At 49.0% G+C, this 137390-nt stretch overlaps 10 protein-coding genes and 1 long non-coding RNA gene across 33 annotated transcripts in view; 5 read left to right on the forward strand and 6 right to left on the reverse strand.

The window, feature by feature from the left end:
• The first annotated feature begins 15934 nt into the window (after positions 1 to 15934).
• Positions 15935 to 17022, forward strand: LOC113908658 (olfactory receptor 5AU1). The gene is given in 2 exon segments (XM_027568979.2): positions 15935 to 16421; positions 16424 to 17022. Coding segments are annotated over 2 exon segments (1086 nt in total).
• Positions 17023 to 34253: 17231 nt separating this feature from the next.
• On the reverse strand, positions 34254 to 42373 carry TMEM253 (transmembrane protein 253). 4 transcript variants are annotated; one of them, XM_027569584.2, is made up of 7 exons: positions 42272 to 42353; positions 42009 to 42152; positions 41547 to 41653; positions 41393 to 41453; positions 40933 to 41043; positions 40683 to 40829; positions 38903 to 40314 (listed from the first exon to the last, which is right to left on the reverse strand). In XM_027569584.2, exons 2-7 carry the CDS (start codon positions 42114 to 42116, stop codon positions 40234 to 40236), a joined length of 615 nt encoding a protein of 204 aa, XP_027425385.1. In that variant the 5' UTR covers positions 42117 to 42152; positions 42272 to 42353; the 3' UTR covers positions 38903 to 40233. The 4 variants fall into 4 exon arrangements, 1 of the variants encoding a protein (XP_027425385.1); XR_003515638.2 differs by lacking the exons at positions 40683 to 40829; positions 42009 to 42152 and having other exon boundaries at positions 41393 to 41411; positions 41543 to 41653; positions 42272 to 42373; XR_003515637.1 differs by lacking the exons at positions 38903 to 40314; positions 40683 to 40829; positions 40933 to 41043; positions 42009 to 42152 and adding an exon at positions 34254 to 34310 and having other exon boundaries at positions 41393 to 41653; positions 42272 to 42373.
• A 2455-nt stretch (positions 42374 to 44828) lies between these two features.
• Positions 44829 to 53135, forward strand: ZNF219 (zinc finger protein 219). The gene is given in 7 exon segments (XM_027569579.2): positions 44829 to 44885; positions 49574 to 49662; positions 49934 to 50710; positions 50712 to 50816; positions 50818 to 51343; positions 51655 to 51786; positions 52034 to 53135. Coding segments are annotated over 6 exon segments (2181 nt in total). The 5' UTR covers positions 44829 to 44885; positions 49574 to 49656; the 3' UTR covers positions 52669 to 53135.
• ARHGEF40 (Rho guanine nucleotide exchange factor 40) lies at positions 52972 to 71156 on the reverse strand. The gene is given in 25 exon segments (XM_035727927.1): positions 52972 to 54174; positions 54309 to 54355; positions 54757 to 54887; positions 55763 to 55795; positions 55798 to 55864; positions 56629 to 56778; positions 56780 to 56809; positions 58409 to 58579; positions 59291 to 59506; positions 60068 to 60154; positions 60488 to 60722; positions 60844 to 61454; positions 61955 to 62098; positions 62419 to 62541; positions 64226 to 64352; positions 64678 to 64793; positions 64893 to 64991; positions 66344 to 66460; positions 66590 to 66670; positions 66780 to 66876; positions 67460 to 67580; positions 67722 to 67889; positions 68027 to 69275; positions 69876 to 70073; positions 71082 to 71156. Coding segments are annotated over 24 exon segments (4473 nt in total). The 5' UTR covers positions 71142 to 71156; the 3' UTR covers positions 52972 to 54174; positions 54309 to 54313.
• A 26722-nt stretch (positions 71157 to 97878) lies between these two features.
• On the reverse strand, positions 97879 to 98792 carry LOC113909243 (ribonuclease 7-like). The gene is given in 4 exon segments (XM_035728062.1): positions 97879 to 97967; positions 97970 to 98349; positions 98351 to 98382; positions 98787 to 98792. Coding segments are annotated over 4 exon segments (507 nt in total).
• An 8265-nt stretch (positions 98793 to 107057) lies between these two features.
• Positions 107058 to 107929, forward strand: RNASE13 (ribonuclease A family member 13 (inactive)). Its single transcript, XM_027572291.1, has one exon. It carries the CDS (start codon positions 107058 to 107060, stop codon positions 107517 to 107519), a length of 462 nt encoding a protein of 153 aa, XP_027428092.1. The 3' UTR covers positions 107520 to 107929.
• A 1259-nt stretch (positions 107930 to 109188) lies between these two features.
• Positions 109189 to 111189, reverse strand: TPPP2 (tubulin polymerization promoting protein family member 2). 3 transcript variants are annotated; one of them, XM_027570519.1, is made up of 4 exons: positions 111091 to 111189; positions 110642 to 110886; positions 110238 to 110391; positions 109191 to 109476 (listed from the first exon to the last, which is right to left on the reverse strand). In XM_027570519.1, exons 2-4 carry the CDS (start codon positions 110812 to 110814, stop codon positions 109288 to 109290), a joined length of 516 nt encoding a protein of 171 aa, XP_027426320.1. In that variant the 5' UTR covers positions 110815 to 110886; positions 111091 to 111189; the 3' UTR covers positions 109191 to 109287. The 3 variants fall into 3 exon arrangements, with proteins under 3 accessions (XP_027426321.2, XP_027426320.1, XP_035583871.1); XM_027570520.2 differs by lacking the exon at positions 111091 to 111189 and having other exon boundaries at positions 109189 to 109476; positions 110642 to 111075; XM_035727978.1 differs by lacking the exon at positions 111091 to 111189 and having other exon boundaries at positions 109344 to 109476; positions 110267 to 110391; positions 110642 to 111079.
• Positions 111190 to 111369: 180 nt separating this feature from the next.
• Positions 111370 to 112096, forward strand: LOC113909421. The gene is made up of 3 exons (XR_003515729.2): positions 111370 to 111627; positions 111741 to 111789; positions 111960 to 112096. It is a non-coding gene; the product is annotated as an uncharacterized LOC113909421 (long non-coding RNA).
• Positions 112097 to 114595: 2499 nt separating this feature from the next.
• Positions 114596 to 123822, forward strand: NDRG2 (NDRG family member 2). 12 transcript variants are annotated; one of them, XM_027570508.2, is made up of 17 exons: positions 114596 to 114646; positions 115219 to 115261; positions 116891 to 116957; positions 117681 to 117761; positions 118123 to 118164; positions 118449 to 118554; positions 118813 to 118933; positions 119119 to 119181; positions 120122 to 120182; positions 120391 to 120477; positions 120621 to 120677; positions 120860 to 120963; positions 121397 to 121441; positions 121733 to 122087; positions 122338 to 122373; positions 122525 to 122576; positions 122826 to 123822. In XM_027570508.2, the coding sequence occupies exons 4-17, from the start codon at positions 117687 to 117689 to the stop codon at positions 122990 to 122992; spliced, it is 1371 nt and encodes a 456-aa protein (XP_027426309.1). In that variant the 5' UTR covers positions 114596 to 114646; positions 115219 to 115261; positions 116891 to 116957; positions 117681 to 117686; the 3' UTR covers positions 122993 to 123822. The 12 variants fall into 12 exon arrangements, with proteins under 12 accessions (XP_027426309.1, XP_027426308.1, XP_027426313.1 ...); XM_027570509.2 differs by lacking the exons at positions 114596 to 114646; positions 115219 to 115261 and adding exons at positions 115909 to 115929; positions 116653 to 116754; XM_027570507.2 differs by lacking the exon at positions 114596 to 114646 and having other exon boundaries at positions 115182 to 115261.
• A 6359-nt stretch (positions 123823 to 130181) lies between these two features.
• Positions 130182 to 133782, reverse strand: SLC39A2 (solute carrier family 39 member 2). 3 transcript variants are annotated; one of them, XM_027572441.2, is made up of 6 exons: positions 133671 to 133774; positions 132889 to 133033; positions 132254 to 132369; positions 131941 to 132071; positions 131666 to 131716; positions 130182 to 131103 (listed from the first exon to the last, which is right to left on the reverse strand). In XM_027572441.2, the coding sequence occupies exons 2-6, from the start codon at positions 133023 to 133025 to the stop codon at positions 130474 to 130476; spliced, it is 1065 nt and encodes a 354-aa protein (XP_027428242.1). In that variant the 5' UTR covers positions 133026 to 133033; positions 133671 to 133774; the 3' UTR covers positions 130182 to 130473. The 3 variants fall into 3 exon arrangements, with proteins under 3 accessions (XP_027428242.1, XP_027428243.1, XP_027428245.1); XM_027572444.2 differs by having other exon boundaries at positions 130970 to 131103; positions 131666 to 131711; XM_027572442.2 differs by lacking the exon at positions 132889 to 133033 and having other exon boundaries at positions 130474 to 131103; positions 133671 to 133782.
• A 160-nt stretch (positions 133783 to 133942) lies between these two features.
• The window catches only part of METTL17 (methyltransferase like 17), a 6510-nt gene continuing 3062 nt past the window's right edge, over positions 133943 to 137390 (reverse strand). Inside the window, exons 8-15 of one of the 5 annotated variants that reach the window (XR_003516016.1) lie at positions 136757 to 136827; positions 136449 to 136556; positions 136103 to 136171; positions 135177 to 135227; positions 134840 to 134932; positions 134428 to 134615; positions 134166 to 134353; positions 133943 to 134082 (exon numbers count right to left, since the gene is read on the reverse strand). Coding sequence is in view for 3 of the 5 variants with exons in the window: in XM_027572438.2 (XP_027428239.1) it covers positions 134230 to 134353; positions 134428 to 134615; positions 134840 to 134932; positions 135177 to 135227; positions 136103 to 136171; positions 136449 to 136556; positions 136757 to 136827 (704 nt within the window). In the remaining 2 variants the exon portion in view is untranslated. Of the gene's footprint in view, positions 134083 to 134112; positions 134354 to 134427; positions 134636 to 134839; positions 134933 to 135176; positions 135228 to 136102; positions 136172 to 136448; positions 136557 to 136756; positions 136828 to 137390 lie in introns of those variants that run through there. The other 4 variants (XM_027572438.2, XR_003516017.1, XM_027572439.2 and 1 more) reach the window with 4 other exon arrangements.

Genomic DNA, 137390 nt, shown 5'->3' on the forward strand with positions numbered 1-137390 from the left:
ATGCCACAAGGAGGTTCACTTCTCTGCAATTTTGGGCTATAACTGATCTGAACTGGCTCTGGCAGCATCGAAGGACATGTAGATTGTTTTTGGTTTGAGATAATTATTTTCCCATGAGCATTCTAGGACATGCCTTTGGAGAACACATCTGTATACATTTCTGTTATGTATGTATATAATTGGGTGGAATTGGGCATAGGGTATGTGTATATTCAGCTTTAATAGATATTGCCAAACACCTCTCCAAAGTGATTGTACTAATTTATACTTTCACTAGCTGTAAATGAAATTTTTAGTTGCTCCACATCCTTGTCAGCACTTGGTATTGTCAGTCCTTATAATTTGTTTTTTTTAATGAGTGTGTTTGAGTTTGTCTCACTTTGCTCTTCGGTAAACTTTTGTGTAATTTACATAAAAGTGCACAAATGTGTACAGCTGTTACTTTTTGCACACTGAACACAAAAATTAGCAAGAAATCAAGAATTGGAGAATCACCAGCACTGCAGAAGTCCCACGCATGCATGCCCTCTTCTGGCCACTTAACACCACCATCCCAAGGACATCTATTATCCTGACAGCATAGATTCTTTTCGCCTGTTTTTGAACTTCAAATAAGTGAAATAATATATTATGTGGTTTTATATGTCTAGCTTCTTTGATTCAACATTATGTCTTTTCAGTTCATCTATATTGTTGCATGTTGTAGTTTGTTCATACTATTGTATAGTATTACATTATACAGTTATACTGCAGTTTATTCATTCTGTGAATAGGCATTTAGACTTTTCAGTTTTGGCTATTATGAATAAAGCTGCTATGAACATTCAAGAGCATGTCTTTTTTTTAAACAAATGTGTATTTCTGCTGGGTATAAGTCTAAGAATTAAATCACTGGAACAAAGAGTATTATCTCATGCCTTTGCATACCTGCTATTTTCCAATCTTAGCTATTCTGGTAGGTATCCTAGTGGTGTCACTTTAAAAACTTTTTCTTAAGGGGCTCCTGGGCAGCTCAGTTGACTAAGTCTCAGACTCTGGATTTCGGTTCAGGTCATGATCTCAGGGTCGTGGGATCGAGCCCCATGTCAGGCTCCGTGCTCAGCTGGGAGTCGGCTTGAGATTTTCTCTCTCCCTCTCCCTCTGTTCCTCCCACCCCACCCCGCTCACGTTCTGTCTCTCCCCCTAAAATAAATAGATATTCAAAACGAACTTTAAGAATTTTTTTCTTAAAAATTTTTCTTTCCTGGGACACCTGGGTGGCTTAGTCAGCTAAGCATCTGCCTTTGGCTCAGGTCATGATCCCAGGGTCCTGGGATCAAGTCCCACATCAGGCTCCCTGCTTAGTGAGGAGCCTGCTTCTGCCTGCCCCTCCCCCTGCTTGTGCTCTCTCTCTCTCTCTCTCTCTCTGACAGATAAACTCTTCTAAAAAAAAAAATTGATCTTTTTTATTTATTTTTTTTTTTAAGATTTTTATTTATTGAGAGAGAGAGAGCATGAGAGGGAAGAAGGTCAGAGGGAGAAGCAGACTCCCCGCTGAGCAGGGAGCCCGATGTGGGACTCAATCCCGGGACTCCAGGATCATGACCTGAGCCTAAGGCAGTCGCTTAACCAACTGAGCCACCCAGGCGCCCAAATTGATCTTTTTTAAAAATCAGCTTCTAGGGGCACTTGGCTGGCTCACTCAGAAGAGCATACGACTCGATCTCAGGATTGTGAGTTCGAGCCCCACGTTGGGTATAGAGATTACTTAAATAAATAAAACTTTAAAAAAAAAAAATAAGCTTCAGGGACGCCTGGGTGGCTGAGTCACTTAAGCGTATGCCTTTGGCTCAGGTCATGATCCCAGGGTCCTGGGATTGAGCCCTACATCCAGCTCCTTGCTCAGTGGGGAGCCTATTTCTCCCTCTACCTGCCACTCCCCCTGCTTGTGCTCTCTCTCTCTCTCTCTCTCTCTGACAAATCTTTAAAAAAAAATAAGCTCTAAAGTTGGAGTAACAGATTTTCAGAAAAATTGCAAAGACAGTACAGAGAGTAAGTGATGAATCACTGAATTCTACTGAAACCAATATTGCACTGAATGTTAACTAGAATTTAAATAAAATTTTAATAAATGCAAGCCTCATCATAAAAAAGACTGTACAGAGAGTTCCCTATATGCCCATCCTCAGTTTCCCCTAATGTATGTTTGTTGTTTTTTTTTAAGATTTTATTTGACAGAGAAACACAGCGAGAGAGGGAACACAAGCCACAAGCAGGGGTGTGGGAGAGGGAGAAGCAGGCTTCCTGCCTAACAGGGAGCCCAATGTGGGGCTCGATCTCAGGACCCTGGGATCATGACCTGAGCCGAAGGCAGACGCTTAACAACTGAGCCACCCAGGCGCCCCCTCTAATTTTTTTTTTTTTTTTAAGATTTTTTAATTTATTTATTTGAGAGAGAAACAGCATGAGAAGGGGTAGGGTCAGAGGGAGAAGCGGGCTCCCCGCTGAGCCGGGAGCCTGATGGTGGGACTCAATCCCTGGACTCCGGGATCATGACCCAAGCTAAGGCAGATGCTTAACAACTGAGCCACCAGGTGCGCTTCACCTAATGTTAACATCTTAGTGCCTTTGTCAAAACTAAGAAATCAACACTGGTACATTACTATTAAACTCCAGACCTGGGGTGCCTGGGCGGCTCAGTCAGTTGGGCCTCTGACTCTTGATTTCAGCTCAGGTCATGATCTCAGGGTCCTGAGATTGAACCCTGCATCAGGCTCCATACTGGGCATGGAGCCTGCTTGAGATTCTCCTTTCTCTCTGTCGCTCCCGTGTGTTCACGTTCTCTCTCGTGCATGCTCTCTCTCTTAAAAACAAGAAACTCCAGACCTTATTAGATTTCAGCAGTTACTACATTCACTCGTGTGTTTGTGTTTCCACACAATTTTATCGCATGTATAAATTCATGTAACTACCACCACACTCGATATACAGAAATGTCCCATTACCACAAAAGAACCCTTATACTACTTACTGTCATACTATGTCCCCCATCCTTCTACAGCCATTCCTAACCCTTGGAAACCACTAATCTGTTCATTACTATAATTTTGCCGTTTCAAGAAGTTATATAAATGGCATCACACAGTGTGTAACCTTTTGAGAATGGCTGCCCACCCCGGCAACACACAGCACAATGCCCTTGAATTCCATCCAAGTTGTTACATGTAACAATAGTTTGTTCCTTTTTGTTGCTGTGGATGTACCAGTCTGTTTAACCATTCATCTATTGAAGGACATTTGGGATGTTTCCAGTTTGGGGCTATTACAAATAAAGTTGCTATGAATATTTGTGTATCCGTTTTTGTGGACATACGTTTTCATTTCTCTGGGATAAATGCCCAGGAAGGAGTGTGGTGATGGGTGAGTAGGATGGTGGTAAGTATATGTAATTTTATGAGAAATTGCCAAACCATTTCCCAGAGTTGCTGTGTTATTTTACATTCCCACCAAAAAGAACAAGAGATCCAGTTTCTCTGCATTCTTGGCAAGATTTGGGATTGTCACTAGTTACTTTTTTTTTTTTAATGTAATCTCCCCACCCAATCTGGGGCTCAAAATCAAACCCTGAGATCAAGAGTCACATGCTCCACTGACTAAGCCGGTCAGATGTCCCAGAATTGTGACTAGTTTTTATTTTCACTTTTTTAATAGGTATTGAGTGGGGTTTTGTTCTTGTTTGCTTGTTTGCATTTCCCTAATGATTAATGATACCATCATTTCAAGTGGTTATCTGCCACTTGGTGAACTGTCCATGCCTTTTGTCCATGTTATAATTGGATTTTTTTTTTTTTAAGGTAAGCTCTTTGCCCGCCATGGGGCTTGAACTCATGACCCTGAGATCAAGAGATGCATGCTCTACTGACTGAGCCAGCCAGGTGTCCCTATAATTCGATATTTTTAAACTGCTGAATCTCTCTCTTTTTTTTTAGATTTTATTTATTTGACAGAGCGAGAGAGGGAACACAAGCAGGGGGAGTGGGAGAGGGAGAAGCAGACTCCCCGCTGAGCAGGGAGCCTGATGCAGGGCTCGATCCCAGAACCCTGGGATCATGACCTGAGCCGAAGGCAGACGCTTAACGACCGAGCCACCCAGGTGCCCCTAAACTGCTGAATCTTGAGGGGATTCACCACGTTCCGTGTAGAGCTTATGTAAACAAAAGCTGCTGATTTTGAGAGTTCTTTATATATTCTAGATACAGATCCTTTGTCAAATAGTTTGCAAATATTTCCTCTCATTTCTGTAGCTTGTCTTTGCATCTTAACAGACCTTTTGTAGAGCAAATGTTTTTAATTTTGATAAAGTCCAATTTATCAATTTTTGTCTTTTATGGATCATGGTTTTAGTGTCATTTCTAATAACTCTTTACCAAGAACTAGGTCCTGACCTGATGATTTTCTCCTATATTTTCTCTAATAAGGTTTTTTATGTAAATTCAATTTGCCAACATATAGTAACTTAATAGTTTCAGATGTAGAGTTAAATAATTCATCAGTTGCATATAACACCTAGTGCTTGTCACATCACATGCCCTCCTTAATACCCATCATCCAATTACCCCAACCCCCCACCCACCTCCCCTCCAACAACCCTCAATTTGTTTCCTATAGTTAAGAGTCTCTCATGGTTTGTCTCTCTCTGATGACTTCCCATTCAGTTTTCCCTCCCTTACCCTATGATCCTCTGTGCTGTTTCTTATATTCCACATGAGTGAAACTACATGATAATTGTCTTCTCTGATTGACTTCACTCAGCATAATACCCTAGAGTTCCATCCACATCCGTGTAAATGGTAAGTATTCATCCATTTTGATGGCTGAGCAATATCCCGTTATATATATATACACACCACATCTTCTTGATCCATTCATATGTCGATGGACATCTTGGCTCTTTCCATAGTTTGGCTATTGTGGACATTGCTGCTATAAACATTGGGGTGCATGTGCCCCTTCGGATCATTACATTTGTGTCTTTGGGGTAAAGACCTAGTAGTGCAATTGCTGGGTCATAGGGTAGCTCTAATTTTAACTTCTTGAGGAACCTCCATACTGTTTTCCAGAGTGGCTGCACCAGCTTGCATTCCCACCAACAGTGTAGGAGGGTTCCCCTTTATCCCGCATCCTCACCAACATCTGTTTCCTGACTTGTCAGTTTTAGCCATTCTGACTGGTGTGAGGTGATAATCTCGTTGTGGTTTTGATTTGTATTTCCTGATGCCGAATAATGTTGAGCATTTTTTCATGTGTCTGTTGGTCATGTATATGTCTTCTTTGGAGAAATGTCTGTTCATATCTTCTGCCCGTTTCTTGACTGGATTATTTGTTTTTTGGGTGTTGAGTTTGATAAGTTCTTTATAGATCTTGGATACTAGCCCTTTATCTGATATGTCATTTGCAAATATCTTCTCCCATTCCATAGGTTGCCTTTTAGTTTTTTTGGTTGTTTCCTTTGCTGTGCAAAAGCTTTCTATCTTGATGAAGTCCCAATAGTTCATTTTTGCTTTTGTTTCCTTGCCTTTGGAGATGTGTCTAGCAAGAAGTTGCTGCGGTTGAGGTCGAAGAGGTTGCTACCTACCTGTGTTCTACTCTAGGATTTTGATGGATTCCTGTCCTGTTCACATTTAGGTCTTTTATCCATTTTGAGTTTATCTTTGTGTGTGGTGTAAGAGAATGGTCCAGCTTCATTTTTCTGCACGTGGCTGTCCAATTTTCCCAACACCATTTGTTGAAGAGATTGTCCTTTTTCCATTGGATATTCTTTTCTGCTTTGTTGAAGATTAGGGTTCATTTCTGGGTTCTCTTCTAATAAGTTTTATAGTTTTATCTTTTACATTTAAATCTATGATCCATTAAAAAAATTTTGTGTGTGTAATATGTAGGGTTTAGATTGAAGGGTTTTTTTTTTAATTTGTTTTTACCTATGGCTGTTCAACTGCTCCAGCGCCATTTGTTGAAAAGACTATCCTACCAGTGAATTGCTTTTGCAATTTGTCAAAAGTCAGTTGTGCATAATTATTTGAGTTCTATTTTTGGGTTCTCTATTTTGTTCCATTGATCAATGTTTTTATCCACCTGTCCATACCATATTTTTGTTAACTGTAGCAATATAGTCTTAAAATTGGGTAGAATGATTATTTTATTCTTTTATTTTTATATCTTGATCTTGTATCTTGCAACCTCACTGCACTCTTATTCTAAGAGTTTTGTTGATTGCTTGGTTGGTAGCTTCATTGAAAAAGCAATTTTCTCAATTCATTGAGAAGTTTGTAGACCCCTCTGCCTAGATAGTCACGTCAACTGCAAAAAGAGATAGTTATATTTCTTCCTTTCCAATATGTATGCCTTTTGTTTCCTTTTCTTGCATTCTTGCATTCTTGCACTGGCTAGGAGTTCCAGTACAATGATGTATAAGGGTGGTAAGAGCAGATATCCTTGCTTTGTTCCCATTTTTAAAGGGAAAAGTATGCAGTCTTTTACCATACGTATGATGTTAGCTGCAGGTTTTATCAGGTTATGGTAATTTTCCATTTTCCTCTACTTTTAACTTGCTGAGTGGTTTGTTTGTTTGTTTTCCCCATGACCTAGTGTTGAATTTTGTCAAGTGCTTTTTGTGCATCAGTTGATGTTATTGTGTGCCTTTCTTCTTTCACCTATTAATATGGTGGGTTCTATTGACTGCTTTCCAAATGTTGAAGGAATCTTGCATCCCAGAATCAACCCCACTGAGTCACGTTACATAATTCATTCTACATGCATGGTTAGATTCTATGTGCTAATATTTTGTTGCAGACTTTCATGTCTATATTCATGAGGCTTTTTTTTTTTTAATTAGTGTGGTCTTATTCTGGTTTTTGGTTTGGTTTGATTTGGTATCATAGTTTGGAAATAGTACCCTACATAATAGCCTACAGTTCCATCCACGTCAGTGTAAATGGTAAGTATTCATCCTTTTTGATGGCTGAGCAATATTCCGTTATATATATATACCACATCTTCTTGATCCATTCATATGTCGATAGACATCTTGGCTCTTTCCTTCTATTTTCTTGAAGAGATTATGTAGGATCGGTGTAATTCTTTTTTAAACATTTGGTGGTGGGCGCCTGGGTGGCTCAGTTGGTTAAGCGACTGCCTTCGGCTCAGGTCATGATCCTGGAGTCCCGGGATCGAGTCCCGCATCGGGCTCCCCGCTCAGTGGGGAGTCTGCTTCTCCCTCTGATCCTCTTCCCTCTCATGCTCTCTATCTCTCATTCTCTCTCTCTCTCTCAAATAAATAAATAAAATCTTAAAAAAAAAAATAAATAAACATTTGGTGGAACTATCCACTGAAACCATCTAGACCTAGAGATTTATTTTTAAGGATTTTTAAAATAGGTAACTCAGTTACTCATTATCTATTTTGTATTAAGTGATTTTAGTACTTTTTATTTTTTAGGAATTGATCCATCTTATCAAAGTTGTTGAATTTATGTGGGTAGAGTTGTTTCACCTATGCTCTATTTATTCCTTTTTTTCCTATGTTCTTATTATTCTTTTAATGTCTGTGGGCTCTGTAGTGATATCTACTGTTTCATTGTTGATATTAGTAACTTGTGTCTTCTTTTTTTTCTTCTTCGTTAGTCTTGCTGGAGATTTATCAAGATTGTTGATCCATTCAAAGAGCCACATTTTTTCAGTTTTTTCTATTTTTCCATTCTCAATTTTTCTTATCTTTATTATTCTCCTTCTTCTGCTTGTTTTGGGTTTGTTTTGCACTTTTTGTAGGTTCTTAAGGTATAAACATTTACTGCTACAAATTTATTTTTCTGCTCTGTTTTAGCTTTGTCCCACAAATTTTGATATGTTGTAATTTAATTTTTATTAAACTTGAAACTTTTTTCATCCACAAGTTATTTAGATTTGTGTTGTTTAAACATTCAAGTGTTTGCATATTTTCCTATTTCCTATTCTGTTATTGATTTCTAGTTTGTTGCCATTATGATCAGAGGACATATTCTGTATCATTTCAATTATTTTTTAAAGAGTTTATTTGAGAGAGAGAGTGAGAGAGCATGAGCGGGGGGAAGGGCAGAGGGAGAAGCAGACTCTCCACTGAGCAGGGAGCCTGACTGAGGCTTGATCCCAGGACCCCAAGATCATGACCTGAGCCGAAGGCAGCCACTTAACTGGCTGAGCCACCCAGGTGCCCCTTGATTATTTTAAAGTTGCGCTGAAGTTTGTTTTATGATCCAGGATATGGTCCATCTTGGTGGATGTTCCGTGGATGCTTAGAAAGTATTCTGCTCTGTTGTTTAGTGGAGTGATGTATAAATTTCAGTAAGATCCTGTTGGTTGATGATGTTGTCCAGATTTTCCATATCTTTTTTTTTTTAAGTAGGTTCCACGCCCAACTTGGGGCTCAAACTCACGACCGCAAGATCAAGAGTCACATGCTCTACCAGCTGAGCCAGTCAGTTGCCCCTCCATATCTTTGTTTATAATCTAGTAGTTATATACATTGTTTAGAGAGGGATATTGAAGTTTCCAACTATGATTGTGGATTTATCTACTTCTTTCAGTTATCTCAGTTTTTGCTTTATGCATTTGAAACTCTATTGTTTGGTCCATACATATTTAGGACTTAAAGCTAACACTAACAAATGGCAAGTGGGAAAAATAAAATATAAGGCATTCTCAGGAAAACATTGTCTTAAGATGAAGTTGAGGATGACAGTAAATTTTGTTAAGACTTCAGAAAGACCCAAGGTGCTACTTCAGAGAGTAAGTAGTTCAGTCTAACAATAGGGCTTCTCGAAAGTTTAAAGGTGTTGTCCTTCAGCAGTCCCCGCAGAAGCTCAAGGTACAGAGTTATCTCAAAGACATACTAATGTGATTTTTGCTAGGAGACAAATCCTAGTAAGATTCAGAGAAGACCCTCAAGTTTCTAAGAGAATCACAGTGGCAGAACCACTGCCAGCTTGAACTGTAAGTTAGTAGAAAATAAAAGGAAGAGTTTCAATCCTCACACTTTTTTGGACAGGAAGCAAACTGGGAAAATTACTCAGCTACAAACATAACCTAGCTTTCATTATAAAATAAAGAAGAGTTCTGTGGGCAGAACCATGATTTCAGAGGTGGAGCCAAGAGCCATGGACAATTATTTCCAGAACTTGAATCCTAATCAAGGAATTGCCATCAAGTGCCCTACTGGATTTCAGAATTTCTATGACTCAGTGACTTTTGTGTGCCTACCTTCCCCATCTCCCCTTTTTATTCTATAGTGGTTATCCCATACCTGTCCTGCCATTATATGTTGTGAGTATAGAAGCCAGATGTAACTTGTATGTTCATCAGTCTTATGATTGAGTGAAATTTTACTGGAGAAATGCTAGGTAACTCTGCCTAATGAGTTTCATCCTTACCTGTACCTAATTTAGATGATGTGATCATGGACTTGAGCTGACACTGTAATGGGATGTGACTGCAGAGGGCCTTGGGAGGGAGTATTTTGCATATAAGGTGGACATGAATCATGGAGAGCCAGAGGGCAGACTGTGATAGCCAGTCTTCAAGATGGCCCCCAGGATTTTCATCTTCTGGTATTGATACCCTTGTGTAGTTCACTCCCACAGCGAATAGGGCCGATCTGTGTAACCAACAGGATACTGTGGAAAATATAGTATGTCACTTCTAAGGAGGATAATATAATCAATGTTTATTGATTTATTTTTTTAAGATCTTATTTATTTATTTGACACAGAGAGAATGTGAGCACACAAGCAGGGGGAGCAGCAGAGGAAGAGGGAGAAACAGGCTCTCTGCTGAGCAAAGAGTCCAATGCAGGACCCTGAGATCATGACCTGAGCCAAAGGCAGACACTTACCGACTGAGCCACCCAGGTGCCCCTCAGTGTTTTGATTCAAACTACTAAATTATGGGAGAATTTATTGTATGGCAATAGAGAACTAATCCAGTGACTAATTAATTTACTTAAATATCACTATGAACTCAGGGTCCCTGGGTTGGTTAAATGTCTGACCCCTGGCTTCCACTCAGGTCATGATCTCAGGGTCATGAGATCCAGCCTCGTGATGGATTCTGAGCTGAGCATGGAGTCTGCTTGAAATTCTCTCTCCCTCTCCCTCTGCCTTCCTGCTCATGCTCTCTCTCTCCCTAAAATAAATAAATAAATAAATCTTTTAAAAAATATATCATTATGAACATATTTGATAAGCATATTTGATAGACTTAAATATCATTGTTAAATATTTAATGATAGCTAATAGAAATAAAAAATCAGTAGAAGGGGAAAAAAGCACATTGAAAAACAAAGAAAATTTAATCCAAAAATTTATAAAAATAAGGCCGGAGAGTGGGAGAGGGAAGCAAATTGGAAAAAGTATGATAAATGGAAAAATCAAAGTGAGATGTAAAAATAAATTCAATATATATCAAAAGTCCCCCAAATTGTAAAAAAAAAAAAAAAAGCCAAAAATCAAAACCAAAACCCCCAAATCTCACCAACATAAAAATAGAGATACTCTGGCTAAAAGGGAAAATTCCAGATATATGATGTTTACAAAAGCAACACCTAAAACTTGGGAGTGTTGGTTCTCAAAGTGATTTTAATGAGTAGCAAGCTAACAGAAACAAATAAAGGACATAGTAAAGGATGTGAGGGACTAACTGAATAACAATACCCGCACAGGGAAGAAGACACAGCTGCACTCTAGCAATGGGACAACTATCCCCGGCTTTCAGGTCTCCACAGGTCTCCACTCCCTAGGATAGCATCTGATCAGGGTGAGGATCTTGTCCCCTTCTTCACAAAGTTGCCTTTCACAGTGTTTGTTTGATTTTTGCTTAGTCCATACCAGTTTTTCTAGTAAAGCTTCAAAACATTCCTGAATATTTACTGTGTGGCAAGGTACATCTGAAATCAGTTTTTCAGGCCTACCATCATCCTAAAAAGACCCAGATTTCAGGTCTGCTTAGGGAAATTCTGCAAACATAATGGCACAGAAAAGTTGAAAATAAAAAGTTAAGAGTAAAGGGATGGTAAAAGATCTAAGATCTACCATGCTAGTAGTAATCAATAAAATTGTAGTGACAGTATTGCTATCAGAAAAAGTGTATTTCAGAGCAAAAAGTATCAGCAGGCATAAAGAAAGTAATTTTATAATGGTAAGTGGGTAAATTTATCAAGAGGGCATAACAATCTTTACATGCTTATTTGCCTAATAAAGGAACTTCAGAATACCCGAAGCAAAAGGTAAAGAACTGTAAGGAGAAATAAGCAAACTCACAATTATAGTTAGAGATTCATTATACTCCCCCCTCAATACTTTATGGAACAAATAGGCAGAGAATCAGAAAGGATATAGTAGACTTGAACAACACTACCAAGCAACTTGACCTAATTGGTGATTATGGAACACACTCTACCCAAGAAGAGCAGAATATGTATTCTTTTTAAGTGAACATGGAGCATTCACCAAAACAGAACATATTCTGGACCATAAAACAAGTCTCAATAAATTCACAAGCATTCAAGTCATACGAAGTATGTTTTTTGACCACATGCTATTAAATTAGAAATCAAGAACAGAAAGATCCCTAGGAAATCCCCAAATATTTGGAAACTAAGTATATAGCTTTAATTTTACTATGACCTTGGGCAGGGAGGTCTTAGGTGTACATTGGCTAACTGGCATACAAGAAAGAAAAGCTACAAAAACGTTTTCCAGTGGAGCAGAAATACAATTAATAATTACATAAGAGTTAAGTTTAGGGTTAAGGGAGAGCAGTCCTTTGGGGCTAATGATGAGCATATTTATTGCGCTCTCGTGTGGATCCATTCTTTCTATTCCCAGGTTCACAGTCACCTTATTATTCTTCTGGATAGAGGCTCTTGGAGATGCTACTAACTTCGCAAATACATTAATGGGTCTACCTGGGGCCAATTATTCTTACTTCCTCAGCTGCCTCCTAAACTCTCATCAGTGAACACATCATCCTCCCCAGCTGTGAGCTGCTGGGCTGCCCAGGGGAAGGGATGTCTCTCCCCACCCTTGAGGATCAGTTGAGAGGATGTCTTGGGGAGTGGGGGGTGTTTTCTTCCATCACCACGTGAGAGGTTGAAGTCAGTAGCAGTCTCTGATTTCCACATTCAGTCTACATCCAGGTTCATTACTTGCTTTACATCCACTCTCTCGGGGTGCCCAGGTGGCTCAGTCGGTTAAGCCTCTGCCTTCGGCTCAGGTCATGATCTCAGGGTCCTGGGATAAAGTCCCACATCCGGCTCCCTGCTCAGTGGAGAGCCTGCTTCTCCCTCTCCCTCTGCACCTCCCCTGCTCATGCTCTCTCTCTCTTTCTGTATCTCTCTGTCTCAAATGAAAAAATTTTAAAAATCTTAAAAAAAAAATCCACTCTCTCTCTTCCCCTCCACTTTCCCCTCTCATCTCTCTTCTCCAATCTGCACTCAATTCAGAATGAGTCTCTTTGGGTCAATGGACCCAAAGAGTCTGGCTTTGTTTTTATTGTTTTTCTACTGAAGGCTTGTGTTCTGATTCCCAGAGTAAGAGCTTTGCCATCAAGTCATATGCTTTACTAGAAATAAATGATTTGTTTAAGAACATGTCAAGCAACTTTGAAGGAGGAAGTTCTCTGGTGTTTGATTATCACGAGGTAATATTCAGATTTCTGGAAATTGTTGACCATTGATACACATTCGGGAAGGAAGAGAATAGCCTGGACAACCATCCTACTCACGGGCTGATTTTCCAGGACATGGAGAATTCCAGCAGTTTAGAAAAGGATGTTTATATGTGGCTCAGGAAGATCTGTCTGCTCCTGCAGGTACCCCATGGTTTAGTGTTTCTCAAAGTGTGGTTCAGAGATCCCCTGTTTCAGAATCACTGGATTTGGGGGCCCAGCTATAGACCTACTTGATCAAATTTTCTGAGGTTGGGACCCAGAATCTGCACATTTAACAAGCTTCTCCGGTGAACCTTGGGCAGGGCACCTTAATGCTTGAGAACCATTGTTTGGGGTCACTATTGCTCAAGACACACTAGCTGTTTCCTTGGCTGCCTTCTCTCTATCTGCGCTCCCAGTCCGCTGTCCCTGAGAGGAGGGCGAGGAGGCAGCTGTAAATAAAGCCCCTTGCCTAGTCCACCCTCACCTACAGGCCCCAGGCATCGGTAATCACTCCTAGACACTCTCCTCCCCAATCCATTTCCATGTGAAAAGACCACCCTTAAGTTTTCTTCCTAGTTTTCATTTACGGGTACAAACTGTAGCCAACAGAAATAGTGGTTATTCCAGCGTCCTTTGAAAAACTGACAGAGATGTCAGTTTCTTCACCATCCCTTGCTTGGCTTACTCTATATTCTGAATAATTCTGAATTGAGTGCAGATTGGAGAAGAGAGGGGAAAGTGGAGGGGAAGAGAGAGAGTGGATTTTTTTTTTTTAAGATTTAAAAAATTTTTTCATTTGAGACAGAGAGATACAGAAAGAGAGAGAGAGCATGAGCGGGGGAGGGGCAGAGGCAGAGGGAGAAGCAGGCTCCCCACTGAGCAGGGAGCCCGATGCGGGGCTCGATCCCAGGACCCTGGGATCATGACCTGAGCCGAAGGCAGAGGCTTAACCGACTGAGCCACCCAGGCGCCCCGAGAGAGTGGATTTAAAGCAAGTAATGAACCTGGAGCCTCCGATCAGCGACCTGCTGTATTCCCACCACCCTATCCTGCCCCATCGCACCTCCCCACCTCATCGACGGAATCCTGACCATTGACCACGTTCCCACTTTTCTCAGCTGTTGTCCACTCTTTTCTTGAGAGAGACACCTGCAGGCCAGTTACCTACAATGAAATAGACTATGGAGGGAAGATGTGAAGTTGGGTCTCAAGAAGTCCTATTCCGCTCTTCACAGCCATTTCTCAGCTTACTTGAAGTTCCTGTAAGTTATTCCATCCTGGGATTTTTATAGTCATTTCTCTGAAGGCCTTGTAATTTGCTTTGAAGTTGGGTTGGCTTTTGAAACCAATGGAGCCAGCCACATTTGCAACCCAAATCTAGGGCTGCCCACACTCCTACAATAATGTAGTTTATTATAAACTAGCAGCTATTAGTTTAAGAATGGCTGAATGGGGGCACCTGGGTGTCTCAGTCGGTTAAGCATCCAACTCTTGATTTTTGGCTCAGGTCATGATCTCAGGATCATGAGATCGAGCCCCACATTGGGCTCTGCGCCTAGTGCTCAGTGCAGTGTCTGCTTGGGATCCTCTCCGGCTCCCTCTGTCCCTCCCACTGCGCTCATAAATGCTCTCTCTCCCCCTCCTTCAAATAAATAAATAAATAAATTAATTAATTAATTAATTACAAAAAGAATGGCTGAATGTTACATCTCAGTGACATCAAATAAATCACAGAGTTATGCTTCATGTGCTTTAAAAGAAGTTACCAAGGCTCTGTGTTCAAATTTGCCCTCTTATATTTTGAGTGTCTCAACTTTAGTGGGGCATGTGACCTCTTCGGGCATTACAATGCTTTCTGCTTGTCACCATTCACAGTGCTCTAGCAATAGCCATAGTGCCTTCATTACCTACTTGACAGTCGAGTTTAGTTATCCATATATTTAGAGTCTTCTCCTGCCCTGGTAGTTTGATGATTCTGGAAACTCTGCCAGTGGGATAAATCAGAAACTTTGCTCAATCCAGCTCTCCTCTCCCAAATCCTCCCAACGTCATCCACAGCTGTGTCATTCACTTACACTCCTGCCCTGAGGAGCTCCTTGAAGAGCTTCCATCCTACCCAATCACATCTGCTGGCTTCAAAGTCTTGGCAGCTGAGGGTCCTCACCAAAGAGCATGGAGTGCTTAACTGACTCCAGAACCCAGAGGTAATTCAGAAACATGGGCAGCACAGCAGCCAATGGAGTGGAAAAGAGTATGGTGTTTAGGTGGTGCAACCATGGCCTTGTTCATTCTCTGAATAGGAAAGGCATTTACAAAGCCCTGGGGAGGAGCTATTCCTTCCCCTCTGGCCCCAATGGCCTTCGAGTTCAGGGTAAACCTATTCCTTGGAAATGATTCGAGACTCTGCAAAGGATGCTTCCAAGAACAAGGTCTCGGTTTGCTCTTCATGGCCCTACACCATCCCCATCTCTCCACATCCCCAACCCTCATCACTGTTAGAACTCACAGTAGTGCTTAACTTGTGCCAAGTTCAGAGGCCATTTTAGAGCTGAGCCAACAAATCGCCTTCAGCTCCTCTAGAACATTCCTCTGAAGGTCTCTTCAGTCACGCTTGCTCAGCCGACATGTCTCTGTCTGTGTTGTTTGGTGGTGGGTTGCTTGCCAAATTTTGTCATTGTTTCATTTTATTGATCATATTTAGTTATGCACTAGGTCTGTCTCTCCAATGAGAATAATCAAAGCTAACATTCTTTGAACTTTCTTAACACGCCAGGCTTTGTTCAAGTGCTTTATGTGGATTAACTCATTGAATTATTATAACAATCTTTTGAGATTAGTGCTATTATCCCTATTGTACAGATGAGAAAACTGAAACTCAGAGAGGTTAAATAAATTCCCAAGTTTACACAGCTAGTTAGTGGTGAGGTCCCAGCTTGGAACCCTGGCAGTCTGATGCCAGGGTCTGTGTGCTTTAACATAAAATATACTATCCCTAGAATGTAAGCTTCCTAAAGACAGACACTTGAATTTCTGACAGGAAGAACACAGAGCTCAGCATATAGAAGGCTATCAACAAATATTTCTTAACTGTTTCATTATTTAGAACTTCTTAAGGTTGCGTAGAGACCAAATTGTATACATTTCTTTTCTGTGTTCCACTACTACTCTAGTAATGCTTACAAACTAACCAAACAACCAAGTAGAGAAGACCTTCTCTATGAAAGAGTTCTACCTACAGAGGACCTCCGCAGTGAGACCAATCTTCAGACGGCTACCCTTGGCTAAAGCAGAACCAAATCCAGTGAGAGCCTCTGGGTGTTCCCCCTCATTTTGGGTGGTACCCTCGTTCTGCACACCAGGGCACTGGAGAAATATGGAAGGGGCAAATCTGAGCCAAGAGATTGAGTTTGAGCTCTTCGGCCTCACCAGTGACCCCCAGCTCCAGAAGCTGCTCTTCACCATGTTCCTGGGCATGTACACCATCACTGTGCTGGGGAACCTAATCATGTTCCTTCTGATCCACATGAGTGCCACTCTGCACACACCCATGTACTCCCTCCTGAAGAGCCTCTCCTTGGACTTCTGCTACTCCTCCACCGTTGTCCCGCAGACCCTGGTGAACTTCTTGGCCAAGAAGAAAGTGATCTCCTATTTTGGCTGCATGGCCCAGTTATTCTTCTATGCGGGTTTCACCACCAGTGAATGTATCTCATTGCCGCCATGGCCTTTGACTGCTCTGCCACCATTTGTAACCCCCTGCTCTTCCCACTCACTGTGTCTCCTGAGATCTGTGTCTCTTTGATTGTGGGCTCCTATGGTGCAGGATTTCTCAATTCCCTTATCCACACAAGCTGTATCTTTAGTCCGAAATTCTGTGTTGCTCATGTGGTCACTCACTTTTTCTGTGATGGACCACCTATCTTGTCTCTCTCTTGTGTGGACACCTCGATGTGTGAGATCCTGCTCTTCATTTTTGCTGGTTTCAACCTTTTGAGCTGCACCCTTACCATCTTGGTCTCCTACCTCTTAATCCTCATTTCCTTCCTGAGAATGAACTCAGTCCAGTGCAGGTTCAAGGCCTTTTCCACCTGTGCTTCCCACCTCACTGCTGTCTGCCTCTTCTATGGCACAACACTTTTTATATACCTGTGCCCCAGGTCCAGCTACTCATTGACCCAAGACCGCACAGTTGCTGTGATCTACACAGTGGTAATCCCAATGCTGAACCCCCTTATGTACTCCTTGAGAAACAAGGATGCGAAGGATGATTTAAGAAAGGTTTGGGGCAGGAAAATAATGGAATGATCCTCTCAACCCATTACCACATATCTTTAGAAAGCCAAAGGAGGGGCGCCTGGGTGGCTCAGTCGGTTAAGTGTCTGCTTTCGGCTCAGATCATGATCCCAGAGTCCTAGGAATGAGTCCCTGTGTTGGGCTCCCTGCTCAGCAGGGAGTCTGCTTCTCCCTCTCCCTCGGCCAGCCCCTCTCTCCCCCCACCTCAAATAAGTGCCCTCTCTCTCTCAAATAAATAAATAAAATCAAAAGAAAGAAAGAAATAAGAAAGAAAAAGAAAAAGAAAGAAAGAAAGAAAGAAAAAGAAAGAAAGAAAGAAAAAGAAAGAAAGAAAGAAAGAAAAAGAAAGAAAGAAAGAAAGAAAGAAAGAAAGAAAGAAAGAAAGAAAGAAAGAAAGAAAGAAAGAAAGAAAGAAAGAAAGAAAGAAAGAAAGATAGAAATCCAAGGAAACTACCTTATGTGGTGCCAACCCAAGCACATGTCCATGCTCCTCCCTGTGAATAAATGGCATATGCTCTGGTCGCTGGTGCTTCTGCATCCACCTGCCACAGAAAGAATTGGTGGTATCATAGAGACTAACCAGAACTGAGAAGGGAGTGTCTGCTTGTGGCCGAATTTGACCCATTGGCAAGATTTAGCTATGCCTTTTTTCAGATGCTTCGCTCATATTTCCACGTTTGTGAATACTTTATTTTTAGAAACTGACGTTTATATTCTTCATAATAAAGTCTCTCATTAACTAAGTTGAAGACTTTGACTGCTTGGGGAACTCCTCCCCTTCTGTATAGTCTCCTCTTTGTAAAAACTGACTCCTGATTGTCTGATTATTTGACAATTATTATATTGTCTAATGATACTGTAACAATGTCAAAAGTTCACATGATGTTTTATTGTCTTTGTTGACCTTTCCCCCCACTGCCTGGCCAAATAGCCACTTGGTCACTTTCAAACTGGATAAACTTGGGCAACTTACTTAACTTTTCCGAATCACAGACCTTTCCCCTTTTAACTGGTGTGAGTTTTAAATTAAGTGTTCCGGGCGCCTGGGTGGCTCAGTTGGTTAAGCAACTGCCTTCGGCTCAGGTCATGATCCTGGAGTCCCGGGATCGAGTCCCGCGTCGGGCTCCCTGCTCGGCAGGGAGTCTGCTTCTCCCTCTGACCCTCTTCCCTCTCGTGCTCTCTATCTCTCATTCTCTCTCTCTCAAATAAATAAATAAAATCCTTTAAAAATAAATAAATTAATTAATTAAGTGTTCAGTGAAATATTGCAGGTAAATTGTTCAGCGCATGGTCGGCATTTGTATGCTTCTTCACCTTTTCCTTTATAGCAGAACCTAAGCTCTCACAAAGTGAGAGAGAGGACTGTTTTGCCTAGCTCTCTCTGCCAGCGTTTGATTCTTGATAACTTGTAAGTTGTGATTGAATTAAGTTAAATCTATTTATTTATTTATGTATTTGAGAGAGGGGGGTGGTGGAGAAGCAGAGGGAGAAGGACAAGCAGACTCTGTGCTTAGCGCAGAGCCTGACTGAAGCCCGATATCATGACCCTGAGATCATGACCTGAGCCAAGACCAAGAGTTGGATGCTTAACTGACTGAGTCACCCAGGCGCCCCTAAATTAAACCTTTAATTTTAAATAAGAAGAATCACTTAGAGGGAGTTCAATCAAACATGATGTTCCTGGGATCTCTGTACCCACTGATAAATGTGAAGAAAATAAACCAGGAGGGCTTGGCTAGTCCCCTCACCAGGGAGACCTGCCTCAGCTCAGTGCATCCATCTGGTGCTGACTGGGTCAGCAAAGTCTGCCTAACTCTGCAGTTTAGCTTCATAAAGACCGATTTCCCGCAGATGCAATCCATGGACTCTGATCCAGCCTTTAATAGTTTCCCATCTTATTATATTTTATCCTTTCTCTAATGTGTTCAGAATTAGGAGGGAAGATGGTGCTGTATATTGACACATCCTCACAGAGATTTGGACACTGAACTTGTTCCTGAAATTTGGCCTTTTATTTGTAAAGTTTATTGTTAGTCTTTCATAATATTATTAATGTTGATCATATTTAAGTATAGTGATTTCTTTTTAGTGCTAACCAGAGATTTTGTTAGAAGCAGCGCAGTATAGCTCGGTTTGGGTTCAGGAGCCACTCTGCCTTGGCTCACATCCTAGCTTCAACATTTCCAATATGCGTGACATTGTTTCACCTCTCTGAGTTTCAGTTTTCTCTTTTGTAAAATAGGAAAACTAATAATTGTAGCAATACAGTTGTTGCTAGGAGAATTAAGTTGATGCCAGCAAAGCACTTAGAACAGTGCCTGGAACAGAGCAAGCACTTAATAAACATGAGCTCCTATTATTGGAAATGGCTGCTAACTTTTAGCAAAAGCCTTTCAGTAACTCTTGATATAATTGTGTGATCTTCCTCCTTTATTTTGTTCCTGTGCTGAATTGGAGACACATATTTCCTAATGTTAAACCATTTTTGTTTCCTGGAATTCTACCTGGTCGTGAAATGATTTTCTTTTAATAGATGGTTGGATTTGATTTGCAAAGATTTTATTTAGACTCTTGGCATCTATATTCAAAGATAAAGTTGGTCTGTTTTCCTTTTGTATTATCTTTATTATGTTTTAGTATTAAGAGTAAACTATGCTTGTAAAATGTATCAAAGTTCTTTCTTCTTTGATGTAGTGTGGAATAATTTAAGTAAGATAGGAATATCTGTTCTTTAAAAATGCTGTATACTTTGTGGTGCCTGGATGGCTCAGTTAAGTGTCTGACTCTTGGTTTCAGCTCAGGTCTCCATCTCAGGGTCATGGGTTCATGCCCCACATTGGGCTTCACGCTGGGCATGGAGCCTACTTAAAAAAAAAGTAAAATAAATAAAAATTCTGTATACTTAGCTATAAAACCATCTGAGACTGATGCTTTCTTAAAAGGTAGATCATTAATTAACTTTCTTATTTCTTATATGATTATTGGTTTCATTTTAGTTTTTTTCCCCTGCTTATTAAGTCAACTTGGTCATTTGTATTTTGTTCAAAAATTATTTCCTTCTGGGGCACCTGGGTGGCTCAGTTGGTTGAGCACCCTTACCATCTTGGTCTCCTACCTCTTAATCCTCATTTCCTTCCTGAGAATGAACTCAGTCCAGTGCAGGTTCAAGGCCTTTTCCACCTGTGCTTCCCACCTCACTGCTGTCTGCCTCTTCTATGGCACAGTACTTTTTATATACCTGCAACCCAGGTTCAGCTACTCGTTGACCCAAGACCGCACAGTTGCTGTGATCTACACAGTGGTAATCCCAATGCTGAACCCCCTTATGTACTCTATGTAATATATAGTATTTTTAAAAATAACATTATCTGGATATTTATTGCATGTGTACAGAAGTAAAATTGCCTTTTATATATTTACTTTTTTGTCCAAACACACTGCTACACTTTCTCTATCAATGCCAAATTTTATCTATAGACTGGGAAGGGTTTTCATGTAGGGAATATTATCTTTTCCCTTTCCAATCCTTATGCTTAAAATAATTTTTTTATTGCTTGACTGCACTGATTTGGAACTTCAGCCTGATGCTGAATAGAAATAGTAAAGAAAGACTTTTCTGTGCATCAGGAATCTGGGCATGGCTCATCTGGGTCCTTAGCTTCAGGGTCTCAGAAGGCCACAGTCAAGGTGTCAGCCAGGACTGGGTCTCATCTGAGGCTCAGCTGGGGAAGGATACATTTCCAAGCTAACATCCTTGTTGTCAGGAGTCAGTTCCTTGTGCTCATGGGCTGCCAGCCAGAGGCCATGCTCAGTTCCTTGGCATGTGGGCCTCTCTGTAGGGCAGTTTACTTCATGAAATCCAACAAGAGGGAGGGTCAGTAGAGTCTGTAGCAAGATGGAAGTTACAATTGCATTTAACATGATCACAAAAATGATATCCATTACTTTTGTTGTATTCTATTTTCTAGAAACATGTCTCAGGCCCCATTCATACTCCAAAGGCAATGGACTACACATGGGCGTGAATATCAGGAAGCAGCGATGACTGGAAGCATTTTAGAATCTGTCTGTCACTACCTCCTACTCCACATCCCCAGTTCCTATTTTCAGGGGAGCAGCTCCTCTTACCTGTTCCTTGCAAACCCATCTAGAAATATTGTATGCATCTATGGGAAATCACACCTCCAACACACACTCAAAAATGTATACACTTGTATACACAGTGCTCAGCACCCAGATTTTTACATTTAACAATATGTATGTTTTAAAAACTAGTCCATGTTAGTAGTTACAGATCTCGTGTTCTCTTTTATGACTGTATATTCTTGCATTGTTTGGATATCCCACCATTTATTTTACCAGCCCCCTCTTTCATAGATACTTAGATTGTTGCAAATCTTTTGCTATTATAAACAATGCTGGAAGGTATGCTGCAATTCCTGACAAAAAGTACATACATTTTAAGCTTTGATAGTTATTGCCAAATGGCCTTCCTAACAAGCTGAAGAACCAGTTTATACATTGATCCGCACTGAATTAGAGTGCCTGTTTCCATTCTCAGTTTACGCTTTGGAAATACTGATCTGTTTGTACATCCCAGAGTATACCATGCTTCCTTAAGCTTTTTTCCCTTGGCCTCATACTTGTACACTGTCTGTAACATTTTCCTTCCATTTGCTTTCTTGGAAAAAATCCTACACATTCTTCAAGTTCTTTGCTCAAATGTCACCTTTCTGTGAAGTCTCCTTTTGCCGAGGATCCTATGTTCCCGATAACCTTGTGCGTATCTTTATTAAGGGATGTGATTATTTTGATTTACAATATTATAATTATAATAGAATCATTTCTCTCCTTCTCCACTAGAAGGCAGGAACAATTTCTTTTCATTTTTATTTCCAGCACATAACACCATGCTTGGCTTGTAACCACGCAAGTATTTGTTGAGTTAATTAAGACGAATCTTAATCGACAATGTATTCCAGATCCCTTCCCAAGGTGCTAATTATTGCACCAATGACAGTAAATCAGCCTTCTATAAGTGGTGCAGTTTGGGGGTTAAAAATATCTCCAGGCCAATGCCTCCTCTCAATAACAATGCAGTAACCTCCCCCAGTAACTGCAGGAACTTGTGATGAACCAGAACACACCAGAAACCATTCAGATGGCAAATTAGCTCAGGTTGCTGGCTCCTTCCTCGAAAATCAATCCTGGGGAAAATATAAAGTAAGAGGAAAGCAGAGAATCCAGGAATGAACCACCGTAACCACTCCCTCGGTGAGAAACTCCTGGGGAAACCAGTCTGTCTTCAACTGGAATGTGTGGGAAGAGATGGGAGAAGATGGGGGTTGGGAATGGAGAGTAACAGAGTCAGCAGGCTCTGCTCTGGGAAGAGGGTAGCAGTGAGAGTAGGCGGAGAAAAGCTTCCTGAAGTTCTGCTCTCCAGTACAAACTTCCAGTTACAAAATAAAGTCACAGAGAGGAGAAGTACAGCATAGGGAACAGAGTCAATAATATGGTAACAACGTTGTATGGTGACTACACTTACTGTGGTGAGTACTAAGTAATGTATAGACTTGTCAAATCATTTTATTGTACACATGAAACTAATATAACACTGTATGTCAGCTATGCTTCAATAATAAATTTGAAAATATTTGCTTGTGCGATGCCTGGGTGGCTCAGTTGGTTAAGTGGTTGCCTTTGGTTCAAGGTTGGGATTCCGGGGTCCAGGGATTGAGCCCTGCATCAGGCTTCCTGCTCGGCGGGGAGCCTGCTTCTCCCTCTCCTCCCCACTCATGCTGTCTCTTGCTCTCTCTCTTAAATAAATAAAATATTAAAAAAAAAAAAAAGCTCTGCTCTTGCCTTTCTGCAGAGTTGTTTTGGGACAGACAGTTATTCTTGCCCTTTCACCGCAAAACGAGTGGCAGCATCCTAGACCCTTGGGGATGGTATCCATGGGAATTGTATTTAACAACTGCATGATACTCCATGATTTTATTGGTTATTCTGTTACCCACTCTACCAGAGCTGCACACCAGTTTGCCTCCAAATTCCCTGCCACAATTCTATTCCCTTAAATTGTTTCTTTTTCTGTTTCTATTTATTTATTTGTTTGTTTATTTTTAAAGTAGGCTCCACACTCAACATGGAGCCCAACATGGGGCTTGAACTCATGACCCTGAGATCAAGACCTGAGCTGAGATCAAGAGTTGGACGCTTAACCAACTGTGCCACCCAGGCACCCCTCTTTTTCTGTTTAAACCATCCAGTTAGTTTCTGCTCTTTGTAACTATTAACCTCGACCATTAGTGGAAACAAGTCTGGAAGAAAGGAAAGTGTCAGGAGGTTATCATAATAAACCTGATGAGAGATGTATGGGCAAGAATGTTGGAGGAATAAGAGGTTATTGGATTGGGGATATATTTTGGATATAAAAGAGACAGAACTTTCTAAAGGATTGGAGAAGGAAGAGGAAGAAAGTAAAGTAGTCAAGGATGACTCCTAGGTTTTTGGCCTGCACGACTGTGTGACTGGTAGTGCCATTAATTGAAATGGGAAAGACTGAAGGAGAAGGTTTTTCTTAAGGGTGGAAATAGAAGTTCTGCTCTGGTCATGCTCCACTCCAGATTCCTGTTAGACATCCAAGTGGAGATGATATATGAGTTTGGGCTTCCACACAGAGACATGGCTGGAGCTACAAACTTATGGAATCAGCAGCAAATAGAGAGAGTATTTAAAGTCATAGGACTGTGCGCCTGGGTGGCTCAGTCAGTTAAGCATCCGACTCTTGGTTTCAGCTCATGGCATGATCTCAGGGTCATGGGATCGAGCCCCGCATTGAGCTCTGCATTCAGCTGGGAGTCTGCTTGAGATTCTCTCTCCCTCTGTTCCTCCCCCAACTCGTGTTCTCTCTCTCCAATAAATAAAAAAAATCTTGAAAAAAAATAAAGTCATAGGACTGGATGAGACCATTAGGAAAATAGTATATATATATATACATATATATATATGAAGAAGATGTCCACGAAATGAAGCCTGAGGCAACTGATACTTAGATATTGGGAAAAAGGTGGATCTAGCAAAGGAAATGAGAAAGAAGCAGCCGGTGAAATACAAAAAAACCAGGAGAATGCGGAGTCTTTGATGCCAGATAAAAGCACTGTTCCAAAAGGAGGGAGAGATTGGTATGTCAACATGCCGCTAAGAGTTCAGTAAGCTGAGAACAGAAAATTTATTGTGAGATATGAACAGACAAAAGTAATCCATGAACTTGGCAAAGGCATTTTCATACAGCACGGTGTGGAGAAAAGCCTGGGCTTTGCTTCCTTTTTCCCTCTGTCCAATGTTCTCTCTTCTTGCCTGGAACCTAGATAAAATGGCTGAAACTATTGCAGCCATACTGGGTCATGAGGTGAACTTGAGAATGGAAGCTTTGTACTAAAGATGACAGAGTAGGAAGCCAAAGGGCGCCTGGGTCCCTAGTGACAACATGGAACCATAATATCTACCTCTGAGCTTCCTTCACATAAAAGAAAACAAACCCTATCTTATATATATGACTCTAATTTGGGTTTTCTATTTCTTTTTTTTTTAGATCTTATTTATTTATTTGAGAGAGAAAGGGAGACGGAGCATGAGCAGGGGAAGGGGCAGAGGGAGAAGCAGTTTCCCCACCGAGCAGGGAACCTGATGCGGGGCTTGATTCCAGGACCCTGAGATCATGACCTCAGCTGAAGGCAGACGCTTAACCGACTGAGCCACCCAGGTGCCCCTAATTACAATTTTCTGTTATGTGTGACTAAAACTAATTCACACTGACATAGGAGAACAAAGAAAAGAGGCAGTGTGCTGACAGAAACAAAGTGTTTTTTCCCCCCCGTTGTGTGTGTGTGTGTGTGTGTGTGTGTGTGTGTGTGTTTTAAAGAGGGGAGATACTAGGGGCGCCAGGGTGGCTCAATTGTTGAGCATCTGCCTTCGGCTCAGGTCATGGTCCCAGGGTCCTGGGATCGAGCCCCGCATCGGGCTCCCTGCTCAGCGGGAAGCCTGCTTCTCCCTCTCCTACTCCCCCTGCTTGTGTTCCCTCTCTCACTGTGTCTCTCTCTGTCAAATAAATAAAATCTTTAAAAAAATAAATAAAGATGGGAGATACTATAACATATTTGTAAGCTGGTGGGAATAATTATATAGAGAAAGAAATTGATGATGCAGACGAGAGATGGTATAATAGAGGACCAAAGCATGTAAGGAAGGAAAAGGGACTGGAGTCCAGTACACGGGTGAGGGGATTGGCTTTTGATGGTAGTGAGACTAGTTCATCCGTTATAAGGAGAGAAGGCAGACAAGTACAGGCCCAGGAACTTGGTAGCTTTGGTGAGGAAAAGGAAGTAGTTTCCAACTAGATTCTTCTATTTTCTCAAGCCAATATGAAGTGAGTCCTGAAATTAATTACAGTTTATCTGTGCGATGGGGATAGTAATAGTGTTGCTTCCAAGGGTTAATTCGCACGCATGTACATCACGTATGGTATATAGGCCACGGCTAGGTTTGCTGTGCCGCAATCTCTGGGAGACCTGATTGCACAGCCAGAAACGACACTTGCAAGGAGCTAAGTTATATGAAATGATGCCTGTGCATTTCATGACTGGGTTATACTTTCACGGCACAGGATGAATACATGAACCTAGAACTCAGGTATTAGTTGGGGTAACAGACATTCTCTCCCAAGGTTCAAAATGGAAGAAAGGTCTACTGTTCTTGGCCCTTACGGCTGAGGTCATTGAACTTTGGGTGCAGCCCCATGAGAAACAAGGGAAGGGCTGGGAAGCTGCTTCAACTTTGTCCTCATTCTCAAAGTCCTCATTCTTTCATCCTCCAAGTCCTTGAACCTTGGCCAACCCTTGTAGTCTGTCCTAGCCTAAGTGGTCACTTTGGAATTTGTATTATCATCTGGGTTGACGTAGTTTGTTGGAGAAAATAAGTGGCTGAAATAGTACACTAAATCAGTTATGCCTTTTATCAACCCTCCCTTTTGGTTGTTGAACAATTCTCTCATGCTGAGAGGTCATATAGAAAAATGTCATGCCGGGGGCGCCTGGGTGGCTCAGTTATAAGACCACTCTTGATTTCGGCTCAGGTCATGATCTCTGGGTTGTGGGATCGAACCTCATGTTGGGCTCCACTGTCAGTGGGGAGCCTGCTTGGGATTCTCCCTCTCCTTCTGCCCTTCCCTCCCCGCCTCGCGCATGCTCTTTCTCTTCCTCTCTCTCAAAAAAAAAAAAAAAAGTCATGCCAAATATGAGAATCCTTATGACAATGTCAGTAGTATGGCACTCTAGCCAACTCAAACTTGCAGTCGACTGGGAATTCCGCCTCACCTGATTGACCCTTGCTACCTAATATTAGATGGAAACCTGCCTCCAGGTTAGCTTTGACCTACTGGTATCTTTTGTACTTTCTGGAGTCACACAGGTCTTTATATATGGTGATCACTTTTATTTCTGCAAGTTTTCTTTTCAAGCTAAACAACCACTAAACCAGTGTTTTTCAATGTGTGGTTAGTGGGTCTTTTGCTTCAGAATCAACTTTTCAGCTTAAAAAAAAAAAAGAAAAAGAAAATTCCTGAGTCCTATTGTCTAAAAACTGAATCGGTATCTCTTGGGGTAAAGCCCCAGAATTTGCACTTTTAATTAATTTATCGAAGGATTCCCGTGCACCCTCATGTTTTAGGACCATTGCTCTAAACTCCATGAGTCAAGGGACTTTGCTACACTTGTTCACTGCCATAGTCCCCGCACCTGGTACAATACCTGCAATGTAGTGCTCAACAATGAATGAATGAATGAATGAATGAATGAATGAATGAATGAATGAACAAATGAATAAATTATGGCAAGCAGCCTTGATTATTCCTTCAGAAACTATGTTCCCTTTACTTTAGGTCAGGCGATGGTTCTCAAACATCTTGATTTGAGGATCCCAAACAGCCTGACATAGAAAACCCTAGAAAACACAAGACTGTACAAACACATTTTTTATTAGCCATTAAAGTTGACATCATTGGGGCGCCTGGGGGGCTCAGTTGGTTAAGCGTCTGCCTTCGGCTCAGGTCACCATCTCAGGGTCTTGGGATCAAGCCCCACATTGGGCTCCCTGCTCAGTGAGGAGTCTGCTCCCTCTGCCTCTGCTTCTTCCCTCACAGTCCCCCAGCTTTACTCTCAATTTCTCTCTCATAAATAAATAAATAAATACCTTAAAAAAATAAAGTTGACGTCATCACACTTCCTGTAGCCTCTGGAAAACTCTTAAGAGAGTGAGAATACTCTTAAGAGAGTGAGAAAAAAAATTTTAGCGTTATTATAGAAATAATTTTGACCTCCTGGACTTCCCGAAAGGCCTACCCTTAGCGAACCACTGCTGGAGGGGATGTTTTGGCCACGGGGCTGGTAAAACATCACGGTTAAGTGTGTGAACTCTAGAGTAAGGATGACAGGATATGAATTGGCTCTTTCACTTATTAGCTGTGTGACATTGAATTGTGACACTACGTGACCTTCCTGTGCTTCCTTCTCTGTAAAACAGGGATAACAGCGCCTGCTTCTTAGGGATGTTGTGAGAGTTCAGTGAGTTAAAACACCGAGAGTGCTTAGGACAGCCTCAAGCACACAGTAAGCAGGACAGAGGTACATGTAAATACTATTATTAGAAATGAAGGTATCATTAGCAGGAGTAGTCCTAGTATAAATGCTACATGATTGCTTATAACTGCTATGTTCTCAGGCCCCTTCCGAATGCTTTCTCACGGATACAAACCACATTTGCAGCCCATCTGCCCTGCAACCCAGTGGCCAGCTATAGTCAGAGATCACCGTTTTGGACTACAGTTTTCTAACTCCTTCTCTGACTTCTTTTTAAATCCCCAGGTGCTGTTTGTCACATACTGTTGCAAAAGCAATTTCTAGTCTACGCTTAGTATGATTCGGTTGCGTCATTTTCTTTGCTTGCCTTTCCCTTTTAGAAGAAAGGTACTTCTCCCTTACAATAATAATGTTTATGAGTCTGTTAGCTCTGCAAGAGAGTTTTTTTTTCTTTCTAAGCACATGCTCATCTCTGAATATTCTCTTGCTTTTTCCTTTTAATAGTTTCCAGGTTCTTTGGTGTTATTTCCCTTTAAAACTTTATCTTGCATTTTTTCCCCAACTAAAGTTTTCATTTAACAAGCAAGGAGAGTTGTTGGCTCAATATAAGGAAAACTTTGAAGAGCATATTTAAAACGCAGATTATGAAGGTAATATATATTCACTGGAGGAATTCTGAAAATGTATGTATGTATGTATTTATTTATTTTATTATGTTCAATTACCCAACATATAGTACACCATTAGTTTTTGATATAGTGTTCAACAATTCATTAGTTGCGTATAACACCCAGTGCTGAAAATGTATTTTTAAAAAAGTAAATAAAATTCACCTATAATCACTCCACTGAAATATAACAATTAATATGTTGGCATATGCTCTTCCAATAGGGTTTTTTTTTTTGCAGTAGGTGTATTTTTACAATAATTGGGACCATTTAAATATACTGTTTTGATAGCATATAAATATATGATGAACACTCACTCCTCTATTTCATTACATATTTTTTTAGAGCATTTTTAAAAAGATTTTTATTTATTCATTCATTTGTCACAGAGAGAGAGTGCTCACGCACAAGCAAGGAGAACAGGGCAGGAAGGGGGAGAACGTGGAACTCGATCCCAGGACACTGGGATCAGGGCCGGAGCCGAAGGCAGAGGCTTAACCGACTGAGCCATCCAGGCGTCTCCCTACAGTATGTTTTAAAAAAGGACTCAAGTAATCCAAGATTACTGTAGAAAAATTAGAACATTAGTTCTAAATGACCATCAAAGGACAACCAGAGTAACTTGATATTTATCCTTCTACACTTTTTTTCTATGCATGTTCTAGAAAAACAAAACCAACTATACCTTCTATTTTGTAATGTACTTGTTTTTATTGTGGTAAAATTCACATAATATACAATTTACCACTTTAACTATTTTAAAGAGTTCAATTCAGTGGCATTTAGTACTTTTACAATGTTGTGCAACCATCCCCACTCTCTAGTTCCAGAACATTTTCACCATTACAAAAGGAAACCCCATAGCCATTACGTGGCCACTCCCATTCTCTCCTTCCCCCAGCTCCTGGCAACCATTAATATACTTTCTGTTTCTATGGATTTGCCTATTACTGCATATTTTGGATAAATGGAATCATACAGTATGTGGCCTTTTGTAATGGCTTCTTTCACTTAGCATAAAATTTTCTGGGGTCTTCCATGTTGTAGCCTAGTGGAATAGGAAATATTCCATTATACAGATATATACCACATTTTGTTTTTCCATTTATCAGTTGATGGACACTTGAGTTGTTTCCCCCTTTTGGCTACTGTAAATAGTACTGCTAAGAACATTCATGTGCAATTTTTCGTTTGAACATCTGTTTTCTGTATACCTATGAGTGGAATTGCTGGATCCTATGGTATTTTATATGTTTAACGTATTGAGAAACCACCAAGCTATTTTCCACAGGGGCATTTTCCATTCATACCGGCAGTACGTAAGAGTTCCAGTTTCTCCACATCCTTGCCAACACTAGCTTCTTTCCATTTACTGTTGTTTTTATAGCTAGCCATTAGGTGGGAAGTGGTAAAGTGGCATCCTACTGTGGTTCTGAATTGCATTTCCCTAAAGACGAATGATGCTCAACATCATTTTCATGTACTTATTGGCCACTTGTAAATCCTCTTTGGAGAAATGTCTCTCCAAGTCTTTTACCTATTTTTCAATTGGATGCATTGGTTTTTTTTGTTTTTTGTTTTTTTTGTTTTAGTTAGAATAATACCATGGGCATCTTTTACTCTTTATCATTTTTGTGCCAGGGTAATGTAGTATATTTCATTCTCTAGGTTTATTACACTTTAGAAATCAATTACCTTACCATTAGATATTTAGACTGTTTGCACTTTTAAACTTTTTAATTGATGCTGTAGTGAACATTTCAATAGGTGACTCCTTGGACGCATGTCCAAGAGTATTCCTGAGAAAAACTCCTTGAAGCAGAATTGCTCAGCCAAAGATAGGCAATTCTCTCTCTCTCTTTTTTAATATTTTATTTATTTGACAGAGAGAGACACAGTGGGAGAGGGAACACAAGCAGGGGGAGCGGGAGAGGGAGAAACAGGCTCCCCACCGAGCAGAGAGCCCGATGAAGGGCTCGATCTCAGGACCCTGAGGTCATGAACTGAGCCGAAGGCAGATGCTTAACGACTGAGCCACCCAGGTGCCCCAAGACAGGCAATTCTTAATCTGTAGATAAAACATGTTAACTTGCTTTCCATTCTGGTTGTACCCATCTACAGCCTTACCAGAGGCACTAGAATGTGTCTATTTCCTTGCATATTCATCAACAATGGGTTATATGTATTTAACAATGTTAATAATGTGATTGGCACAAAATGGCATCATATCATTTTAAATCTCATTGATTTAACTACTGTAAATATAAATCGTCTTTCATAGATTTATTGGCCATTTCAATTTCTTTATTTCTTTTTGGTAAATTGGTTGTTTTGTCTTTATCAATTTTTTAATTCTTTTCAATATTAATGCTATCAATCTTTAAGCTATATGTCACTTTCTGTCATCCTCCCTTAACTTTTCATTTGTTTTTATTTTTCTTTTTAAAAGATTTATTTATTTATTTGAGAGAGAGCAGGGGGAAGGGGCAGAGGGGGAGGGAGAGAGAATCTCCCGCAGACTCCCTGCTGAGCACAGAGCCTGATGCAGAGCTTGATCCCAGGACCCCAAGATCAAGACCTGAACTGAAGGCAGACCCTTAACCAACTGAGCCACCCAGGTGCCCCATCTTTTTCAAAATTTTTAAAAAGTAAGTTCTATACCCAACTTGGGGCTTGAACTCAAGACTCCCAAGATCAAGAGTCTCATGCTCAACCAACTAAGCCAGCCAGGCACGCCTACATGAGCTCATGTTTTACTCTATTCTGTTCCATTCATCTATCTGTCTATTCTGGTGCCAATACCACACTTTTAATTTTTTATCTTCATAATATACATTAATAGCTGATAGACCAAGTCTCATCTTATTACTCTTTTTTTTTTTAAAGATTTTATTTATTTATTTGACAGAGAGAGACACAGCGAGAGAGGGAACACAAGCAGGGGGAGCAGGAGAGGGAGAAGCAGGCTTCCCGCGGAGCAAGGAGCCCGATGTGGGGCTTGATTCCAGGACCCTGGGATCATGACTTGAACCGAAGGCAGACGCTTAACGACTGAGCCACCCAGGTGCCCCTCATCTTATTACTCTTGTTAGAGGCTCTTTCTCTTTCTTTTTCTTCCTTCCTTCCCTCCCCCCCCCACCCTCCCTCTTTTCCTTCCTTCCTTTCTTTCCTTATCATGTGTTTATTCTTCCAGATGCACTTTACAGTAACTATCGAGAACAAGGTGAAAAACTTGAAGCAGCAGCTCGGGAAACTGAGAGCTGCCAGTAATAGTGTTACGCTGTAGCCTTCAAGATCTCGTGCAGTTTGTGACCATGACTTTGTTGCGGCAGCTGCTGCCACATTTGAATGATTTTCTCCAGTGGCACCATTATTGTTAATGTTTTAGCCGACTGAATAAGGCAAAAGACTGCACAGGACTTTATATGTTGAGTAGAATGCCTTTTAAGGTTCCTTCTGGGGTGCCTGGGTGGCTCAGTGTGTTGAGAGTCTGCATTTGGATCGGGTCATGATCCCAAGATCCTGGGATCAAACCCCGCATCAGGCTCCCTGCTTGGTGGGGAGTCTGCTTCACCCTCTTCCTCTGTCTCTCCCCCTGCTCATGCTCTGTCTCTCTCTCTCTCAAATAAATAAATAAATAAATAAATAAATAAATAAATAAATAAATAAATAAATAAATAAATAAATAAAATCTTAAAAAAATAAGGCTCCTTCTGACAGTCTATTTATTCATTTATTCGGTAAATATTGAATGTTTCCTATGTGTCATTCACTTGGCTAAATTCTGGGGCTGTAAAGATGAATAAAACAGTTTTTGCTTCAAAGATGGACACATAAATGATAATTTCAATTGTAGGGGAAGAAAAAAACTTTTCTCTATCCTCTTAGGCTTAATAGCTGGAGCTTGCAAATTAAATTGACAAGAGTCAAATTAACAGGAGAAGGGGCACCTGGGTAGCTCAGTCGGTTAAGCATCTGCCTTCGGCTCAGGTCATGATCTCAGGGTCCTGGGATGGAGCCCCACATCGGGCTCCCTGCTCGGTGGGGAGCCTGCTTCTCTCCCTCCCTCTGCGTGCCACTCCCCCTGCTTATGCTCTCTCTGTCTCTATCAAATAAACAAATAAAATCTTAAATTAAAAAATACAATATTTTAAAAAATAAATAAAAAACTTGGACCTGATCTTATAGGTGATGGGAGCCACTGAAGGGCTTTTAAGCAGGGAAGCCATGTGGTCACATTTTCATGACTACGTGCAAGACGTATAGCAGAAGGACAAGTCTGGAGGCATAGAAATTCTTTCGGAAGCTTTTCCTGTGGTCTAGGTGAAGGACGGTGAGGGCCTCACGTGGGACACTGGTGGTGGAGAAAATTGATTCAAGCAGGAAGAGAATCTACAGAACATGGTGAGCATTTGGCTACAGGAAATGAGGGAGAAGAGCTTAGCATCCAGCTTGTGTGACCAAATAGCAATACCGGTTAAGAAAGCAAATTCAGGGGGAAACAAAGATAGAAAATTCAGAAGGGGAAAAAAAATCAGAAGGGGGAGTAAGAGGCAGACAATAAGGGTAGGATTTCAGGCTTGGGATGTGCAATATTGTTCTTGTAGGTCTTTATAGGTCTCCTTCAGTGTAAGAATCTTGGAGAAGTTAGACATTAAGTTCATGAAATCTTTCTTACTGTAGCTCTCTGAGGGATTGGTTTTCAAGGACGGGGCTATTTTGCTCCCCAGGGGACATTTGGCAATGTCTGAAACATTTTTGATTGTCACGACTCAGGGGAGGGGTGCTATTGGTATCTAGTGGTTAGAGGTCAGGGCTCCTGCGAAGCATTCGACATTCCCCAGGACAGCCTTTCACAACAAAGAGTTATCTGGCCCAAAAGTCAGTAGCGCCTGGGTTGATAAGCTCTGTTCTAGGGACTAGAGGAATACTTGACATCTTATTTTACAATGGTGCCCAGGGCCAGTCATTCTGATGAGAGGGTCGGGATGGGTCAATTAAAAAACATTATCGCTGCTGAAAAGCCAAATACTACTGTTGGAAAAGAAATTAGAAGTCCTCTATTCTGATCATTCAGCTGGTATTTGAATAGTTGCTTCAATAATCTACCAGTGCAGAAGTACATAGCACAGAACACCTCTAACATATCCAGAGGTTGAAAGCCAAGTTCAAAGCAGATCATTGTTTTTTAAGACTTTTATTTATTTATTTGTCAGAGAGAGAGAGAGGGAGAGAGAGCATGAGCAGGCAGAGGGAGAAGCAGTCTCCCCACTGAGCAAGGATCCTGATCGGGGACTCAATCCTAGGACCCTGGGATCATGACCTGAGCCGAAGGCAGATGCCCAACTGACTGAGCCACCCAGGCGCCCCAAAGCAGCTCATTTTTTTGAAAAGTGTTCAATTTTTTCTCTTTTTTGATCTAAAATTGGCCTCTCTGTAACAAGTAACCACTGGACCCAGCTTCGCTTCTTAGGTTCACAAAGAACAGCTTCTCTTCATCACAGTTATCTTTGAGATTTATAAAGACATCAATCCTGTTTCTCCTAGGCCACGACTTTAAGTCCTCTAGCTTTATCTAAAGCATAAGTGTGGGTGTAGAGCATTTTCTTTATACATAAAGGGAACAAATAATTATAAAGAAGCAAAACAAATTAAATTATATCTTGGGGGAAAACATTTCAAACAACAAAACTTTATAAAGGCAAGGAAAAACAACCAAGAATCAGCGAAGACAACTCATTTACTTTGGGCAGAACATAGGAAAAGTTTCTGAAAAAAATAAACCAAAGATTCACATGATAAGTAGAATCAAGAATAACATGCAATATAAAATATAGATGAGGGGCACCTGGGTGGCTCAGTCGGTTAAGTGTCTGCTTTGGGCTCAGGTCATGATCCCAGGGTCCTGGGAATGAGTCCCACGTCCGGCTCCCTGCTCAGCAGGGTACCTGCTTCTCCTCCCTCTGCCTTCCGCTCTTCCTGTTTGTGCTCTCTCTCTCTGTCAAATAAATAAATAAAATCTTAAAAAATATACATATATAAATGGAATAAGGCAGAAAAATATATACAAAGAAGGAAAAACAGAAGGAACAGAAGACAACTCCCATTAAGTAAATAGCACCTGAATTTTAAAGAGAAGCAATACACACAGGCTTAGTAGCAAGCTATTCCCAGCCTGAGGCCCTAGGAAATTAATTATACAAGGAGCCCCTTCTCCCTGAAAATTTTTTAAAGATTTTATTTATTTATTTATTTGAGAGAGAGGGAGAGAGAGAGAGAGAGAGAGAGGGAGAGAGAGAGAAAGTGCCCGGGGCAGGGGAGGGGAAGGCAGAGGCAGAGGGAGAAGCAGACTCCCTCGCTGAACAGGGAGTCCTAGGTGGGGCTCAATCCCAGGACCCTGAGATCATGACCCAAGCCCAAGGCAGATGGTGACTGACTGAGCCACCCAGGCTGCCCCCTCCCCCGCTCAATTTTTATGCAGGGAAAAGCTGGTTAGAATAAACATCAAGGGTGGTGGTTTCTCCTCCTCCTCCTTCCTCCTCCTCCTCTTCTGGGGTTGGGGTAATGGGGCTGTGGTACAATCAGTGCTCTCCATAAAATGGTGAACATATGGAAAGTATATGGGAGGGGCTAACAACTGTCCAGTTCTACAAATTTGCTTTGGCAACTAGAAGGTTTTCAACACAGTAGTATAATGAAAAAAAAAATAGCACCAACTAAAAATGTTTTCTGCCTTCCCCTCTGGCGGAGTCACTGCTCGGTCACCAGTAGCCCAGATTCCCTGTACCCTGGAGAGGGACCTCTGGTCAGTACAGTGTACAGATCCTGTGGTATTTATAGGAAACATTGCCTCACTGGGAGCACACTGCCACTGTCCTGCTCAACCCATCAATCAAATATTGAACTTGAGGGCGCCTGGGTGGCTCAGTCTGTTAAGCATCTGACTTCAGCTCGGGTCATGATTCCGGGGTCCTGGGATCCAGACCCGCATGGGACTTCCTGCTCAGTGGGGAGCCTGCTTCTCCCTCTGTGCCCCCCCTCCCCCATTCGTGCTCTGTCTCTCTCTCTCTCTCTCTCTCAAGTAAATGAATAAAATCTTAAAAAAAAAAACCCAAAAACCAAGGATCAAACTTGAGGAAGCATGGGCTGGGCAAGCCAAGATGAAGGCCGTGGACACAAAGCAACACAAAATGGGCCTACACAAGAAAAAGAAATCCAGAAGTCCAACAAGCGAATCTCTTCTCGCTGAGATTAAGAACATCCCAGGCCTGGGTGGCACTGGCAAGAGGCTGCAGGCCAACCAGGCTCCGACTACTCCTGGATCCTTGGGTTTACTGACGTAGGTGGCTCAAGTCCGGGCCCGCACGACAAAGAGAGGCCCACCAGAGTGACGCGGAGGGGCCCCGCGCCTCCCGCCTGCCCGCCGCGGCCGGGTTCCGCGCCACGCGGCGTGCGCCTCGGCCCTGGTGGAGCCACTGCACGGGAGGCATCTGGGCAGCGGCCGCAGCGTGCAGAGGTTCTCCAACTGAACCACTGCCTCACGCCGTTACCTGGTGGAAAGGCTCTTTGTGAGACCTCGACCGGGACAGCCGAGAGGCCACGAGATGGCAGCAGAGGACACAGCCCAGGACAGAAACCCTGAACCATTTGCAAAAGCAGATCTTTCATTAGGGAGATATGGTCAGTTGCCTATAACCTTGTATTCAAGGCCAGAATAAATGACTGAATTTCAAAGAAATGAGGGCAAAATTCATCAACATGGAGAATTTCCCAACCACCACAGAATTCAGCAGCACATGAAGCCACATATGAATCGGAGATTTCTCCAGGGCTTAAAGCAAGGGATAGGGGTCAAGGCCTTGAAAAACTGACGTCAGCAGGAACCTTGTCACAGTCACTTCTTTCTGTGAACTTCCAATAGGCCGTAATTCAAGTATAATACGAGTGACTTCCACAGAGGCTGCCAAACCAATGAAGGGGCGGATAAGGGTGGTTGCTGGGAAGCCGTGCAGCAGAGCAGAATGCTTTCATGGAGCGGCCAGGAACTCGGGCAGTAGGCAGGGGCGGGGGCAGATAATGAAGATCACAGGACGCCTCAGACAACCTTCACTAGCAGCTGGGGGAGGATGATGCATAGTGAAGGGGCATCAGTAGCCCTGGGACTTAATCTCTGATCTTCTGACTTGTCATCTAATCATCTAATGCTCCTTCCATTATAAACCCCACCCCCAGCACCCAGTTGTTACAAGCCAAAATATCTCTAGACATTGCCAAATAACCCTTAGTGGGCAAAATACCCCTCCCTGAGAATCAGTGCCATAGAGAGATACCGATAAAAAAAAGGTTAAGATCGTAATGTTAAACCTCTCCAAGACTCTTGAATTTCAAGAGAGGCCTCAAAGGCCTACAAGAGGTATTGCACACCCCAAACCTGAATTCCTATCATATGTTTGAATAGGAAGAGATTATAATTGAAGGACGACAGGCTGAATGTGGTCCACAGTTTAAGAAAAATTTGTTCTCAACATTCTAAAATCAGAAGAGTTCATATTTAAAAAGTCAGAATTTCTGAGGTCCCTGAGTGGCTCAGTCAGTTAGGTGTCTGCCTTCAGCTCAGATTACGGTCTCAGGGTCCTGGGACGGAGCCACATGGGACTCCCTGCTCGGTGGGGAAGTCTCTTTTCCCTCTCCCTCTGCCCCTCTCCACTCCCCCTCCCCCCTACCTCCCAGTTCATGCTGTCTCTCAAATGAATAAAATTTAAAAATAAATAACTAATTAAAAAGTCAGAATTTCTGACTTGTCTAGGAAAATTGGAACTATGTCAATACCAGGCCCACAGTCCCACCTGGCAGTAACTGGGTGGAGCTGAGTGGGGGTAAAGTCTTGAAGTAGTATGTGTGCGTTCTAGCTTCCTACAGTTCCCACCAGTCCCTGTTACATCACACCCAATCTGTTTCTCTCATTTACACTACTCCTCATCTCTGTAGGCAATTTATTTTCAACTTCTGAAGTGGCCTTAGAGTTTCAAAGTATTTTCCCATGTATGATTTTATTTTAGACGGGTACTCCAGTAGAGAGGATAAATACTATGATTATAATCTCCATGTAAGCCAAATGTACTTTAGAGAGGTTGACTTGCCCAAACCTACACAACAAAACCAGAATCTGAATTTCCCAACTCCTAGTCCTATTATTTTTTGAGGAAAAGTTTCTTTTTTTTTTAAGACTTTATTTATTTGAGAGAGAGAACAAGCACATGAGCAGGGGGAGGGGCAGAGGGAGAGGGAGAAGCAGACTCCCCACTGAGCAGGGAGCCTGATTCAAGGCTCAATCCCAGGACCCGGGGATCATGACCTGGGCCAAAAGCATACCCTCAACCAACTGAGCCACCCAGGTGCCCCTGGAAAAGTTTCTATTAACAACTGCCTTTAGTGGTTCAGGGAAAACCGAAGAGGTAGATATGGGCATAACTGCTGGGAAAGATGAGTTCCAATTACTAAACTTTTCAAGAATCACCACAAATGATTAACATTTTTTTCTTTTAATATTTCTGCTTCCCTTCTTCTAGGCATTTGAAAAGATTGCCCTTCTAGCAGTCCTGAAGTTGGGGGTGGCTATATGACTTGCTTTGGCCAATGAAAGCGCTATGTGTTCTGTTGAGGCAGAAGCATGGAAGAGCTCACGAACAATTCATGCTTACTTCACACAGGAGTGGGGGGGTGGGGACTCTAAGCCTCATGGTGACTTAGGTAGGATCTCAAAATGGTGGAGCTCCACCAGCTTGGGTTTCTGAATAACTTACAGTGAGCCGAGCCCACTGCCAGACTAGACATGTACCGTTGAGACCAACCTTTGTGGTTTAAAACCATTAAGATTTGGGCATTGTTGGGGGGGCCTGGCTGGCTTAGTAGGTAGAGCATGTGACTCTTAATCTCAGAGCTGTGGGTTCAATCCCCATGTGGGTCACAGAGCTTACTTAAGGGGAAAAAAAAAAAAAAGATTTGGGCATTGTTACTAAAGTATAGCCTAACCTAACCTGACTGATAAGGTTCATTTGTAGGGTCACTGAACTCCAAGAACTAGAACGCAATTCTTAGATTTCTGATATCACTAAAAGCCGTTGATCCTATCTAGAAGACACAGTGAACTGTTGATTTTTTTTACTCCCATTTCCTTATCCACCACCATCTTCTTCTCACTTTGAAGAAAATTATTTTCCGAGTCTTGCACACAGAACCTCTGCATTGTTCCTCCGGCAGTTAGACTGGGAGAAGGGGGAGGCCCAGATCTTGTTTTCTCCATTTAAGAGTCTAATTCCACAACTGTCTCCACCCACTAGTACTCACACAACCTTGTCATAGGGCGACTATTACCACTCCCAAGGTGTCACAAACAGAAGCTCTGCCGCGGGCACCACTGCAATGTCAGGGCAAGGCAGCCAGGCTGCGCTCTTTCCTCACTGATGCCTGGGCTTGGCTAAGTCCGGAGAAGCAGCATTCTATAGGGAAAGAAGCCTTCTCAAGTGGGAACAAAAATGAGTGTGAGGCGCACACCCATCCCGGGCACTATGTGAATTTGGGGTGAGTTCTCTTAGTACTCCAACTGTGGTCAATTTCTAGTTTCTCTAGCGGCTAGTAAGCTGCCCGGCTGGTGCTACTGGGTCTCCCAGTTTTCCTGGGCTTTTCGCAAGCCCAGTCGAGCTTGTCATCTTTGCACACGTGCAAAGGTCATAAACAGTGGGGGTTGAGCCCAACCAGAGCTTCAGGACCAGACGGCAGCCGGGATCAAAGGTCGGCGAGGCAGCCGAGAGGCTGAGCCTGCGCAGTCCCGCTCCCGCCTGGAGAGAAAGGGTGGCGGCAACACGGGCTCGTTACACCGGCGTGCTCGCAAGAGGCGGGAAAGTCTTAGCTCGGGTCGCCGCGTCCCCTCCTCTTCCTGCCCCGTCCACCCGTCTGCCCAGCGAGCCTGTCGTCGTCCAGCACCTGGGCCCCGAGGGAGGGGGACGAGAAGGGCCCCGGGCTTCTGACTCATCATCTCCAACCCCTTTCTCGCGCGCGCTCCAAGTCTCAGGACTTTGGATTTGGGCTCTGTGGGAGGGGGCGCGCCGACAGCATTTGGGAAACCCAGCCCTGCCGAGGGCCAGCCCCCAGCCCCTGTCCGTCCCCGAAGCTGCCAGAGGGAGGCCCGTGGACCCACAGTCAGCTCTCAGTTGCCGTGGGTGGGGCGGCGGCGCCCCCGCGCAGGATAACGCGCCTGGCGCTCCCCCGCACGCGGGGCCAGTGGTCGCGTCCGAGGAAACTCTCGGCTAGGCCCCGACTTCCAGCGCCTCGCGTCACTCAGCAGATGCACAGCGCCCCCATCCCGGAGGGAAGGCTCTTTATTTCCCATCAGGCCACGGGGCAGCGGGGCATCCCGGGACTTGTAGTCTTCGCTAGAGTAGAAAGGAACCGGATCGAAGGGAGAAAAAAATAAAGCACCCGTGAATTGATTGCCGAGAATGGAATTGTACGGGACCCCGGGCTTGGAGTGGATGGGCTTGTGAAAGGTGGAAAGAAGAGAAATAAGTGAGATGAGGCAGATGTGAAGCTGTATGGGGAGGCGATGGGTAGGGAGGGGAAGGATGGAAGGGAGGAAGGGGGTACAGCTGAAAGTTGGTTTAAGGATGTCCTGCAGGAGGGCAGCTTTCCAGGGCAATGAGGCGAGGGAAGACTCCGGTTCAGGTATAGCTTCCCCTAGCGGGGAAGGGAAGAGCAAGGGGCCTAGTCTGGATGAAAACTGAAGGCGCTCCTCCGGACTTCATGTAGGTCTCAGAGGACTCCATCTAGCTTCTGAGTTCTGTGGAGTGGGGGCAGGACGGACGGTCTGGAGAACGCTCCTGCCGGGTTAGTGGAGCAGGTCTTGTCTGCCTCCGCTTGTCCCCTCACTCATTTATTGCATTTGCTCTCCTAGCCACTGTGGGACCATTCTCCAAAGCAGCAACTTCCTCCAACTCCGAGAGACCCTAAAAGCCAGACAGTTGTGAGGGGAGCAAACTGTAGGGGTGAGAAAGGAGGAATCCCAGACAGAAACAACTTCCTCCTTTTCTTCCATTTTTTTCTTGTTCCTATAGTTCTTCCGATATTTAGGCAGCTTCCTAATGCTCTCCTGCATTTTTAGTCTCAGCCATTTAGATACCCAGTTCCCTCTTACTCAACACTACGGAAGAAATGTCTAAAACCAGAAAACCAATCAGTTTCCGGCTACGACCCCTTCTCTCCCTCTGCCCCCACTAGCCCCATTATTTTCTCTTAAGTGCCACTGACCACAATAGCCAGTAAAAAAATCAGCTGCTAGCTAACTGCTCCATATTTTCCTCCATGCCCTGAATACCTCCTCCAGCTCCTGGTAGTGCAGACTCTGGCTCCTGCAGCATCCTGGCTTCCTCTGGCTCAGCAGGAATAGCGAGTATGTGGAGACCAGCACTCCCCCTAGGGTGAAGGCCTCAGTGCTGAGCTCCACCACCAGCAAGCCAGCCAGCTGCGGGTAGACAGGGCTGAGGATGCTACAGGGAACCTGTGTGCCCTGCCCCTTTCCCTCTTCATCTCCTCATCCTCCCACCTTCTCCTTTATTCACCCATACCTGGGAGGGGGCAGCTGGGGCAGGCCCCAAGGCTGTCTTCATCACCTCGACCACCACCACGATAAAGCCCAAGATCAGACTGAAGATGTTGAGTATCATCATGGCCTGCACCTGCCAGTGAGCCAGTTCAGCCCTGCCCAGCCTAGGGGACTCATTGCCACCCCTAGGCCCAAAACAAACTCAGGTCCTATTCCAGCCTAGGGGACTCATTGCCAGCCTAGCCCCAAAACAAAACTCAGCTCCTATTCCTCCACCTCCAAACAGGGCCATGAGCCCTCTAATTTCTTGCTTTACCTCCTCAGTTTTTGAGTCCAGTCAGGGTCAGAGAGCTGGAAGGATTAGTTAACATTTAGTCACTTCCTGGGCTGAGTGGTTTGCGTGCGTGGACGTGTGTGCATGCATGTGTGTGTGTGGGGGGGCGGGTGTGGGAGAACAGCGCTGCGTTCTCTTCCCCTCTTACCTTCCAGAGGCGGGGTGCTCTGCGCAGCTCAAGGGTGACAATCCCAGTGAGGAGACCCAGAATGGTGAGAAAGGCAAGTGTTGAGCTCTGGCCCCATTAAGGAGGGGCCTCCAGGACCTTCCTTCCACCCTTCCTTGCAGTGGGTCTTACCAATGCTCCAGGCCCAAGTGGCAGTGCTGTGGCCATGTGACAAGCAGAGTTCAGGCAGGCAACGGAGACAGCAAAGGGCACCATAGCCACTGCCAGCCATAGCTGGCTCACCTGGAGGCCGGACACAGGGTAGTTGAAGGGGATACAGAGATCAGCAAGTGGGAGGAATGCACGTTACGTTGGCGGAAAGTAGTCAACCAAGGACAAGTGAAGGAATGGGATATTATATTTCATTTTTCTGCCCCATGTCCAAGTTTGGTTACTTACCTATGTGTTTTCCCCACACGATGGAAGCTAATTGGGGATTAAGTGTCTTGCTTCATTATTCTATGCTTTCTCCACCCTCCTCCCACTCAGAGGCTAGTACAGTTTCAGGCACAGGGTGGGTGCTCCCTAAACACAGATAGAATCGAATTGGGGTGCAATTGGACATGCTGAAGGTTGGGGTGGGGCAGCCTGGCCTCACTGCCAGCACCAAGAGGTGCCCACTCTGCCTGTGCCTTGCCCAGTGCTGTAGCTTTTCCAGACGAAGCCTGGGTCTCTCCTGCTCCCACTGAGCAGCTTTCTCCTCCATGGCTCCCTTGATCACTGGAGTTCAGTGCTTCCTAGGCTGGGAGAAATGCATTATGGCACCTATCAGGAGATAGGACATGCAGAAACATCTCTTTCAGCTGTCCCTTTGCCCACTTCCAAAATCTGGGGAGTTGAGGCTCAGGGCCTCAGACCTACCTAGTCTGAAGGTGCTACTCCAAAGGGTTGGGACCCAGCCGAGCCTGGAGCTCCTGGCAGGGTCCAGTAGCTCAGAGCAGACGACGACAAACTTGTTTTGGCAGAGACGGGCTGTCAGGGCCGGGTGTGGTGGGGCAAAGGTCCCCATGAGAGCCTAAGGATCCAGGGAGTGGCCATGGGCAGACACCAGCCTCAGTTCATTCCACAAGACCGCCCAGCCCTGCCTTGCTCTGTCCCTCTTTCCCGCTGCCGCCCTCTCTGCCCATCCAAGGTCCTCTTCTGATTGCTCACCTCATCCCAATGAACACTACCACCCTGGGGTCCCAGTTTCCCCCCATTTCCATCTAATCTTTCTCCTTTTTTTTGCTTCCACCTCAGATTACCTGCTGTTCCCTAGGGAAATCCCATGTTATTGTCTGGATTGGTCCCCTGTCATTACCACTTGAAGTGTTGTCTCAAGACCAGGCAAGGTTTAATTCCCCTGGCTTCCTGTCTCTCACTTTCTGGACAGTTTCTCCTCTCTTCTTCCTTTCTTGAAGGATTTACTCTGGATTGAACATGAAGTAGATGGGGATCCCTATTTATAGTGGGGATTTTTTAATGTTATGGTGTTAACTTGCAGCAAGATATGTATAGAAAATAGTCCCCAAATGGTCAGTCTTCGGAAGGACACTACCGCACCAAAGGATATTTTTGAGAGATACAGGTTGCCTTGCAGTCAGGCTGACCTGGACTAGAATCTCAGTTCTGTCACTTTCCCACCTGTGTGACCTTGGATACATTATTCTACCTATTTGAACCTCAGTTTGTTCAAACTGAGTGATAAAAAGAGGGCTAATAATATGACTCACGCTGGGCACTTAATAACCATTGGTGGGGCAGTGAGGTCACACTGATGTGCCTGATGCCCATATACTGCAGGCTTATTCAGAAGTAAGCTGGGGACATCTGTTTCTACAGTAAGAAGCAGAACCAGCTGGGCCCGAATATATACTCTCTGGATCAAAAATAGGAAAGGTGCAGAGCCCGAGATCTGGAGAAAACCAGACCTATGTTCAAATCCCAGATCTACAGGGGTGACCTAGGGCAAGTTACTTAATCTCTCTGTTTCCTTATCTATAAAGGGAAGTTAATAATACTGATCTCAATCCAGTACTCAAGGGGTTGCCTTGAGTATTAAAAGAGAAAATGCAATGAACTAGCTTAGCCGGGTACCTAGCACTTAAGTGCTCAATAATTGTTAGTGACTATTATCATTATTATTACTGAAGGTATTAGAAGACAGAGCCAGAAGACTTCTGGGAGTTAGTACTGACAGGCAGGGTCCTGGGAGGCAAGTGGTCCTTTGTAAGACCCTTCTGTCCTGCTTCTGCTGGGCCAACACTCATTGGAGCACTGTGTCCACTCTTCTTTCCTGGGGAGTGGGAATCACATTTAAAGGGATCTGGAGAAGTTGTGTGTCTACTCCTGCCTCAGTCCCCGTGTGCATTAATTTTATTTGGTGGCAGTGGCCTGGCAGAATGTGAAATGTTCAGCTTGCTCTGAGGATCCCTGAGCTGGTAGGCCAGTGGAAAGAGACTCTAGCTTCATTTTCCTTACCTGTAAATGCAGACTGATTATATTTCAGAATGTTATTGCAAGGATTCTATCCTATTAAATATGTGAACAGGCATTCTGTCAATATTGATTAAATCTGAGTATACTACTTACAAATTTGTAGCCCCTGTCTAGATTACAATCTGCTTATGGGAGGGTACTACAAGCCCCTCATCTGCTCATCCCCCACAGTGCTAAGCATAGTGCCTGGTACTCGGTAAGCAATTAGGAAATATTTGTTGTATTGAAGAGCCATTAAAGTGACTTAGGGAATGGAAAAGAGGATTCGAGAGGAAGGAGTAGGATTGGTTTATCAAGAACAGAAAGGACCGAAGAGTAACTTTAATAATGTTTCTTATACGGCAGACATTAACTATCTCTATTATCGCCCCTCCTCCTCCTCCCCAAAAAGAGAGACAGAAATTGTAAGGGAGAGGCTTTGAGATAAAACCCCAGGAAGAACTTCCCGAGTCTGTGCATGTTGGGGCAGAAAGAGCGGCAGAGCCAACTCCTTCCCTGGTATGTCCGGGTTTAGGGTGGGAGGGGCAGTCCGGCTTGGAGGCTGGGGGAAGGACGAGATGACCTTTCAAAATCTCTTCCAGTCTCCTGTTGGAATCGTCTGTGCGTCCCACCCCCGCTCACTCCCTCCCTCCCTCCGACAGCGCCCCCCGTCTCCAAACTGCCCGTACCCCGCCCCTGGCGGCCGCCTCTCGCGGCTCCCGGGGTCCCCAGCTCCCTGTCCCCGGAGCCAGAGCCCCGCTCCCGCTCCCGCGCGGCTCCCAGCCCCGCCGCGCCGCCCCCCGCATGCTAATGGCCGGGCCGCCTCCCGCCGCACACAATGCGGGCCAGGGCCGGGGGCGGGGGACCGGGGAGGGGGCGGGGGCCGGGCCGGGGGCGGGGGGGGCCGGGGCCCGGCGCATCTCCCCCGGCCCCACGTAACGCTGACGCCCGCGCCGCCGGCCCGCCGCCCGCCGCCGCCGCCGCCGCCGCCCGCTCCGCCGCCGCCCGCCCGGGGCTCGTGAGTAGCCGCTCCCCCCCACTCCCGGCCCCCCCCCTCCGCCACCCGGCCCCCGCCCCCGGCCCCCTCCCCCCCACCCGGAGGGGGTGCCCGCTCCGCGCGCCCGGCTCGGAGCAGGTGCAGGGGGCGGGGGCGGGGGAGGGGCGCCGGCTCGGCCCCAAGCAAACTTCGCCCAGAGCTCCTGGGGGGGCGGGGTGGGGGCGGCGGCCTCGGGAGCCGAGAGAGCTGGGGGGCCTCGAGGGAGGGGGGGCCAGGTGGGGGAGCCGGGAAAGCGGACACCAAAGGGGAAAGGCCAGCGGGTGGGGGGGGGGCGCGGACGTCTTTGTAGGGGCCCGAAGGCAGGGCGCGAGGGGCCTGGGGGTGCAGGGCGGCCGAGCCGGGAGCCAGAGTGGATGAGCGCCCCCCGGCTCAGGTAGGGCTGATAGAAGAGGGGGAAGGGACCCAAACTCTCCCGGAGCGGGGGTGGGGGAGGGGAGAGGATGGGGGGTGCTTCCCTCTCTGCGTCCCAAACAAAGTGTCACAAAGAGCTCGGCCGGCGGCAGCGGCGGAGGCGGCTGCAACTCAGCTTTTGTTCTCCCGGCCGGGGTAGCTGAGCCCTGGCCTCCCAATCTCCCAACCCTGCCCCCCATCATCCTTCTAGCTTATCTTCCCCGGGAAGGGACTAGGGTGCTGCTGGAAGAATCTCTTGTGCAGGATCACAGGTCCTGCCCTACTTGCCAACCTACTTCTGGGAGGGAGATTTTCCCAGAGGCTCTCCTGCCCACCCCCCACCCCCTAATCTGAGGACTGAGGCTCATATGGGTACTAAGACTCTGACCTTTCTAGGGTCAGCTCCAGTTAAGGGGACTTAAGGCTGGTGCCGTGCCCCCTCCCCCAAATCAAGGTCCTCTAGAACTTTCAGAAGAGGGGTCAAGTTGGGACATGCCTGTGGAATAAGATCCACCATGGTGGCGTGGCAATAGGTCAGCAGGTGTACCTTCCTCTTGTCTCCTGCTGCACATTTGGAGTCAGTGACTGAGGTGCCGTGCCCCCACATCAGGACAGTGAGGATGGAGGCAAGGAGGCTTTACCAAGAACTCAGTGTAAAAGATGGGCATGCTGTGATGTGGGGTCAGTTTAGAGGAACTCCCTGAGCAGTGAGGTTCAGAGGGCCATGGAGAGGAGACCATAAAAGTGAGCTACTGGCATTTGCTTGTGATAAAACTGGTCTTGACTCTAGACCACCCGAGAAGCCCCCTTTCTTTCTTACCTCATCTTGTGCAGCGTTAATCATAATTGGTAGCCGACTTCGGAGGTGTGGGATTCTCAACAGAGGGAAGAACATCAAGTATTAGAAATGACCAGTGACAGAGGCTTAGCCACAGCTATACCTCAGAACTCCTGAATCCTTGCCCCTTACACTTTGACCCTAAAAACTTTTGAACCACAGGTTTGAGGGACAATCTTTGAGGTCCTTCAGGCAGCAGATGCTTCTGTGTACTTGTCCTTGTTTCTAAGTCTTCTCACCAACCCTTCCAGCCCTCCCTAAGGCAGTAAGATTTGATGGTCCACATCCCCTTCCCCACCAGCTTTTCTAGCACATAAAAATAATTGGCCTGTTGCTTTGGAACGATTTCCGATCCCTATCCCTGGCTCTGTATCCCTATAGGACCCAAAGAAGGACCAGATAACCCCCGATTCCCGGTGGGAGTGGAAAGTAGGTCATTACTACTGTCTGGCCAAGTCTCGTGGATGGTGTTTAGGGCCTAACTCTAGAAAACTCTGTGATTATTGCCCACAGGCAATACATGCATGCTGTGGGGTCCGAGCCAGTTCATAGATCTTGGACCCTGCCGGTCGGTGCTCTCTCCTATTGAAAACAAAACAGAACACTCATGGGATCGGGTGCCTGGGGCCTCCTTTGGTGTGGAGATGATTCAGGAGGTCTTGACTGGACCTGGGAAGGTGTCTAAGTGGGTTTTGTTGATTTGAGGCTACCCTCTAGGGAAACTTTCCCTGCTTGGGAATTCAGCTTCAATTTAAGCCTCCTTGTATATCACTTTTTTCCATCCTGGAAAATGCTATGTGCAAAGGAGTTCTTTTGTTTTTGTTTTGTTTTGGCGGAGGAAGCTTTGCCCTGTTCCTACTCTACTAGCTTCATATGTGAGGTCAGCCTCCCGTGAGGTATTTTGCTTGCTGTCCTACAGGCAGTTTTAGGGGCCCTAGAATCTTCTCAGAATCAGAATATGTGCCCATAGGTTAGTCAGCTATGACCATGCAGTATTCCCAGCCTCCCCCCTCCTCCCCCACCATCTGCTTCCTCTGAATATACCAGATTGGCTGTACACCAGGATGTTCCGGGAATCCCCAGGAGAGCAACAGAATGTGATGGACCCAAATACGATGCCTCAGTAACTCATTCCAGGATGTACAAACTGTAACTGTCAGGACACTCCTTATAGCTAATTAAAATTCTTCTAGTTACATCTATTTTCTATTACATTTATCTATTTTCAGTGACATCTAAAAGGCCAAAATAATCCCTCTGGTACCACAGTTCTCCCCCTCCCCCCCCATGGTTCCCAGATAGGAATTTAAAAAAATCCTCCAGCTTTTCTCAGTGCTTTATCTGTGGTGCTAAAATGGCAAATGTGGCCCCTCTAGGACTTCTAGCTCTTTCTATGGTACCGAGGTGGCCAAAGTGGCTCCTCTGGTAGCCCACTGCACTCTCCATGGTACTGAAGGGATGACCATTTGTTTTTAACATCTCTCTGGGGTCCAGAAGAGTCCTGTGACTCAGAACCACAAATTTTCGAGCTGGAAGGGACCATCAATATAAATTAGTCCAACCTCCTTATTTTACAGATGAGTAAACTGGGAGGTTAAGTGATTTACTGAAGGTTGCTGGGCTATTAATAGACTGGGCCCACAATAGCCTTGCACTCCTCAGCCCTACTCTTTAATTCACCTTTCATGACACTACTCACGGAGTCTAGCTGGCCTCTTGGTCTCAGGAAAGGGGTTTGTTTGGAGGATCCAGAAGATGACAGTGGATGCCCTAATTTGGAGCTACAGAAATACAAATATTAAACGTGGTGGTGGAGGTTGTTTAGTGACCCTTGGATGAGGACACTTTGTCAATCAACCAACCTCCTGTTAATAAAACTCCCTTAACCCAGATTTCACATGTAACAGGTACCTGCCCCTTCATGGAGTCTTACCACATTCACATTCATTAAATGTCAAAAATTAAAGAAGCCTTGGACCTCCAGAGCCTTTTCTCTTCCCTGATAAGCAGGGCTGACTCCTGGCACAGTTCTATTCTGTTAAAGATCCTTAAGCAAAGTAATGCTTGAGTCCTTTTCTTTCTCAGTAACCCATTTCAGTTTCACAATGCCTATTGTAAGGAAGTTCTTTATATCTCAAATATTCTTTCTATCTCAGGCAAAAAAATAGGTTAGGCCCACATTCATCTAGTGTCGACCAGATACAATTCTATATGTAAGCTAGGCTGGCTGACTTTTCCTCGGGCTCCCCAGGCCTATTTTCATGAATGTTAATTCTGGGGTTGCTTCTAAGTCCTAATGCTAACCTCTGCAGCTTAGAATCAGGAGAGCCCCCCCCACCCCATCTTCTTCTCAGTGTTCTTCTCCTTCCTCAGAACTGGAGCTCTGCACATCCCAGGCCCAGGGAATTTCAGCCTGGAGAATTTTAACCCTTTCCTGCTCAGAGCATGTGCTGAGCCCCTATCTGTGCAGATGGCCCAGCCCCGCCCCCCGTCCCTCACTCCAGCCTCTTGAGCTCAGAGCCAGTGTAATCCTCCTCTTGTGTGAGGGAGCCTCTCCCCTGCAGAGAGGAGGAAAGCCTGCCTCGGAACAGCCCTGGACAAAGGGGCTGAGATGCCCCATCAAACTGCAGGCTCCAAGGTTTGAAACACGGGGATGAATCCTATCTGGTATTTGCAGTTTTTAACCCCTTCCCCAGGCCAGGAGTGCCCCTTAACTTCCACTCCTCCCCCAACTCTCTCTTCATTCCCTCTCCCTCTGGCTCTCTCCCCCTTCATGCCCCTCCCCCTCTGTCTGTCTCCAGACTCTCTGCTGCTGGGAGGTGTTTCTCTCCCATGCATGAATGAGTCTCTGTAATGAATGGAAATGAATGGATCAGGAATCCAGGCGGAGGGAGGGAGAACGAGGGGGAAGAGACAGAAAGACAGGATAAGGGCAGAAGGAAGGACTGTGGAGTGTGGAAGGATGTTTGGCTGGCGGGTCAGTTAGGGGTCTGAGAGCAACTGGTCTCACTTGGATAACTGGGGAGCATGGCAGGCCCACCCTGTTTGCTCATTAAGCTGCACAGCCTAACTTAAATGAGAGAGGGGTGTACTGTGATGGTTTCTACCACCAGGGGGTGGTGGTGGTGGTGGTGATGATATTGGTGGTGGTGATGGTAGTGGTGGTTTTGGGCTAGGCATTTAAAATGAATAATTTGGGGGAAGGCATCTGGGCTATCAGGGAGCCTGTGGGGTGGGCAAATCAAGGAGTACAAATTTTGAAGACGGCAGCCCCCTCCTGTCTCAGGGAGGGCAAGGAAGGGTAATGAAGGGATAGGTTGCCGGAGTAGGGGCTGCTAAGAGTATGGGGTTGGGGGTGCCTCTTTCCATTGCTGAAAACCAGGGCTCATCTTTCCCTCAAAACCTGTCTCTCTTGCTTTAGCTCTTCAGCACCTGTTGCCTTCACTAGCAGCTTTTCCTCCTCTTCCCTGCACTCCCCAGAACCAAAGAATGTGAAGGGGGTCCATGGAGGTGAGTGAAGAAGCCCTGGCCTGAACCAGCAAGTACTTACAATTATACTCCTTCCCCTCCCTACCTCTCTTAGAAGTTATGTCTGTGGCCCCAACAGCTCAATTCCCATTCATATCCCACTGCCCCCCAAGGTGAGTGGGAAGGGCACTCGGTGTTCCTGATCCAGGCCCCAACCCACCCTCCCTCGAGTTCTTCTGGCCTTCCACGCCCTTGCTTTCCCCCACAGCTGTCCCTTCGCCACCCCTTGCTCTACTCAGGTCTTTCTCCACAGGGCTCACGTCCCCGCGCCCCGGGCGGCCACTTAGCGCCCTCGCCGCCCGCCTTCGACGGCGAACTGGATCTGCAGCGCTACTCCAACGGGCCAGGCGTGAGCGCCGGGTCTCCAGGGATGGGAGCGGTGGGCTGGTCCGAGAGTCGTGCAGGCGAAAGGCGCTTCCCCTGCCCTGTATGCGGGAAGCGCTTCCGCTTCAACTCTATCCTGGCTTTGCATCTGCGGGCGCACCCAGGCGCCCAGGCCTTCCAGTGCCCGCACTGCGGCCACCGTGCAGCGCAGCGTGCCCTGCTACGCTCGCATCTGCGCACGCACCAGCCCGAGCGCCCGCGTAGCCCCGCCGCACGCCTGTTGCTGGAGTTGGAGGAGCGCGCGCTACTGCGCGAGGCCCGGCTGGGGAGAGCCCGAAGCTCAGGGGGCATGCAGTCCAGCCCTGCTACTGAGGGCCTGGCGCGGTCCCAGGCTCCTTCGTCGTCCGCCTTCCGTTGCCCCTTCTGCAAAGGCAAGTTTCGCACCGCGGCGGAGCGCGAACGCCACCTGCACATCCTGCACAGGCCCTGGAAGTGCGGCCTGTGCAGTTTTGGCTCCAGCCAGGAGGAGGAGCTGCTGCATCACAGCCTGACGGCCCACGGAGCTCCTGAGCGCCCCCTGGCGGCCAGCTCGGCTGCACCCCAGCCTCAGCCTCCACCCCAACCTGAACCCAGATCAGTCCCAGAGTCTGAGCCGGAGCCTGAACGTGAGGCAGCCCCCGCCCCCGCTCCTGCCGCTCCCGAGGAGCCCCCCCGCGCCCCCGGAGTTCCGCTGTCAAGTGTGTGGCCAGAGCTTTACGCAGTCCTGGTTTCTGAAGGGCCACATGCGCAAGCACAAGGCCTCCTTCGATCATGGCGTGTCCCGTGTGTGGCCGCTGCTTCAAGGAGCCCTGGTTCCTTAAGAACCACATGAAGGTGCACGCCAGCAAGCTGGGTCCGCTGCGTGCCCCGGGGCCTGGTTCCGGGGCCGCCCGGGCCCCCCAGCCTCCTGACCTGGGCCTGCTGGCCTATGAGCCGCTGGGCCCCGCGCTCCTCTTGGCCCCGGCGCCCACTCCCGCCGAGCGCCGTGAGCCTCCGAGCCTCCTGGGCTACCTGAGCCTGCGAGCTGGCGAGGCCCGGCCCAATGGTGAGGGCGCCGAGCCTGGGGCTGGCCGCAGCTTCGGAAGCTTCCGCCCACTGCCCTCTGCTCTCCCGGCCCGGGCTCGCCGGCATCGCGCCGAAGAGCCAGAGGAGGAAGAGGAGGTGGTGGAGGCGGAGGAGGAGACCTGGGCCCGCAGCAGGGCGTTGGGCCCTCTGGCTTCACTGCACCCGCGCCCAGGCGAGGGGCCAGGGCACTCTGCGCCTGCTGCGGGGACCCCAGCAAGGTCCACCGCCACGCAGGGTATGTAAGGGGTCTTTTCCCTCCAAGGTTTCCACATCCTGGGCCCATCTGATGCCACCACTGCCCTCCTGTCCCGTCCTCTTTAAAAAGGACCTATCTCTTAGTTCTCGACTTTTTTTTTTCCCACTCCTGGAGGCCACTTTTCAAGGGCACAGCACAACTCACAACAAATCCAACTCCTCAGGTTCCCTCAAACATACTGTTTCCTTCTGGGGCCCTGAGGGGAAGCAGTCCTAAGGGGTGGGTGCGCATGGCCCTGATAGGGTTAGTGCAAAGGGCCTTTCTGACTTCCCTTAACGTGTGTGTTGCAGAAGAGAATGGGCTGTTGGTTGGAGGGACCCGGCCTGAAGGGGGCCGGGGAGCCACAGGAAAGGATTGCCCCTTCTGTGGAAAATCTTTCCGCTCTGCGCATCACCTTAAAGTGCACCTGCGAGTGCACACAGGTGAGGGGGGCAGCCTCTGGGGTGGGGAGGGACCTGGAGGGCGGGAAGAGACATGAGAGAGCTACCGGAAACGCAGCCTTCAGATTGGCTAGTTGAGATGGTTGGGGGAATGCTGCTCTGTTAAATGAGACGGGGTGGGGGTGGCAGTGTGTTTTTCTGGTCCAGAGGCGCTTGTACAGAGAGCGAAATGCGGGTGGGGGCGGGCGGTGATCGTGCCTCTGTAACCCTGTCGCACCCCTTTCTCCAGGCGAGCGCCCCTACAAGTGTCCGCACTGCGACTACGCGGGCACCCAATCCGGCTCGCTCAAGTATCACCTGCAGCGCCACCACCGAGAGCAGAGGAGCGGGGCGGGCCCCGGACCACCCCCGGAGCCGCCGCCCCCTTCCCAGCGGGGTTCGGCACAGCAGGCACAGCAGTCGGGAGCCAAGCCGGCTCTGCAGCCTGCGACCTGGGTGGAGGGCGCGGCGAACCCCCGGCCTCCTTCGAGCGCGGCGCCGGGGTCCCGTCGGAAGCCCGCCAGTCCCGGGAGGACCCTGCGCAACGGGCGAGGCGGTGAGGCCGAACCCCTGGACCTGTCCCTGCGGGCGGGGCCGGGAGGCGAGGCTGGGCCGGGGGGTGCCCTCCACCGATGCCTCTTCTGCCCCTTCGCCACTGGAGCCCCGGAGCTCATGGCCTTGCACCTGCAAGTGCACCACAGCCGCAGGGCTCGGGGCCGCAGGCCGCCCCAGGCCGACGCGTCCCCGCCCTACGCCCCTGCACAATCGGGAGAGACCCCTCCCAGTCCTCCGCAGGAAGGGGAGGAGGGCCCCGGGCTGTCGAGATCGGGAGAGGCGGGGCTGGGGGGGACAAGAACGGTAGGGAGCCCTCTTAGGGGCGGTTAGCTTAGTGAGCTCACCCCGCGGGAGCGGGGGGAGCGCTAGAGGTAGTTGGGTAGAGCAGCCAGCAGGGGGCAGCGTGGGACCCATATCCCAGCCCCAGGCGGACCAGAGGTGGAGGGGGTGGAGGGCGTGGCGGGCGTAGGAGGGTGGGCGGGCGCTACCCACCCAGCCCAGGGGAGAGTCACAGTGCCTTAGAAGTGGCAGGGGTGAGGATCAAAGAACGGGGTCCCAGGGCTGGCAGAGGGTTGTGTCCCTGTTGAGGAGCCGCTCTGCCAGTGTTTGCTGGTCCATAGGCGTGAGAGTTTATTTTTGTACAATGGGTGGGGGTGGGGGCACTGTACCCTTCTAGCCCCTTCAGGGGCCCTGTAGACGTCGCTATTTTTGGTACGATTCCTGTCATCCCTGTCGCAGAGTTGTGTCCCCAATAAACAGGTGTCTTGAGGCACAGGGGCGCTGTGTCTGTCTGCCTATGTCCTGTCCTCCTTGGAGGTTTTGTCGGAAATACTTCTTCAGGGCGCTTAGTGATCACCCAAAGAACTTAATGAGGAACGAGAAATCTTGGGCTTTACCCCCAGACTTTCGGCTTCAGTAGCTCTGGGGTGGGGCCCAGGATTAGCATTTAGCAAGCAGCCTAGGGACTCTCACGCACTGTGGACGTCATTCTGAGAACTGCTAGACTGTGCTGGATCCCAGCTTGAGGGTGACCACCTCAGCCTCAAGAAGTGGGTGCAGCGGGAGAGGAGGAACTTCACAGAGTGCATTGAGCCTCCAAGAGCCACTGTGGAAGAGGCACATTCTCTTGCACCCAGGCTCAGTTTGGGGGCCAGGAAGGGGTACTGGGTACCTCGAAGCCTTGGTTTGTTTTTTTTTTTTTTTTTCCTGTGTTCCAGTTAATGGTTGGGTGAGGGGAAGTGTTCAAGGTAGCAGTGTCACCTCAACCCGGAGGTCTGCTCTAGCTCTTCCGACACAAAGTGTGAGTAAATACATTTAATATAACAATAGTATTATAACAACAGTAATTACACGTATAAAGTTTGCTGTTCCCCCCCCCCAAAAATGGTTTGCATAGCTCCATTTCCTATGACACCCCGGAGTGGAGTCACCAGAACTACAGCTGACCTGGCAGAGATGAGTCTCCTCAGGGAGAGTCCGGGTGGCACCGGACGAACGGGAGGACGCAGGCTGTTGGGGGAGGGCTGACACGGAGCAGTGTCCTGGGAGTATGCAGTGGCCCGGGATGGGGAAGGACTGGATGAGGGATCATTTCTCCACCTCCAGGGTACGAAGGCAAGCAAGTGTGGCCACTTTGGTTCCTGTAGGAAGGCACCTGGCTGGAGAGAGCTAGGGACAGCAGCAGGGAAAGGAAACACGCTGGTCCTGCGACCTCCTCTCTGTCCAGGAAGCAGAGGGAAGGAATTCAGTGCTCTTCCAGTCTTCTGCTATGTCCCACTGCCATCCCTGCCCAAAATGTGCCGACAGGAGGGACTGTAGCCAAGTTCTCCATCTTCTCTAGAAGCCAGGAGAGAAGAGGGAGATGGGTCGGGAGAGGGAGGAAGCTGACTTGCAAGCAGCTGGGGGAAGGAAGGCAGTTGATGCAAGAAGTTAGGAGTGTTGGATATAGTGGAGAGGGGGTACTGACTCACCCAGGTCACAGAGGAGTGGTGGGGTCACTCAGGGCTCGGGCATGACTCTGCAAGGAGATGAACTGCAGTGAACTTAAAGGGCAAGAAAATGTCCTCGTTCCTAGATCTGCCCCCCCAAGCCTGCCAATTCACCTCTCTCCTCCTCCCCCAAATTCTTCAATTTGGCTGATTTAATCCAAGTCCAGATGCTGTTGGCATTACCCCCTTTCCATCCACTCCTGCACTGTGTTCCTTATTAAAGACTCCTTTTCACTTCTGACCTTGCTGCCTCTCAGTCAGCTCTAGGGGGGAGAGGAGAAAGGCAGACTGGAGAATATATCCAATCTGTGGTCTTGCTGGGAGCACAGGCTCATTGGTTCTCCCTGCCCCCATGGGTTGGATGAGAATAGCGCACTCAGAAGGTGGCTGAAGAGATCACCCCACTGCCAGCCCTAGTATAAGGACTTACCTGCCGGGACAGCCCTAAGATCCCTCCACTGGCCAGAGTGGGAGTGCTGCTCCCAGGGTGGGGGGGTTGCAGGCTGGGGCTGTTTCTTGGTCCTGGGGACACATCTCCAGAAGAGTCAAGTGTTTCTGGGGCTGGAGGGGAAGCTAGGGTGAGAGCAGGGTATAGAACCCCTCTAGATTACCTTAAGCAACCAAGCTGCTCCATCAGGGAAGAAAAAGCTCCATAGCAACAGGAAGCTGTGAGTCACCATAGCAACCCAGTTGCAAGAGAGCCCCTACCAAGAGGCAGGAAATTGTCAGCAGCATCATTAGAGCAAACCAGGGAAGAAGCGACAGGAAACTATAAGGATTGCCGTGGTGAACCAGGAGGGTACAACAGGAAGCTGAGCAGTTTCCATAGAAACCCAAGGAGAGCTAGAGAGAGAGGTACAGAGGAAGTGCTTCTTAGCAACAGGCTGCTGTAAGCATTATCCTAGCAACCAGACGGATGGCTCTTTTAGCAATGGGGAAGCTGTACATAGTTGTCATGGCAACTGGGCTACTTGGCTAGAAAAAGGAATTGCTTAGCAGCAAGCAGCCTGAACATCACCACGATGACCCAGCTGTTGGGAGCCACCCCTTGAGAGGTGCCTCACCCAGGGAAATTTGCTTGACGTCCAGATCCCAGGCCTCCTCCTCGACGCGGGCAGGCAGGGGAGCAGGCTCCCGGTGAGAGCCGGGAAGGGAAGGGCCGGCATGCTCAAAGGATGACACGGCCACAGAAGCCCGGTGCGGGCGGCTGCAGAGAGGGGGGGGGGGGGGGGGTGGGGTGCTGGTGTGGGAAAGCCCTCCTGGCTCTCTGAAATGTCCCTCAGTCTCGCAGAGGGCCTCCCAGTCAGTCCCACAATTTTGGGGAAGACATGTCCACTCATTACCCTTCCTCACTTTTCCACCATGCCTCCCCACTATGCCCTCACTATCAAGGTCTTGACTCCTGGGGGCCACCCCCCCAGCACTGTGGCCCTCACCTCTTCCAGTGAGCAAGGCACTCAGTGTCCGCTCCCAAGGGCTTTGATGTCCAGGAAGGGTTTATTCCCAATGCCCATGGAGACCATCTGCTGCACTCGGAGCTCTAGGGAACAGAGACCCTGTTACCAACCTCCTTCAGCCCCCCCTTTGCTCCAAGCACTATCATGGTGGACTCTTCTGCTCCTTGCCATTTCTCATTCATCTGGTATCTCCTGTTACTCTTGCTGCCAACTGTCACAACTTGGATGGTGATGGTGGGCCTCGACTACCTCCTCAGACAGCTGTCTCTTGTCTCCTACCTGTTGCATCCTGCCCATTTGGTATCCCAGCCACCTAACTTCTAATACTCACCTTCTGCCCTTTATCTTGGGCATTAAGAGCAAAGCCCTCATTTTTACACACCTTTATAGTTTATCAAGTGCTTCGATAGAAAATCACCTTATTTCATCGTCCCTATCACACGAAGCTGTCACTTTCCTTTTTTCAGATGAGTGAATGGGTTCAGAGAATTAAAAACAAAAACCCATCCCCCCCAAAAAATCCCAGAACAAAACACACAGAAACATTAGTTCAGGTCACACAGCAAGTAAATTCTGGAACCCGGGTCCAGTGAGCACTCCCTCACCCTCTTTTGCCCTGCCATTTGCTCTGCTTTTCTGAATGGGTAGCTTCCCTTTCCTTTTGGTATACCTTAGACTAATTTCTATGCCAGCAATCTCTCTCAGTTAGATCCGGAATCATCTCCTAAGTCATTCCTTCTCCATTCCACACCCTGTTTTCCCAAATGGTCTCCACATGCTCCGACTAACCTCCTCCAGTAACCTGGACCTCAAGCCCACCCCCCTCCCCCGGCTCTGCCTGGTACCCTGTTGTTGAGAGCCGCCTGTCTCCACAGCAGCTGGGCAATAGAACTGGTCCACTTGAGCTTGATCTCTGGCGAGGCTGCCTGAAGTGTGTACGCTTCTCGAGTACGCCGCCGCCGGAACCACAGCTCAAAGCAGAGTCCACTGTCCCCCGATTTTTTCTGTTAGCCCCATGTCAGCAGTCTGAGAAAGAGCGGAGGAGAGTGGGTGAAGACAGAGTGAGCCTGGCTAGATGGTACCACATGGAAAGCACTACACTTAGCTTGGCATCTGGTAGATGTTCAGTAAATGTTTGCTCAACACCACCATATGCCAAGTGTTCTACATTTTAGTCTTCATAACAACCATAATTTACAGAAGGGGAATGCCCAGAGACACAAAGCAACTTGCCCAGGGGCTTATCATAGCTTAGTAGAGAGAGAAGGGTTCAAACCCATGTCTACATTATTCCAAACCTAGGCTTTTTTCCTATACTTCCCCGTCCCCCACCTCCCCCCATAGCTGGAACGAATGTAGGGAGACAAAGTTTAGAAACCCTTGCGGGGCAGGGGGTGGCGCCTGGTGGCTCAGTCGTTAGGCTCTGCCTTCGGCTCGGGTCATGGTCCCAGGGTCCTGGGATCGAGTCCCACATCGGCTCCCTGCTCCGGCGGAAGCCTGCTTCTCCCCTCTCCCACTCCTGCTGCTTGTGTTCCTCTCTCGCTGTGTCTCTCTGTCAAATAAATAAATAAATCCTAAAAAAAAAAAAAAAAGAAACCCTTAGGGGCGCCTGGGGGCTCAGTCAGTTAAGCGTCTGCCTTTGGCTCAGGTCATGATCCAGGGTCCTGGGACAGAGCCCCACATCCAGCTCCTTGCTCAGCGGGAGCCTGCTTCTCACTCTGCCCTGCCTGCCTCCCCCTGCTTGTGCTCTCTCTCTCTGTCAAATACATAAATAAAATCTTAAAAAAAAGAAAGAAAGAAACCCTTAGAATCCTGCCATACTGCCCTGATCTAGGACTATAGGTCTCTCTCTCTCTCTCTTTTAAAAGATTTTATTATTTGGAGAGAGCGAGAATGAGAGAGAGAGAGAGCACAGAGGGGGGAGGTCAGAGGGAGAAGCAGACTCCCCCCCGCCGAGCAGGGAGCCCGATGTGGGACTCTATCCCGGGACTCCAGGATCAGACCTGCCGAAGGCAGTCACTTAACCAACTGAGCCACCCAGGCGCCCTCTCTCTCTTTTTTAAGGTTTTATTTTTAAAGTGATCTCTACACCCCATGTGGGGCTCGAGCTCACAACCCCAAGATCAAGAGTCAGACACAACCGACTGAGCCAGCCAGGTGCCCCTAGGACTATAGGTCTCTACTGATGTTTATCTGGGTACCAAAGCGGTTTCCCTGAAGCAAGGCCTCCCTCCTCTCATGTTCGGTTCCATTGCTTCCGTCAACTTAAGCTATTAGATAGGTAGACAGATAGATAGATAGATAGAGTCCTTTCTCATCACCCCCAGGGACCACCCCTAATTCAGAAAGCATATATTCTTAATGGGAAGGGTCCTCCATTCTGGCTTGGAATGCCTCGTGAGTATCCCACATGAATGATAAGGAAAACCCCAATGACAATGACAGGAATTTCTATCACCTCTGACATCCTAACCTGATAGTTGATTAAGGTCAAAACCTGTTTTAGATGATTCAGATTCTGAACCTGGGTGTTTGGAGTTGAATTTCCAGAACATCTTGAATTCTCAAGAAGAGCATGACTTCCTGTCCCGTCCCTGCCCCCATGCCCCCATCCCAGCATTGTACCTTAAAGGCCTGCTTGTAAACAAAGGTCTCTGACCCCCCCTCAGGGCCCTTGAGCTTGCTGAACAGGAGGAGATGCTCAAAGAGAAAGACATGCCGAAGGCACTTCTTTCGGCCACAGATGACGGTGAAGGGGTCCCGGTGTAGGAGCTGACCCTGCTCCTTCAGATCTGTCTGGGGAAAGGAAAAGGAAAGATAATTGGCCCTGGAGCCCTTTGGGTATATTTTATGGGGAGTAAAAATGGGATTTATAGGGCAAGGGGCCAACTGTACTGGTTCTCAGGCTGAGTCCAGAAATCAGGGAAGGCCTCAGCCGAGAATCCGTCCACCGGTCACCGTGCACAGCACACCTGGCCTAGCCACATAGTCCTGCCTCTCCAGACAGAAGGCACCCTGCACAGTGGGGCTTATTGCCTCCCACGGGGAAGTCTGTAGACGTCAAGTGTTCTACTTGACGTCTGTAGACAATCAAGCACCATTCTGACCCAGGAGGAGAATCAGCAAAGAGCCGGAGGGGAAAGAGGTCTATCAGAGGAGGTAGCTTCCCCACCTGTTCTGGACCTTCTGGGCTAGAAGAAGACTAGGTAAGGGAGAAGAAGGTATGTGTTGGGCGGCGAGGTGCCCGAGGAAGTGCGGAGGAGACAGGGAAAGAGAAGCACTGGGAACAGAAGAGGAAAACACAGGCCGAGGTAGGATTATGGGATGTTGGGCAGGACATAGCTTCTTTACTTATAGAAGAGGACACTGAGGCCCAGGGAAGTTCAGTGACTTGACCAAGGCCATCTAGCTGATTGGAAATTAGAGCTGGGCCCTCTGACTTTGAGTCTGGTTTCTGAAGCCACAGGGCTGGACAGTTTGAACTGGAGTGACGAGCCATGGCCTCACCTCGCAGCCACGCACGGCCTCCACGGCCAGCAGGTCTCTGCCACGGGCCTCCTGTTCCCGGAGCAGCTGCACGGCAGCCCCAAGAGCCTGGCGCTCAGAACTCAGCTCAGGCCCAGCTTCCCTCAGGAGCTCCTCCAGGAGCCGCCCATACCGAGCTAGCTGCTCCAGGGGCTGCTCCAAGGCCCGGGGCAGGTGGGGGCCGCTCTCCGCGGAGCCCTGGTTGGGGAGGAGACAGACAGGGATGAGGGGAGGGGCTGGAGCTAGCGGGGGCTGAGCTCTGTCGGGAACGCGGATGGTATTCCAGGCTTTTAGGGGGTAGATGAAGCCCAGAGACTGCTGAAGGTAAGGTGGAACCTTCCCCAGAAAGAAAGCAGGCAGGAGGTCTGCAAGAGATTCTACCAGCCTCTGAATCTTGAAGGGAGAGGAATAAAAATAATCCCTTATAGTCTCTGGCTTTTAACTCTTGAAGTCACTTTCACATAAAGTCTTTTGATCCTCACAGCACTCTGTGAGTTAGATAATAGTGGACAGTGCTCCCATTTACCAGATGTAGAAACAGAGGCCCAGAGGAATCAAGAGTCTTGCCCCAAAGTCCCTCAGGATAAAAACTCAGGCTCGCTTGGCTCCCAGTCCAGTGCTCGTCCCACCCTCGGCACTTCGGGGAGATTATTGGACACATCCAGGAAAGCTTCTCTTCCCCGAGAGACTTTGAGGTGGGGAGCGTTTTTAGGGATTCCTGGCCCCGCTCCTTCTCGTGGGGGTTGGAGCAAAGGTTACCTTGGTTGGGGGGCCAAGTGCAGCCAGACCATTCTCCAGTTTGTGTCGGTGCTTCACGTATTGGGCGTAAAGGCTGAACTGGTCCCCCTGTGCCAGTGGGGAAGAGACAAGCCATCACCTGGTGAGAGACAAGCTTCTCCCTTTCCTCCTCCCCACCCTCACTACAGCACAAGGGAGAGACAGGCCATTCCGTCTGCCTGGGAAATGACAGGCTCCCACGCAGAGTGAAGGCCAGGCAGCACTTGAGGACAGGGACACAGGCTGAGTGGATCCAGAGGGGCCCAGAGAACAGCTCTGGGCCCCGGAGTCTCGGACCACACACTTTCGAGGGGATGGGGAGCGGACACTGAGAATGGATACAGGTGGATGGGGCTGAGACATGAGAAGGGAGAGGACCTAGAAGTGTTAGGGGTCGCTCACATGGCGAAGGAAGCAGGCCCCAATGCGCAGGGGGTGGGTGGCGCAGCCCTGAAGCTCCCGGAGAAAGTGTGTCCGATGGAAGCTGCGGAGCCTCTCCCGGGTACTCAGGGCTGCGGCCCAGGTGCCCCTCAGTTCAGGAGTCAGCTCAGGCCCCGGGGGTGGCACTGGCTCGCTCAAGGTGGCCACGTACTCCTGCTCACAGGCAATCAGCTCTGACACCAGACGCTGCTGGGCGCTGCAGGGGCAACAGGGAGTGTCAGAGGAGGCTGGGGCACGGGACCCCCAACAACACCGGATTCTTTTCCTGCTGGGCACTTAGGCCTGCCTCTCGGGCAGTAATTGGCCTGGGCTCTCACCTGATGCTTCGCTTGCGCTCCATCCGGGGCGTGCCTACTCCCCAGGGCCCATCTGGACCTCCAGCCCGGCCCAGCAGCACGTGTTCTCGGGGCGAGCACGTCCTGTCTACCACCTCGGTACTGGTGACTTCCAGGCCTCGGATCAGCACGGTCCTCGGAGGCCTAACCTCTGCTTCTGGAGCTGAGTCAGGGCCCTCCTCTTCACAGTCCTCCCCACAGGGGGCCAGGGAGCAATGGGATGGGGCTGCACGAGGCCCGGGGCTGCCGGGGAGCAGCAGGGAGCTAAGGCTGGGCGAGGGGCTGTGGGGGCCCCGGGGGGCCCCTCCGCTGCTGGCGCTGTCTGCCCGCCGCCGCCGGTGGCCCCGCGGACTCGCCTCCTCTCCCAGCTGCTGCTGAATCCTCCTCTCCAGCTCTTGGCAGCGGGCCCGGCAGCGGCCCCACTCTCGCAGGGCGGCCGGGCTGCCCAGGTCCAAGGCCAGGGCCCGCATCTCCTGGAAGGTGCCGGCGCTCGGCTCCGGGGCCCGCCGCAGGGCCAGGGCTGCCAGCACGGCCTCCCTACCGGGCCCCGCTCCTGCCAGCCGAGCAGAACCTTCATTCACCCATTCGTGCGCCTGCCAGGCCCGAGGGGACGGGGATGGGGAGAGAAAGAGTGAGGTCCGGTGCCGCTCACGCATGCTACCCAGTGGCAGCGCCTGTCCTTTTTTGCTGACGGCTTCCCAGTGCCCACCACCCCCCCTCAGTCCTCTGAGAACACCCCCTTTCCTATCCCAGCGCCACTGCCTAACCGTGTCACTCGGAGCTGGTATGGAGACAGAGGGGCCTGGATGAAAGAAGAACCAATATTTACAGAGAATTTATCAGTGGCAGTCTCTGTACTAAGTGCTTCTTATATATTACCTATACCATTCTCGCAGCAGCCCTGTGAGGTGGGTGCCTATGGAGGCATGCTCAGGTTTAGTAACTTGTCCCAGGTCCTTCAGCAAGTAGATGGCAGAGCCAAGAATCAAAAGAGATGGTCTCCTGAGTCCCTGCTTTTAGCAACTACCTGATCAGCTTCCCCAGGCCGAAGGCAGGCTGGGGTGGGCACGGAAGGAAGAGGCTCTGCACACACCTGCTGGAAAAAGCGCTGTAGCCGCAGGGCTCGATGGAGGCCACTCTCAGCCTGCTCCAGCCGCTGTTCAAAGACATCCAGAACCTTCTGGGAAGTGGTGTCCTCCTCTAGGGCCAGGGCCTCCCGAGCCTGGGCCAGGCGCTCCTGGAGAAGGAAGGCTGCACTCAGACCTGGTCCTCAGTCCCAGTCAGTTTCCTCCTCCTTCCCACCCCGTGCCCTTCTCCCCTGCCCCTCTTCCCCTTCTCCCCTGCCCCCTCCCCCTTCTCCTCTCTTCCCCCGCCCCTCTCCCTTCTCCCTGCCCCCTCCCCCTCTCCCTCCCCTTCTCCCCTGCCCTCTCCCCTTCTCCCCTCCCCCCTCTCCCTCTCCCCCTTCTCCCCTGCCCCTTCCCTCTCCCTCTCTCCCTCTCCCCCTCCCCTCCTCCCCCTTCTCCCTGCCCCTCTCATTTCTCTTCTCCCCCTTCTCACCTGAACCTCCGCGCTGAAAGCCCGGAATTGCAGCTCCGTGTCCTGCAGGGCAGACAGGGAGTCCCCCGGCACAGCGAAGCTGACCAGCTGCTCCTCCCCTGGGCCTGAGAGCCACTGCAGCGCCTGAGGCAGACGGGGCAGGATAGCGGGGCCGTGAGGGAGAAGGAGACCGTGCCATGGAAAGGAAAGCTGAGATCCAGCTCCAAGCCCACCACCCTGATCCATTGACCCTCGGGAGAACCATTTCATGTCAGCTGTAGTGTGGGAATGGTTAACAGTGGTCGGTGGTAGTTTTCACAAGGGTCAAGTGAGAAAGCACCAGAACGGGAAGCTGGGCTGGCAGGAAGCACTGAGGGAGGCGGGCGAGGGTTCCAGGGCTCTGCCCGGAGGGGACATAGATAGAGCTGGTGTGAGCCTGAGGCAGGATGAGGCTCGTCTGGATAACCGAGGAGGAGAAATTTCACATTCACTGAGTCCACCGACGGGTGGGCAGGTGTCCCTGGGACCTAGCTTGAAGAGACAACCCAGTGTGGTGTGTGTGTGTGTGTGTGTGTGTGTGTGTGTGTGTGTGTGTGTGTGTGTGTGTGTGTGTGTGCGTGTGTGTCCCCAGCTCTAGTTGCCTATTATGGCGATCTAAGGACTCTCATGTTGGTTCTGGGATATTTGACCAAAAAGGGATGGTAATTTTTTTCTCTGAATTAAGGCTGGAAGCTGCGGTAGGACAGCTTGCGGACGAGAAGCCTGAGAATGTTCCCAGTAATTAGGGCCCGACCATAAATACTTGTACAGTCCTTTGCTGAATTCATCTGGTCATCCTAATACCCTTGTGAGGTAAGTGTCATTATGATCCCATTCTACAGATGCGGACTTGGGGACTCAGAGATGCTTCAAGATTTGTCCAACATCTCACTCCTAGCAGAGCTAGAACTTAAGCTGAGAACTGTAGACTCCCAATCCTGTGTGCTAACGGTTTTGAAATGGGGAAAATGGCTAATAAGCAAGTAAGCAACCAAATAGTAAGAGATACCACCCCTTGGATACTGGGTTGGAGGAAGCCAATATGTAGAAACCCCAGAAAACAGAGAGCCCTTCCCCCCACTTTGACATTGACCCTGAGATGACCCTTCCCCTGATGCCCACATGTAGGTCCATGAGGTGCTCATTCACCATGCTTGGGGCTCTGGGGGAACCATCAGATTGCAAAGCCCCCTGTCCCCCTACCCGGCATGTTAGGTTAATCCCCGTGGGGCTCTTAACCCCAGGAGAGAAGAATCAAGGTTCAGAGAAGCCAGCCTTATCCCCAAATCTTCCCCACAAAGAGGCCTTAGTGTCTTCCATTATCTTCTCCTTCCAAAGTGGAGGAAGGTGGGACCTTTCCAGCCTCAGATTTGGGGAAGACATCATAGAAAGAGTTGAGGGAACATGGGTGGCAGTGTAGCTAAAAAGCTGTTATTAATAGACATGTATTATTTTAAGTTATAGGCCCCCTAGAGTCAATCAGCTCCTCCCCAAATCCCCTAGGGCACCCACGCACCTCTTCTGATCTCACAACCTCTAAGGATCCCGGATCAAATATCGCCAGTGGGGCAGGGGAGGTCTGGCTTCTCTGCTGGGGCTGAGATGCTGTGTTCCTCTTGTTGAATCTCACACCCACCCGCCCAACCTCCAGGGTGGGGTGAGGAGAGGGAGGGGCACCCAGCGGAGCCAGGTGGGGAGAACACCGTGAGCTGTGGGGGTCAGCAGTAAAGGGAGCGCTGGAGGCCAGGCCCCCAGGCCACGTAAGCGCCGTCTGAGGGTCCTGCCTCACCTGCTCCAGTCGGTGGAGGCGTTGCCGCTGCTCCTGCCGCTGCACGTGCAGGTTGGAGAGGCGCACGAGCTGGTGAATGGCCTCGTCCACCTCCTGGTACAGGGCGGCTGGGCCCGGGCCCTCCAGCCTGGGGAAAGAAAGGAGCAGAATGATCTACCGCCCTTGTCAACCCCTGCCCCCCACCCACCCCACCACATTCCATCCTTGCACAGCAGGCCTGGATTTGAATCCCGACTCTCCCATCGACTGACTAATCTTGGCCAAGGCATTTAACACTTCTGATCCTCCAGATCCCTGTCTGTAATTGTAACTAGAACCTAAAAACGTTATGTGAAGCTTATAGGAGGTGGAAAAGCATGATCTCCTGCCCAGAGGCATGCTCACTAAGAATGACCTGGCGGCTAAGGTTTATTGACGGCTCTCTGCTGTGTCTCCACCTGCCCCCCTCATACTTGCTGCTGTGGGTGGAACGCAGCCTCATCAGGATGGCTCCCCCGTCCCTCTGCAGCTCCGTCAGCCGGGGATCTGCCCGCACCTTCTGTAGGGGCTCAAGCATTCCTACAGCCTCCTGGGGGCAGGGGGCAGCCAGCATTAGGAGCTCCACCGGAGTGTCCCCATCCCCGCCCCATCCCCACCCCATCCCCTTCCGTCTGGTCTCACGTCATACCTCTCCCTCCTCCGGCTCAGTGGCTCCCTCCAGCTCCTCAATGGCTTGCCGCACAGAGCACAGCACCCCTTGGCACAGGCGGCACAGCCTTGCCACTTCCTGAAACACACACACACACACACACACACACACACACACACACACACACCACACACGGGGATGGAGCGGGGCGGGGGGGCGGGGAGGGCAGCCCCAGAGACGTTTATGGAAACAATGCTTGGTTAGTTTCTTTGTTGTTTACTAATTGTATGACATTAAGCAGGTCCAGAAACCTCCCGAACCTCAGTTTTCTTCACTCTAAAGTCAGGACAAGATACACAGAATTTTGGGGCACCTGAATGGTGCAGTCAGTTAAGTGTCCGACTCTTGTTTCGGTTCAGGTCGTGATCTCAGTGTCGTGAGATCAAGCCCCGCATCAGGCTCCATGCTGGGCGTACAGCCCGCTTAAGATTCTCTCTCTGCCCCCCAAAACCCCCATTCATGCTCTCTCTCTCAAAAAAAGATACACAGGGGCGCCTGGGTGGCTCAGTTGGTTGAGCGGCTGTCTTCAGCTCAGGTCATGAACCCGGAATCCCGGGATGGAGTCCGGCTTCAGGCTCCCTGCTCAGTGAGGGGTCTGCTTCTCCCTCTGACCCTCTCCTCTCTCCTGCTCTCTCTTACTCTCTCTCTCTCTCAAATAAATAAATAAAATCTTTAAAAAAAAAGATACACAGAATTTTGTGAGGTTTAAAGAGATGATGCCAGGTAAGCACTTAGTAAGGACTGGCACAGTAAACAGCTTAGTAAATGCAAGTCTCCTTTCCCCCTGTCTGCACTAGGTTTCCACCCTATAAAGCCCTCCTCTCTGACTGTTCAGATCCACTTCCCCTTTGATGTATAGCTTAGCGACTATGTTACAGACCCCCTTTAATACTTAGCTCAGATCGTGTTTTTATCTTTTCTTGAATATTCACAGCACTGAGATTCATAGACTCAGCTATTATATCACACTTGCAGTACTTTGTGGGTGAGGACCCTGAGGCCTGGATGTTGGTGCATGGGACAAGTACAGAAAGGGTACCATCTCTGGAAATGGGGTACAGTACCTTGTCCAAGATCACATGGAACTAGAACCAGCCTTCCTGTCAGCTCTTTCCAGAACCCCAGTAAAATTACCTTACACTCTTCTTTAATAGCTTCTGACTTATGTCCCACCAAAAACCATATGCTGCTTGATGTCATATTAAGAACTTATTGAATATACTCCTCTCATCTCCCCAGTAGCCCATGGTACATGCATAATATTTTGCTTATGGGTTGTGAGCCATAAATATGTATTGAATTGAATGGAAGGGAAATCTCTTTTTCCCAACCCCATGGTCATGTCTCAGATCTGCCCTCTCTCTCCCAGAATGTCCTCAGCTGGGTCATTCCTGGCTCCCACTGTCGTGGGTAGGGGAGGAGAAGCTTACCTGGTGTGTCTCTACCCAGTAGCTGGGAGAGGGTTCCCTGTGACCTCCCAAGTCCCACGGCAGCTCCTCTGGCTTGGCCACTCTTTTCAGATCACTCTCTGATAGCAACTCAGCGCCCTGGAGACATGTGAAGGCAGGGGGTTTCTGGCCTGGCCACCCAGGGGTTCAGGGACCAGCTTGGGGCTCCAGTCATCCTCTTCTCTCTCCACTACTGAAGGGGACTAGCTGGGAGTGAGGAGCTCAAACCTGAAGTTCATAGAGTTCAGTCAGAGGATCATCATGAGTGAGAACCAGCAGTCGCTGAATGAGGGGAGGGTCTCCTGAGTCCTGAGGGCAGAGAAGAATAACACTAAATGGTGGGCAACCGGGTGGCCTAGAATGGCCACCCAGGGAAGAGTTAGGGTCAGGAGAAGTACATGTGTCAAGGACTGGTTACCTGAAGTTGACTTAGAACAGGAATGAGGGCTGGAGGCAATGGGGGTGCCTTTCGAAGGTCCAACAGGATGGACAGCCCCAATATCTGGAGATCAGGCCTGTGGGGGCAGAAAGAGCCAAGGGGGCCCTGTGTGTGCACGTGTGTGTGTTGAGGGGACGGCGGCACAGGGTCTGGTTTTACTGTTACTAGTCCTCAGGAGAAGTTAGTGCCTGGTACTTTCAGGAAGCAATGGGCAAAGGACCAAAATGTGGATCTGTGTCCAAGAGGCAGTGACCTAGCATTCAGGAGTCTATGTTCAATGATACTAAGTCACAGGATCAGGGTCTGGAAAACCAGGACCGCTATGCTCTGGAAAGGTGTGAATTCCATTCCAGTACATGGCATGGTGCCTCCTAGGTTCTTGGTGCTCAGTAAGTAGCTGCTGAATGAGTAAACCAATACCCTGATCATCTAGGTAGTGTCTTAGGCTATTGAAAGTTAGCAATATTGATTGTGAACATTGATGAAGATATCCTGGAGGTCAGAGGTCAGCAAGGTCAGTGCTCAGTGCCTTAAAAATTGATGGGTGAGGAAGTCAGTATCCTAGAGGTCAGGAAGTCAGTGTCCTGAGAAGAAAGGAGGTCAGGGCCCTCATGAGCAGGAGGTTAATGTTCAGGGTGCCAGTGGTGGGCCTCGGTTACCTGAGCAATGAGTGGAGGTAATGAAGAGCAGTGCTCAGCATGTCTCGGGAGGGTGGGTGCTCCTCAGGAGGAAATGGTGGGGTAACAGTCAGCAGAGCTCGCCCACTCTGGTCCACCCCTCCTGAGGACACAAAACGGCCAGGCTGTCCTGGCTGCAGGCAGGCCTTGGCTACCTCCCAGCCACCCTGCCTCCCTCCACAGCCCACCCTGATCGCTTCTCTTTCCTTGACCCCTGTCCCTTCAAACACTGATGCCCACTGACCAGTCAGGACAAGGAATCCAGATGCCATCAAGTCCCAAGCTACATCCGGGTCATCGGAGATGGAGACTGGAGAGGCCTCTTCTGGGACACTGTCCCCTCCCACTTCCTGCACCGTCTCCAGGGGTGGTGGTGGTGGGTCTGGCAGGAGCCCTTCTGGACCTGTGGGTCCTGCACAGACACAAGCAGAGCTTTAGGCCTGAGGTGGGGAAGGTTCTGGCTGTGGGGCTCCCAGCTCCTCCTCCAGCCCCCTTCTCTAGACCCAGCCTATGCTGGCCTTTGCCCTCCTGGCTTCGGTGTCATCTCACCTGCCACCACGCATGCCAGGCTGGGCTCCTCTAGATCCTTCTCACTGGCCATCTCGTCTACAGGTCCACAGGCTTCTGGGGGCTGAGGCTCTTTTTTGTCTGCTGGTTTGAGCTCCTCCTTCAGCTCTGACTCTGGCTTCCCTGAGCCTTTGTGCTCCTCCTCGACTGGGCTGCATCCTGGGAGCTGGTGCTCATTTGGCGGGGGCAGAGTGACAAGGACCTCCTGGTGGCTGGCTTCTTCCTTGTCCCCTGGGCTCACTGGAGCACTGTCCCCTCCTCGGCTAAAAGTCCCTCTGCCTGCAGCACGCTTCTTTCTCCTGTTTCCTTTGCCTGTTCTCCGAGGGGTGCCAGGTGGTCCTTCAGCCCCCTGGCCTGCCCCTCCCCCAGCCTCCCCTGGCCTCAGGGGACAAGATTCAGAGGCTTCCCCCAATGTCTCTGCTGGAGACTCAGACACCTCTAGGGCTGTTGCTTCTGGGAGAGCCTCAGCTCCTGGGGGTGACCCAGGGGAGGCTCCAGTGCTGCTTCCCTCACCCGGTGGGCGTGCCCCGTCCTGGTCCCGAGGCCCCAGGCCCTTCTGGTGCATCCAGGCGCGGTGTCTCCTGTGCCGGCCCTTCCCTCCAGCACCCTTTCGGGTGGGCACTGTCCGGGTCCTGGAGAGGCCCGAGGAGCCCTCGGCATCTGTGGGGCTCCCCCTCACAGGCAGCGTCACCTCCAGCAGCTCCACGTACTCGCCTTCAGGTCCTTCAGCGGGGGCATTGTGCCCGTCGCCAGGACTCCGGGTGCCCAGGGCCTCCTCAGGGAGCGGAGGGCTGGGGAGCCCTGGGGGTCCGGAGGGCAGTTCGGGGGGCAACGTGCTTGGCCGGTGTCCAACCATGAGGCCCCCTTTATGCACAAATCGTGGGCAGATGAGCTCTGCCCAGGGCAGCCGCTGAATCCCAGAGGGCGCAGAGAGTAGGCAAGTACTGAGACGACCTGTTGGCCGGTCCTTATTGATGCCTTGCAGCCACTCAGGTGTGAACAGGTAGGCACAGGCCTCATTGGGCACAGGCAACTCCTGCACCCGTCCACCGCCTGGGGCCAGGCACTTGAGTGCCAGGCGGGGTGCTTGGGCTGCTGAGGGCACTACTTGCAGGTAGAAGTCTCCTGGGCGCAGCAGTTGCCAGGGCAGGGCTGCTAGCTGCACCACCACCTGCTCGTGCAGGCAGAGGGGCCAGCCCTCATGGAAGAAGAGGAAACCGCTGTACTGGGCCTGGGGAGAGAGGTGGGACGCCGCGTTCAGGCCTCTGCTGATGAAGCCAGCGGGAGAAGGCAGTTAGAACGGGACCCCCCTAGGCAGGGCTGCCCTGTTGCCTGGTGGGTTATAATCCCAGGGGAGCCAGAGGGGTATCTTGGGGTGTTCATGTAGCAGAGGGAGGGATTGGGACTGGCTGGTTTTCTGGTAGTAGGAAGCTTCTCTAGGAAATGAGTTCCATGCGTGGGAGGGTAACAACTGAGTCATTACAAAGACACGGTCAGCAGATGCCGTTGTCTGGAGGGGTCAGGGACTCTTAGGAGTCTTTATGGCCGCAGGAGTGAAGGATCTCTGTTGAGTCATGTCTGGGGGAGTTAAGTATCTTGGGAAATCAATATGGGGGGATGTCTGGAATTGGGTCTGATGGGTCTGGGTCTTTGGGAGTTGATGTTTCATAGGGGGCAATATTTGGGAAAGACGAGTGTCTTTGTGTGTGTTAGTATCTGAGTGGCCTCTGCCTCGGGGGGGGGTCAGTGTTGGGAGGTGGCATTTCTGGGGAGAGGGAAATGAGTCTGGCTAGTCTCTAGAGTGAGACAGTGGATCTTAGGGGCCACTCACACAGGCTTCCTGCTGGACCTTGGCAAGCAGGTGCTTGGCGGGCACCAGGAAGTCCAGCGTGTACCTCAGCGCATCCTCCCGATAAGTCCTCTCCACCACCTGGAACACCTGGCCCAAGAGTGTGGGGGCTGTCGCCTCGAAGGGTGGGTACAGGGCGGCAAGCGTGCTCTGCACACAGTCCTCCACTGGCTCGGGCTCCTGGGAGAGATAAGACCAGCTGCAGCGCCCTAGAGAGCATGGTCCCGGGTACGGGGCTGGCTGTGTCCCCCAGGGGCCACATGGTGCGCCCAGTGTGTGCTCAGAGAGGACACTCGGGAAATGCTGGCTGAATGAGCCTGGGATGGCCTCAGTGGGGCTGGGGCAGCCAGAGTGCCCAGACCTAGCAGTGCCCTCCACGCTGGAGCCCTGAGACGCTGGCCCTGGAGAGCCAGGGAGAATTTGTTGTGAATGTCTCTGATCTCAGAACCAGCCCTGCTTCTTGTGAGGTAGGACCACCGCAGAGTTCCTCCTCAGGAAGAGACAGTCCTCTCGGCCTCCAGAAGATTTAGTGATGGCTGAGAGAGCTGGGAAGGTGGAGGGCCATCCTGCAAGCCCCTCCTCACCGGGTGTAAGGGCTACGGAGCTCCAACTTAGGTGGAGGTGCCACCATCTCGAACAATCGTATCCGAGAGATAGTTGTTGGGTGAAGAGGAGGACAGGGAAGGAGGGAGGACTAAAGGGCTGTCTGTCTTTCTAGCAAACTTCTCTCGCCCAGAGTGGCTCCAGAGCAATCACCCACTCCCAGAGCATGTGGGATTGGGTTACAAAGAACTGGGTGGGGGCAGCCAAAAGAGGAAAAAGTCACAAAAGGAACATGTGGGGAAGGGAGGAGGCCTTGATGGTATGGATTTTTCCAATTCCAGTAGGACCTCTCTGCCAACTCCACCTGCCGCCACTGTCTCAAAAGACAGCCCTGCTTCCTCTGGATTTGCCTCCCTAAGTGCACCTCTGGGTCTCTTTCTCCATCTCAGACGCTAAACAAGCACCCCTCAGGCTATTCCTTTGCAGACTAATTTCTCTTTCAAGATGGCTTTGAGGTTCTTTTTATCAGGTTTCTTTGCTGTCAGTGGGCAAGGGGACGCTCTGCAGTGTTTATCTAAGGTTCCCTCCAGCCATCCTCCACCCCCAGTCCTGTCTTTGCCCTGCAGACAAAACTGCATATTTTACCAGTTGCCCATCTGTCCTGACCCTCTGAGAAGCTAGGGCAGCCACTCCAGAGAGGGACATTCAGTGCGTCAGCACAGAGACCCAGCCCCAAGGTGTGTGGGCGAGCAGACAGACCCTCCAGTGTTCCGGGGACCCAGCTAGCTAAAGGCTAGCTAGCGTGGTGAGAGTGGGGGGGGGAGGGGGGGGGGGCAGAGTGGGCCCGATCAGAGGCCAGGAGGGGGGAGCTAGAGCTTGAGGAGCGAGGCAGCTGCAACCCATTAGGGGCGGTGAGCTCATGGCTGAGCGAGAGTCTCAGCCACAGGAAACTGCAGCGGCAGGAGGGGAGGAGGGGTCTGGGGTGGGAGGCGGCGGGCAGGAGCACAGAGACCGGGCCTCCAGTCAGCCAGGACCAAAAAGGAGACCAGAGAGACTGAGTCAGCTCTCCCTGGCCCAGTTCCTCTTTTTTCTTGCTCCAGCCTCCCTGCCAGGGGGTGCCCTTCCTTCTGTAGAGGAGCAGCCCTGGTAGTGCTCCTCCCCCTACCTCCTGGCAGTGAGCGCCCCCTGGCAGGGCCTCCCCCTCCTCCACTTTGCAGCGAGCGCCCCCCTTAGCCGTGCCCCCCCAGCCCTCTGCAGTGGGCACTCTCTCTGGCAGTGCCCATTCCTTGCAGTGATTCTTCAGAGACAACTTCTGGAGTGAAAGTTCCCAGAATAGCGTCCACTCCTGGTGGTATGGACTCCCCCTTAACAGTGCCATTCTGCTTCCTGTGTCCTAAGATGCCGCTGCCAGAGTCCCCTACCTCCTGCAGGGAGCTCCCGCTTGTGCTCCCTCCCCTCTGCAGCGGGAGTACTCTGAGACAGTGCTTCGGCTCCCTGCAGCGAGAGCTCTGGGGCACTTCCCCCCCCCCCCCCCCGCCCCATCCTCAATCTCTGGTCGGCTCTGGCAGCATCACGCCCCCTGGCACTGTGAGTCCCCCTCCTCACTCTGTCCATTCTCCTGAAGCAGCCCCTCTTTCTCCGCGGGAACTTCCCTCTTTGGCCATGTCCCTGGCCCCGGCCCAGCCACAGCTGTGGCCGGTCCCCCAGGGCCGGATGGGTGGGCCCAGCTCACCGGGCTGGGGACTGGGATGGAAAATGGTGGTTCCAGGCAGGTCAGTTCTCATGACCCAAGGCCGGGCCCCTTCCAGGGCCGCTGCAGCACCAACCCGCAGGGGTCTCCCGCGGGTAGGGAGCCGGGACCCGGAGGGGGAGGGAGGATCCTGCAAAGGAAGGCACAGGTCGGGACAGAGGAGGGCGGGGGGGAGGTCTGTGGATTGGGGGAGCGACCTGAGGGAGGATGGGGGAGGGGGCGGAGAAGAAGGGAAGAAAGAAAGAGTGAGGGCAATAGCCAGTGGGGACAGAGCCAGACAGTGGGGCAGACAGAGAGATCAAAGAAAAGAAGGGGGGAGGGGAGGGAGGAGAGTTCCAGGAGCGCTCAACAGACCGAGGCGGGCTCTGGAGGCACCGGGCTGGGGGCTGGCGGCCCCGAGCGGGCTGCGCGAAGGCGGAGGGGGACACCGGGGCCGCGACGCCGGACTCACCATGGCTCGGCGCGGGGACGCGTCCGACGCTCGGGCGGGCGGGGCCGGGCGCGCCGCCGCCTCCCTCCCGCCGCTCCCGTCTGGCCGGGTCTGGCTAGGGGACAGCTCCGGCCGCGGCGGCGGATCGGCCGGCTCGGGCTCCCAGGCCGCGGGGCCCCGCCAGGGAGGGCCGAGACGGCCGCCCCTCCCCGCCCCGCCCTCAGTGCCCGCCTCCGCCTCCGCGCCGGACCCCCTGCCGGGACGCCCTCTCCCGCGCGCAGCCTCTCCGCGGCTTCCCGGCCGCCCACAGCGGATCAGCCTCGTTCTCCCGCAACCCTCTTCCTCCCCCCGCCCCACCCTCCAGTGGGTAGCCCCGACCCTGGCCCTCGAACGCCCGCCCTGCCGAGGATGCCCCTCTTTTCCCGCCACCACCTCGCTGCCTGCGGGATCAGTTTAGCCTCCACAAGGGACACTCCAGAGACTGGGGCGTGCGTGAATTTTCTGGGGTACCCAGCCTAGGACTGGGATCGTTTGGCGGCCGGAAGCCTCCCGTCTCTAACTCGCTTGGGAACCTGTTCTCCCCGCGGTTGCCAGACTTGGGCAGCACCTGGAGCTCAGAAGAGACCCCCGGGCCCCTGCCCGACTCGGGTGGAGCTGAGGACAGGGAAATCAGAGGATTCTTTCCACCCTCCAGGGGCTCGCCCGCTCTCTTTTCCTCCCATCTCCTTCGGCCTCTAGCCTTCTGGCTCCGACAATGGGCTCCTCTGTGCGGCCTGGGCAGGGCGGGGGCGGCGGTGGGGGGAATTAGGGAGCGGTGAAAGGCTTGGGGTGGGGGGTGGAGGTGACTGAAGAGGGGCCGGGTCTTAGGATCAGGATCCTCCTATAGGGGCGTGCACTTCGGCAGACGTTTTCTGAGTTCTTTACTCGCTGCCCCTTCCCCTCCGTACCTCGTGTCTCCATTTTCGGCTAGCGGAGGGAAGGCATCAGACCCCCCCCCCCCGCACCACCCCCCGCACCCCCCCCCCGGGTCAGATCCCATGATTCGAAACTGGATGCCAGACCCTTCCTTCTTATGGGGTGGCGATAGAGTCTCCCAGGGTCGCTAGGGCTCATGGCGGTGAGGATGGCTATCTGACGCAGAAGACAAAGCGGGGCAGGCTAGTTAAGAAAGTTCTAGTCTCACCCATCCTCCACCGCGTCTGGATGTGAAATGAAGCCCCGGCGAGGGTTTCCCCGGGAGGGCTGGGGAAGCTTAGGCAGAGATGGAAGATGCCTTGTTCCTCCTCTGAGCAGGCACCGGGAAGCCCCGCAGGGGCTGGGGGTGGGGGGTGGCACTTCCAAAGGATGACCATTTGAGAGGAGATCGGAAAGCCAGATAGTCCCCAGATAGGGGCGTGAAGGCATGTGCCACTGCGGGTGGGGGCTGACGTTTGGAAAACATCCTGCCAGTGGATGCAGCACCTGTGAGGCCAGGAGGCTGGGGCCCCTGGGCAGTCGTTAGCCCCGCGGGAGAGGAGGGCGTCGCCGAGGTGATGGGCTCCTCTGTCACCTCTTCAGAATGCTAAACGCCACCCTTTCTCCACTCCACTGGGTCTGGAAAAGAAGAGAGAGAAAATGCTCATCCTTCTTGGAGACAAGAAGATCCCTCTGCTCCATAGCGTCAAAGAAAAAAAAAAAAATCTAGGGCGGCGAAGTCCAGTGACCATGTTCTCAGCAGAGTTAGAGGCAGGGAGCTGAAACTCTTTTTCATCAATGGGCTATGGGCCCTGGAGTCACTGAGCCTCTCTAGCCTCCTTGTAATTAGTGCTGGGGATCTGGGAGAGTGAGATTTTGCTACCCCCTGGTGTCCACTCTATAAATGCTGCCCAGTAGCTGGTTACAGAGGCCAGCACTTAGGAAACTTTCTTAGAGGATATGTTATGACTCTTACTTGTTTCAAATCCAGCTAACCCATTTCAAGTGTTGAGAAAGAGTCTGAACTTTCCCTTACTGGGTCTTACATTCCTTATACTCAAGCAAATTGTTTGGGAAACAGTTGGTAGAATCCAAGGTTCCTATAATTAGGAAGTGGAATATAAATTAAGCTGGCTCTGGGAGTCCACGAACTCCTGGAAAAAAAAGAGTGGATCATTTTTTTTTCCTATGGAGAAATGGGAGCCATTGAAAGTTTTTGAACCTGTAGGGGGATGGAGTTTGGATGCAAGGTCTGGGATCCAGTTACTCCTTTCCAGGAATGGTTTTAATCTGTACTAAATGAGAAAGGTTTATTTTATTAAGTAAAGTGACATGTATACTTATAACGGTTAAATACCCTCTCTCCCAGAATGCAGGCTCTTACCTAAGAGTGTGTGTGTGTCTGTACAATAGAGTGTATGTTGATGAGTGTGTTTTGGGGAGAGTGAAGGGGAGAAATTATAGGGGAGGAATTGGAGCTTGGGAACAGCCCAGGCTTAGAAGCCTTCTCTTGCATTCACAAACAGGAATATTTCACCGATTTCAGAGTCTTTGGAGCTTGCCAAACTCCCATTTTACAGATGAAATTCTGACTACTGAAGTTAAGTAACTTGCTGGAAGCTACACAGTAAGTAGAAAAGCCAGGATTTGAGCCCAGGCAGTCTGACTCCAGAGACTTCACTCTCGACTGCTAAGTTACAGGGTTTCATCTAAGCTGTCAGAGTCCATAAAAGAAGGACTTTGAACACTACCTCACCTTTTCTACCGTCTAACCACCATGTTAAAAAGTGTTTATTTTTGTAACAGCCAGTGCTGAAAGAGTTTCTAAAAGTGACAGATATGTCCCGTGGGTCAGAGACTAAAAATCCTTTTTTTCTAGACTTGTTCTAGAATAAGTAATAGTTAAAATAATCCCCAAGAGATTTCCAATATGGTTTTGATAGGCAAGGAGTGTTATCCAAACATGAGAGAAGGTGGGTGGAAGAAACATTTGGATCTGTAATGTTTATTACCTGGCTTCTGTGCACCAAGAGATGCAACTGCTATTCCATGTAGGGTTGGGGCTGTAGGCTGCTCACTATTTGTCCCCTTGGAGCATAGCAGTGAGCAGGGCCCCGCTTTGGTCCCATGCCTCAAGGCAAGGGGAATTAATGAAGGACCACCAAGGAGAGTTTTAGAGACAGGAAGGGACGGACTTGAGAGAACACGTTCTTGTTACCTGTGCCTTCCACGGAAACTGGGGCCAAAGCCTTAGTTATTTATAGGATAAGAAATCTGTGCAGTATTATACAGTAATATATGTTAATTCTATTTTTTGTTGAATCCCCCCCCTCAGTTTTGGCTTTATTTTATTGGTAATCTTCCTTTAAAAGTGTTCAGTTGTTTTCTCTGAGCTAGGTGTCATCAGAGTCCACACTGCCACCACCATCTCGCCTGTGGTGGTGTATGAGTTTCCATACTGGTTTCTCTACTCTACTCTGTAAGAACCTCCTAAGAACCTGCACCCTCCCCAGAGCATCTTCTAAAAGCTCCAGCCAGGGGTGCCTAGGTAGCTCACTAGTGGCCTTCTTTCAGTCCTTTAAATGTACCTTGCTTATTCCTAATTTGGGGACTTCTTCTCTTTTTCTTCCACCTGGATGCTCCCTTTCACAATTCTAGGGGCTGACTCTCATCCTTTGGGATTTTACTAAAGTGTTGTATTTTCAAATGTCTTCCATGACCACCTGATCTAAAGTGGTCGCTTGCCCATCGTCCCTCCCAATGATGTTATTTTGTTTTGTTGTCTTCATAGATTTATCTCTATTTGATTATGTACTTATTTAGTTATGTCCTGTCTCTCATAATAGGCCCACCCGTGCCGCCATATGTCATTTGAAAATAAGCTCCATGAGGATGAGGACCTTTGTCTATTTCGTCACTGCTGTATCCTAGATAGTATCTGACCAGGTCCCAAAAGATATCCCTAATCCAGGTGAAAACTGTAAGGGAAGCAGGAACCCCCACAGAACAGGAACAGTGGTGGGAGGGAAGAAGTGAGAGGTGGAAACGAGGAGCGAGTGGGGCCCAGTGCCTGGGGTCTGCTGCTTAGCTTTGCTTTCTTCCTGGACTTAGCCCTCACAAGTTCTTTGGTTGTGGTTGATATTTGCATGTGGAAAATATACAGGACAGAATTAAAACCAAATGTGGGGTACAGCCACTGTGGAACACAGTATGGCGGTCCCCCCCCAATTAAAAATAGAATTACCATATGATCCAGCAATTCTATTTCTGGGTATTTCTTTGAAGAAAAAACACAAATTCGAAAAGATTATCTGTGCCCCTACATTCATTGTAGTGTTATTTACAAGAGCCAGGGTATAGAAACAACCTAAGTGTCCATCAAATGCATGAATGAAGAAAGAAAATGTGGCATGTGGGTATATAAATGATATATTATTCAGTCATAAAAAAATGAAATCTTGCCATTTGCTATAACATGGATGGACCTTGGGGGCATTATGCTAAGTGAAATAAGTCAGAGAAAGGCAAATACCATACGATCTCACTTATATTTGGAATCTAAAATACACGCACACACACACGTGCGCACACGCACACGCACACACACACACACACACACACACACATGAGCACACAGATACAGAGAACAGACTGGTGGTTGCCAGAGGTGGAGGGTGGGCAAAATGGGTAAAGGGGGTCAAAAGGTACAAACTTCCAATTATAAAATAAGTCCTGGGGATGTAATGTGCAGCATGGTGACTATGGTTAATAATACTATATTGCACATTTTTGAAAGTTGATAAGAGTAGATGTTAAAAGTTCTCACCACAAGAAAAACAATCTGTAACATTTCTGGTGGCGATTGTGAACTAAACTTGTGATCATTTTGCAATAAATACAAGTATGGGATCATTATGTTGTATACCTGAAACTAATATAATGTTGTATGTCATTTATACTTCAATTTAAAAATGTTTTATTTATTTATTCATGAGAGTCAGAGAGAGAGAGAGAGGCAGAGGCAGAAGCAGGCTCCCCACCTAGCAGGGAGCCCAATGGGGGGCTCGATCCCAGGCTGGGATTGTGACCTGAGCTGAAGGCAAACGCTTAACCATCTGAGCCACCCAGGCGCCCCTATACTTCAATTTAAAAAAAGAAACCAAATGTGGAACGTCATCTGGATCCGTTGTAGTTTCACTGGGGGGCTGGATGAATCCGGAGGAGGCATGGTTTGGAGAGGATGTTCTGGAAGGTTTCCAAAATCACTTATGGACTTTACTGGTGGGCCAGGCCAGAGACTCTTTTACATAGCTGTAGTTCATTTGAAAACACAGTTTTATATTCTGGTTTCTTCATAGAGCATTGCCCGTCCACATTCCCATACATCAATATACTTTTTGTATATTTGTCTTCAGTTGGAGCGGTAGCTTCCTGCTTCAGTTAAATCACTAAGCACTTGCCCATCATCTGTTTAATCGCTCTCAATCTTGAGGAGTTCGTATTATTTCTCGCTTTTCTCCATTACACAGAGTATAAACAGATATGCATACATTTATTCCTCCCTACTTTATTTCCATTTAGCCTATTTTACCAAGTGGAATTAGTGGATCAAAGAGTAGGAGCCATTTTATAGCTCTTGTTATTGTCTGGCGAGGCAGTCTTTGGAGGGCAAGGGTCATGAAACTCCCTTAAAACACTTAAGAGATTGAATGTGAAGAAGCATTGGATTTATTCTGAATGGCTCACAGAGACTGGGCATCAGCGAGTTGCTGCAGTGACAGAGATGTAGATTAGTTTCTATATAGGGCAATTTGGAATATTTAGAGCTGCCAGAAAATGGCGCAGGCTGCCTCCACAGGTAGAGATTCCTCCTTTCCAGGAAATTTTAAGCGTAATGAAAAGAGTTTTTAAAAAATTGTTTTATAAGCTTTCCAGATTTGCAATCTGTATATTTTCCTAGCCCCTTTCCTTTGCTCTGAAAACAAAATTTGTTAAACACTTATGAAGACCTAACGTGTGCCAGGTATATCTAGAGGCAGCCGGAACCCTCATTGGCAGCCTCCCAGCAGAGTCCTCCAGGAGCCCGCAATCTGGGAATTACAACAGCATGAAGTCAGGCTTCTACCCCACCCCCAACTTCAGAACTGCTAAGCGTGTGGGTTCAAGTTTGTCTCCAGTTCCTTGACATCTCCTGTTCTGTGCTCATTGTCTACTTCCAGGTCGCTGCCCATATTCCACCCATTCTTAAGACCCCTTATTCCAGAACACTCTCTCTATGCTGTGCCATGCCTCCGAATTCTCCCAAACCAAATCCAGTACCTAAGCTGATTCTAAGTAATTGTTACATTGTCTTGTTTTTTTATTTCTGCCAAAGGATATTTGTATTTAAAATTAGGATTTTTTTTTTTTTAATGAGGAGGGTTCATCCCCAGAGTACCTGTAATTGTTGGAATATAGTAGTCCTAATTCCACTAATATAACTTCACCTCCTCACCATGAACATAATGGGTGTTTTCTCTCTCTCTCTTCCAGGCAAACAGCCTGATTTACTGAAGGAACCAGTTGCTTAACAGTCTGTTGGTTTTGGGTTTTGTTTTTTTAAAAGTCACCTACCTAGTAAAATGTAATCTTAAAACTGCAGACTTGGCCAGGGAGGAAAAGCCCCTATTGAGGATGAAGACTCAGCCATAGTCCCTGAGTTTGACTTTTTCTTGGAGGGTATTTTGCTGAATTTCTCCGCCAATGCCACACTGGCCTTGAGGAAGTCCTGCTCCCCTTTCGCAGTTTCTCCAGAATGCAAGTCGGCAGAATGACCCACCCGGAGGCAGCACAAGGCAGAGGCAGGAGGGCAGTGAGGAGAGATACGGTTCCGGGTTCAGCGCTGGGGCCACCCCTGTGGTAGGAGGCCTTCAGCTTGAGCCTGGGCCACTGCGTCGTCATCAGTGACCACCTTCCCTTCTGAGGGCTCAGTAAAATCAGCAAATGTGGGAACACCAGCAAATACAATCACCGGAGCTCACTGTTCATTGTGTCGATGCAAACAGTGCAGAGAACCGACTGGTCTTGTAGTGTCAAGGTGAATTTTTTAAAACGTCCTTTTGGTTCCCAAAAAAATATTCAGAAGGCTACCTTGGTTTTTTAAGAATTTTGAATTTGTGTTCCCTATATGAAAGATGCAAATCAGAAGCCCAGTTCTTCCTTTAAGGCTTGATGGTTTTTTTAAATGTTATGTATGTATGTATGTATGTATTAAGTACATAAGTAAATATTAAGTAAACTCTACCCCCAATGTGGGGCTTGAACTCACAACCCCAAGATCAAGAGTTTCATGCTCTACCAACTGAGCCAGTCAGGCACCCCTTTAAGCTTTTATGTTTAACTTACAAACAAGTACATTTTAATAATCACTTAAAGGATTGTACTTGATGACGATTTGGTACTATTTATAAATGTAGTTAATAATTTAAACATTAAAAAATATGTTTTATACATTTGACATATCCCATGTCCTTATGATGTAATTCAGTCATCTGACAAACCAACAAAGCATTCCTGAATACCTAAAACACTAAAATCTAAACAATTTGTAAATATGGTGATTCAATTCTTGTTTCCTTCAATGTTCCCAAACTAATTTTATTTTATTATTTTTATTTTTTTCCCAAAGCCCACTTTATTGTTTTTTTTTTTCCCCCCAAAGCCCACTTTAAAGGAAAGTTCTACTTCAAATCACACATCTAGGGCACCTGGGTGGCTCAGTTGGTTAAGCGTCTGTCTTTGGCTCAGGTCATGATCCCAGGGGCCTGGGATCGAGCCCTGCTTCGAGCCCTACATGGGGCTTCCTGCTGCCTGGGGAGCCTGCTTCTCCCTCTCCCTCTGCCTGCAGCTCCCCCTGCTTGTGCACATGCCTCTCTCTCTGCCAAATAAATAAAATCTAAAAACAAAACAAATCACACATCTAAACCAGTTAACACATTTTATTTTTTTTTAAGGTTTTATTTATTTGAGGGAGAGAGAGGGACAGGGAGCAGGAGCAGGGGGAGGGGCAAAGGGAGAAAAAGACTCCCTGACGAGCAGGGAGCCTGATGTGGGGCTCCATCCCAAGACCCTGGGATCATGACCTGAGTCGAAGGCAGACGCTTAACTGACTGAGCCACCCAGGTGCCCCCAATTACACATTTTAAATTAGAATTGTAAGGCCAATTAATTACTGTAACAGATGAAAAATTTTTTAAAATACTGCAAATACCTAAAATACCAAATACGCACAAATTTCTTAATACAACATACTAATGCTATGTGTTTGATTGTTTTAAATATTTCTATCCTTAATTTAAAATTTTCTGGATGTTAAAACAAACTTACCTACTAAGAGAGAACTGTGTCATCCTAGATGGCTGGGGAGTCCCTTCCCAAGTACCTTTTTGGAAACATGTTCTCAGTGGCCCAGCAGAGATTTTGCCCTAAGACTTTTGGGTAGCTCTTCTCAGGCTCCCATCTGCTCCACGGAGCCCTCTTCCATGGGTGCTGTATCATTGCTCTCTGAATGGGCCAGTTCCACAGTCCAGGGCCCCCTAGGTTCAAGTTACGCTTCATGTAATTCTTCAACCTACACACACGGATGTCAGAAACTCCTACCCAGGTTGCTATACAACTTGTTTGGATATAATTAATCTATTGAAGGATTTAGTCTGTTCTGAATTCTTTCCACACTCTTTTCCAGCTTCTGGGGCCACCACTCTTATAGATATTGAATGGTCCAATTTCTTGTAGTGGTGCCTGACTCTGGTTATAGCCCTGGGGGTATGCCGGAAACATGTAACAGGATTTGTGGTTTTTTTTGTTTTGTTTTGTTTTTTTAAGATTTCATTCACCTATTTGACAGAGCGCAAGCAAGGGCAGCAGCAGAGGGAGAGGGAGAAGCAGGCTTCCCGCCGAGCAGGGAGCCCGATGAGGGGCTCCATCCCAGGACCCTGGGATCAGGACCTGAACCGAAGGCAGACGCTTAACTGACTGAGCCACCCAGGCGCCCCATGTAACAGGATTTGTATTTAACAGAGAGTAGGTTTGCTTAGTGGGGATGAATGAAAGCCTAGGAGAGGTGGGAGAAAACTGTTCTGGAATCTATTTCACTATACTTTCTATCCTTTCTATATCATTGTACTTTCTGTTATCGTTAGATGGTGTTTCAAAGGTATCGTTTTCACTTGCCTCCCAAGCTAGATAACGAATCCTTGACTGCAACAACTTAGGTGTGTTTGTCTAACTCCACATCACAGACCCCTCCAAAGCCCTCATGTGTGTTGGGCATTCGTTAGGAACCCAAGATATTGGGAAAAAAGAAAACCCGAGAACTTTTGCGCCCTCTTAAGGCAGTACCTGGGATAGATGGTGAATTACCGGAGAAGCAAAGGAACGAAAAAGAATGAGTTCATACAGGTGTCTCTTAGACGAGGCCCTTGAATGATTGGGTATGATGTTTCCACCAACCAAGACTGGGAGATTGCAGGAGGAGGGGCAAGTTTGGAAGCCAGGCAGATCATGAGCTCAGTTCTGAGAGTTTTTCTTCAGACGCTTGCAGCCCCACGGAGGGGGCTGGTAAGGGCAGGTAGATGGCCTGGCACTTGGGAGATGGGGGATGGAGGTATGCTCTTGGGAGCAGGTAAGTGGCCTCTGAAGCCCTGGGCGTGTATCAAGTGCCTCTCGAGAGTGTTGTTGTGAGAAGAAAAGAGCTAAGAATAGTCCCCTGAGGAACACCCTCACTTAAGGTGCAGACAGAGGAAGTGGAGCTAGCTGCCCACAACACTGGGGAGATGCCAGGGGGGTAGGAGAATGTTGTTTTTCTCTCACTTCCAACACGTCTTCTTTGGTTAGAAGCAGAGGGGTGGCCAGACAGCGATAGTTATGGGCAGAGTGTGGTGTGGTGGGGCGCCGGGACGTTATGGGGGTGGGGTGGGGGGGTTGCTATATTTGGGGAGGGCCAGTGTGGGTGTGGTAGGTCACGGGGAGCTCTGCTTTCAATCTCTTTCTCTAGGAAGCAGGGAAGAGGGGTGGGCATCAGAACTGTTGGATTCTCTGCTTTCTCTGCCACTTCACGTCTCCCCAAACACCCTTGGCTTATTCGGAGCTCTAATTTGTGTAGGAAAATCTCCTTCTAAATATGGGAAGGAAGCAGAGTTGGTGGAGGGAAGGAGAGGGGATGCTTCGCTGTTGAGTGTTGGTGTGTGTCCATGCGTGTTTGTGTGTGTTGTCCACACACGTGCACGTGTATGAATATGTGTCCCTGTGTATGTGTATGGGTGTGGATGTGTGTGTCTTATGTTAGTATTTATATGCTAGTATAGTATAATATATATATATATTATGTGTATAATATGTGCATGTTTTTCTCTGAGCGTCTCACAGGAAAAATATAGAAACTGAGAGGAAGCCTTGAGACACTTTTATGCCAATTTGATAGAGTGCTTTTATGTTAATTGAATCTAATAATAAGAAATTCGGCCTTGTGTTTTCTAAATGTAAATGCTCTTTCATTTTTCTAGTAATTCACTTTATCGGATTTTATGAAAACATTGGTCTGTGCCAGACTGCATACAAAACTGCTCCTTCCTCAGAGTTAGAGAAGCACTAATTAGGACCAGATCAATATTCTGGGAAGGTCTTGATTCTGAAATTCCCCAGGGAGAGAGAGATTCACTTCAGAAATCTGAGGTTCCTGCTCTGGGTCGTATCAAGGAGGCATGAGGACAGACAAAGGGGTGGGGGTCAGGCCTCAGATCTGACTGGCATCTGGGGGCACAACCTGCTCTTCCTCCCTTTCCTTTTCCCTAAGTGAGAGGGGACCACCAGGCAGTTCTCAAGTGGGTAGGAGACTGACCCTGCTGGGACTCCAAGCCCATGCCGGCTCAAGGTGCTGCCCTCCCTCCTGCCCGCAGAGCAGGTGAAGCTGATGCCTGAGAGGCAAGACGGGGTTTCCAAACCTCCATGCTTTCCCAGGATAGTAACGCACACTCAGTGGGGAAGAACAGAGTCTTTGATTGCAACAAAACGAGACACTTTGTTCCGGTACAGGGAACCCAGGCAGACCTTCCTGCCTTTCTTCCTTAGATAATCTTCCCTGCCTGGGTCCCTCTGAACTGTCCAAACACAGCCCTCCCAAGGCCCTGACTTGCTTGGCATTTGTCATTTTATATTGCTTTTCTTTAAGAGGGTCTCCAAAATTATACACGCCTTAGGCCCCACAAAACCTGGATACACCTTTGCTGAGATCCTCAGTGCTTGACCCTGGAAGGGCCACACACTATCAAACTCAGAAAGCAAGTGAGCAACAGTGAAGGGTTAAAGAGAGTGACTCCTCTTTCCTCATCATTTGGAGCATCCATAAAACCCCCCATGGAATTAAGAGTATGTGAAGTTGGGTGCGTGGGAGGGAAGCGGCATTTGCAGAGGGGAAGGATTAGTTGAGAACTCAAGGGTGGAAATTCAGCAGCGATGTCCGGAGTGTGCAGAGCTTGGGGTGGGGTTGGGGGGGCACCTGGCTTTAGATGGTATTATCCAAGTGCACAGGGACCGCGATACCCCCTGGAACCAGGCCATCCTTTTCTGCTGTGGAGGGACACAGGCCATGGTGTGAGGGGTGGTCACTTGCTTCTCGTTGTACAGCAGTTTAGACACATCCCTGAGATGAGCTCGCATGTAGTTAAGAACACAAGCCCTTGGCCCAGGTGGCCCAGTTCTCATGGCCGTTCTTGCAGGGTACGCTGCAGGTGTGACAGGTGGCATCTCTCGTAGGGGAGTAATGGCACGGAGGAAGAGTATGACACCACGGGGGGAGCCCTGCTTGTCCCTCCAAGAATTTCATACCCTAAAGCAGTTATTGCAGGGCTTCTACGGCCTCAGACATTTAAGACCACCACTGACATTTTATGGCTCAGTCCCAGCAGAGAATGTGCCTTTTTATGCCCCCCAGTAAATACTTATATTGTTTATACCTCATAAGAGTTTTATGAGGCAAGTATGATTACTTTTTTTAACATATGAGCAGACTGAGGCTCAGACAACTTAAGGAAATTGCCCATCGCCACACAGCTAAAGAGAATCAGATACAGGATTTTAATCAACGCTTCTTGGTTTCTAATGTCCCTGTTCTTTCCACACTCCCAGGTTTCTTGTTTGAAACACTGAGAAGTCAGACCACAGGGGTACGAATCTCGGAAGAAAAATGGGCTAAGTGTCCACACTCCACTCTCCCAGGCTAGCTCAGGCATTCCTGAGTCAGTGTTAAAGTTGTGGAGTGAGGCTGATTCCTTTCTGTTCTGTGGCCTAGTTGCTCACCGAAGCTAGAAAAACAGTCACTCCCGGTAAGAGAGTCACTGCTCCAGCTGGTCAAGCAGCATGGTAGTTGGGTTCTTTCTGTGGCAGACATTTTCCCTGTTGGAGAAAGTCTTGGAATGATAGAGTGTCAGAGCTGGAAGAGCTCTTAGACATATCTCAGTCAATTCCCTATTGTACAGATGAAGGAGACGGAGTTTGTGAAAGAGGTCACCTATGAATGATAGAGCTGGGGCCAGGAGCTTTCTGACTTCCAACCCAGCCCTTTGGTGTGGTGCCAGGCTGAAAAGGGAGGAAGAAAATGGTTCCCATAGGGGGAGGGCACAGTGAATGTGTCTCTGTTTGTAGTCTTGGGTGGTGCATGAACATTGTCTTCAATAATTCTCTTCTGATCCTTGTGATAACATTTAGGAGGAAGTCTCCTATTAGAGCAAGGAGGTAAATTCTTTCTCCCCCTTTCCAATAGAGGCCACAGATCTCAGGCTGAGTCTTTGCCTGAAAACAATATCTGGATAGAATTTTTAAAAACTGGATGATACTGGGGCGCCTGGCTGGCTCAGTTGGTGGACCATGGGACTCTTGAGCTCAGGGTCGTGAGTTTGAGCCCCACATTGAGCATAGGGATTACTTAAGAAAAAATAATAATTAAAAAATAAAAAGGGCACCTGGGTGGCTCAGCTGGTTAAGCGTCTGCCTTTGGCTTGGGTCATGATCTCAGGTTCATGAAATCAAGCCCCACGTTGGGTGTAGAAATTACTTAAAATAAATAAAACTTAAAAAATTTTTTAAAAACCAAAGAATTTATATATAGAGATATACATATATCTTTTAAAGATTTATTTATATGTCTCTATAACTATTTATTTTATATATCTATATAAAGATTTATTTATATATCTATATAAATATATATATATCTTTTAAAGATTTATTTATTTATTTGAGAGGTGGGGCAGAGAGAGTCCCAAGCAGACTCCACACCCAGTGCAGAGCCCCACGCAGGGCTCAGTCTCACCACCCTGAGATTACAACCTGAGCCGAAACCAAGAGTCAGATGCCCAACCAACAGTGCCACCCAGGCTCCCCTACAATATATATTTAGTAAGTTATAATACCAGCAGTAAGGGGATATTGCAGCAGTTGTCAAGGGATGAAGCAAGCGACTGCAGTTGGGGCTCTTGCTCTGGGCTACAGCTTCTCAGGTCCATGTGGTTGTGTTGGACCCCACCCAGCATCTCAACCTCTGGGATTTGTGTGACTTCACTGCCTTGAGATAAAATGCTTCTCAAAGTGGCACAAATTCCTGAGTCTCCTAGGATCTGCGTTGCCAGAGGGGCAACTGCTGAGATGTTTGTCCCTCTGCCACCAGGGTGGAGCCTGGTTCACCAACACAGCTCACCTTTTCCACAGCAGGGATCTCTTCATGCTCTCCTCCCCACAAAGCTCACAAAACATTGATTTTTGAGCCCAGGAGAACATTATCCAGCCAACAGTTGACTTGGTTCCCAGGGAGCAAATATATCTATCTATCTATCTATATATATATATATATATATATATATATATATCTCCAGGAAGTCATTTCTCTTTTGCAGGCCTTCAGCTGAACCTCTCCCATGGGGTTGGGAGGATCACCAAGTGATTATTCATTAACAGTTGCAGACCCAAGCCTCCAGGCTTTGGAGTGAGGGTGGGGATGGCGGCGGGAGCCAAGGGCTGGCATGAACATTCGCGCTGACCAAGATGGTTGACCACAGACTTTGCAAGCCCTGAATCCAATTAAGTTGCAAACATGCTTTCCCTCAGGTAGGTTCTGAGCCTGCAGCTGGCCAACTCCACTCAGGCAGGCCTGGGAAAGGGGTTCCTTTGATTACGTGTTTGATCCTAGTCATTCATCATAACTCTTCCCAACTGCCACAGTCTCAGGGCCCTTTTATCCATTAAGCACTAGAAGCCCAATGTCTAGGATTTGGGAGGTTTTCAAGGGCCTATGCTATTGGTGACTGGGAAGAAAACAATATAGCCTCCAATAAAGGAAAAGTCAACTTCAAAATCAACTGTAAAATATGTATTTACCTGTTACTGCAGTAACAAAGTTGACTTCATTTATTTTGAAATTTGGCACTCATAAAAACTTATTACATTGCAAAACAATCTTAGGGGAAATTTTCTCATTTTATAGGAATTCTCAAGTACTACAGTTGCAGAAGGAGCGGTACCAATTGCAAAGTATTTGTAGTCAATTTCAGAAGTAAAGCTTTAAATATCATTTCAGATACATTTCTGCAAGAATGATACTGAATAAGGAATATGTATATTAAATATATTCAATGTGATGAAGTGTTAAGGTGTCTAGCACGGTATGGTGGTACTAAACACGGCCCTACTTATGAGTCCAGTCAGCACAGGCTGTACCAAGGGATACCACTAACCACCATTCCGTGAAGGTCCGCTTGGCACAGTGATAGGTACTTTGTTAAGAATTCTAGCTAGCGGGGCGCCTGGGTGGCTCAGTCGTTAAGCATCTGCCTTCGGCTCAGGTCATGATCCCAGGGTTCTGGGATCGAGCCCCCGCATCGGGGCTCCCCTGCTCCGTGGGAAGCCTGCTTCTCCCTCTCCCACTTCCCCTGCTTGTGTTCCCTCTCTCACTGTGTCTCTCCCTCTCAAATAAATAAAATCTTAAAAAAAAAAAGAATTCTAGCTATCATATAAAGAAGTATTTACTGGGGCACCTGGGTGGGTTTGTTTTTGTTTTTGTTTTTTATCTGTGTAAATACTTTATTCTGTTTCTACATAAGGTATTGAAATTTACACATTATTTTTAAGACAACTAATATACAGCTAACTGAAATAAAATATACAAGAAGCTTATGAGATATGAGATACAGATGAGAAAACCTGAGAAATTTTTAATTTGCCCTACTGGGAACATCAGAACTCCTGGACTTGATATTGGCCTTGTGTATCAAATATTTTTTTCTGTAAGTACTAGCTGGCACCCTCCCAAAGAAGTCGGTTAAGCATCCGACTCTTGATTTCAGCTCAGGTCATGATCCTGGGGTCCTGGGATGAGCCCTGTGTTGGGCTCTGCGCTCAGTGGGAAGTCTGCTTGAGATTCTCTCTCACTCTCCCTCTGCCCCTCCCCCTACTCATGAGTGTATGCACGCTCTCTGTCTCCCTTAAATAAATCTTTTAAAGAGTGTTTACTGTGTGCCAAGGCATTGTGCTTTATATATAATGTTATCTACAAAGAAATTATGTGGTCCATGTTATTACCCCCATTTTACAGAAAAGAAAACTGAGGCTTGGAGAGGTTAAGGTTACAGATTTAGTAAGTGAGATTGAAAATGAGGTAGGTCTGGCTCCAAAGTTATGTTGTTCCTTTTTGCCACACTGCTCTCCCATTTATTGAAGTTACCTTATAGGCTAAGAGTCACCTGGTCACCAAATTCTATTCTAACAGACTGGTCTCCCTTTTGTCTCCTGGGCATGTTTTGCTCTTTTCAACTGTACTTCTGTTTTGTTTTGTTTTTCTTCCCTGAGAGCCCTCCCTCAAATGTTAGTCATCTTTCAGAGCTCGGCTTGATCACATGTGTGAGCACTGCCGGTCAAGTCCACCCTAGGCTAATCCCTCCTGAACCTAAACCCTCCTGAACCCTCCTTCAGCATTGCTTCCTGGTACCACTCATTTGAGTCCTTAATTGTGTGCTACCTTGTTTTGTTATTTGATTCTCACATGTGTGTCCAGTCTTCCCAACTGGTTGGAAAACTCGTGGGACAGGAATCGGGTCCTGCCGTGCTTCGCTAGCCCAGAGGCGACACTCAGTGCCTGTGTTGCCTCTCAGAATCCTCGTAGTTTCTAACACAAGGGTGCATGAAGTTGCATAACTTCTAAAATGCTCCCGGTACGAAGACTCTATGAAACAGGAAGAAAACATCCAAGTGCTCGCAGCCAGACTAGTACATAAGAAGAGGCTCCACAGTTAGACCCTGGAGGCAGCTCAGAAGAGGACGAGCAGAGAGTCCGCAATGATCCCCTAAAGACCAGTGTTTTCCGGATACCCGAGGAAGGGTAGGTAGAAAAGTCTGTCTGGGTCACCGGTGGGAAGGACAGAGGCAGCATGAGGATAGAGGGCAGTCCTTGACCTACAAGTGCCACCCTCAGTATGGGTCATCAGGCTTCCCCCTGCGAACGGACTCCTGGTGGGTAAGAGGCAGACTCTTCAGGAAGAAGGGGGTTCTGGAGGAGCGGGGTGGTGCAAGAGGGGCTGGGGCCACTACCAATGACCAGGAGTGGCTAAGGGGGACATGGGGGTGTGCATTTTCTGATCCTTTGCTTGGGTCCTTTGTGAGATTGTCCAGAAGCAGTTCCCAGTCCCTCAGTGGAGGGCAGTGGTAGGACCCATTCATGGAGCTTGTGTACGAGGTCCAGCGGTGACTACTGAACTGGAAGCGACGTGCTCTGGTAAGTTTGATAAGTTCCTCGTGACAGGGTGTGAGAGGAGCTGTTGCTGCCTGCGGGCGCCAAGGTGGAGACCAGCTGGGGTGCAGAAGGCTTGAAATAGAATCCACCCAGAGGCAAGCCCGATGACGGGTAGAACATCAGCTGCTGGAGGCAAGTGGCTGCTGACAGTTGTGTCTCTGGGTTCCACGTAGCTTTTCAGCTAACTTTCTGCCAAATAGCTTGACAAACAAACATCCATGGTGGACCCCCTGGAGCCAGGACAGGTGACAGGAAGGAGCACTTACTCCTGACAGTGATCCCCGCCATCCTGGCCTTTGACCGGCTGCCACTGTGCAACCTTGCTGCAATGCTGATTCAAAAATGAGACTGACACTGTGACTGTTTAGCTCCCCCAGTGATGTCCTGAGTACGTATAATGATATCCCTGAGAGAGAGAGAGAGAGAGAGAGAGAGAGAAGAAAGGAACAGAATAGTGCAAACCGAGTGAACGTCTAAGAAACTGGGTCGAGGCGGGCTTAGGCTGGAAAAGCCCAAAAGCGAACAAGAAGGGTGAAGGGACTTCAGGGCAGCGTCCTGCTCTTGAGCAGCTCTGGAGGACAACAAGCCTACCATGCCCTGCTCTTCTGAATACCCTTTTTTGTCTCTTTGCTGGGATCCAGGATCTTGGCAATGAAGTTAACCACCAAGGCTGGGGGAGCTGGGTTGGTCTCACGTTGAGGCAGGGGTTTTGTCAGAAGCTTCCAACAGGGCGCCTGGGTGGCTCAGTTGGTTAAGAAACTTCCAACAGGGAATCTCTCCAAGAGAGATTCTCGTCCAAGAGGGGTCCTTGGCTCTGAAGACCCATGGCCATGACATATCTTGGATCCTGGTTTCTGAACTCTGAGGCTTAGAGTTCTATTATAAGGAATTCGTTGCCATACTTCTTCTAAAAAGACTCACTCTGTTCCCAGTGGCTGACCCTGTCTCCTGCCAGGTCCATTTCCTCTTTACTGTGTAGCTCTTCGGGGCCTTCTCAGGGAGCCCAGTCCCACCATGATCTTGCCTCAGCAGGTGGACTGTCTCCCTTGTTCCTGACTATAGGCTCTGTCCTCAGGAAACACAGCATGTAATCTTCAGCCTAACCAGAGCTGAGGCAGGGGGCTCCCCTCACATGCGTTTTGTGGTCTTTGACTTACTACAGGCCTGTGTGCAGCATTTGGACCTCCCAGTGGTGACAAAAACAGCAGTGATAAAAATGATTGTAGCTAATATTTACTGAGGGGTTTCTATGTTCCAGTCACTCTTCTAAATGCTTTATGTCTGTTTTTTCTCTCTCTCTCTCTCTTTTTTAAGCACACGAAGGACCTTCCTACTGCCCTTGCCCCATAACTGTCTTATCTTTCTCACCCAGTTCTTGAAGAGAAATACTGGTCAGAGACTCAGACACCCAGAGAGCAAGTTAAGGAAAACCCCACTAAGGCCAGTGTACTCCTACCTTTGACTGAATGCAAATGTGTGAGTGCTGTACAAAGACACAAGATAAATGTCTTTTTTCCCAATTTTCCTGAAATTATTTTGGGGGAAGAGGAAGTAATTTAAAACATTATTTTTACATAAAATAAAATGATATGATGGAGTATATTGAAAAATTCAAATAAATTACAAGGTATTTACTTTACAATTTAAAATGTTTTTGCTTTGAATTTCAAATTTATATGTAAGTTTCAGAAAGAGTGCACAGAGCTCCCCTGTATGCTTTGACCAGATTCCCCAATTATTAACATTTCTGAACTATTTGAGAATAGGTTACAGACATGATGCTCCATTACCCCTTAATACTAAAGTGAGTATCTCCTAATTACAAGTTCCCTTGGCTACATCAGCACGGCACAGCCATCCAAACCAGAAAATTAGCTTTGATCTGTTATTACCTGCAAATTAAATTTTAAGGTAACATATAAAACATCTTTGCACTTGGCTATTCTAAAAATATTAGTTAAGTGAAAGAAGGAGGCTTCAGAGAAGGCTCATGCTTGCTGGTCATGACTTTAGGTGTTTTAATGAATTCCCCTCTGCCATTACTAGCTCTGAGTAGTCTGAGACACATTGCTCTGTGTTTAGTTGACCATGAAAATCCGGCCCTGGATGCATCAACTTTGAGGGTAAAGAATAGTGACCCTTACCAAAGATAAAATGTTTTGGGATGTCTCAGGCCCACCTGGAGGTCTCTGCCAAATGCTTTCAGCCTGGCCCCAAATAGCAGATGGAAAGTGAAGACCTTTGTTCTTGCTGCATGCCCTTATTCATGTCTCCAACAGCCAGTGGTATGGCCTAAGGACATGCTTGACTTGGTTCATAACCAAGTCCTTGGGTGCTGTTTTGTTCCCATCTTCACTGACACAATATGAACATTCAGGTGAAGGGGATGTGGTCCATGGGTGAGAGGCAGAAATGTAAACATGTTGGGATTACGGACACTAAACCCTATTTTGAATGAACATGATTTTGTCTCAAGTCCGGGAATCTGCCTCTTTGCAGATTGATTTGCCAGTCCATGGATAGTGAATTTTACCTTGGAAAATGTCTGAGATCCAACTGGGACAATTAATCAGAATGTCAGTTTGGGAATATCACTGGACCGGTTCAAGAAGCCTGAGTACTTACTTAAACTAGCCATGTGATCTTGGACAAGGTGTTTAAGTACTCTGGGTTTTATTTTATTCATTTGCAAAATGGGGAAGGCTGGACTAGATGATCTCTGAGGTCAGTGGACACAATCTCTTGTAACATTTAATTTTATGAATATCTGCCGAAAGAGCCTAAAGCTTTACAGACGTGTAGATCTGTGTTGTGCTAAATGCCACGGCCCGAGCAGGAGTTTGTACTCATTTACACCACATCTGTTTATGCTTTAAATGTGTAAGCTCAAGTAAGTTTCTATGTGAAGGCCATTGAAAGTGACAGCTATGGTGCTTTCCCACTGCAAGCAGTCCATTGGAAAGCAGGGAAGGACCATGAGCCATGGGCACTGGTGGCACTTTTGAGTGATTGAAGACAAAGTAGGAAAGGGAGCTGAATCTGGGAGTGGGAAGAATATGAGTCCATGATGTAGGCAAGAGCATAGTAAGCTCACCTGAGGACTGATTTCAATGTCAGGAGGGGAAGTTGGAAATGTCGCTAGAGCTCTCTCGCCATTAATTGCTGTGATACTTGAACCCTTTGGAGAGGAGCTGGCGTGGAGGACACCCTCAAAAGTTAGTGGCCCTAAATCCTCTGTCTTCTTTTTATATCTTTTGATTCATGGAAGGTAGAGTTGGGAAAACAAAACAAAACAAAAAAACAACCCTTAAGTAGTCTTAACAGAAATACTCAATTTAGCACCCCCCTTTTATTCGCTCCAACTGAAGCATTGTCCCCTACCACTCCAAATTACTTTACCTAGAGAGATAATGCATATTGTCCTTTTTGTCTGACCTTGAGCCTTACTTTATCCGCTCTTGGCTAGGGACTACTTTTGGCAAAGGGAGGCTAAGGAGGAGTTTGGCCTCGTTTAAATCCTTTGTTTTTCTGTCACGGAAGTCAGGCCTGTTCCATCCATCACAGGTTTGGTCACCCAACATTTGACACCACAGCAATAAATATAAATGATAACACCTCTTGAACTTTTCCTACAGGCCAGCCACTGTACTAAGTGCTTTAAATATATCGTCACATTTAATCTATCTAATACTCCTATGAAGTAACTTACCTTTATAGAGATAAGGATTTTCCATCATAATGTGTATTTCCTTTATAGGTAAACATCTTTCTTTACCTCCCCTCTTGGGAACAATGGGCTTCCTACAAGGTCCCATTAGTGATGTTTTCTCATGCTTCTGTGGACTCATGGATGCTCCCAGGCTGACTGATTTGGAGTCCTTCACAGGTAAACATCCTGGCAAGAGCCGTACCTGCTCTTCTTTCTACCTTCCATGGTAGGATAGGGGTAGGTGGAGACCTTTTAAAAGAGAGAATCTAAAGTCTTCAAAATACTTTTGGAAGCTCAGTCATGCAGGAGCATAAGAACGGGCCAAGGCTCCCTGAATGTTATTGCTATCGGTATGTTTTCTGCTGCCATAGCACTGGGGTTATCCCCTAGAGCCATGGATATTATGAATAAGGCCATTGACACTATGAATCAATGTGTGGAGAAGGGTCCTCATCTCAAGGGCATTTCCTCTTCTCACATTCTCCCCTTGGGTTCAGGACACTTCTCCTCACATTGACTCAGTTGGCCTTCTTCATAGTGTCTTTGGGTCATTTACTTCAGAGTATGGAGACTGGGAAACCAGGGTCATGTAAAAGAGTCTCCTACCTAAAACACCTCAGTTCTCACTTGTAGGAAAGTGAGTGAGCTTTAGCACCAGTTCTTGTGTTACTTTCTTTACTGGACTCCATTTCTTTTCTTTCTTTTCTTTTTTTTTAGGGAGAGCGCACATGGGTGAACGGGTTGGGGGGTAGAGGGAGAGGGGGAGAGAGAATCTTGAGCAGTCTCCATGCCAGCACGGAGCCTGGAGCCCGACATGGGGCTCCATCTCACGACCCTGAGATCATGACCTGAGCAGAAATCGAGAGTCAGACGCTTAACTGACTGAGCCACCCAGGATCCCCATACTGGACTCCATCCCTGCTTCTTAGGTCCAGGTTGAAACAATTTTCTTTAAAGACACCTACACAAGGCTGAGTAATGTTCCCTTCACACCCTCCTCCCCTCTCCAAGCTCCCACCCCCAGAAACAGAAGTGTTTAATAACTAATCAGCCTCCTTTTCCCATTCTTCAAGTTTTAGGTAGGAATGCATCAAACTTCAGCCAGGCTTGGTAATTGGCCCAAACCTGTTATTCACTTTGGACCTCACATTTGACCTTTGGAAAGCTGAATAACCAAATGCTTATTTCAACATTATTCTTGGCATCTGTCAACTTGGCTGTGATCAAGGTCATGTGAAGGAATGGGTGACTGTCAAGCAGTTGAAGCATCAGTAATGAGAACAAGGCAAGTCATTTGGATTCATTGTTAAAATCTGAATCACTTTCAAATATTAGTGAGCATTCTAGATGTAACTTGGGAGTGAAATTTTCCTTATGAACTTTTTTAAATGTCGAAATTCTATCAGTCAGGAGAAGTATAAATGCACATTTATTATTTTAAGAAAAATGCTATAGGGGTGCCTGGGTGGCTCAGTCGGTTAAGCATCTGCCTTCGGCTCAGGTCGTGATCCCGGACTGCCGGGATGAAGCCCGGCGCTAGGCTCCCTGCTCATCAGGGAGTCTGCTTCTCCCTCTGCCCCTCACCCCGCTCGTGTTCTCTCTCTCTCTCACTCTGTCTCTATCTCATCTGAGATAATAAATAAATAAAATCTTTAAAAAAAGAAAAGAAAAGCTGTAATAATGGTTGTCAAAGCTTATATACAAAACAATGAAGAATTTTCACATAAAATAGGAAAATTAGCTGACAGTTAATATTTAATAAGAGATAGTATATTAATTAGATAACTTTAAAAAGAAGCTTATGTACTTTTTGAGCCAAAAGTATTTATAACAATTTAATAAATAGTATAAGTACTATTAAATTCAAAACATAGTATAAGGCATAACAACAGAAATTAGATTATATCTTAATTCTACCTATGATACCATGATATCATAGTTGTTATAGAATTGATTCATGTATTAGCATTTATCATGTTAAATAAAATAATTCTTTTTTTAAGATTTTATTTATTTGACAGAGAAAGACACAGTGAGAGAGGGAACACAAGCATGGGAGTGGGAGAGGGAGAGGGAGAGAAGGCTTCCCGCTGAGCAGGGAGCCCGATGCGGGGCTTGATCCCAGGACCCCAGGATCATGACCTGAGCTGAAGGCAGACGCTTAATGACTGAGCCATCCAGGTGCCCCTAAATAAAATAATTCTTAAGAACTATACATTCAGGAGGATTTTTTTGGTGAGGTATAACTCACATACAGTCAGGTACACAAATCTTAAGCATACAGCAAAATGGGTTTTCCGACAAAGTAAACATATCCAGACCGAGAAAGAACATTTCCAGCTTACCTCTTACCCCTTCCCAGTTAGTGCTCCCCAAGATACCACTATTCTGAACTCTACCACCACAGGTTACTTTTGAATTATGCTGAATTTTTAGTTATTTAATACTATTTAGGTCATGAATCTTTCAAGAAAAAGTTTTATTTGGAAATTCTTCTCATTTTGAGAGGATGCATTAGAAGTATCATTTTAGCCACTTCAAAATTTTGTGAGGAGGATGTCTTCAAAACCATAACATCCATAAGAAAAAAATCAATATATATAATTTATATTTATATGTGATATCAACTTATACAGTTTATGTCTATATGAATATATAAAGAGTTATGAAAAAAAGTATAAAGGGAAAAAATCAATACCCCTAAGTATCTTGCTTTTCTATGCATCTCAGTCAAAACCATCTGTTTAGAGTGATAAATGTAGAGTATAATGACCATTTACACTCAGTCATCTGGCATTTGGCTACAATGTGTATTTAGTGCATCTCTACTTCCAAGACTCACCAATGTATTGGTCCCACATTCTGCTTGAATTGTTCAATGTTCTGCTCTTTCTTTGACCATACCCTCCCTAGCTTCTCTCCTCCTCTCAAAACACCCAGCCCAGCTAGCAGGACTTTGCTTGCAGACCTGTCCTCTAGCATACTCAAGAACCTCTCTCTAGCAGGAGAAAGCCCTCAAGGAAAACTGAGTGGGGTATTTGCCTTCATCTGCATGCTTGCCAAGGTGAATATGACTGGACTGCTATTTGCTACTTCCAGTGATCATTATTAAATGCCTACCAGTGCTGAGGGCTGATTAAGGCTACATAAATACCATTTCCAAATCTTCCTGCAATCCTGTTGGGTAGGTGGGATTACTCCCATTTCACTGTATGGAAACACAGCTGCAGAGAGGTGCCTTAGTTTGCTTGAGGTCACATAGCCAGGAAGACCGAGCCAACCAAGATTTACACCCAATTTTTTCTGGCTCCAAAGCTGACTCTGACTCTGGTAAGGAGTAAAGGAGCACTGGCGGTGTCGGGGAGGGACAGGAAGAGAAGAGACGCCCTGGCTGGGAAGGGAAGGTCTAGAAAGGTAGCTGGGCAGTGAAGTAGGGCGGGCATGGGGCATCGTGCAATTTGTCTGGCACTGAAATAAAGGAAAGAAAGAACGGTCAGGTGATGGTCAGGGCTGCAGGCAATGGGGGTGGGGTGGGGCGTTTGCACCTCAAAACAGAGCCAAGGTAAAGCTGTAGCTTATCCAGTTCTGCTCACTAGAGACAGAGCAATGGTGTCTGTAGCCCAGGGGGACAGGGAGATGGCATTTCCACATCTCAAGCCCTCCGGCCTGGGCAGACTGCCAGAGTGGGGAGCCAGGGAAGCACCGAGGCAGGACAGATCATTATCAGAGGAAGGAAGCTCTGGCAGCTCCCACCAGCCTGTTTGTGACCAGCAGGCTCTGGGCCACGGAAGTCCCTTGAGGTCAAGGGAAATGTGATCCTGGAGCAGGGGGATGAAGCTGGGACACTCCCCTGACCCTATGCCTTCAGGCCAAAGGGATCTAGCCAGAGACAGGCCCGGGGCCCAGGTCGGAAGGGCAGTGGGCTAGAGAAGGGGGAGGCCAGTTAGAGAGGCAGAGAGAGAATGAATTACGATCCCTGGAGGACCTCATAAACAGGTCTTGGCTAGAGAGCTAGTGACCTTGATTACAGCGGGCACAGGGTAACTGGCTCCTAAAAGCTCTCAGGGTACATATCTTCATGGGTGAACTCTTACCCAGTTCTCTCATCCCTGCAGAGGTCTCTCCTTTTTTGCCCAAGGGACAAGTACAAAGTGCACTGTATTTAGAATAAGGAGACCTAGGTTCAAGTCCAGGCTCTGCTACTCACCAATTTGACAAGCTCTTTAATTAATTACGCTTTCTGAAAGCTCCATTTCCTCCCCCAAAGAAGGCCCACAATCCCTCTCAAGTCTATCCCAAGGGACTCATGTGGCAACACCATGAAAAACCTAAAGTGCTATATAAATATGGAGTGGTACCTCGTTTTCTTTCTTTCCACCCGCGTCTCCTCACACAGGTCATATCACTACTACGTTAGCCGGGGAAGGTTCCTAGCTCGGGAATAGGAACAGCTCTGTCCATAAATCCCAATTTGTACTTTTGTTTCCTCCTCTTGTCAGGCTGCCCTGAAGATGGGGCAGGGGAGAGATGTCCCAGGCACAGACCCGGGAACCCACACCCCTAGCTTGCTCAGCCCCTCCTTTGGAGATAAGCTTCTGGGAAAACAGCCACAGAAAGAGGAAGGACCGACCATCTCTTCTGGAGCTCAGCCCTTTCAGAAGAGGTTGAGCTAAGAGGGGCCCTAAGACACGGGAGGAAGATATAACCTGTGGGCCATACGAGGACTGGCCCAGGGGTCTGCAGAGGGAAGTCAGGCACAGCACGAGAGGGAGGAAGTCCGAAAACCTACAGGATTTTGTCCAAGTGCACAGGAACCAGCTTGGATTTCCTAGAATCCCCTTTCTCAGGAGGGTCACAGGCCACATTGTAAGAAGCCTGGGTACTTTGTACTTGCAGCCTGGGTACTTCCTTGAGGTGAGCTCACATGTGCTCAGGGAGACAGGCTCTTTGCTCTGGTGGCAGTTTCTTTGGCCCTTCTTGCAGGCTATGCTGCGGGTCTGACAGGTGGCGGCCACACTGGAGAAGGACTGATGCAGGAAGGTGTTGAAGGGTTTGCAGTGTTTCGTTCTGTACTTGTTGACCTTGCCCATCGCTGTGTTGCACCGCTGGGGCCTGGGCTGCACGTGCTGAATTTCAAACCACTGAGCCGAAGTCACGGTGCTGGGCTTGGCCCTGACAGGGACCTCAGCCACCCACAGCCCCAGCAGCAGGAACAGCAGTAGGGGGCAGGATCCTGCTCTGGCTGCGACCCTCTCGCAGGGGAGCAGTGCGGATGGAGGGCTGGGGTTGCTGGGGACGGAGACAGCAGGGGGTGAGAAATTAGTCTTTCTGTATGTGTCCTTCTATCTCATCACCGTTACCCTCCCCTGGGTCTCCTTCCTCCCTCCCCCTGTGTCTCATCCTCTCTTCCGGCTCCGTGTGCCCTCCTCACCCACTGTGACCCCATCCCCCTCACCCCATATGCCCGTCTTCCCTCATTCTGTCCTTCTCGCCTCCTATTCTTTGTTCTCTCTCTTCTCCCTCGAGACCGATTCCCCCTGTGTGCTTATCCCTTGCTCTGTGTCTCATCCCTCCCATGATACCATTCCGTGGCCCCCGTGGCCCCACTCTGTGCCTCCATCCCCCGGCATCACTCTCCTCTCTCCCCTATGTGTGTCCTTACCCCCTCCTCCTTTGTCTGTCATATCACTCACCTGCATCAGACCCTGTCCCTTCTCTGGCCTCTCTCCCGACTCAGGTCCCACCACAGGCTGCACCTCCTCAATGAGTCTGGGGCTCAGGATGCCCTCACTTGTCACTGGCCTCAGATCACTTGCCTTTTAACTCCTTAAGAGCTGGCCTGATCTATGTTGCTTCTGTTTGGGGCAGGCCAGGGAGCAGTCGGGGATCAGGAAATGAATCAAGTACATGTGCCTTTCCACCTACATGTCCCAAATAAGTGGATACCTAGGGAGCTAGTGTACCTGCCTAAACAGGTTCAGCAATGCGGAAACTTCACTCTTCACACTCAAAGACTGGATTTGGCCTCTGGCCACATGGTTTTAATGACTACTAAAGCACCTGACCCAGGTGTCAACCCCAAATGAATTTCAGGGAGAACTGCCGTTTATCTCCTATATACATCTCTGGTTCATGATTCTGGGAAGAACCAATCACTGTGGCCGTAAGAATAGCTTTTTCTCTAACCTGAGATACAGAGAGAATAGCCTAGAATATTGCTTTGTATGATTTCTTGTCATCAGGACTTCCTGCTTATCTTTTGGAGGAGATGGAGGAGCCAGGGAAGTGGATGAATCACCCCAGTCACGATGCCCAACACCACCCCAGCTCAGCTATTCTGCAGTGATTCACTCCTCTGGGCCCCTCAGTGCCAGGTGCTGAGCAGGGCCACCTGGCTTTACCTGGAGAAGGCACCCAACACCTTCCATCCTTCACTCTTTTCCTCCCTACTTCATTGAGATCGGCAAAACTTAAACAGTGTCCAAATTTGAAAATGCTGTTGGTGGTGGTGGTTGCTTCATTCTGCCTTAGGCCTTGACCTTGCATGGCCTGCTCCTTGTGGTAGTTATAGGTGTGTGGAGAGCCCGAGCTGGTACTGCTCTGGGGGCTCTAGTGAGCTTGCCACATGGCCCTCAGAAGAACCGAGACACCGAGGAGTAGAAGCATCACTACTTATGGGTGGGAAGTTTGGAAAACTGAGATGAACAGTCCTTTTTTTTTTTTTTTTTCAGGATTCAAATATTTCTCAAGTGTCTACTATGTGCTGAGGTGCTTGGGATAGATCAGTGAATAAAAGAGACAAAAATCCCTACCTTCGTGGAGCTTACATTCCATCGGGAGAAAGACAGTAAAAAATTAATATACCCTTTGCTTGAAGTGGTAACTGCTAAGGACAAAGGTAGAACAAGAGGGAGGTTGGTAGGCAGGGATTTTTAAATAGGGACATTTAAAGTAGACGACTCTGGGACAAAGACCTGAAGATGGGAAAGTGAACTTGTGCTTGCCTGGGGAAGAAGGGTCCAAATAGAACAGTGCTGTGAAAGCCCTAAAGCAGACAGATGCCTGCATGTTGGAGGGACAGCCAGGAGTCCAGTGTGGCTGGGGCAGGTGCCGGACGGTGGGATCGGAGAGGGACCAGAGGCCAGATCATGGAAAGCCTCTGAGACCAGTGAAGACCGTGACTTTTACTCCACACACTGGGGAGGCCCTGGGGCCGGAGGGGTGTGGTGCAGGAAGACGGTTCTAAGCAGAGGAGTGAAAGGCCCTTGCGTAGATTGTAACTGTAGCAAAGCCATGTAAATGGTCTGCGCCTGGGTGGCTCAGTCAGTTAAGCACCTGCCTTCAGCTCAGGTCATGATCCCAGGGGGCTGGGATTGAGCCCCATGTCAGGCTCTCTGCTCCGCCGCGTCTGCTTCTCCCTCTACATCTGTGCTCTCTCTCGCTTTCGCTCTCTTTCAAATAAATAAATAAAATTAAAAAAAAATGATCTTGATTATAAAGTTTGTGTTCTGGTCCAGAAGTCAGAAGTTTGAGTTGGGAAGAGGAAGTGTTTGTCTTTGAGGCTTGGGGGACATCGTTTTAGTAGGCAGAGTGCCCAGGATGATTTTTGGAAGAAAAAGTGGTGTTGGAGATGGGAAGCACCACTAGATGGGGACAGAGAACCGGGAACAAGTTCCCCGGGGCCTCCGGCGCCTCTGTTTCTCAGCGAGGCTTTGGCTATGGGAACAGCATTCGCTGCTTTGTTAAGGTGCCGGCATCTCTGCAGTTTGAACTTCTGGATATAGAATTATGCCCCTGCTGCTGTAGAAATGCAAATGTTTGGAAATAAAATCCATGGTTTAAAGCGGACTGTGGACAGAATGCGGATCAGCACAGGCCCGTCCAGCCCCGGACCAAAAGCTGGGCTCAGGGGATGGGGTGGGAGGCCAGGAGCTCATTTGAATTCTTAGCCAGGACTCCTCACTTCTCATTCTAGAGTGAGATGTTTCCAAACCACGACTTGCACTGCTCTGTGCTCTTGTGTTTTCCTGTCATTATAATTATCCTAGTTTGCTCTTCAAGTCCATTATCCTGAGGTCTCCAGAAGCCGGCCTGAGTGCTGTGTGAAAGTCAAACACCACCCTACTGTCTAGGCCAAAGGGGAGAGAGAGTAAAGGTTTAGGTTTGCATACAAAAATTAAAGAGTTGAAACTACCACCTTCACAACTCAATCTGAAACCCTTACTTTGCCTCAGTTGTTTGGATAAGGCCGGTGATTTTATTTATTGATTGGTTTGCCCCAACTCTCCACCTTCCAGGATCTGCTTCCCTTTGCACTTGGTAGGATAATTTTGCCAGTTTTCCTTTGCCCCGTGTAAGGGGCAAGAGGAAAAAATGGAGGAAGGGGGACAAGATTAGGGAGAACAAAAGGGGTCAGGCATCAGGCCAAGGACTGATCAGAGAGTCTGGCAAAGGGGAAAAGAGAAAAATTTGAAAGGGGTGAGCAAAAAGACAAAATGGGGCGGGGGAGAAGATGGGAGGGAAGAAAGCCCCTCATACAAGCAGCCTCTACCCGGGGAGATGAGGTAGCTACCCCCACCTCCTCGTTCTATGGTCATAGTCATATCTCCTGGCCCAACCCCTGCCAGGCCACTACCATGCATGTGCGTGTGCGTGTGTGTTTAAAGTCACTGGGGCGGGCGTTGTGAAAATCCCAGCAGTGCCAGGTGGACCTCTGCCTGTCTTCCCCACAGGACAACAGCTGTTGCTTCCTCTGGCCTGCACTGAGAGGGGGTGAGTGGAGCTGGCTGAGAGGAGGGCTGGGCCTGGATTGGTGCCCACCCTTCAGAGGCCAGCCTCTCTCTCTTCCGGAGTTCCACACAGCCTCTGGATACCGATGGAAAGCCCATGAGAGTTTCCCTCCAGGCAGGAGCAGATCCAAATTCTGTTATCCTAACTTTGTTACTCCTAGGATAAATAAAGGTAATGGGCTCATTTTTGTAGACGGGGAAAGTGAAACAAACAGCAAGTTGGGGTCAGACGTGGGACTTGCTCTGGGTCTTTGAATTCTCATGACCTTTCCTGGAACAGCTGTGGGTCTGGAGGAGGCAGCACGGACAGAAGGTTGGAATCCTTGGCTCCCAAACCAATGCCTTTAGAGAAGCCAGGATGTAGGAGGGGGGGACCTGCTCTGGGGTTGAGAGTCCTCATTAGGTCATTCTACCTCAGAAGCCATTATCAGCTCCCCCGTTAGCTACAGAATAAAATTCAGATTCCTTGGCCTGATATTCAAGTTCTGCCACTGAAGTGCCTCAATTCTAGCCAAGGTGGTTTTCTCTATTTTCTTAAACACATCTTTCCTAATCCTCTTTATCTCTACTCATCTCTTAACTGTTCCTTGAGATCCAACCCAAGGTCCCAGGGTGACCTGCCCCTCACACAGAAAAATTTGCTCCAGTGCCCCCCAATTCAGAGGATCTTCTCCATCTCTAAATTCCTACAGTTCTGTCTTCAAGACGTACAATTTTCTGCCTTGAATCGTTGGTTGTTTCTTCATATGTATTTATCATTTTCCTCCAACTTACACTATCGAGCTTCAGAAGACAAGGACCACCTATATTATACTTTTTCCTACTTCTCACAGGGATAGCTTAGGGCTTTGCATATAAATGATTCTTAACTGATTCAACTTCTAGGTTATTCATTGTGCCCCTGAATGATCTGAGTCCCAGGTGGACGAGCAGCAACCTCAGCACTGGTTAGCAAATGGAGGAACTGACAATACAGCTCCTGGACTTCAACCCTGGGTTGAGGTGAAGTCATGACAAGAAGGTTGAGCTGCATGAAGCAATCCTTTGTGTTCAAGGACAACCCAGGAACTGCCCATGACATGCTATGCTGGTTTAGATCAATTTGGGTTGGATAGGGCAAAGAAGTGACCCCACTGAGATTGTGTAAGCTCACTCTGGGCAAAATCTTGGGGTTCCCCTCAATCACAGGGAATCACCCCTGCACCTGCTACGCTAGCCACTTGTTTCTGGGAGGAAAGGAGAGAATGTGTAGAGGACTACAGGCAGAGGGTCACCCTTACAGGAAAAACAATCTAAAAGTTTCAGTGGTGAACAGTCAGTGCTCTTCCTTGCTGGTAGAAAAACCATCACTACTCAAAGCAAGATCTAACACAAATATTTCTAAGTTCTGGAGATTTGCCAGCCTTTTCAATATATAAGGCATAAGTAATTCTGCCTTTGTTAGGAAATTTGATTCACTCATTAGATCAGGGTTTCTTTTCTTTTCTTTTCTTTTTTTAAGTGTACTTATTTTTTTTAGTAATCTCTGCACCCACTGTGGATCTTGAACTCAAGACCCTGAGATCAAGAGTTGCATGCTCTTCTGACTGAGGCAGCCAGGTGCCCCAGACCAGAGTTTCTCAACCTCAGCACTGTTTACATTTGGTCTAGATAATTCTTTGTTGTGGGAGCTGTCTTGTGCAATGTCGGATGGTTAATGGCATCCTGGGCCTCTACCCACTAGATGCCAGCAGCCCCTCCCCAGTTGTGACAACCAAAACTGTCCCAGACATGACCAAATTGCCTGCCCCTGCCCCTGTTGATAACTACTAAATTAGACATATGACCTTGAGCAAACTACTCTCTCTCAAACTTAGTTTCTTCATCTCTAGGGTAATTCTCATGTATGTAAAGCCCAGTGTAATGAGGCAATGAATTCCACAAATCTCAGGCCTTGGGAGCAGATGAAACCATGACAAGGATGTCAGCGTGGAAGCAGCAATGCTGTGGATCAGCACCTTGAAGACAGGATTTTAAAGACCGGGCCACTAGAATTGCAGTCTGGAACCTGAAGGCCCATCGCACACTCAGCACCTTTCCTGGTCCTGGGCTCAGGCCTTTGTAACATGCTTATACGTGTGTCTTTCTTGCTGAATTATACATGTAATCTGGGCTGGAGCTGTTTTATTTACCTTTATATTGCCCCCAACATTTGTCATAGTGCTTTTCTGACAGTATTTAACAACTTTAAAAAAAATAAATTAAAAAAAAAATTTTTTAAGGTAATCGACACAAGGCATGGCTAATAATAGAAAGCTTCATGAAGATGAATTTTAAGTCAGGTGTCAGAGGGGCCTCCACGTTGGCAGAGCGGGGATGGGGGAGGTTACGTGGATCATCTGGGGAATAAAAGAGGCTTTGCCGATGTTGAGTTGGGGAAAAAAGTGAGTTAGTGTAGAACCCAGGAGATCAAATCTAGTTACACGTTGTTTATACACCGTGCGATGGTTGAAATTCACGTTCATGCTGACCATCTCACTTTCTTCTTGCAGCCTCATGAGGTAAGGAAGGTATTCATCCCATTTTATAGACGACGAAGCAGAAATTCAGTAGGTTATCTGAAATCAAGTCCTGAACTCTTTCCTCTGTGAAGCGCTGTTTCATTTTTGTAACTGTGTGTGCAGAGTAGAGGGGTGGTAGGTAGGCATCGAATGAAGGAAGAGGAAGACCAGGAGCCTTTCGTGAAAAGCCCCTACCTCTTCTCAGGGAAGCTGCAGCCTTGAGCCAATAGGGAAGAGGCATGCTTTGAGGTGGGGACAACAGCAGACTTCCTCAAAACCAACACTTGAGTCAGCCAGGCTTAGGCACCACCCTGCAAGTCTCCCACTCAGTGTTGGCCTATAGACCCAGCCTGAAGGATACAGATGAGCCACTGGCCTGTGTGGGCTTCACCTTCACTTGCTTGGCTGTGCACACTTCCCTGGGGGTAGTCTTCCAAGCAGAGCCTTCTTAAACAGGATTTCCGGGTTGAGACTTCACATGCGCTAGCTCAGTGGAGGTGATGGGGGTAAGAGTGGAAGGAGGTGAGGAACAACATCCTGGGTAAAGGAGGTGGCATGAGCCAGGATGAAGAGGTGGAGGTGGCACAAAGGGGGAAACAGGGATGGATGGAGATGCAGTTGGAGACATGGCAGGGGTCAGGTCATGGAAAGGCTACACCTACGAGGTGTAGAGCCTTACTGGAGTTGGCGAGCATGTGGTGTCCCAGAGAGGGGAGAGCCTGAGCAGGGAAGAGACAGGGATGGAAGGGACAGTTTCAGGAACAGTCTTAGGTGTCAGGGCTGTGTGACTAATGGACTCATGCTCATATTAAGTACTCACCAGGTGCCAGGCACTGGGCTAAAAGCTCTTGATATACATCGTAATGAATTCTAATAGTGCCATGAGGTATAAAAGATTACCCCCATTACTAGATGAAGAAATCGCAACTTAGGGTGTTTTTAGCAAACTTAGATTGGTGATACACAGCCTGTAAACAACAGGGCCAGGATTCAGCCAGGATTTCTGGTCTATTTGACTCAAAAGCCTTGCTCTTAACCACCTTGCAGCCACTGCCTCCCCATGGTGGGGTTAGGGAGCGGGGAGGGCCTAGGATCACAGATTTCTTGCATAGGTAACTGAGGAAACGGGAGACAGACAACACGGGAGGAGAAGCAAGTTGTGGGGAGGATGGGTTCAGTGTTGGACTCCAGTTCATACCGGCAGGAAGAGCCACGCCAGTAACCCCAATGCCTCCAGTACTCTGCACCACCCCCAGACTACACACTGGCCTTAGAACACTTGGGGCTCTGTGTTCTGACTCCTGGCTCCCATTCTCCAGGACATGGATGGAGTAGGCTGTCCTATGAGGAAGCCCACCACCCGGACAACACCCTGCAGGGAGGCCAGGCCGTGAGGCCTGTGGAGGTCAAGGGCTGCGGCTGGCAGGCTCTCTAGTTCTCATGAAGCGGCAGCTGTTGACGAAGAGAGTTAGGAGTCCGGCCCTTTCCCCACATGGCAAACTACAGTAAGAATTCTGATCCTCTGGGCCCACAGGGCCACCCTTCCTCATGTCCAGGCTGTGCTGTCTAATCCCACCCGACAAGCTGGAGGCTTCAGGGTCAGCGTGCGTAGGTTTCCAGGAGTGCTCAGACTCTGATAGGGCCTGAGGTCGGAGGTGAGGGAGTCAGCTGATAGTGTGATTGGGACCGGTGTGGAGGTGATGATGGGGACTGCGGGGCTCCACGTTGATGTCTCTGGTTCTCGACCCAGCACTCAGTGGAGGCCCTTGTGTGTGTGCGCGTGTGGCCTCCGGGGCGAGTGGGGTGAGCAGCCGACCCTCTGTTCTCTGAGGGTCAGGAATAAGCAGCACTTTGTCCCTCAGAAACATGACAGTACTTTCCTTCTCACCTTTCCACAGGAGCACGGCCTACGGGCCAGAGAAAACATCAAAGAAAACCTAAGAACTTCGAGCCTTCTGGCAAGGAGCTGGAACTAAGTGTTCTGATGACAGCAGAAAGGAGGAGACCAGACAGCAACGTCTCTGTCCTCCCACCCATCCAACCCCCTCAGCGCAGCGGCTCCTCAAACTCAGGGGACGCTCCCTCCTCCCAGACTGGTCTTTGTCCAGAGAGCTCTCTAGCCTCTTCTCACCTTTGGGCTGTCTTTGGCCTTGGCGGGAAGAATTCCTGCCCCTGCTCCTGCCCCGCTGGTCTTCAAGCCCCCGTCCTTTCTCCAGAGCAGTCAGTCAATCGTAGTTCAGCCCGTTCCTTCTGTCCCCTTTGCATTTTTTACCAGAAAGGTTGACCAGAGCCGGGGATAATCGGGAAGAGTCGCTCCCCCAAGAACCAGTTGGACCTCTTATTCTGTAAGTGTTACAGTTCACAGACCGGGTGAAGCTGAGACCTCCGGGTGGACCAAAGGAGTGGGGGGAGTGGCTGAAGGTGGCCGGCCAGCTGAGTGACTTTGGGCAAGTGTCTCCTCTCTCTGGGACATGAGGACCTGGGTTAGATTATCTCTGAAGTAGAGTCCAGCTCTTAGGGTATAGGGGAAGGCCCATGGGGAAGGCTGGGGGAATGCTGGAGGCTCTGGGAAGGGGCAGGCAGCCACTCTAGACCCACCTCTGCCTCCAACCACTTAACTCTACCAGCAGGAAGAATGGCACCAGCTGTGGCCCGGCTCCTGTTTCTCCAGCTTGTTATAGGGCCAACTCTGGTTGTGGACATCAAGGTGCAGATTGCCATCAAGAACTTCCGCCTATTACACATCGACTATCCCCGGGTTAGCTACCCAAAGGGTTTCCAGGGCTATTGTAATGGTCTCATGGCCTATGTGCGGGGCAGAAAACAGAGCTGGTATTGCCCCCAAATCCATTATATGGTGCATGCCCCCTGGAGAGAGACCAAGAAGTTCTGCAAGTACAGCGATAGCTTCTGTGAGAATTACAATGAATACTGTACACTCACAGAGGACTCCTTCCCTGTCACGATCTGCTCTCTGGCCTCTAGACAGCCGCCCACGAGCTGCCACTACAATGACACCCTAACCAACCAAAGGCTCTACCTGCTCTGCTCTGGAAAGCATGATGCTGAACCGATAGGTATCATCGGCCTCTACTAGGAAAGGCAGGCTTTCATTCTGAACTGCCCCCTACTGCCACCACACACCAGCCTGTCCCTACTCCCAAACCTCTGATCCCTGGTATAAGGCTTCCTCCCTGACTTCAAAGGCAGGCAGGATCCCCTCCCAAGAGACCAGAGAGGTAGGACAAATGTCTCGAGCTTCAGTCACCATGCAAAGTCATACTGCCTTGTAGCCTCTTCCCAACTTGTTTACCTCCTTTCTTCCCCTACCATCCTCCCTCTCCCACAGACAGTCTTACCCACCCAAGAAGCTGACTGTGTCCAGTTGGCAGTGACTGTCCATCCACTGGGCCAGATCCTGATTCCTGGATGGAGGCCCAGAGCCTCAGCTCACACCATGGCAACCGGCACCCAGTTCCACGTCTCAACTCCCCATCCCCACCACGCTTCTCTTCTCAGCCTTCCCCATCTCCCTTAGGACTCTCCACTCACTCGCCTACACAGAAGGTAACTTTAGCTACAGGGACCTCCCTGGGACCCTTAGACTCATTCTAGCCTCACTTCTCCAGAAACCCCCTCAGGTCCCAATCTGCTCCTCTCTATGAAATCACTGACCTTCTCTCCACATCACCTGTTCTTTCCTTTCTTCTCTACCACAGAGCCCAGGGTAGTCGCTCCCTGACACTCCCAACCTCCTGTAGTCACCCTGTCTTCCTTTCTCTGACCCTTTTTCTTCCATCCTCCTCATTGTGGCTCACTGGAGTTTCAAGTTACCTTCTCTGACCTGTTCCCTCCAAGATTACTGCATCCTTTTCCTTCCCAAAGCTCCTCCTGACACCCCCCAAACTCCAAGATCTCCTGCTGACAGGACAGGGATGAGGTGAGCCTGGCTGTAGTCATGGAAGGTTTTAAAACCACATCTGAGTGATGTAAGATATAACCACTGGGTGAAACTGGGGTGAAGGGTATGTGGGACCTCTCTGTACTATTTTTGCATCTTCCTGTGACTCTATAGTCATTTCAAAATAAAAATATAAAAGCACATCCGAATCAGTTCTCAGTTCATTCCTTTTTTCTCAGCGCACCAGAACTCCTTCTCTTGGAGCCCTGGAGGCCACCCATCTCTGGCTGTCTTCCTGGGCAACCCTTAGCAGTGAGTGGGATCTTCTGTTCCATGTGTACCGCGATGGAGGTGGGGTGGGGTAAAACTCAGCTCTGGGCTGGATATTAAAAATGGATTCTCTCCCCCCTCCCCCAGCTTGAGCATAAACTCATAACAGGAGTCAAGCCGAGTAAGTCCTTGGCCCATTCTAGCTGGTTTCTATTTCTCCAACAAAACCTGGGCTACCACAGATGAGGAAGGTAGAGGGACAGGGAAGCGTCTAGTTGGTGGTGTCTGGGTCATACTATGTCAAAATAGGAACTGCTACTCTCCTCTGAGAGATAAGGATGGTGGATACCAGTAACGTATGAATGCAAAGGAGCACATACTCCGCCTCCGCATCTGGTTTGTCTCTTACCCCCAAATATATTCCTCAGCTCTGTTCTTAGAACCAGTTGTTGAAGGGAATGCTAACTTTTGGCTGGGAGGCATGAGGCTAAGTAGAGAAAGGGTGCAGAACTGGAAACCCTGACTCCTCGGGCTCTCTCTTCTCTCTGCACCGGTGGGCCCATCTATCCCTCATCCTGACGGAAGACAGGGCTCATTGGCTGCTGTACACACAGATGTTTATTGTTCCCTATGCTCCCTGGTGTTTAAGATGCCAGGCTGAGGACTAATTGACCCTAGTTGTTGAGGCTACTTCTTATTTGCTGCTCTTCTTGTCATAGGTGCCAGCACCCTTGTAGCCACTCACATAGCCTGAGCTGTCAGTCGTCTCTTCCCGTCCTGCGATGCCTTTGCCCTTGCCACTCTCGTCAAAGCGCTCCTTGTGCGTGCCTGTGTACTTGCTGGTGTCCGTCAGCCGGCTCACCCCACCCACTGTCGTTGCTTTCTGCAAGCCAGAGGAGGACGGGTCTGATCCCTCTCCCTTCCCCTTCGCTGTCACACCCCTTCTCTAAAGATGGCCTCTGATTCTGCTAGTACCCTATGCTCTGTTCCACCATTGGCATGGGGCTGCTTTCTCTAGGGCCCAGATGCAGCCATGGGCGGGAACTGTGGCAAGAGCCATCCACTCCTGAGAGTGGAAGAGTTTGGTATATGGGAATGCATGGGGGTGTGTGTGGATTTTTCTATTTCCAAGGGAGTTATTGTGACCAGGCTGCAGCCAGAGGACTTCAACCCCAGACCCAATAGGCAAGGTCCCTCCTACTGGGAGGGCCCTATTTGAAACCTAGAGTAGAGGGAACTTAAAATAGAGAGGGGACAAATAGGGAACAGACGGAAGGTGAAAGGCAGGAGGTCAGAGATTACACCTTACAGAAGATCAGGAAGAGGAGTGGGGATCAGGTACCAAGTCTTCTGCACTCAGCGTTCCCCCGCAAAGCCATCTGGACACTTGGGAATAAGTCTAAATTTTACTATTAAAATAGATGTGGACCCCTCTCTGGGCCACAAGTTCCTCATCTCTGAAATTACTACGTGATCTCTAAAGTCTGTTCCAATACCAACAGGGCACCGGAGGCTTTCTGCCTTGTCTCCCTACAGTATTACTAACGGCAGAGGTGAGGGACAGTGGAAGGTGGGAGGGGAGACAGGAGCAGCAGGGATCTAAGGAAGTTGGGTCAAGGGTGAGGGATGAAGCATGTCACTCACGGTAACACCAGTGGTAGCTGGATCCTTGCCTTCTATGAGTTTATAAACGTTCTCCAGAGCTTCATCTGGGTTCTTGTCCTTGAATCGTTTCTGGCTCAGTTCCTTCATTGCCTCCTGGAACTGTTGAAATGTGATGGTTCGGGCATTCTTGGCCCTGGTTCAGCCGGACAGAAATCCAAAAACTCTGGAACATGAACTCATCACCTTCCAAGGTCCAACCTTCCCCTTACTCGGATTTGGCCTCTTGACACTGAGTGTCCTGAGGACAGGTGATAGCACAGGGCCAAGGACCCAGCAGGTGCTCAGTAGACCCATTACGCATATTCTGCTCCATGTACCCTTCCATGTCCCACTGCCTTGTTGGTTCTACTCACCATCCCTACCTCCCATCTCTGGTCCCTTACTTGACTTTGCTGAATACGATGTCCACATCAGTGGAGGTGACTGTCTTGCCATCCATGATGCCACAGTCTTTGCATAGCTTGGAGAAGTTTTTGTTGTTCATTTCAGTGCCACTGCTTGATGATTCTCCAAAGACAGCAAACCGCTGGAAAGTTTTCCCTGCTTCTGATGCCATGATCAACTGGAGGTGGGGGAGGAGAGCAGGGGGCGGGGAGACTTGGGGGTGAAGGAGGAGGGGACGGGAGGACTGAGGAGTAATAAGGTTGGGAGTTAAGATAAAATCCGGATCAGTAATAGGAACAAAGCCCCTCTTCCCTGTCCCTCTCTTTCTTTTCCCCCTCACTCCCATCCCACCTACTGTTTCCAGCATTGGGGTACTAGTGTGGATCCTACAGACTGAATAATCACACTAGCACCCACTTCCCCACCACTTTTGTGCCCTTAAGAGTACCCGAATGGTGTCTGACCCTTCCCCAGCCTTTGTTTATGTGTGTGCAGGTATGTGGGAGCCGGCTGAGCAGAGAGACTGTGTGGCAATAGGGAAACAGGGGAGGAGAGGGAAGCTTCTATGACCTCAGCAGTGTTTATGTGACATCACCTCCAGCCCCAGCTACAACCCTAGTCTTGGGAGTGGGGTCCGTTCACTTCCCCACTTTGCATGCTACATCGAGCAAGTTGCCAACCTTCTGATCTCTCCAGTTGATCAAGCTCTCCCTCATCATTCCAGTCTTCTGGGTCCTGGTCAAATTGGTTTATGCTCTGCCCCAAAAAGCTGAGAGGAGCCCAGGGAAGGGGTTAATGAGAACAGGCTGGCATCAGCCCAACAGTGCCCTCCTTTTTAGTCTCAAGCCCAAGATACTGACTGACGTGGAGAATCCCAGTGGCTTTGGCAGACCAACCTCATTGAGAACTTTAAATGGTTTCCAATGTTGGGCCCAACATGGAAAGAGCACAGGCCTTGGAGTATAACAGATCTGGGTGGGTCAAGGTGAGCGAGGTCAGGGTGAGGGTGAGTCTCAGACTCTGAAAAGTTTCCAGGTAAGTTTCTGTGCTGGTCAGGGATGTTCCTCAGGGGTTTCTCTTTGCCTGTTCTCTGGTCAGAAGCCATATAGATGGATGGACTTCAGGGATTCTAAAACAGAGCAACTAGGTTGGTGACTTCCCTCCCCTTCCCTTCTAATCAGTCACCAATTCCTATGAATGTCACTTCCTTGTCTAACAAACCCTTTCTTTCCATTCCTATTGCTCGCACACTTAGTCAAGTCCTCGTCATCTCTTATCTAGTTGATTTTTCTGGCTTCTAAACGATCTCTCTCCTAGGGGCACCTGGATAGCTCAGTCACTTGATTTGAGTGTCTGACTTTCGATATCAGATCTGGTCCTGATCTCGGGGCTGTGGGATTCAGCCTGCCTGTCATCGGACCCCTCACTCTGTGGGGAGTCTGCTGAAGATTCTCTCTCCCTCTGTCCCTCCCCTGCCCCTAAAATAAATAAATCTCTAAAAGAAAGAACAAATGAAAGAATCTCTCTCCTAAATGGAATGCTCCCCCCCCATAATCCATCTTTATCACCCACCCATCAGATTAATTTTCACAAAACTATTTTTTATCCATTAATCCTGCTCAAGGGGTGCCTGGGTGGCTCAGTCGGTTGAGCAGCTGCCTTTGGCCCAGGTCATGATCCCATGGGTCCCTGGGATTGAGCCCCATGTTGGGCTCCCTGCTCAGAGGAGAGCCTGCTTCTCCCTCTCCCTCTACCTGCCTCTCTGCCTACTTGTGCTCTCTCTCTCTCTGTCAAATAAATAAAAACCTTTAAAAAAATGTAAAAAAAAAAAAAATCCTGCTCAAGAATGCTCTAAGGATCTTCAGTACCAAGACTCGTTGCCTGTCATTCAAGAACAGTCACACTAGGCCCACGCTTTTACCAAACAACACCCACCTCTCATCAGTGTTATTCTTCATCTGGAACCATATGGCTCGATAGGCTACCTCATAGTGGCAAGAGCATAGCCTTGGAGAGGAATGAATCTGGGTGGGGATTTGAGTCCTGGATTTGTTATTTACAGCACTAGTTGGTTGGCCTTGGGCAAGTGACTAAAGCTTCTAAGAAATCTCTGAGCTTCCTTGAGTCCCTCACCTGTACTGTGAGGACAATAATAGTATTGCGGGATAACACATAGGAAGTACCTTGCACATAGTAGCTAATATTAAATTCTTCAAAGTAACTTGTGTATTTCTGCCCTCAAACTTTCCCTCATGCTCTCTTTCTTCCTGGATAGAATGTTCCTCTCTCCCACTCAAATACACTGTGGTTGTACTCCTCATAGGGTGGTACACTGTAGAAACAAAACCCTTTTCCTCCTCTGAATTAAACCAAGATAATGGTTCCTACTCTGTAGGCTGTAGTCTCCTGGGAGAGAATTTCTGAATTATTACAAGGGCCCCTGGAATCTATATGTACACAGAACACTGATCATCAACTAAATAAATGATATGCTTTGCACACGTAAGTATATACATAGGTGTTATCATGATCAGAATTCTATACAAACTGGGGTGCCTAGCTGGCTTGGTCAGTAGAGTATGTGGCTCTTGATCTTGGGGTTTAAGTTTGAGCTGCAGGTTGGGTGTAGAGATTACTTAAAAATAAAATCTTAAAAAAAAAGAATTCTCTACAAACCCATTTAAAAGTATTGCTGAATTCATGGTTTGTCTCCATCAGAAGATACTAAAACCATGAGGTGGGAATGGAGATCTCTGATCTCCCACGTGAGAAGGGTGCGAAATGATTGCCGTAGAATTTATTGCCCAATCTTGTATAAGCATCATTTTTCTTAACTTTTTCTATATTTATTACTTCTCCCACCTACTCCACCACAAGCTTCTAGAGAGGGTAGGACTACCCGTCACACTTCTTTGAATTGCATGCATACAGTGGCTTGCACACAGTAGATACTTAAGACTGTTGCTTCATTGAAGGTATAGTTTGAAGCCGCTTCTGGCCCAAGGGAAAGAAGTTAGAGATTACCCTGGTTGGGTCACTTATAGCTGGGCTGCGCTGGGACCTCCCTGATGGAGAAGAACCCTACCTTAGGGCTTCTGCCTCATTTCTGCCTCTGGGAGGCTGAGACCCCTAGGCCGCAGAAGCAAACAGATCCCAGTGGAAATTTCCCACCTCCTGCCCGCCACACGCCCCTGCCTAGGCCCCTTATCAGGTTCCCCCTGAGTCATCCTGACCCAGAGACGAATTTAGATGCTGGAACCTCCAGGTCCCTCCCTCCCCCACTCCAAGTAAGACTACTTTAGACACATCAGAGATTGCCGCAGGCAGGCAAGGCAGAAGCTCTTGCTCTGGGCGTTCTTCCTTCCCCAGCTCCAGGAGGGCTAGTGAGCTCTCTCTCCTGTCCTAGACAGCTTCATCTATGATCCTAGATGGAAGCCTGTCGGCAGGCTTTTCCTTGTCCAAGAGAGTGTTAAACTGGCCTCCAGAGGGGAGAGGGGACTAGGCAAGCTGCCAGGGTGCCCAGCTTCTGGGCCAGTTTCTGAGGGAAACAGTTATGAAGAGAGTGGGGGAAGGGAACAGAGGAAAACTTCGGTGCTCCAAATTGGGAGAAGGTACGGGGGTCCTTTAGATGTGAGGTTGTTGAAAGCCAGGTTTAATCCTGACCAGTTCTCCTACTCTGGGTCACCTCCTCCCTCTTGGCCCCTCCTTCTTTCCAATAGACCCTGCCAAGTGGGGATGAAAGGGGCATTGATGTTCCTTGGATGGGTGGGGGTTGTGGGTGGTGAGGGTGGTGGTGGGGGGTGGTTCTCAGGCAGGAGGGGGGAGGGCAATTTGGGGGTCTTGGGGGGGCAGTCTGTGCTGGTGTTGCCGTTGGCAGCTCCAGTTCCATTGGCCATTGTTCCCAACTGGCCTGCCGCCCAGCCCCCGAAATGGTAACTGAGGAACCAGGCTGAAGGAAGATGGAGTGAGGACCCTGGTGGGGAGGCGGCGCTGGAAGGGTGCAGGTGGGGAGAAATTCAATCTGGTTTCCTTGTGCCTAAGACAACTTCGGAACCCCATGGGAACCCCACCCCCCAACTATCCGATTCCAGGTGGCCTTCCTCTAGGGGCACAGGGAGGGTGCATCTACGGTGGGGGGAGGACAAGGTGAGTGAGGAGTCTAGGACGGCAAACCCACCCCTGGCCCTGAGAGGGACACGCAGCAGTCCCTGAGAAACCACCGCCTGGGCACTGAGATTCAGCCGGGCGGAGCTGGTCTCACCCTCCTTCTCTGGGCCGGACTAGGAGGGGTTAGCGCCGAAGCCACAGGGTCTCTTGGGCTCCAGCCCAGGACACAGCGTCCTCCCCAAGCCCCCACTCCACCCCCGCGGAGTTAACTCCGCCCCCGCGCCTGTTTACCCTAGAGTCGGAGCCCCTGGGGGTCCTGGCTCCTCCTCCGCCCCCCCTGGGGCCTTGACCCGGGAGTCCCCGTCGGCCATCCTCTCCCCCCCCCCCCCCCGCCTCCTGCGATCTCCCTCTATTTATAGCGGCTCCCCGCATTCCCCGCCCCCCCCCGCCTTGTTTTCCAACTTCTCAGGGAGCAGCCAAGAGCAGGCGTCGGGACGCAGCAGAGAGAGGAGGTACCAAGACCCTGGGCACCCCGAAGTTGAAACTCCTGCGTCCCCGACGGTCCCCCACCCCTGCCCCGCTCCTTTGGTGCTGGCACACCTGCCCCTCCCAGCCGGCGAGACCCTCGCCTCCTCAGCGGCGATCCCCGCCCACCTCCTCCTTCCTCAGTCTAGCTGTGTTTACCCGCGAGCCCGGTCGAAATCATGGGGTGTCAGCACCCTGGGTTCGTCTCCCCACTACCCGTCCCCACTACTGAGTCTGGGGGTGAAGGAAGGAATCACAGTGCGATAGGCAGATCCAGGTCACGGGTGGGGGGCGGTGTTGAGGGCGGGCGTGGGGATCCCCCGCAGGACTAAGGGATCCCAGCACACCCCACTACAGCCCGGTTGCGGGGTGGGGGAATGTCGTGGGGAGCGCGAGCGGAGCGTGGAGGCACCCCGCAGTTTGCTTCCCTTGGAGTACCCCTCGGGCCCCCAGCACAGCCCCTCCCTGAGCGGCAGACAGCCTGGGGCGGGGTAGAGGGGAGGCGTGTTTACGGGGGGTCTGGGGCGGATCTGCAGGGAGCTGTCGGCCCGTGGGCGGGCTGGGGCGGGCCGGGGGCGGGTCTGTGGGGAGCCCAAGCCGGGCGGGCCGGAGAGTCAAAGGCAAGTGAAGGTGGAAGCGGCCGCGGCGGCAGCAGGTAGGGGGAGGGGCGGGCGAGGGGCCGCAGGGCCTGGATGGCGCCAGCCGGGCCGGTGGGCCGTTGGATCCCAGTCCCTCGGAGCTGACCGCTCGCGGGAAGAGGCCCGCAAGGAGGGGGCGCTGGGCTGCGGCGCACAAAGGCGGAGGCTCCGCGAGCGGCAGGGCGTGTTTGGGGCGTGCGCGAGGTTGTGTCCAGGGTCCAGAGCGCTCCTCGCCGGCCGCGCGAGGGTGTCGGTCCCCACGCGGACGGACATTGTTGGGACTTGTAGGGACAGGTCCCGGGTGCCGGGCCCGGTCGCTCCCAGCCGTCCTACCCATCCCTTCCCAGCTTGGCGCTCGGCCCTTGCGGGCCGTCGGGGAGGCTGGGAGGAGACTGTGGGGGCCGCCCTCCCTCCCCTTCTGCGCTCGCGGGACCCACACCGAGCCTGGGTGGAGGAGAGACGCGATGGCACGAGGCTTTTTAAATTTTGTTTTTAAAAACGTTTAACTGGGAAACAGTCATGCTCAGCTATCCTCATCTCACTCGAGAGCTGTCAAAAATCTCGAGGATCCCCTAGTCCCCACTTCTAGTTTGCAAATAGGAAATCGAAGCCAAGGGAAGTGAGTGAGTGGGCCAAGGTCACACCCTTACTTAGCAGCAGAGCCGGGACTAGAATCCAGAGGTTCCGACACAAGCCACGCTCTTTCCTCCACATCAGCACTTCCTTCTCTCCTCCCCCAGCCTGGACTGATGATACCTGCTCTCCATGTTGCCCCGCAGGCCCCTCCAGCCTGTATTGATTCTAGCTGAAGCCTAGAGAAGACGTGTTCATTGGACTCAGGGGTACAGATTAGGGAGGGTTAGTGACCTGGGGAGGGTTGGTGACCCACGTAGTCTAGATCTTGGCTGAGGCTTTCTGCCCCTAAAAGACCCAGCTCCTGTCTCCCATGTCATTCACCTCATTGCCCTGTTTTCTCAGACCCCAGAGCCAGGAGAAGAGAGAACCCTGACCCCTAACCACACTGCATCCAGCCAATAGGAGCACAGTAAGTGACCCCACCCCCAGGCTGCAGACTCTTAACTGCCGATCTGCACAGGTGTTCTGCTCCTCACCAGCCCCACTAATGTCGAATGTGTGCTAATTTATTCACAGTCGGGAGGGAGAGTCTTGGGAGGAAGGAAAGGAAGCATTGGGTCAGTTGGACACAGGTGCCCCTTGTTCTTTTTGTTTTCCTCTCCCCCTCTTGGTCATTGTACTCGGGTCATTTTTAGCCCCTTTCCCTTTGAGCTGATGACCTTGAGGCTTAGTTGAAGGTCACAGTTAATTATGAACTCTGACTACTCAGTCCCTCAGTATCTTTGGAGTACCCAGTCACTGAGCCACAAGTTTCATCCCTGCCTAACTCTGGGAGTGTGGGGTGGCCCCTAAATATAGCCTGGGAAACCAGAGCTGCACTCCTGCCCCACCCTCGTATTTCCATCCAGGACAGGAGAGGGGGGTCCGGAACTGTGGGTGTTGAGGGGCAGCCGTGGGGTTGGCCAGTCGGAAGAGAAGTGGTATCCTGAGTCCTCTGCCCCCAGCCCTCCTTCCCAGCGGCCTGGACATAGAGCTGGGAGCAGGAGAGGCTCTGTGTGGGTCCGGTTGTGGTCTTCAGCTCTGGGGCCCTCTGCACCCTGCACTGTCCCAGGTTGAGAGAGGAAGTCAGGTGTACGAGATGGGTGGGCGTGGAGGCCACCTCCCCAGTCGCGGTGTTTCCTCATCCTGCCAGGCCACCATGGCGGAGCTGCAGGAGGTGCAGATCACCGAGGAGAAGCCGCTGTTGCCGGGGCAGACACCCGAGGTGGCCAAGGTTATTAGTACCCCTGACTCCCAGGCCTGAATTCCAGACCTGCAGGCATCCCCCTCGCCTCCTGCCTTCCCAAACCCGTAATCTCATTCTAACCCCCAGCCCTGTTTTCTCCACCTAAACCCATGTCTCTCCCCCTATAGACCACAACGGGAGTCCAGGCCTTTGTCCTGTCACTGCACTAACCTTCATCCTCTCCATGTCTCTTTTTGTCATCTCTTTCTGTCTCTCATCTTGGTGGGCTCTTTGCCTACCTTTCTTTGTCTGTGTCTGTCTCTCCATCTGTGACTCTCCTTGGCTGTGTGTCTCTGCTTGTGTGTGTGTGTGTGTGTGTGTGTGTGTGTATGTATGTGTGTCTCTCCAGGAGGCTGAGTTAGCTGCCCGAATCCTCCTGGACCAGGGACAGGTAACAACTTGGGGGCAGTCCCAGGGCGGGAGGAGGGGTTCTCCTCTCTCCCAGTAAGGAGAGAGCTGCTACCGGGCTCTTTCTCCTCTCTCTGCTCCCTTTCCTTCCATTCCAGTCCTTTCCCTTCCCCATCCCTCTTTTTCTAATTCTTTGTTCCCGTCTCCTGTCTTTGCTCCTCCCCACCCCTACTCCCCGACTTTGGTGGGACTTTTGTGGGCCTCCTTCTTCTGCCTCTTTTTCCTCTCAGCCTGACTCCTCCCTGATGGTGACCTGTTTTTCTGCAGACTCACTCTGTGGAGACACCTTATGGCTCTGTCACTTTCACTGTCTATGGAACCCCCAAACCCAAACGCCCAGCGATACTCACCTACCATGATGTGGGACTCAACTGTAAGGACCTGAGCTTCCCTTCCCACTCCTTTCTGGGAAGAGGCTGGTGGGAAGGGTAAAACCCCAAGGGAAGGGAAGGGTCAGCACGGGCGGGAAGGGAAGGGTCAGTGTGGGCAGGAAGGGAGCCATGTGGCATTTCAAGGGGGAGTTCTGTCCTGGTCTGACTATGGCATAATAAAAAGAAAGAGGGTGGGTTCTGACTTGGGGATGCTTTTCCCTGGCTGATTCTACTGTTGGGGTGGTGGGGACTCTCTTTAGATAAATCTTGCTTCCAGCCACTGTTTCAATTCGGGGATATGCAGGAAATCATTCAGAACTTCGTGCGGGTTCATGTGGATGCCCCTGGAATGGAAGAGGGGGCTCCTGTGTTCCCTTTGGGGTGAGAATTAGCTCCCTCCCTCCTCACGAGGCTTCGCGGCACAGGGCAGGGGCAGGGAAGAGTGACCAGGGGAGGAGGAAAGGGGGGGACAGTGGAGGCTCTGGTAGAGGGTGAGTAGGGCACCCTGAAGTGCGGGGGCACCGGGGGCAGCTTGGTGTTTTCCTTAACGTTCTTCTCTTTCCTAGATACCAGTACCCATCTCTGGACCAGCTTGCGGACATGATCCCTTGCATCCTGCAGTACTTAAAGTGAGAGGCCTGGGAACCCCTCCAAACCAGAGTCCTCTGCCCGGCACAAGGGGGCCCTTAGAACTCCTGTGTCCGCCGGGGTTCCCGGGCATGTTGTGGTCTCTGGCCTAGATAGATCCTTCCTCCTCCATGCCTCCACCTGGCTGTTGAGAAGAGGAGGGGTAGGTTTGGAAATGGACTTGAGTCAGCAGAGTAGTCCTGACGGGAAGAGGCAAGAAAAGGGAGCGGGCTCTGCGTGGCCCTGCTTCTCGGGTCTGGAAGGTAGAGAGGAAGAGGAGAGGTGACAGAATCCCAAGGAGCCAGATAGACTTGTCTCTTTTCCTCCCACTTCCCCTCCTCCACACACACACCTGGTGCCCGGGAGCCCTGGGGGTGAGGGAGCGTGGGAGAAGGAAGGGAAGGCCTGGTGAGCCTCTGTGGTGTGCACGCTGCGAGCTGATGACTCCCGGGCTCTGGCCCTGGCGCAGCTTTTCCTGGGCACCCGGGCCCTGGGCAGCTTGGGTTCACCTTGTTGGCTCTGTTTCCCCCGTTCTCCCTATTGTTCACTGAAGTTGTGTCTTTTTTTTTCCCCCCATCTTGCTTCAAGTTCCCTTCTTCCCGGTTCCTCACAAGGAACCAGGAACTAAAACAGAACAAGTTGAACTAGCTCCTGAGGATTGAAAATGGACACAGAGCTATGTAGGAAAACAGTGTCTGGTTGGTGGGTGGGTGTTTCCTTTCAAGACACTAGCTCCCCAAGGGAGAGCTGAAGTAGATTTCAGGGACCTACTGGCTGCCAGTGTCAACGGTTAAGCTCCTCGGCACCTTCCATTTTCGCACCCCTCCAGGGAAGGTTGCGTTCTGTCCTTTGTGCGTGTGGCCTTGGGAGGGAGGATGAGGATTTTGAAGGGCCAAAGTTTGGGACACCAGGGCCCATTAGATATACATTTCTCTTTCGCAGTTTCTCCACAGTAATTGGAGTTGGTGTTGGAGCTGGAGCCTATATCCTGTCACGATATGCTGTAAGAAATTAAAAGAAAAACCCAGACAAGGGAAAGGCAGGTTTGAGGCCCATGGCAGACTGAGTAGGAGAATATTGTTTGCTAGTGTGTGTTTGTGGGGAGGACTTGGGTACAAGGGTGGGGGGCAGGCCCCACTGGCTGGAGCTCAGCGGGAAGGGAATAAGACCCTGCCCAGCCTCTGATTTCCCTTCCTTCTGTTACTCCTCAGCTTACCCACCCGGATATGGTCGAGGGTCTTGTCCTCATCAACATTGATCCCAATGCCAAGGGTTGGATGGATTGGGCAGCCCACAAGGTTCGGAGGGGCCTGTGTGTTGAGGCCTAGGTTGGGGGGCCCCCTTGGGAGGGGGAGCGGAACAGGAAGGACGAGTCACTTTTTAGCCTGGGTCTCTTCTCCTCATAGTATCCTGAGCTTGCTCATCTGTCCCTTTCTCGTAGCTAACAGGTCTTACCTCTTCCATTCCGGAGATGATCCTTGGACATCTTTTCAGCCAGGTAAGTGGTTGTGGAAGGTGGAAGAATTGGAGGGGACCGGCAGGAGCCAGCAGGGGCTTGAATGCTTGGGATGATTTCCTTAGATGGGATGGGATCTGGGGAGGGAAGAAGGCTTGCCTCTTCTCATCCAGTAATGGGTGACTTCTTTTCTCAATCCTATTTCTCCCTTGCCTTTCCTTCAGGAGGAGCTGTCTGGAAATTCGGAGTTGATACAAAAGTACAGAAATATCGTCACACACGCACCCAACCTGGAAAACATTGAACTGTACTGGAACAGCTACAACAAGTGAGTGCGTGGCGTGTGTGCGTGCGCACGGGAGAGAGAGGTGTGGTCACGGGGAGGCGAGGAGGAGAGGGAAGGCTGGGAGCCGCACGGAGCAAGGAGGGCAGGGTTTGGGGTGCAACTGGGGCAGCTGCAGGCCAGACCCCCAGGGGATGAATTGTAAGGAGCCGTTCCCCTTTTTCTTGTTTACTTCCCTTGGGTTTTTTGATTCCCTTCCTCCGCCTTCACTGCCTTCCGGCCAGGGACCTGGGGTCCAAGTGACCACAGGGATTCGAGGCCTGCCTGCCACCTTCCCCTTTGGTTCCCACTTTTAATTATTGATAATTGACTATAATTTTGGGGAGGAAGACCACTTCCTCAGGGAGGAGATGGCTTCCATCCGGATGGATAGCATGGCCTGCCTAAAATTCTTGCTCTTCTTTGAACCCCTTTCTAGCCGCCGAGACCTGAACCTTGAGCGTGGAGGTGCTGTGACCCTCAAGTAAGACTTTAAGAGATAAAGCTTTGCCTCTCTCCCTGGACCTTCCCTGGGTGCTTACCTTCTTTAGAAGAAGAAAAGTCTTTTAATAGGGAATTTTCTTGTCACCTCCCACCCTATCCCATGAAGCAAATCCCACCATCTAATCTTCCCCTTTTGGGTTGTCTTGGAAGGGTCAAGGGGTTCAGAAGACTGTTTCCTCTTTGGAGGCGAACATTTTCCAGCTGCTGTTCTGGGAGGCCTGTGGGGGAATAGCAGGGGCTCACCGTCTCCTCCCTGACACTGTGCCTGTAGGTGCCCTGTGATGCTGGTGGTAGGAGATCAAGCACCCCATGAAGATGCAGTGGTCAGTAGAGAATTTTGGGGTGGGCGAGGGAGGGTTGGAGTCCTTGGGTGGTGGTCAGAGGGGTATCTTGCCAAGAGGCAAGCTCTGTTTGGAACTGGGAGAGCAACCATGGGGCCTAAGAGGCTGATTCCTGGCAAGAACGAAATGGGTATGGGGCTGATGGGAAAGGAACTGGGATCTGGGTCCCTGGGTCCCTTGGAGGGGAGAGGTCACAGGGAGTATAATGTCATTCATTCAGCCTCCTGCTTACACCAGGTGGAGTGTAACTCAAAGCTGGACCCCACCCAGACCTCTTTTCTCAAGGTCAGTCACCCTACCCCAGGCGCTGCCTGACTCCTGGCCCCCTGTCCAGAGCCATAGATTCTCTTTAGATTCAACTTCTAGGCCTTCAAGGTCCTGCATAGGTACAAGTGGGGTGGATAAAGAAAACAAACCGTCAGGGCCTGGAGTGGGGAAGCTAGGGAGGAGAGACCCTTTCCTACCTCTTGGCATGGCTGCTTGTATTTACGTCTGTATCATTTCTCTCGGATGGCTGTCTCCATCTCCTGGACAGATGGCCGACTCTGGAGGTCAGCCCCAGCTGACTCAGGTGAGTACGCTGTCCTCTGTGAGATGGGATATTAATGGCACTGAACTATACACTTTGCCTCTCACCCCACCCTCAACCCGCCATGGCCTTGGGCTCCAGCTCAGCTTCGAACCTCATCTCACTGTCCCTTCTGCCCATCTTACTTCCACAGCCAGGCAAGCTGACCGAGGCCTTCAAGTACTTCCTGCAAGGCATGGGCTACAGTGAGTATGGGGGTCAGAGGCTATCATGAGAGCAAGCAAGAGATTGCTGCACAGGAGGAGGGATGGGCACGGAGGGGGAGGAACCATTTCAGGCCAGTTCTGGGACTTACCACGGCCAAATCATTGACCCCCTCCCCGCCGCCAGCCCCATTTGTCACTCTCATCTCCACCCAAGCACCCCACTCGGAGTTGCCAGCCTCTCTTTCCCACCTCTTCTCTGCCTGCCTGCTTATGCTTCTGTCTCCACAGTGGCCTCATCCTGCATGACTCGCCTGTCACGATCGCGCACAGCCTCCCTGACCAGTGCAGCGTCCGTTGATGGCAACCGGTCCCGCTCTCGCACCCTGTCCCAGAGCAGCGAGTCTGGGACTCTCCCTTCAGGGCCCCCGGGGCATACCATGGAGGTCTCCTGTTGAATGACCTTTGTTGCCCTGGTGTAGGACCCAGCCCTCACCTCCCCCAGCACTAACCTGGGAGGTGCATAGGGCACTGGGCCAGAGTAAGGGAAGATGGGCAGATCATGTGGGGAGATGACCTTGATCTTTGATTGCTACCCTAACCTTGACCTCTAACCTGTGATTCCCCTCAGATCCTGGGAGAGATGTTCTAATATCTCTTAGGGACCCAGACCCCTAAATTATCCCTCTCCCTCATTTTGGTGTTAAGGTGGAGAGGGCATGTGTCCCCGCTCCCTAATCTAGGTGTCCATAGATAAGGGATAAGAGGTGGTTGTAGTTGCCCCATGGTGCCTCCATCAGGCTCTCCCTACTTATCCCATTGCAAGGGTAGGGGACTTGGGGCTGGGACTCCATTCACCAAAGCTGATAATGGCTTTTCATTAACCCTTCAGATCTCTGAAGAATATGGGCCTAAATGAATGTGTGTCAGAGGAGGCTTGCTGGTGGGTTAGTGGTCCTCAGGATGGGGTAGAAACATCTGGTGTGTGAAATGGAAGTTGGAATGGGAAGTGGTGGGCAATGAACAAGTACGAGGGAAGGATTGGAGCTGGGGCAATAGGAAGGGGCCTGGGGCCATTGGCTGCACTAACTTTGGTAGCTGTCTAGACAGTGTGTCTAGAGTGGGAGGGGGAGGGAGCTAAGCTGGGGCAGGGCTGCTTGGGGCTTGGCATAGGGGTGGGAAGGGCTATCTTGGGGCTCTGCCCACACTGTGTTATGTGTGGAGGGTGCCCTCCTGTGTCCCACAACTTCTGCTGTAACAATAAACTGTAGAGGAACTGAGCACCATTCTTCTTTGTCTGAGTGTACCTGCATCATGCCCCTTTCCCCAACCTCCCCATCCAACTCACATTGTCTTCTCAGATATGACCTGGATACTTCATAGAATGTGTCTACATAGTCAAGGGCCTCTATTCCAATAGGGTGGTATTGTCCTTGATATTGATGGTATTTCCAAGTTTTGGGAAGAGAGGAGCTACTTAGGTCTTACAAGACTTCCTTAGTAGTAATGGCTCCTTGAGAAATGCCGTAGGCTTTCAGAGATGTCACCGACATCATGATCTTAGGAAGGGAGTATAGGATGCTGACTGAAGTGTTCAAGGACATCTTGTGATCACCTTCCTGCAGAATCCTCCCTAGGGGGCACCTTGATTCCTTTTTAGATGGTTCGTTGCAATGAGTAGACCAGGCCTCACACAGTTACTGGAGAGGTTGGGTTGCTCATAGTTGGTCCCAATCTGAAGACTCCTTCAGGAGAGTAACAGCACAAAGGAGGATTTCCTCTAAGGGGTCTTCCTCCCCCATGAGTCCAAGAATTTGGGGTGTTCATTAGACTATGTTTGTGGTTCTCTGAGAAGCTTTTCAACAAGTATGCACAGTACTCATCAAGAGGACTTGAGATACTCTTTGGCTGTTGCAGGCTGATTCTTGGGCTCTTGGGGCACAAGAAGTAAAACATGAGAAGGCACTTTAGATTGTTATTGATAAGAGTACCGTGGATGGAATATTACAAGGTCACTTGCTGAATTACTTTATAGAACCTCCACAGACAATGACATGCTCTCCTCAATGAAACTGAGCTGAGGACTAATGCGGCTTGATGTCTGGTGCTGACACACTTGACATGGAAGTGAGGCATGGAATATGTTATTAACTCTTGAGCATTTCATCACTCATAGGACTGAGTCTATTTTATTTTTGTTTATTTTTTTAAATTTTTTTGATTCGTTATGCATTCACTAATTAATTAATTAATTAATTAGACAGAGAGAGACACAGCGAGAGAGGGAAGACAAGCAGGGGGAGTGGGAGAGGGAGAAGCAGGCTTCCCGCAGAGCGGAGAGCCTGATGTGGGGCTCGATCCCAGGACCCCGGGACCATGACCTGAGCCGAAGGCAGACGCCTAACGACTGAGCCACCCAGGCGCCCCAGGACTGAGTCTATTAAATGCAGTAGGCCAGGGGCGCCTGGGTGGCTCAGTCGTTAGGCGTCTGCCTTTGGCTCAGGTCATGATCCCGGGGTCCTGGGATCGAGCCCCGTATCAGGCTCCCTGCTCCGCGGGAAGCCTGCTTCTCCCTCTCCCACTCCCCCTGCTTGTGTTCCCTCTCTCACTGTGTCTCTCTCTGTCAAATAAATAAATAAAATCTTAAAAAAGAAATAAAATAAATGCAGTAGGCCAGGATCAGAAGGGGGCAGGGGTATTAGGTGACTTGCAGAGTTCTAGAGCTAGTTATTGATGGCAAGGGTGTTGGGTGACCACATGCAGGGCAGGCAGCAAAGAGTGCTTAAATGCCACCCTAAAGAAAAGAAATAGCATAATTGGAATCACTGGACCAACCAGCTCCTAGGTAAACAAAACATGAGGAAAAGGCAAAGAACTCCAACAAGCATCAGCCTTGACCAGCAAGAGGTGCTGTTGTGAGGGGCACTTGGCTGGTTCAGTCCACAGAGATTGAGACTTTTGATCTTGGGGTTGCGAGTTCGAGCCCCATGCTGGGTGTGGAGCCTACTTAAAAAAACAAAAACAAACAGAGGTGTTGTTTTGCATTATGGAAGGGAAGGCAGGTCTTCTCAGCACATTTGCCTACACAGATAACACTGTTGGCAAGGTAATCTTCAGAAGAGGGAGGAAATGATATTTGTGTACATGTGTGAGTGTGTGTGTATATCTGTCGGGAGCTGGTGTGTGAAGTGGGTGGTGACTGTGTGTCTGTCTCTTATAGATGTGTCAGCACAAGAACCCCAAAAGTTAGGAAGAGGGAGAGATGCTCTCTGCTGGGAGCAAGGCAGAGGGGGTTTGCTGTCCTTGACTGACCTCTTTACAGTGTTGGTCCCAGACATTCCAGGCTAGCCCATGGGGATGCAGTGCCCTCCTGTGGTTGGCATGGTTCTTCCTAACTTTCTCCAGGTCCCACTTCCCTTCCTGTATCTCTCAGTGTTCTTTGTGATTCTACGTGGTAGCTACATAGGGAGGGAGTGGTCTGTGGCCCCTGCCTGTTCTCAGGAGAGGTGAGGGGACTTCATAGAAGCAGAACCACAAACTCCCTACTTTTTGTCTCTGCTTCAGGCTTAGGACTCCTGTTTCTCTCTTACTCTCACTCTCAAGGGATGTGTAGTTTTCCTGACTTCAGGGACAGAAGCCCAAGAGAGCTAAGACAGGGTTCACTGGGAAGGAGAATAAAACTAGAAGAATATGGGGATGAGAGCCTGGTGGGGTCAGTTTGAAAATTCCGGAACTCATGAAGAGATTTTAAAGAGTGATTCTCTGAAGGTACACACAAAACAGTGAAACTGCAGCAGGAGGGATAGATGTCAATCTTTAAGGGCACTCCTTTACATACTTAAGGGAAATGTCACAGTGGGAGCCGCCACCTTTCTAGAGAGATTTGGGGACTAACAGGAAAGTGAGACTCAGTTCTGACTAGAGGCCAGGACTGTGGTCAGCGTAAATGGTGCCCAGAGCAATTAGGTTGTTTGCACCCTCTCTCCTCGCCCATATTAGAATTTCCCCCAAATTGGATAAATATATAGTAAAAGTAGAATGCATTCTGTATTTGACATCCAATACTTCTAAAGATAGTAATTCTGAACAGAATTGAAATAAAAAGGAAATCGTCAACAACTGGACTCTTTAAGCATCCCCGCAGACTGGGGCCTGAGGGTGTCACCCCTGTCTACACCCTTTTTGCTTCACCTTTGCTAGTGGCCACAGGCTCCTCCCTGAGGTGCAGGGGTGGGGGTATGAGGGTGTCTGGCCAGCTGGCTCACTTGCACTCACACATACCAACCCACTCCAATTCTGGCGACTGTTCTTTGTACTCCATCACCCAAAGCCAGGAGCCAGGGCACTGTTTCCTATGAGGGAGGCATGATACTGGAAAACTCCTTCCGGGGAGGGGTGAAGTGGGCGAACTGTCTCACAAGAGCTAGCCTGGAGCTCTGTGGTTTTGTTCCTGGGTGCCTCTTGTTTGCAGGTGCTGGTCTTTGGCTGACCTCCCACCCTGCCCCAGGATACTCACTAACCTCTATTCTCTTTGATGCTGTGCCCCGTCTCCTCTCAACTACAAAAACCCAAGCCTGCGCTTGTATACAAAGGAAGGTGGGGGAGTTCCAAAGGTTTACTGCAGGGAATCATTTATTGGTGCAAGAATGGAAAGCTGGTTCTAGGTGAGAGGGCAGTTGGAGATCTCACTCTTCTGGTTTTTTTTTTTTTTTTTTCTATTTAAATATATAAAAAATACATGTGTGGGGGTGGAGAATAAGGGATGGGGAAAGGGCACAGGGATTCAGGGAGACTTGAAAACTGCTCCACATAACTTCTCTTGTGACTATTCCAAATAGCTTCTTCTCTGATCCTTTTTCCTAACCTGCGTCTTTCCTCATATTTCCTTCAGCTCTCATGATTCTAAATGTTTTCATTTACAATCTATCTCTCACGGCTGAGTGAGTAAAGGTTCGCTCGTGACTCTGGCTTCCGGTTGCCATGGCCCAGCTACCTTAGCCCTCCCTCCTGTCCACGGCTCTCAGGCCTGTCCTAATTCCATCCTTCGTCACTTCAGGCTCACCTGAAGTCACATTCTTCTGCTTCCTTACAGCCCTCTCCGACTCCTGGCTGGGGAGTCAGAGCTTTGGAAAATGCTCCGATAGTTCCTTTTTCTGACTCTGATGTGTTTTTTATTTTATTGTATTTATTTGAGAGAGAGACAGAGAGAGAGCATGAGCAGGTGGGAGGGGCAGTGGGAGGGGGAGAAGCGGGCTCCCCGCTGAGCAGGGAGCCGGACCCCAGGACGCTGGGATCATGACCCGAGCCAAGGGCAGACGCTTAACCGACTGAGCCACCCGGGCGCCCTGATCCTGATGTTCTAAGAAGCCATTCTCTAGCTTTATTGCATCTCTTGCTACGAAATGGTTTGAACTACAGACGGTTCCTGCTGGGGTTGGTAAGGTGCTGGGAAAAGGAAAGGAAGTGCTTGCTCACGGGAAGGGGAGAAAGCACTGATGGCTGAAAGCAGAGGTGGCTGAAGGCCAATGTAAGTGCTCCCGGGATGGGAGGAGGCAAAAAGTGCATGACTCACCCATGCTTGCAGTCTTCTGGCCTCTGCTCATTCCCCTCAGGTGCTGATAGCATCGGTGACCCAGAAACATATGAAGAGCCCCAGAGTCTGATGTCCTTCTCAAGTCTCCTTTCTGTAGCCCTACCAATCCTCTGTACCGGAAATAGCCAATGTCCGCATAATCGTGCCCCCTCCAGTTCACCCTTCCAAAGTCCTGACAGAAAGCCCCAGAGAGGGGATGGCAGGCTGGATTTGCCCCTCTGGATTTCTTGATGTGCCTCACGAGGCTGACCTATCTGCCATGCACCATCAGACGTTTTTGTCCTTTGGCTTCAGTTAGCATGACCAACAGGAGACACCAGTGGTAGAGGACAGAGCAGAAGGAGAAGGAGCATAATCCTCTGGCTTCCTCCTGGTCGAGCCCCAGCGGGCTGGTTGTATCCCTGCACCCAAGGCCACAGCTCTTACTGGGCGGCCCTCTCTAGTTTCTGCTCCCTGCTCCCTCCTCTTCAGCCCGGGTAGCAGCATTGTTCCTGCTCATTGTTCCCTCAGCTGGCTGGCGTGTCGCAGCACCTCCGACCCAGCATTGTTGTTGCTCAGCCCCCGGGGATTGCGCCACTGGCTGTGGCTCTGCCAAAATCCTGCCCACACCTCCCTATAGACTCTCTTTATTCAACTTGCCTCAGTTCTCCAATGTGCTCCCCGCTTCTTCTGAGCCCCTGACTCATAAGATGGGGAGGTAAAGGTAAGATAAGGGAGGAGAGAATCTGTGTATTTGAGCTTTTCTTAAAATCAGAGAAACATGGGTTTGAGGCCCAGCTAGCTATGTGATCTAGTTATTCGCCTCCTCCACATGACTCACGGCGGGGATAGCATCTACGTTGCGGGGAGGCGAGGTAGTATCTGTGACGGCGGCAGCACCGTGCCTGGCACAGAGCAGGTGCTCCGCCTGGAGACTCGGCTATGATTATGACATACGAGGCACCATTTGGAGAATGTATCCCATTACTTCATGCTGAAGGGAAAACAGAAGAGGATGGTGCTTCAGGGAACTTGTTTCCTGTATCAGATATTTTGATTTAGTTTTGCCTAAAGCTTGCCTTCTCCCTCATGCCCGGGTGTGTTGGCTGGGCTTGTGAGGAGGTCTGCGTCTCTTAGTTTGTGGGGAGGGCAACGGGATGAACAGGAGACAACTGTGACAAGAGGGACACTCAGGAGACCTTGTCCATGTGAAGGTGACTTGGGCTTCTGCACTGAGATCAGAAGGGGCAAAGTGGGGAGAGTGATGGAGCTCATGGGGCGCACCTTCTCTCTCCCTCCTTCTCCACTAAGTCTGAGATACTCCTCCATTTCATGGGTCAGGGGGCTGGGCAACAGCCAGATGATCAGCTTTGCATTTGTCCTTAGTAGTGTTTAAGAGAAGCAACCATTGTGGGGGTTACTCACACTGAAAGACAGACGGCCTAGTGGGGAGGGGCTGGAGGCAGAGGGGCAGCTATAGAGCAGGCAGAGCGAAAGCCACCGAGCTGTGCCAGAGCCCAGTAATCACCCTAGGCATTTAGCTGGCGCCTTTCTCCCTCTCCAAACACACTGCTTCTTAATCCCTCAGCACAAGGAAGCTGGATGGAGACAGAGGCTCAAAGGGCCACAGCATCCTCGAGGCTACACAGGGCTCAGTGTGAAAAATAGGAACCGGATGGAGGGAGGCTCTATTTAGCCTGATCTCGAGTCTGCTGGACACACTATGGTTGGCTGATAATAGGTACTGGGAGTGGGGTGGGTGTGGTTACTGTAGGAAAAAATCTAGATCCCGTGGTTTCTGTTTTTACACTTCTTCTCTCTAAATGCTGGGAACTCTGGCTCAGTTTCTCAACACCTGTGGGCAAGGCAGGAGTAGTTTGTTGGAATTTCAGCAATGCTCCCATTTGTGGAGGGCATGGCCTGCAACTAACTGACAGAATGGCTAGGGGCCTGGATTCCAGAAGAAAATACAATATCCAATATTCAGCCTTTCCCTCCCCACCCCACCACTTCCTATACCAGGCAGCTCCTGGGCAACCTGGAGAAATGAAGTATAGCATGGCTGAAGGGGAAGGGTAAAATGGACATTTTATTATACACAGTAGCATAAATGAGACAAGAGTCAAATCTAGAGTGATGGTCTTCATAACAATTCTCCAATTTATAGGCACTCAACCTAAACGTCCTTTTCTCAGTCCTGGAGGAGAAATGGATTCTCACGTAGGAGAAAGCTGTAGTCCAGTTCATGAGGATGATGCCTAGTGAATGTCGCTTAGTCTCAGTGGAGGGCCAAAGCCATTTGGGGAAGTGTCTCCCGAGGGCAGGAAGGCCATCCTAGATAGGTCCATCAGAAAAACCAGCAATCTCTTAGGCCCACAAGGCAATAAAGGCCATGAAGGCAAAACCAGCGGCTACGCAGCCCCACTTGGCCAGAGGGGCCTCAGGGCCAGCTAGCTCCCGGGGCAGAATTTCCAGGAAGGTGACATACAGAAAGGTGCCGGCTGCCACACCTTCTAACACCACCTGGGCTAGGCCCTGCCCCCCTTTGGAGTCCCCTTGGGTCACAGCCAGCCCCAGGACCAGGCCCATGGGGGACATGAGAGCTAATGACAGTATGGACAACGTGGCCCATCGTGAGCCAGTGCCTATCTGCACCAGCCGCAGTCCTACCCCAAACACTATGAGCCCCTTGTGAGCCAGGACAGCGAGACAGAGCTGCACGGTAGTTGCTACTGTTGGCTGCAGCCCCACGGCTAGCCCTTCAAACACTGAGTGAAAGGAGAGTGACAGCAAGAGGACGAGGGCCCGGAGGGGGCCCTTTGAGGGTGAGGGTGGGGGTCCGTGGCTGTGGAGTTCCAGGACATGAGTCCCGCCCCACTCTTCCTGCACCATGCTTCCTCCAGCGGCCTGAGGACAGCACTGCGATGCCAGCGACTCCAAGAAGAAGATAAAGAAGAAGCCCAGGGAGACGATAAGCTCTCCGTAGGGATACTCCACCTAGGAACAGAGAGAGGGGCTGGGAGGTGGGAAGGGAAGAGAAGCGAGTACACCGGGTGGCCGTGGGAGTGGGAGACTGAAGAGAATGGGAAACATGGGGCTCTGCCCAATTCGTAAGACCTGGCCGCCTGTTTGCCCTGCTGGCACTCACTCCGGTCTGTGGCCTTATTCCCATCTGCTTCAGATGCTTCCAGATTGATGCCGCATGTTGGGCATAAAGAAGGGCAGGGGAATGAAGCCAAGAGCAGGCATGGACAGCAACAAGAAGAATCCCTGAGGGACTAAGGGACACCAGAGTGACAGGGTTAGAAACATGGGAAAAGAACGTGAGGCCTACCAAAGGGCCAGAGAAAGAGTGAAAGAGTAAAGCAGAGCTTTTTCTGGGGTTCCACAGACCCAAGAGGATGGGGTGGGCTCCTCCCTTCCTCAGTGCTGTCTGAGCTGAGGAGCAGAGAGGATCCGTGGTTTCCTCCCTCACATACTCCCCTCAAAAGGGTCTGGCAGTGAAAGGGGTCTCCGGTTCTCCTCCCCCTCCAGGGAGGGACTGGCGGGAGATACTTACCTGAGCTGAATCAGCATCATCAGAAGCATTTCCCTCCCTTTCTGTCCTGTTCTAGGGAGAGAAAAGCAGGAATCAGGCGGGGGATGGAGCAGCTCAGCTTCCTGTCCTGCCCCTTCAGCTCCGTTGATTTCCTTAAAGTCCAACGTGACCGGCTTTCACCGTGCCCCGAAAGAGCTGTCCTCTCCCTGTCCTTCCACCCGTGTCCTCGGCCCTGTCATGGTCCCCCTCATCATTCTGGCCTCACAGCCCTGCCGCTCACCATTTCTGCTGCTCACCTGCATCTTAAACTTCTGGATCTCTGAGTCAATTCCCTCCAGGGCTTCAGCGGTCATGTGCATGAGCCCTGCTCCCAGGAAAACACCAGCAGAGGTGCAGCCCAGGAGGCTAAGGACCCGGCGGTGACGACCTAAAAAAAGGAGGAGTTACAATCCAGTTGGCAATGAGATAGAAAAGGTGACAAAAGAGCAAACAGGTAGCACCCGATGTCCCCAGCTTGGGGACGGTGAGAGCCTCGGAGCAAGGCGTCGGGATAGGTGATAGGGCCGTAGTTAGGCTGAGGTTAGGGGGCCGGAGGCGGCAGGGCTGTACCTGTGGCGGCATCAATCTGGAACCACTTGAAGCAGATGGGAATAAGGCCACAGACCAGGGTGAGAACCAGCAGGGCAAAGAGGCAGCCAATTTTCACTCCTAGTAGTGATTCCATCCTTGGGGTACAGGATAAGCAGATGCCTCAGAATAGTAAAAGGGAGTTAGGGTCTTTGGAGCAGGAGTGTGGAAGTAGGTGGTCAAAGCTGGACTATCTACTCTCCTGAGTTCCAGGAGGCCGTGGGGATCCTCCTTCTGTTCTGTGTTGCCTCTGCTTGCACAGCCTTGCATAGCTGACTGGGGCCCTGCCCCCGATTCCCGCCCTCCCCCGACGAGGAGGCCCCTCCCCTGGCTCACGCCTTCCAGAACTGGGAAACCAGAAACTCCAGACTCCCCGCCAGGCACAGCCTGAGCTATGTGTCTTCTCTTCACTGCCATGACTAATCCAAATGCTGTGGACAGTCTTCGTTCATGCCTGGCGCTGGTCTAATCCAAAATGGGGGAGTCTATGGTAGGTCTTCCCCAGCTGTTTTGTACTGGGGACACTTGGTCCTGCCTTATTCAAGACATTTGATCTAAGGTTCCCACACCTTCTCCACCCCACTCCACAGGGTGTTATGCTGGAATCTGAACCCTACCTTTTCAGAGGGGATTTGGGGCCCCCTTCGGGTAGGAGGTGGGGCTGAGAGGTGGTGCTGCCACCTGGCACTCCGGGGAAACCAGTAGATGAGGGGCCTCCCTTCTCCTGTAACTCCAGAGAAATAGCTCCAGGCATGGCAATTTCTAGTGGGGAGTTGAGATTTCTAGTATTACAATATTGATGCTGTTCCAATTTTTTGACTGTGCCTGTTTCTGGATATATACAGATCTTCCTCAACTATGATGGGGTGATGTCCCAAAGGACCCATCCTAAACTGAAAACTTCCTAGGTTGAAATGCCATTTAATACACCTAAGCTACCAATCCTAGCTTTGACTAGCTTTAAATGTGCTCAGAACACTTACACTGGCCCACGGTTGCGTGAAATCATCTAACCTAAGTCTATTTTATGATAAAGTGTTGAAGTCTCATGTAATTTACCACATACTGTCCTGGAAGTGAAAACCAGAATGGTTATAAGTGTACCAGCCATTTACCCTCATGATGCTGTGATTGTCTGGGAGCTGCGGCTGCCCAGCATCGTAAGAGACTATCATACAACATACTGCTGACCGGAGAAAAGATCCAAATTCAAAACTCAAAGTCTGGCTTCTACTCAATGTGCCTCACTTTCACATCATCTTAAAGTTGAAAATTTGAAAATCAAGCCACGGTAAGTCAGGACCGTGTGTACTGGGGGAGAGGGCCTGAGAATTTTAAGACAAAGAAAGGTTCTTTAGCTCTGGAACAGCGAGGCCTAGGGAAAAACTGAGAAACGAACCAAGCAAACTGAAGGATCCTGCCTGGATCTACAGGGGTGGAGATGGAAAAATTCAGTCTTGAGGGGGATCGGCTCTTGAGGAAAATGTATCAGGCAAACTCCGGGGGAGCTGATGAACCCTGAGAAAGACAGAAGAAAAGGAGGGAGAAAAACACAGAGGCTAGGCAGCCTGGCTCCCCCATTTAGGTGGCCCACCTAACAACCGTGACACCTGCTGAGCCAGTGTGCTCAGAGACTGGGGGCAGCTTTCCCTACTGGCCCAGATTACTTCCCTCGGAAGTCCTGGTCTCTGGGAGAAGCAGCAGTACTCTTACAGGAGAAGGTGAGCTTGAGATCTCTGCGGGAAGACAGGCACTGAATATCTGAGGATTCTCTCTGCTACAGGATTGAACATGACAACTGACCTCTGTACCTTTTAAGAATCAAAAGATCCACTTATTCTTTGAAAACTTTTTATTATTATTAAAGCCTCAAAAAACAGATACATAGGCCTACCAGCACTCCCACCCTGGATACCAGGGAGCTTCAGCCTTGGCAGGCCTAAATAAGAAAATACTTGTTACGCCTCCTTGTCAACTCCCAGGGGGTCTTCAGCAGGGGACAGAGGAAGCTCGGACTCTGAAGGCGTGATCACAGGTAAAAGGTCTCCCCAGGAGCTGACACGAGCACAGCGATACAAATCCCTATGGAAAACAGAGGTCAACATGGGCTGCAGGTTCTTGCCATCTCTCCCTAATTTTGGTCACACCCTTTATACCTGCCATGCTGGCGGGCTGTGATCACAGCATGCTGCATATGCCCATCTGGACAGCACAGGTGACAATGCACATGGCGTGGCCGTTTAAGGACAGGCTGAGTGATACGGGGCCAGCGATTAGCTTCCTCTGGAGAGCCCCGGGCAAGAATTACCATCGAGAACTTTTCCTCTTTTTGCTTCTTCTTGTTCTAAGATAAGGATATAGAGACTATTTGGAGAAAAAAGAGATGGGAAAAAAAACTTGTGACCCCCATCCCTGCAGCCCTTTTCATATTCTATAAGCCATGCACACTCAGGCCCGCAAACCTCCAGACTCTTCTCTGACTTCTCCAACTCTTCCCACCTCTGACTCTTTATCATCCTGTTCCCCTAGGCTGTTTTCTCCCTGCCATAACATTCTCAGGATACATACCCAGCTGAAGGGGATGCAGTGGTAAGCCTGAGAAAAGCTACAGGCCAGGGGCTTAGAGGCTGTCAACTGGGGACAAGGAAGTTCATGTGGACACTGTGAACACACAAGACAAAAGAACCACAGAATCAGACAACTGAAAAACAAAGAGTGACAGAGTTAAGGACTAGCCAATGGGAGCATAGGAGCCGGAGGTAGGGAGAGCCAGGGGAACAACTGAGAAAGAAATTGGACAGGGACACAAAATAGTAGAGGGTGGCTTAGCTTTGCCCTCTCACTTTTCCTGGCCATAGCTGAGTTCACATCTTTGCCCGCTGGGAAAGGCAGAAGTGACACTCACTGGGGCAAAGACAAAGCCAGGTCGAGGGTCCGAAGGTGACTTCTCTTTGCCCTGAAACCAAAAAAATTAAGCTGGGTCTGAGGGGTCTATTCTCATAACTCAATCTCTGCACTCAGTAAATTGAGGACTCCTTTAACATTCAATTCTGATAATTATTAACTAGGCTCCTTGAGTTAAGCTGGCTGCTTCTCTAATACTCCAAACAAAGAACTTTCTCTCTGCAGTAGGAGAAAAGCAGGAACTTGGCACATAGTATGGTGCTCTCCCTTGTCAGCAACCTCTACTCTCAAAGAGATCCCACTCCAGGACAATTAAATTTATGATTATACACTGGCTCATACTGTCCCCAAAAGATAAGGTTCTTGGCTTAGCAATGCCCTGGATCAGGGGTTGGTGCACTTTTTCTTTTTCAAAGGCCCAGAGAGTAGGCAAAATCTGTTTCTGTCCCAACTATTCAACTCTGCTATTTATAGTATGAAAGCAGCCACAGACAGGACGCCTGGGTGGCTCAGTCGGTTGAGCATCTGCCTTTGGCTCAGGTCATGATCCCAGGGTCCTGGGATCGAGCACGGCATCACAATCCTTGCTCAGCAGGAAGCTTGCTTCTCCCTCTGCCTGTAGCTCCCCCTGCTTGTGCTCACTCTCTCTCTGACAAATAAATAAAATCTTAAAAAAAAAAAAAAAGCAGCCATAGACAAGAGGCACACCAATAATCACGGCACATATAAAAACAGGTGGCAGGCCAAATTTAATCCACAGGTCCTAGTTTGCTAATCACTAGCCTATATCATAACGACTTTACATGCCTAATATCCTGAGAGTCACCCCTACCATTGTATGACAGAGTCTCTTCAGTTCTTAAGGGAGTAGCAGTGACTGGTGACAGATGGTGGGGCAGGGGTAAAAGAAAGAGAAAAGAATCTTACCTTAAGGACCAGGTCCCTGGCATCCATGAGAAGGCAGTGTCCAGCTTTTGTTCCATTCTCTACCAATATCTGTTCACAAAAAAGGAAAATAAGCATAAGCCCTGAATTAACACAAAAACATAAATGCTAGCAGCTCTGTAAGAACATTCACAGATGGAGTAGAGGGCCCTAAAGGAAAGGGCCATCCCCACATAAGATGGGAATGAAGAGCCTAAAAGAGGGACAAAGGGATCTATACATGAGAAAAATAGTCAAGAAGGAACACAAGTTCCAACGGAGAAAAGGAAATGCACGAAACCCATGACACTGCTTTAAAACTGGAAGGGAAAAAGAGATTTCAACTCACCAGAAAATGACTCGTCTTGCGCCACAAGGTCTGAACTAGCTCAGTGCGGTCAGCCTTGCTGGGAAGCTCACTTAGGGAGAAGGCTGATACCACCACATCGAACTGTACCTGAGAACCAGGACAAGGAACGTGACAGACCTGACATTACCCCCCGGCCTCCCTTCCAAGAGTATAACAAAGTTCTATCCCCTTATATTTCTTCTGTTCTCTTTTATCTTCTAACACTCAAGGCTGGGTTGCAAAGCTGAAGCCATGGTTTTCCATCTGCCAAATTCCACATTTAACACACTCTGAACATTGTCACTTGCCTTGGGTGATACAGGTAGAAACCGTCTGAAGAAGACACCTGGAACATAAGGCTCCCCAGATTCTGAACCACCTGTGGAGTAAAGCAGAGGCGCGGCAACTATGAGTGTATAGGTATAAACTGAAGTGATGTCTCCATAAGAACTATGGTCCCAAGGCTAAAGAAAACCACCAGGTGGGGCACCTGGGTGGCTCAGATGTGTAAGCACCCATCTTCGACTCAGGTCATTATCCTGGGGGTCCTGGGATCGAGCCCTGTGCCCTGCGTCAGGCTCCCTGCTCAGTGGGAAGTCAGCTTCTCCCTCCGCCCCTCCCCTCACTCATGTTCTCTCTCTCTCTCTCAAATAAATAAAATCTTTTTTTTTTTTTAAGATTTTATTTATTTATTTGACAGAGAGAAAGACACAGTGAGAGAGGGAACACAAGCAGGGGGGAGTGGGAGAGGGAGAAGCAGGCTTCCTATGGAGCAGGGAGCCCGATGCGGGACTCGATCCCAGGACCCTGGGATCATGACCCGAGCAACGACGATGAGCCACCCAGGAGCCCTCAAATAAATAAAATCTTAAACAAAAACAAAAACAAAGGGCAGGGAAACACTGGGTTGCCTCTCCTATTTCTCTTACCCAACCTACCCAC

The sequence above is a fragment of the Zalophus californianus genome, chromosome 6, assembly GCF_009762305.2.
Source record: "Zalophus californianus isolate mZalCal1 chromosome 6, mZalCal1.pri.v2, whole genome shotgun sequence".
NCBI classification, from domain to species: Eukaryota; Metazoa; Chordata; class Mammalia; order Carnivora; family Otariidae; genus Zalophus; species Zalophus californianus.

Coding starts and splice junctions, on each gene's coding strand:
- TMEM253 (XM_027569584.2), bottom strand. CDS start 42,116: ATGGAGGAGAAAGCTGCTCAGTGGGAGCAGGAGAGACCCAGGCTTCGT. Junction 41,454..41,546: donor CTGCCACTTGGGCCTGGAGC/ATTGGTAAGACC, acceptor CTTTCTCACCAT/TCTGGGTCTCCTCACTGGGA. Junction 40,830..40,932: donor CCCCAGCTGCCCCCTCCCAG/GTATGGGTGAAT, acceptor GTCTACCCGCAG/CTGGCTGGCTTGCTGGTGGT.
- RNASE13 (XM_027572291.1), top strand. CDS start 107,058: ATGGCACCAGCTGTGGCCCGGCTCCTGTTTCTCCAGCTTGTTATAGGG.
- TPPP2 (XM_027570520.2), bottom strand. CDS start 111,009: ATGCTGGAAACAGTAGGTGGGATGGGAGTGAGGGGGAAAAGAAAGAGA. Junction 110,392..110,641: donor ATCGTATTCAGCAAAGTCAA/GTAAGGGACCAG, acceptor CGGCTGAACCAG/GGCCAAGAATGCCCGAACCA. Junction 109,477..110,237: donor CAGCTACCACTGGTGTTACC/GTGAGTGACATG, acceptor TCTGGCTTGCAG/AAAGCAACGACAGTGGGTGG.
- NDRG2 (XM_027570508.2), top strand. CDS start 117,687: ATGGCGGAGCTGCAGGAGGTGCAGATCACCGAGGAGAAGCCGCTGTTG. Junction 117,762..118,122: donor AGACACCCGAGGTGGCCAAG/GTTATTAGTACC, acceptor GTGTCTCTCCAG/GAGGCTGAGTTAGCTGCCCG. Junction 119,182..120,121: donor TGCATCCTGCAGTACTTAAA/GTGAGAGGCCTG, acceptor TCTCTTTCGCAG/TTTCTCCACAGTAATTGGAG.
- SLC39A2 (XM_027572441.2), bottom strand. CDS start 133,025: ATGCCTGGAGCTATTTCTCTGGAGTTACAGGAGAAGGGAGGCCCCTCA. Junction 132,072..132,253: donor CCAGATTGATGCCGCCACAG/GTACAGCCCTGC, acceptor TCCTTTTTTTAG/GTCGTCACCGCCGGGTCCTT. Junction 131,717..131,940: donor TCCAGAAGTTTAAGATGCAG/GTGAGCAGCAGA, acceptor TTCTCTCCCTAG/AACAGGACAGAAAGGGAGGG.